The 144,179-nt window shown below is 41.4% G+C and overlaps 4 protein-coding genes across 4 annotated transcripts; 2 read left to right on the top strand and 2 right to left on the bottom strand.

Moving 5' to 3' along the window:
• Nucleotides 1-24,338: 24,338 nt before the first annotated feature.
• Nucleotides 24,339-60,605, top strand: LOC144929097 (pro-interleukin-16-like). Its single transcript, XM_078854704.1, has 16 exons — nucleotides 24,339-24,704; nucleotides 33,569-33,705; nucleotides 35,200-35,332; nucleotides 36,596-36,745; nucleotides 37,753-37,861; nucleotides 40,700-40,842; nucleotides 44,053-44,163; nucleotides 47,043-47,157; nucleotides 49,886-49,959; nucleotides 50,046-50,262; nucleotides 51,385-51,502; nucleotides 53,750-53,882; nucleotides 54,839-54,926; nucleotides 56,488-56,966; nucleotides 60,112-60,250; nucleotides 60,583-60,605. Exons 1-16 carry the CDS (start codon nucleotides 24,339-24,341, stop codon nucleotides 60,603-60,605), a joined length of 2,535 nt encoding a protein of 844 aa, XP_078710830.1.
• Nucleotides 60,121-70,845, top strand: LOC140895008 (pro-interleukin-16). Its single transcript, XM_073304088.2, has 7 exons — nucleotides 60,121-60,250; nucleotides 61,383-62,550; nucleotides 64,134-64,317; nucleotides 66,868-66,969; nucleotides 68,146-68,398; nucleotides 69,704-69,829; nucleotides 70,380-70,845. Exons 2-7 carry the CDS (start codon nucleotides 61,514-61,516, stop codon nucleotides 70,583-70,585), a joined length of 1,908 nt encoding a protein of 635 aa, XP_073160189.2. The 5' UTR covers nucleotides 60,121-60,250; nucleotides 61,383-61,513; the 3' UTR covers nucleotides 70,586-70,845.
• A 6,192-nt stretch (nucleotides 70,846-77,037) lies between these two features.
• On the bottom strand, nucleotides 77,038-82,328 carry STARD5 (StAR related lipid transfer domain containing 5). The gene is made up of 6 exons (XM_073304087.1): nucleotides 82,150-82,328; nucleotides 81,120-81,169; nucleotides 80,850-80,982; nucleotides 79,800-79,917; nucleotides 78,653-78,746; nucleotides 77,038-78,019 (listed from the first exon to the last, which is right to left on the bottom strand). Exons 1-6 carry the CDS (start codon nucleotides 82,237-82,239, stop codon nucleotides 77,833-77,835), a joined length of 672 nt encoding a protein of 223 aa, XP_073160188.1. The 5' UTR covers nucleotides 82,240-82,328; the 3' UTR covers nucleotides 77,038-77,832.
• Nucleotides 82,329-83,009: 681 nt separating this feature from the next.
• TMC3 (transmembrane channel like 3) lies at nucleotides 83,010-114,816 on the bottom strand. The gene is made up of 22 exons (XM_073304086.2): nucleotides 114,707-114,816; nucleotides 113,188-113,331; nucleotides 111,463-111,538; nucleotides 107,259-107,340; nucleotides 105,213-105,319; nucleotides 104,250-104,348; nucleotides 104,005-104,147; nucleotides 101,871-102,018; nucleotides 100,148-100,191; nucleotides 99,840-99,987; nucleotides 98,781-98,890; nucleotides 98,537-98,615; nucleotides 97,746-98,000; nucleotides 93,075-93,203; nucleotides 92,032-92,099; nucleotides 91,659-91,787; nucleotides 89,772-89,882; nucleotides 88,988-89,113; nucleotides 87,198-87,276; nucleotides 86,955-86,997; nucleotides 85,426-85,702; nucleotides 83,010-84,717 (listed from the first exon to the last, which is right to left on the bottom strand). The coding sequence occupies exons 1-22, from the start codon at nucleotides 114,814-114,816 to the stop codon at nucleotides 83,853-83,855; spliced, it is 3,372 nt and encodes a 1,123-aa protein (XP_073160187.2). The 3' UTR covers nucleotides 83,010-83,852.
• Between the last annotated feature and the right edge of the window lie 29,363 nt (nucleotides 114,817-144,179).

Here is a 144,179-nt window from a genome sequence, read left to right as displayed (position 1 = left end):
TGGTAGGCTAAAAACCCCATGGGTGTCCCTGTGGGTGTGACAATGCCACCAAAGGGAATAAGAGTCACATATGGTTATATATGTGTATAGTCATAGGTACAATTTTCAGAAATTTCTAAGAAACTTAGGAACATAAGTCCCATTTTCAAAATGTCTTAGGAACCTAAGCGTGTGAGGTATGTCTACACTATGCAGCTTTTAGTGACACAGCTGTGTTGCTACAGCCGTGCCGCTAAAAGGCACATGGTGTAGCCACTGTTTGTCGGCAGGTGAGAGCCCACACTTCCATCCCCAACAAGAAGCATTTGCTTTGTCAACAGGAGAGCGCTCCTGCCGACAAAGCACTGTTCGAATTGGCGTTTGTCGTTGGCAAAACGTTGGGGGTTTTTTTGGGGGGGTGGGTGTTGTTTTTTTAACACCTCTGAAAGACAAAAGTTTTGTCGTTCAGTTGCCAGTGTAGACAAAGCCTGACTTTCAATGAAGGTTAGGCTCCTGAGTGCTTTTGAAAATGACACTTCAGTGTTTTTGAAAATTTCACCCATAGTTCTTATAGAGCCCTCCAACACAATAGAGGCAACATCAAAGTAGCTAAGAAATGAGGTGCATCAAGGCTTTAGTGGCTTTTGTTTTCTTGGCAACAGTTGCCAAGCCTTTAAACTTTTAGAACAATATTCAGCATGTAAGTTATTATTATAGGATCTCTAAAAGACTTAAACATGACAATTCGTGAAATCCACAGCAGACAGCATTCTCTATCCTTTCTTCCTGGTTTCTTGCTACCTCTCCTGGTTGGGTTGTCTAGGTCTTCCTCGTCTTGCAGCCACAGCTTTCAGTAGTGGGTGAAAGATTAAAAACTCTTGTATTCCAGTTCAAGTTTTTCTGTCTCTTCCTGTCTTTTTGCTGACAATTTTGGCAGTGTCAGCCTTGGCCAGAACACCCAAGATGTACTGAGGCCTTGCAAGTAGTGAGTGAAATTGACCACAAGAAAGCAAGCATATTTTGGGACTTGTGGATAGTTTGGGAGAGTAGGTACTTTAACACTGACACAACAAAAACCTGGGCTTTAGACATGTGTGTGGGTGCATGTGTGCAAGACTCTCTCTCCCTCCCTTGAGTGTAATACCCTTCTCTCGTTTGAAAACACTAATAAATCTCCTTTTGGAAACCTTAGGAGTCAGTGTGTCAGAGAGAGAGAGAGAGAGAGATCCTGATTCTAGACTGTGCTTAAGTCTGGTGTGCCTGTAGGAGGATGGCCGGGGGTGGGGGGGTGCAGAAATGTGGCTTTAGGCCATCATTACACTTTCTAGATTTGACACTGCCATGGGCTAATTTAGGCTCCCAATGTCAGCTTGAGCAGCCCTGGGGCTACTCTAATTTATGCCCAGGCTGTAACTGTCCCCAAAGGAATATATGGCAGTGAAGAATAGTCCAAGCACAGGGCACTCTAGCTTCAGCCTCTCCTTCCCCAGTACCGATATGCTCCAGGGTCTGCTTCTTCCCCTAGCACGCTCCTGCTCCATGGTCTGCAAGCGGGGAGCATAGGGTCGTTCTGTCAGTCCTACACTATTGAGGGAATCCTCCTTATGTCAGATGTATTCGCCAGTGGAGAGAGATCCAGCTGCTCAACACAGCATCATGAAGGAGCTGAGGAGTAGCCCAGAACTGGGACCAGCATATGAATTGCCTTCTTTTTTTCCTTCTAAACTATTCAATATGATAAGTCTCCTCAGGACATGCTTAGGAGGGGGGCATCACTATTGTTAATAATCCACACCTAAGAGAGAAGTGACTGTTAAAAATGGCATTTGCGTTTAGGTGGGCTACTGCTGGGATAGCATTCCTGCTTTCCCTCCCTAAAGATTTGTGTTGCTCATGAGACTCTTCTGCCAATGAGACAGAGCTGTTCAAAACCTTCCTAATGACACACTGGTGTGTATCAAACCTGAAATGTGGGCCAAGGCTGCCAAATTTCTGGCCAATTTGTGGCCAGTTAAGTGGTTTTGACCTGAAATCAGGTAAACCTTGATGATTTAGGCTGATTTTTTATAGTGACAAAAATGTCACCCTTCTCTGGATCTTTTCTATTTTTGTCCGTGTGTTCCTCCTTTTTCAGATCCATGCTAACATCTTTAAATGGGCTCCATGCTGTCGCTGAATAACTATTATAAATTAGACCTTTGTCAGAACATGGTTTTTTGTTCTCACTGCTACAGGGAAACTTGTGCAGCATTCTGAAAGTGTTTGCAGTTAAGCATTTTCCTCTTCCCTGTGCTAAGTGAACAGATGGTACCAGATTAGGCAGCTATGGAATTTGTCCTGAAGTGCTACTGATTTTAAACAGTGAGACACTTTGGAACTAGTGAATGGCTTCTACAGAGGACTGGACTTTACATAACATACTGAAACACCAACACAAATTCCTGCTCTCTATGAAATTAGCTTACAAGGATTTGGGGACCAGCTGTTTGCACTGCAGAGGGTATGTATGGAACCTTTCCCTGTAGGCAATTATTTTTTCAGAACAGAGCATTCATTCATCACAAAAAGAATTCAGGAAAAGTTGATTTATACTGAACATTAGGTCCCTTACACAACACTACTGTAAGCTGTTTAGCTTCAGAAGTTAAGCATTATATAAGGCCAACTAGCAGTGAAGGGTTTTTTTTGTTCAGTCCATGTAACCTGCAATGACACTTGGATTTTCTGCAATAACACAAGGCTCATACTGTAAATAAAGATGTTAATTCAGAATTGGTATAATGAACAATAACAAGTTATCTGCAACCATAGGAGACTAGAGACATTTTTTAAAGCTGCTGTATGAAACACAGAGCACGCTTACATGCTGGGTGAGAGCAATTTTTAAAAATTAACTGAGTAACTCACTAATGGTGATACTCCTGTGTCACTTCCATTAAGTGAGTATTCATCAGCCGGGGTTATTTTGCCTGACATTCAAGAGGATGTTTGGCTGGGTGAGATGAAGGAGTCCAAAACTTGACAGAGTCATGAAAAGGGGGGAGGAGCCATTCTGAAGGAGGAGTGAACACAAAATGTTTGAACGTAGGTGCACAAATTAAACCTGCTCAGAAAACTTAAACTTGCAGTCCCATCAGCTACATGGACATAAAGATGACACTGATGATCAGAGCTTAATGAAGGTAAGGTAACTTTCCCTGTGGGAATGAATGATGATCATTTCACCAACGTATGAGATACAAATCCATTCTCCTTCAAAACCAGACCAGGATGCCTTCTTGTTTTAATTCCTTTATCTCCTTGAACAAAATAAAAATGTTCACCTTAATAATTGTGTTTCAGGCATAAAAAGGGAGCAGCAAGACAGTTAATAATAGCCTGAAGTCATCTAGCTTCTACCATCCCAAAGAATCCCAGTATGATAAACCATAGGTAACTGAATAAAAATTAAATCTTGTTTACCTCCATATTTAATGCCCAACACTATGTAATGCCTGCAGACTAAAGGATAATCAGACCCACACCTAACAAAGGACAATCAATGGCTTCAGCTGGGCAGAGAAAACAAGTCCTTAGCCAGGTAAATCTGTTCCTCCCAAAAGATTAAGAGCGTTGCCCAATTTGACCAGCTTCTCGGTTCCATTGTCCGAATAACTCAGAGTATCAACGGAAAACAGCATCTCCCCCCACACTTCCAATCCCAAAGCTGCCGGGTTTTGAAGGAAGTGAATCCTCTTAGTAGAGAATCAAACTGAAATATGTTCCAACTCAAATGGCTGTAAGAGCTTTAACCATTTAACAATACAGTGGAATCATCTGCCATAAAAACACACGCATACAGGTACTGTGGCAAATTGCACAGAGTCTAGGCAATAAATGTCCAGACAAGCTCTTTAGGGCTGAGATCATAATTTATAATATGTTTGTACAGTGACCGGGGTTCAGTCTAGTTGCGGCCTTTCAGCGCTACCTCAGCAGAAATGTTAAATAACTAATAATCGTAGTAGTATCAGCCTGAGATAACTATTGTACAGCTGGGCCAGAGAATCTCTTGTACTGCTTGGGGCCCAGGGTCAGTTTTAAAAGAGGTATGAGCAGGGCTGCTCAGGAGGCAATTTTGTCATAGTTTGACCCAAAGGCTGTTACCAAATCTGAGGAGTTTTAACCCTGTAGAATAGAGTGGTTTCTTGGGGACGACAGGAGTCACTCTGCCAGGGAGGAAACTGAAACTGTCATAACCTGAGCATTAAAATCAGCTGCTGCATCAGAGGCACTGAGAAACACTGGCACCTATCGTTACAAGAGGTGCTAGAAGCGAACCTGGGAATTACAGATCAGTGAACCTCACCTCAGTACTAAGCAAATGAGTTGAAACAGGAATTAAAGATGTAGGTATAAAATGCCTACATGAATACAATACGATAGGGAGAAACCAGCACAGCTCATAGCACTTTATGGTCTAAATGGACCATTTATGATCATCTAGTCTGACTTCTTGCATAACATAGGCCATAGAATTTCACGCAGGAATTCCTGCAACAAGCCCTGTTCAGGCTCAAGCATATTTTTTCTAAAGTCATTTTGTCTTGATTTCATGAGTTCAAGCGATGGAGAATCCACCACATCCTTAGGTAAGTTGTTCCAATGGTTAATTACCCTAATTGTTACAAATTTGGACCATATTTCTAATCTGAATTTGTCACGATTCAGCCTCCAGCCATTGAAACTTTTATATTTTTCTGCTAACTAAAGCGACCTTTACAATCAGAAATCTTCTCCCCATATAGGTATTTACAGACTGGGATCAAGTTACCTCTTAACCAGCTCTTGTATAAACTAAATAGACTGAGTTTCTTTAATCCTTTATGGCAAGCCATGTTTTCCAGACCTCAGATAATTTTGATAGCTCTTTTCTGAACCCTTTCCAATTTCTTAACTTTTTTGAAGGGTGAATGTCAGAAATGGATACAGTATGGTCTAACTAATGCCTTGTAGAGTGATAATGACACTTCCCTATTTCTACGCGATATTCTCCTGCTTATAATAAACACCTATCCCTCTACTTATACATGTAAAGGAAAGTTGTGCCTCTCCAGTTTATTGGAGTTCCTTGAATGAGTCAACAGATTAGTGGCAAAATAATTCTCCCTACTGGTTCTTTGATCTGTACTTTCTAAAAGCCTTTGATAAAGTCCTTCACAAGAGGCAGTTTAGGAAATGAAGTTACCATAGGGTGAGATAACTTACTACTATAGATTAGAAAATGGTTAAGAATTAGAAAACAATGAGTATGGCTATACAGTCATTTAAAAAATGGAAGTGTATTAATAAGGGGATGCCCCAAAGATCTGTACTATGATTGGGGTTATTTAATGTGTTCACCAGTTATCTGGAATGTGCGCCTGTAAGTGTGGGAGGTGGGGGAGGGTGGGTAGTGAAGGGGAAGCTGTCAGACAGCAACATTTGTAGATGATCGAAAATTGTTTTGGAAAGGCAAACCTAGAAAAGTTTTAAAGGGACGATTGGGCTACAAGATGGCAGTTGAAATTCAGTGTAGGTAAGCATGAGGTAATGCATATTGAGAGGAATGATTTGAACTACTTATATACACTGATGGTTTCTAAATTAACCACTCAAGAAAAAGACTTAGGCGTTACTGTGGACAGTTTAATGGAAACTTCTGCTCAGTGCACAGCAGTGGTCAAAAAAAGCAAATCAGATGTTAGGCTGTTTTAAAAACTGGATAGAGAAGAATACTGAAAATAGTAGAACACCATAAAGTAAATCAATAGTTCGTTCTTTTTTTAAAAAAAAATGAGTTCAATTCTGGTCACATTATCTATGAAAAGAAATGGGAATGGCCTGGAAGAGGGCAATGAAAATTATTAAAGGCATGGACAAACTTCTATAAAGGGCCAGGTTTTAAAAGGATGCCAAAATCTGAGGCACTCAACATTAAGGTACTTTTGTAAATATGGCTTGTAATCTCTTTATCCCTCTAGTTACCAATTTTTTAAACAGGAATAATGGTATTTACTCACCTGTGTGAGGCACTTTGAGATCTATGGATGAAAAGTGAAGCGTATTGTCATTATTATTAATAAATATTATTAATGGTAAGTTAGAAAAACTGAAAGAAAAGACCATTTTACCTGGGGGAAAATGAAAAGCTTGGGGCTTCAGTTTGTGTCTATGTACAGGGCCTTATGTTAATATTAGGTGTTAATTCACGTAGTCAGCTTCTAGGCCAATGACCACACATGCCTGGTTGAAAAATTGTCCTTTGGCTTATAGCCAGCGATATCCACCCACCTCCTTGGTTGCTGCAGTAGATATGTTTGCTATAAATAGCTGTCAGATTTGTAAATTTAACGTTGTTTAGACTGAGCATAAGTGAGGAAACTGGGAAATCCATCTGTCCGGCACTGGGTGGGTGTAGTTTGAGACAGCATTGTTTTCTGCCAAGGATTTTTATTTTTATTACCAAGCCCTGGAGTGCCCGGAGGATGTCACAAGGTCCTTTCGCCACCCCGGGCTATGAAACTGTGAGGGGAAAATATGAATCAACGTAGTTTTATATAACTTACATATGTGTTTAGCATTTTCTGTGACAGAGGGAAGCCAGTCAGAATGTTTAACTGTTTCTTTTGTGAACTTTATTTTGTTGATCTGGAGGTTTACTGTATTCCAGGCTTGTTTCAGATCACGGACAGGCTGTGTCCTTGACACAGAACTAACACATCCTAAACCCAATAAAATGGAAAAGAAAAATTAAAGTTATGCAGTGAAATGGCATTATTTCCCTTCTCTAGAGAAGCATATGGAATAGTGGTTTGAGCATAGGACTGAGAGCCAGGAATGACTTAATTCTAGTCCAGACACACTGAATTTGTCTGTGGCCTTAAGTCATTTAAGGCTAGATTTTGACTTGTTTAACGTGACTACATAGGGGAGTAGGGTAGAGAAAAGGCCCTCTCCGTGCAGCTGTTTTAGAATTAACTGGATTGAGTCTGGGACACAGGGAGGAAAGGAGGGCTCAATGCCTGATTCTCCTCCAAGCAAGTGGGTGGGAAGAGGGCATGTTGTGGGTGGAGCCATAGCTGGCAAAAGAGGGTAGTAAGCTGCACCCTCAAGGAGGGTGAAATATCTTGCTGGCCCATCTCCCCAGAGCCAGAAGAGAGCAGGGCAGGAATTGTGACTCTGTCCTATATACCACTCCTTACTCAGGGCTGAGCATAAAGGCCCTTTGTTTTTTTGTCTTGCTTTCCCCTTGGGAGTTATGATGGGGATTGATTAGTTAATAACTGTGAAATGCTCTGAAGATGAAAAGCCGGAAGTATTATCTATCTGGGGGGGAATAATTATTTTTTTCACACAAAAGCGCATCTGAATAAAAATTGACCAACTGTGTAACCATTAAAATGACAGGAGAATTTGCAATTGTCTCAGACAAACAAACAACCCCCTCAGTAGGGACATGATAAAAATGACATTTGCACCTCTTTTATCATGATCAGTTTTTCTCTCTTCTCACACAAAGGGAAGTCTCAGCTCCCTTTGTTTGCTTTAGGCTGATGTCGGCTTCCCCTTGAGCCAATCTCTGCTATCCACTATACAGACTTTATTTCCCAAAGAACAGCCTCCTGAAGCCCTTTCAGACCTTATGAAAGGAGTTTTCACTCAGGTTAAAAGAGAACTATGTGTTCTCTCTCTGTCTCTCTTTCTCTATATGTGTGTTTTGTAAAAAGAGTAATAAATTAATCATTTCAACTTTGGGCAATGAGTCTAGGTGTTGTATTTGTACCCTGCACTTACATAAACACAGCAAGGGTCAGTTAACTAATGAGTGGCTGGAGTGAGTAGCTGAAGCTCTAAGATGATCTAAAACCTTTTAACACATTTTCCATATAGGAGACCTTGGAATAGTTGCATTTGCTTTCTTACAACAGAGACAAGTCAGTTAAAGTCCAAAGGAAAGATTGAGGTTTTACATTTCTGTTTGTGGTACAGGAAAAGGGTTACGATCTCAGTGGTTGATTCAGTGAAATAACATCTCCTTTATACACATCTGCCTAGCAAGTAGGGCGGTAGTTGGAAATACCCAGTCTAAAGCATTAAAGATTTGCTGGCAAATAGCAAAGGCATTTTCTGCCGAGGAAAAATTGTTATATTGAGTAGTCATTTTGCATGCTTAGGACTTACAAATATCCAAACACCCTGGACTTACAGTGTATTTTTTATTTTTTAAAGTATTTAACATACTGTGAAGTGACTCAGCTGCATATTTTATATCCAAGGTGTTACAATAATGATCCTAAATAAGAAGATATTTTTGATATTTGACAATGGTAAGTGATATATTTATCCCAAACTGTTTGGGTCTCAGTAGTGTTTATTCTGCTGTTTGAAGATGCAAATATGTTTCATTTTCAATGTGTTTTTCTTTGACAATTTAAATGAGAAGAGTAAATAGATAAAACATAAAGCCAGGGGCAATTCTTCCTGTATGAGTTTTGTGCTTTTGCTTTTCTGTTCACTATAATGAATATCTTATTTTAAAGCGATAGGGGGAATTTGGAGTGATATAGCTTCTCATCTTTGCTTGTTGTTTGATTAGTAGTCTCATGATAAAAAAGGAACATGTGTATTTAGCCAGTCAGTACCTGCAAAATAGGATATTCTTACCTTGCTGGACAATATTTTCCCAGGTAAGCGTATTTAAAAGTAGGGACTTTCCCGCAACGGAAGCTTTCCTTAGCTGTCAAGTCCTCTTCAAGCTTATAATACTATGAGAAATAGAATAGAAACAAAACAAAAAATTATATCATCCACTATGTAAATGGGTTTGTAAATCTATAAATCATCTTTCTCACTGGTACTTAACCCTAGTGAGCAGGATTTAGAGGAAAGGTTAGGGGGTTTTCTGTTAAGCTTCTGTTAAGACCCAGTGCCTTTTTCTGAATCATTTCTGAATCTTATTTCATTTCAACTATGTCTAGTCTACATTTTTAAAGATTTTTATTTTCCTTTAAAGAAACTGCTGAAGAATACAAGCATATTTTAGCCTCAGTGAGAACCGGACAAAGCTAGTATCTGATCCTGTCTAAAACAGCCACATATTTGCAACCCCTTTTAAAATTAAACTTTAATGTGCTTATCCATCACATTCTCAGAGAATACTTCCAAGCAAGAAGTCCAAATGTACGATTTACTTGAATCAGAGTGCAATGTTATCTGATGCAGGAAATCGGTAAATTGGTCTAGAATCTCAGCCTCAAATCAGAGACATATTTGTTTAGCCATATGCTATAAATAAAATCCTTAGACTTGGAATCTTGCCAATGTTATTAATACAATGTTCACTTGATAGTTCCTTTTATTATGAGTCTTATTAGTAAGTGCTTCATACACTATGAGAAAAAGCGTACGGGATAGTATATTAACTATATACTGGTGGAACTGCCAATGGAGTCTGGTTGCAGAGCTGGGATAGCCAGTGCTAGGAGGATCACCCCAGTGTAAAAGAAACCCTCTGGTGGTACAAAGTCAATGTAGAGGATCCTCTGGTATCTCTCCTGGCTGCCAGTGAAGAGGTTATGACTGTTGGAAAAGACAGCTGGGGGGCAGAATGCCCTTATGCTGTACCAATCCCTGGCTGCTGCTTTGGCCTTGTGGGGCTGTTAGCACTCCACACAGCTTTGAGCAGCTGCTCTATTTACACTGGGGCGCTGTCACTGCACACCATGGTCTCTTTACACCAGTTTCTCCCTTCCCCCCCACCTCTAGCAAAGGATCTGAACCAATGTTTTTCCTCCTGCTGCATTTTGCATCGTTCTATCCCATGCATATATTACAGTATATATGCTTTCTACTTTTTGGAGTGATACTATATGTCCATTTACACCTTACAAGAAGATATTTTTAGAATACGGTTGGTAATCTTGGGCTGTCACTTAGTACCAATTTGTCAAAATTGGCCTCTGTTTTGACTGTCCAGCTTAAGATAACATTACTAACTCCTGATTTTTCAGAGATGTCAAGCATCTATAGCTCCATTTGACTTCCCCTGAACTTATGGGTGCTCCCTAACTCAGACCATAGGTGTCTCAAAGTGGATATCCAAAAATTAGGTATGCAAAATTAGAGGACACTTTAGTAAAGTTTGGCCTTAAATTCTCTATGCCTTCTCTGTTAAAAGGGATTTATCACACCTACTTTGTTTTTGATCCTCAGATGAAAGATGATGTAGAAGTACACAGCATTATTGTTTAGTTTTCAATGTTTAAACTGCTGTCATCATAGCAACACACAATTAGTAAAATATTTACCATGTAGGCTCATGCAGTAAAGGAAGTATAATGATATCACTTCCCACTCTCCAAGTCTGTGTAAGCTGATGAGGGGCTTTCTACTGTGCCCCAAAATTTATGCTCAGGATCTGTTGGACCAAGGGGGAAAACAATTCCCAAAGTCAAGAACCCCCAACTCAGAACTCCTTGCCAATAGCTTTGATATATTTAAATCTCAGTACTGCTAGCACGAATGCATCAGCTGATCTCAAATGTCATGGTGGCACATGGGAGAGAGCCAATCACTCAAAGGCTAGGACAAAGTATGCAGGGCTTTAAAGATCAGCATAGTCAATTGCACCCAGGAGCAGATCAGAAGCCAATGGAATCTCAGGAGCACTGTTGTAATCCAGTCCCTGTAGCCAGTACTACCACTAAGCAATCGTGTCACAATATTCTGCACCTTATTATGCAGTTGTTTATCTGATAGCCAATATTGTTAACTATAATGTAAGTGTGTTATGTGTGTGTTATGTATTCTGATACCAGTTGGCGTTAGAGCCTCTGGACTGAATAAGTTAGCTGGTAAGAAAAGCCGCCTCTGAAATCTTTGACACCACAAATAAAAATCATACAAGTTGAGTCTCTTTATGGCTATCATGGTGTCGGAGAGAAAGGAAAGCAATGTAAACATGAAGGGGTTTCAAAACTCATTTAATGCAGAGAAGAAGAAGCTGAATTAAATAGCTTTACCTTTGCCAAGCACACAGGATGACAGAGACTCAAAAGGTGGCTGCTGCTAAGCCCTTGCAGCTGAAATAACAACTGCTCCCACAGATACAGTAAATTCATCTTACCTAGCCACGGACACTTAAGGGGCAGGGGATTACATAATTCTTCACCAAAGGGTGAAATAATTGATAATGCTAATTTTTTTTTTAAAAAATCCTCCAGTCAAAATACAGTAGTACGTACTACTTGTGTTTGGGTCTGATCCAAGCCCATTGAAGCCAATGGAAATCTTTCCATTGATATCAGTGCACTCTGGCGCAGGACAGATTCCAGAACCTTCACTCATGTGGAATAGTTCTTCACTTCTTGAGTACTCCCAGACATTCCAGTGGGGTTGCTTGAGGAGTAGGGACTAACTCCATATCAGTAAAGGTGCCAGAAGCCAGCCCAGAACCTACAATAAAATGTAATAATAGCTGGCCCTAAATGCAACTTTTATACTGAAGCCTTAAAAATACTGAGACCATTTTCATATGATTTTGCAGATAGAGAAAGTTCATTTTTCTTTCACACTATAATTTTTCCTGATAAATCACATTTGTTGGCAATTGATAATCCCCCTTTCATTCCACCTCAAGGGCCCTTTATTTTGGTATGCCGTTCAGGAGTGCATAAATCAAAAGGAAAGCAACGTCAGATGAAAAAGCAACATTATATGACTGGAAATGTGGAATAAAGAGGCAAAGTCATAAAAAAAAAATCAAAAAATCCCCGAACAGGAGAACTCACATAAATTATTACTGTTCTGGAGTTGCAGTAATTTATATACTCTATGACACTAGCCAATTACTTGCAAAATAGTTGGACGCTACATTCAGCACCAACTATTTACTAGTGACTAGAACTGTGCCATATAGGAGGCCAGACCAGATGATCACAATGGTCCCTTCTGGACTTGGAATCAATTAATCGAAATGAAACGAATGACTTTGCGTGATTTCAAGCATTAAGCCATACTTACATGCAAGCATTCTTTACTCCACCTCCAAGCTCTTACACATGATCTATAAATAAATACAAATATTCCTTTAAAAAACACCCGTCACTGTGTTAAAAGGATAACATTCCTGCCATACCCCACATGCCATGGTTCTCAACATCCCACACAGTCAGTGTTCTCCAAACACTCACTGCAGTATTTCTCAGTCACATGCACAGCCAGTGCATCATTCATGTAGTTCATGTGCATCAAATGTGTGCTATTTTTTTTAAACCAGCGCATTTTGCCTACACAATGATTTACCCATTCGCCCAGGGCTGCATAATCAGGCCTGGAGGTGAGGCAGCTGTGTGGGATGAGCTCTTTTGGTAGCAACTGTCTTCTCCAGTGACAATGTTATGCTCCATAAAAACAGCATTGTAGATAGCATATCTAAAACACAAGCGACATTGTTCACCAGCGAAAGACCTAACAATCAGATACAGCACCGTAAGTATACATGGTGCATTGCACAAACACACAGAAAGACAAGATCCATACTCTAAGGATCTTACAACCTAACTCAGGCAAAGACAACACGTGGTCAACACCGAGCAACAGTTCAATAACAAGAGGGCCTGGATGCAATTGGTAAGGCTAAAGGTAGTAAGGTTTCACAAAAGAGGTGGTTTTAAGGATCTGAGGAAGAAGGAGGGTGCTCCAACCATACAAGATGATCTGAAGGGTGAAGCTCAGAGTAAGAGAAGGAGGCAAAAGGAGAAAGTTAAAGGAGCAAGTGGGGATACATGGTGAAGTGATTACAAAGATAAGTGGAAGCAAAATTCCACAAAGACTTGGAGGTGAGGACGATACTTTTGACAATACAAGAACTGAACGAGCTGGAAAGGCAGAGATTTTAAAACTATTACAGGGAAATACATTTCTACCCAATGTATTATTACCTTGTAGAACTCATTGCCACTGGATCTCATTGACGTCAAGACCTTAGCAGGATTCAAAAAAAGGGCAAATTATAGTTCCAGTACACAGGATTCATTGTGTGTTTGGAAGAGATAGCTCTCCTCATCCTTCACTGCATAATCAAACCACCAAGTGACAGGTATTAGGAAGGAATTTGCCTGATGGGCAGGCTAAACAATAATTGTTCACCCATGGGGGTTTTGCACTTTCCTCTGATAAAAAGCGTATCCCGTCACAATAATAAATGTTAAAAACAAAGAAGCGCTTTGGAAGGGATATATGCCCTCATATTTCAGCCAGCCCCTAACTAAGGGGGGACTAGGAAACTTCTTGGAGGCATGTGATCCCAGAATTGCTTAGTGCAGCTTACGTGTTCTGATGCTAGTGACGGTCAGCAACAGGCTATTGAACTGGTCTGATTCAGGCTGGCAATTTTTATATCGCTACGTTTTAGATGGACCGAGGGGGCAGCAGTGGGATATGGGGAAGCTAGTGCAGAAAAGACTGCAATAATCAAGGCAGAAGTGACTAATTCAGGCCTGTAGCAATAGCAATGAAGAGGAAATTGCTTTTTGTCATTTAAAAGTTGTTTGGGAGAAAGGAACACATGCCAGATTCTTCACAGAAAGGTGGCTAATCTCCATAATGAGACAAATATGAAATAACATGCCCAGGGGGGAATGTCTTCCCATCCCAGCAGACAAGGCTTGCTTTTGTTCCAAGGCAAGGGGGTTGTTATACCTTATATATTCTATATCAGTGTAACTGGCTAGTTCTGATCATATGAACAGCTAATTAAAAAAGTCCACTACACTTATAGGGTGTTATCCTGGCCCCATTGAAATCAGTGGCAAACTCCCCACTGACTTCAAAGTGGCTAAAATTTCACCCTTGGCATTGACGTCATCTTGTAGCAATGAGTTCCACATATTAATTATGCTTTGTATAAAAAAAATCTGTTTCCTTTTATTGGTTTTAAATTTGTCTCCTTTTCATTCCATTTCTCTTGTATTTCAGGAAAGGGTAAATAGGATCTACTGAGCAGCCTTTTTATACACTTAATTATTTTTATACTGCTTATCATGTCACTTCTTATTCATACCTTCTCCGTACTGAACGATTTCCCGTCCGACAGAATTCATGTCTCTGATCATTTTCAGGGCCGTTCTCCCACTATAATCTTTTTAAAGATGGTGTAACGAGACCCACGCACAGGATTCAATATCAGGGAATACCGTGAAGATATACAATGGCATTATAACTCTGGCATTATTTTCTATCCTTGTACCTTCTAACAGCTCACTTTTCCGATCACCACTGTGCACTGAACAAACGTGATATTAAAAAGGGATGGAAAGAAGTAGCATGATCAGCAGCCTCGCTCAAGATATTTATGTTTCTGCTGCCTGGCCGTAGGCCAGATTCTGCCATTCTTAACTAAGCAAAATTCCGATTGACTTAGGGACCCCAGAATTTGGCCTATGGTCAGGAAGCGCACTGGTGTGTGAAAATGAAAAGGGAAGGAAAAAAACGATTGCTAATGTTTTGGAGAAGAAAAGATTCCAGTTTGGTCTGTGTTTGGAGAAAAACTTTGAGACTGTTCAGATTTTGTATGAATGAGTTCTGCATCCCTTACCAATAGCACATGTGCGCCACTGTAAAAATGCATGAGAAACTGTGTGTAACTTGTTAGTTTCTTCACTGATTTTTCACATCTATAATACTGCTGCTGCTATCCCTCTATTCAAACACACTTTGCCCATGCCGCAGCAAGGATTTAGGTATTATAGGGCATAATGTTTTTTTAGTTAAATAATAGGAAAGATAAGTTCCCTAATTCTACTTTTTTACAGGAGAGAAATTTGATATCCGGTGTCCACTAGACAGTTTAAAACATGGGTCTTCTCCAAAATGAGACTTTAAAGCAGCATTGTGGCATTCCATATTTGCTGACCTTCAGTGACTCTAGATCATATTTGCTCTGTTTACAAGTGAATAGATGTTTTAGCTAATTGGTGCCCTGCCAACTTACTCTGGTACATGAAAGCAAAGCTGGGTGCTTTTCTTCTCATGATGAACACCTCAACAATGAATTAGCACCACCTATAAAGTTGGGCCAGGGTTACTGGGGCTGTTGCACAGACAGGAAAGAACTCAGCTTGACTTTCATGTTCCACCGTGTGAACCCAGCAAGGGTGGAAGTTAAAGAAACCCTTTTTCCTACCTACATGGAGCAGCTTTGATCTAGAAGTCATTGACAGACAATAAACATGATACCATTTCACAGTAACTTTTTAAACGCAAATCACACCTCTCTTTGGTGAAGGCATTTAAGTGTTAAGCTTAAGTGGAGTCCTCTCCAGTAGGTATCCACAGAATAAGTCATGGGCAGTGACAGTGTGAGCTTGAGGGACCACACTGAAGGGTGAGAGGGTAATTCAGGCTTCTGGTTAAGTTTTTCTGGATCTGATATTATGTACATTTTATAGGGTCAAGAAGAAAAATGAGGCCTCTAAATAAGCTTTTCTATTTAAAATCTGTATCAAATAAACAATAACTGTTTAAAAATCAGTTCTCGCAACCATTGGGTATTTTTATTGGGACAGCATGTACAGGGAAAGCTGGCTTAGGTGGGCAAGGACTTGGCTTCTCCCCCAGCGCTGGCCAATGCATCTGAGCCAGCATGAAGGCAAAAGGAACATACTAGTCATATGGACCATTCAGTTTACATCCCCTTTGGAGTAAGAGAGGGAATTGGGACTTAGACTCACCGTGGCTTCTGTTAATCAATATTTGGAGGGTCCCATGTTATTTTTGCTTCTGGAAAGGAAGTGGCCTATAAAATTCCTATTGACTTAACATGTAACATAACTGTTGAAAATTACGAGAAGTGTGTTGGCTGAGCTGTCCAGCAACAGGAAATCCTGCATTCAATTAGCTTGGTTCCACTCCTCCTCAAGAGGTGTAACATGCTCAAAGCCCCAATATATCCAGGGGCTATTCAAAATAAAGGGTAGAGGGAATGACAAAATCCTGGAAAGCCTGCCTTCATTGAACAGCTGCAAGAGAGTCAGGAACAGTCTTCCTGGATGTGTATCTCATTGGTTTTGTTTTTCTATCTCTGCTGACATTTTGGTCAATTAGGAAACAATAGTCTCATTCCAATATACTGAACCAAATTACTAAAACTAAGTCATGTGACAGTGAGGGTGTGTTTTCAATTATTCACTCTGTTTTTTTGCCAGGCCTATGAAGAAAAACAGCCTTCTGCAGGAGTCAGGTTTTTCTGCCTCTCTGTTGTAAGTTCTCTTTATTATTTTTTTATTTTATAATTACTACAGGCTTTGCACAGTAAATCCAGTACTCCAAAATGCCTTTGCTCTTTACCAAAACAAAAAGGTAGTTCTCCTTCTTGGCTGGAAGCCCTAGACTTCTGTGCTTATTCAATGTTTATGGTAAAGCTGAGTAACAAGACTGATAAAGCTCACAGGATCGAGATTTAAAATGTGATGCAAGAGTTTATGCTGTTAGTACTAAGTAATGTAAAGCCTTCGTGTTCTTGCTAATAAAGAATAGATCTAACTTTTCCACTGTTTCATTAACAGCAGAGGATTCCCATTCAGTCCGGGAACGACTCCAAATTATTTATGTTTGTAAATGCTTGGTTTAATATCCAACCAAAAATGTGAACCAAATGGATGCTACTCAAAAATTATGCATATTGTTTACAGAAGACAAACAGAGAGCTTTTTAACACAAAGCTGAGGGGTGTGGGGGGAACCCTTGAAAAAAGAAGTAACATTTGGTTTGAGTTACAAACCACAGACAGCTTCCATCAGGAGGGCCGGAGGTACCGGAATGGCCAGAGAATATGACAAGCAGCAAGCGCACCAGGGGAAAGATAAGTGGTTTTTGGGAGCTGGCTTTGAAATAATTGGCCTTTCCCACAAAAAACTGAATTAAATTTGGTGGAAGATGGCGATGATTCATAAGGATCTTCTGGCACTTGCATTGCTGCTTTCTGGACATTTGTATTAGAGAGCTTATAGAGTGTGTGTTTTGGTGCTTCCTACCGTTGTTGTATTACTTATGCAGCAGCTCTACAGAGAACATTGCATTGGTAAAAGCTGGGAGTAGGGGCATGATCTAGTGCTTAGAGCAAGGGACTGGAAGTCATCAGGACTCCAGGGTTTTATCCTCAGCTCAGCCGCTAACTTGCTGTGTGATATTGGGTAAGTCTTGTAGGGTTCAATTTGGTCTCGAGACGCAAAGGAGCACTGGGGATGGAGGGGCTTGCAGTTGTACTGTCCGTGCAGTGAAGAAGGGAAATGTTATCTCTGCATAAGGCATAACTCCTTAAGAAGTGATGGGGGAGTGGGGCTTATGCAACATGTCCTGCCCCTTTCAGTAGGTGTACTATACACTTCTCCCCAGTTTCAGCTTCGTAGAGAGAGGCCTCTTTCAGGGCATTTAGTATGGCATGTGCTCAGGGGCATGGCTGCTTGCTGTATGGGTGTGCTGGAGCAGAGAAGGGGCTTCTGCTGTCCACTCCATCTTCACTCATGGTGGACCCTACTCTGGTGCACCACAGTTTGGCCATTAATCTTGCTCAGTTTACGCAGTTGTAGAAAGGCTCGGTTTAATTAACTACTTCCTGGGGGGAGGGGAAGTTTAGTAAATATTTGTAAAACACTGAAACCCTTTAACAAGAGATGTTGTCTGCCTCTGAACTGTCCCCTAGTGCAGAGCTGTTCAGATCTCAGTTTTTAGTTCAGACCTATCCCTAATGTTATTATTGTTGATATACCGTAGGAGTTCCTGGAAGCACTGATTCCACATTATAAGGGCAACCAATCTCATCTGAAAGGCCTTGAACATCTGGAGGTAAGTTGTGATGCATATTCTGTGGTCTCATTCTAAAAATGCAGCAGGTTCAGTGGTGCAAGTAGAAATAATTTTTTGGTGGTACTGCACTCATGGGAGGGACACAAGGGGGGGTCACGTGACCTCCCTCCATGACCCTCCATGTGACTCCTCTCTGCCCCGCCCCCAGCCCAGGTCACCCACGCACTCCCCGTCCCCTCTGACACTCCCCTTACTTGTCTAAAATTTTACAACTGCATCTGTTAAACAGATGCAGTTGTAAAATGATGCTTTGGACCCCTGGTGCCACCTGTACTCTCAGGTGTCATTGAGGATCCAGCAGCACCCTCAAATTGAAAACTTCTTAAATAGAAGAAGGATAGGAAGGACCATCACCCCACTTTCCCTTAACACACTATCAGTGCCTCCTTTATGTCCAAACTAAGGGCTTGGCTACACTTGCAAGTTAGAGCACATTAAAGCAGCCCTGGGTGCCCTAACTCCAGACCCATCCACACTGGCAAGACACTTAGAGCCCCTGGACTCTGCAGCTGGAGCACTCCTGGTAATCCATCTCCACCAGAAGCATAACGCTTGGTCCGTCTCGGCTGAAACTCCCCAGCGTCAGTGTGAACAAGGTGTTGCATTACTGCGCTCTGATTGGCCTCCAGAAACATCCCATTATCCCCTTAAGTCAAGTGGCCACTCTTGTCATTGCTTGGAATTGGCTGTAGGAATGCGGAGATGCCGTTTCAAAGCTCCATTTCTGACAGCTGGCTGCTTATCTGCTCTGGGACAAAGCAACCATTACTGTGGAATGTTGCTTGAGAGGCGGGGAAAGGGGATCTGCTGCTGTCTGAACTTACAAGACAGCATGCTGATATGCTCTCAGGCTCCCCAAAACCCACTCTTTCTCCCCCCACATATACACAACACACTCCCTGTCACACTCTGCCCACCCCCCATTTGAAAAGCATATTGCAGCCACTTGAATGCTGGGATAGCTACCACAATGCCCTGCTCTCTGTGGCCATTGCAAGAGTTACTAATGTGGCCACGCCAGTGCGCTTGTAGCTGTCAGTGTGCACAGATTGCAGTGCTTTCCGTACTGCACTCTACAAAGGTGGGTTTAACTCAAAGTGCCCTACATCTACAAGTGTAGCCATGCCCGTAGAGCGCTCTGAGTTAAACCAGCCCTCGGAAAGCCCAGTATGGAAAGCGCTGTAGTGCGTCCACACTGTCACTCGGGGTGGGGGGGGGGTTCACACCCCTCAGCGAGAAAGTTTCAGCGCTCTAAATTGGCAGTGTAGACAAGGCCTAAGTATTGCTCTCCACCAGACACTAGGAAAGCAAAGATGCTGCGCCATCTGGGTTTGATGGAAAAGAGGAATAGAACGGTGTGTGTGCCATGTGCATCTTCATAGAACTGCAGCCCAAATTGTTTGATTATTTTCCTCAGCATGACCTACAGGAAGGGCAATCAAAACCAGCCTGGCAGAACATGCATGAGAACTGTCTCTGGACAGATAAGCAATTGATCAAAATCACATTCTCTGATATCTTGGGGCCAAATCCTGATCCCATTGAAATCAAAAGAAGTTTTTCTTTTGAGTTCAATGGGAACAGGCTTTGACATTTGGAGAGGAAAGAACAAAACCAATCAAGCAAGGGCTATGTTGCTTATACCACAGGTATCAAAGGCTGCTGACTCATGTGAGAAAGCCAGCAGACATCTGAACTTTGTCCATTGCAAGGAAGAAATCAGCAATCAATGAGGCTAGAACAGTCTTTGTACCATATCCAACTCTTAAGTCCATCTGCACAGGATCAAGGAAATATGAAGGCTCCAGATTATTTTAAAGTCCTCAATCCCTTGGTTAGAATGCTCCTATCAGTATATGTTCATAATCCAGAGGCTGGATCAGGAATCAAAAACACTGTTTGAACACCTTCTGTCCTCCCCTCCCCTCCCCTCCCCTCTTGAGGACTCCTGACCAACTTAACAGCACAGTATATATGCTAACAAACTTAAACAAAGCCTTTGTTTAAGTTAGTTGACATATGTATTGTGCTGTTAGATCCAAATAAAGAATAAATGCCTTTCCTAGCTGTGTTCTGCTCCTTTAATGAGCAGAGTGCAATTCCACCCCCCCTCCAGAGTGGGGTTCTAGCCTCCCCAATTCTTTCCGGTACCCCGTACCCACTAAAAATCTCATGCCGGTACTGCGTACTAGAGCGTACCATCCTACTTGCACTCCTGAGCAGGTTAGACACACTGCTTCCTATGCCGATGTTATGGGGATGCACTTGGACTAACTGCATCTTTACTTGAGCAGTATTTGAGATACCTGTAGCCCTATCAATCATACTGTTCATCCAAGCCCACTTTCTGTCTTTCATCTGTTATAAAAGGTCTGTCCCTCCTTCCATCTAAACACCCTCAAGCATACAGGAAATGTAACCTCTATCATGAGCTTTTCAAGATTAATTTCTTAACATACTGAGGTCCTAATGGGGATTTGTTATGTCAAAAAGTAGCAACTGGACTGATTTCTACACCGGGGCAGCAATGAAAGAGTCTTATTTAACCAAAAACCAACAAAACTAAAACAACCCCCAAAAGACGTTACACAATAATATGGGTGGGTGTCATTTACCGTTAACTAATGCAAATTATTCCATGTAAAAAGTGTAATACAAACTGCAGATGTGATACTTAATTAGATCAATGTGCATATTTTCTTGTTATTTGGATATGATTAGGCTGTTAAAGTTATGACTAACAATAGTACATTGCACTTTAAATCCGTGTATCTCAAAGTGCTTTACAAATAGAGGATTCTGGTGAGTATCATTGGCCTCATTTTACTGATTGGGAAACAGAGGCACAGAGAGGTGAAGTGACTTGCCCAATGTCATCCAGCAAGTCAGCATCAGAGCTGAGAACAGAACACAGGTTACTGATCCATTCAACCATCATGCCTCCCCATGTCTATCTAGCTATGCCTAAATACCCTCTTTTATTCTGACGTAGGTGGATTAACTGAGTTCCACGTTTTACTGTTTGTCCAGATTTTTAGGCAGGAAAGCATCCCGTTAAAAAACAAAACAAAACAATTACATATGTACTTAACTTTAAGCATGTGTTTGGGACTTGTGCACATGCTTACATGCTTTCCTAAATCAAGGCCTTTTTTCCTTTGTCATGTGTTATAAGAGTCAGAGCTTGTCCTGGGCCTTTTTTGCTTTAAAAAAACAACAACCAGATCTATGAATTTTTTCACAGCAAAAAAATCCATATTGGAAGAACAGAAATGGATTTTTTTCAAAGATTTCCAGGCCCAGCTCCCCATGCTCCTTGGTATCTCAGAGCTTGGGGAAGCCTTCTCTATGAATAACCCCAGTACCTCCCTCTGCCTGGCTTCTAGTTTTCCCAAGAAGCTGCTAACTGAAATGATCATGATTCTTGCCAGTTTCATTAGTGTCCACCTCAGAATAGATCCTTATTAACTTCACTCAGCTGATCCTTTTGGACAAAACTATGAGCAATAAGAGGAGACAGGTACTTGGATTATTCATAGAGAAGGATTCCATTCAACAATAAATGGAAACTAGGGGAGGTAAAGCATTGCGTGATTACAGAGCTGGGAGGTACAGCTCTACATTAGGATTAGATGTTGAAAGATTCCTTCAAAACTGAAACCGGAGAGTTTGGAAGCCCAGGGAGCCCAGTCTCTGTGCCAGCACACCAGGAGATCTGCCAAAGAGCTGGGAGGTGGGCAGAAGAGCTGGCAGATTTCCATAAAAATTTTCATTGAAATTGACACGTTCCAACACAACATTTTGATTTCAATGAATCGGCATTTTCTGACGGAAGAACCTTCCTTTGGAAAATCTCACATAGTGCTAGTATGTAATTTGTGAAGTATTCTGGGATCCTGTTGGATGAAAGACACTGTGAAGCAGAAGGATATTATTATTACTATGATAGAAAATAAATTATCCTAAACTCTTATAAAAGAGTATCACCTATCAAAATGCCTGAATCTCTTCAAGGCACCATATGTATTAGCATACTTCTCAATGATGGATAAAGGGACCTCTTTGCTTCTCATGAAAAGGCTATGTGCAGTGTTTGTTTTTCTTTTACAAAATTAAACAAACTTTGATGCAGACTGGATCTTGTACTCCTCTAGAAGCTACATATTTCCCAGCATATAGCTCTTTTGCTCAGGTTCTCTATTACACATTATTCATTTTTCCTTCTTTTCCTCAGTGTTTGGTTTGGTTTCTATGGGTATTTGTCTGAGCGGTAGAGGAGAGGAATGTGATCTGAGGCTGTCTTGTAGGGTTCTATTATACAGTGGAGCTGGCTTGGTGTAAAATCTACAAGCCTACATTTTCAGGTGGCTGGTCTCCCTTTTGCAGCTGCAATTTGCCTGTGCAAAATTTGCACCCACATTTTTGCATCACCAGCAGAGCCGTGGGTAGAAATCTCAGTTGTAACATGCAACTTATGACTTACACCCATAATTCATTTGCTGACACAAAAAACATAGGTGCAAATTTTGCACCTTTTTTCAAGTGCAATTTGTGCTTGTAAACAGTGAAGCTGAGCCCACTGAGAAGCATTCCTACAGTATCATCTCCCTGTGCATACATTTTCTGTGCTTTATTGCACTGTCCGTGATCTTTGTGCTATTAAACATTCATAATAAGAACATTTCATTATTTTTAAAAATGTCCAACAAAATCCTCAACTCATTACATCGTAATTAGCATTACCTGGCACCTTTGCTAGCACTCGCAGAGATACTAAGGACTGAATGGAACATGGAGATTGAACCACCCTCTCAGAGCTTTCCTTCCTGGCCAGGGTGGACCTGTTCGGGGCCAAATAGATGTTCCAGCCAGTTTTACAACTTTAACCAGCACTAGAGTCACTAAAAGAGAGAGAAATAAATAAATCCCAGTCTAAAACATATTGTGCAAATTCCATGGATCAAAGCTACAGACTTTAAAAGATTTATTTTAAATATGCTTTTCAATTTAATATAAACTACATTCCATAACCTTCCTGGACCTGTGCATTTGAATAAACAGATCAAAAGGAAGATAAAAACAGGAGAAATAAACCCTGTATAATTGCGTAAGTTTATTACTAGAGCTGGCCAGAAAACAGAATTTCTGTTCTGTAGGAAATTCCAACATTTCAAAATTTGTTTACATTCAGAATTGGAATGAAAAGTCAAAATTTTCTGTGAAATGGGAAATTCCAAAAGATTAACGATTAGCAACATTTTATTTCACTAATGTAAAATCATTTAGTTTCAGTAAGGTCCAAACATTTCATTTAGATAACATCAAACAAAATGATATATAACAATAAATATATAATTTTAAATATATGATTCAAATTAATACTTTGATATACTATAAAAGTATAAATGAAATTACTTGAGATGATAAAGTTAAAACAAAATGTTTCAATATTATCAAAATGAAATGAGAAAGTCAGAATGATTCATTTAAACTTTCACCCATCAAAAATCAATATGCTCCTGAAAACCATAATAATTTCAACTAACTTGCATTTTATGATGGAAAAAGGTTATGCTGAAAATTTATTGACCAGTTTTTCTTAATTTTTCTAATATGCTTATTCCTTTACTTAATATTCATTTTATAAAGTACCAATTTTTATGTCACATTGCTACTCCGTGGCATTTCTGCTCTATTTTATTTTGATTTGGTATGCAGAAACATACAGTGGAAAAATAATTCCTTTAATGGGTTACTTTTGCATTAATATGCTGGAGTTGTATTCTTTTCTGAGGTTCAATCCTTAATCAAGTATTCACATCTAAATGGCTTCAATGGATCTCTTTTTTGCAATTACACACAGATTCTTTTAAGTGGGCTTAGCTGTCCAAAGGTATGTGTTTCACTCCAGCCTGGCATTCCTTCCTTATTCATGGCCAAGATCTACTTTAGCTAAACCACTTACAAATCAGATGTGCCAGGCAGAGAATTTAACCTCAACAATTTGATTAATCCTATCTGAATTACAACGCTGTCATAAATCAGGCTCCAAGCAGAGCCTCTCCTTCTATGTGAGTTTGAAGGATAGAATAGTGCTTTTCTGTATCTTCTTTTCAATTTGGGATTTCATCCTGCAAATTCAGCAGAAACCAGGAAGAAGCAACACAACAGAAGCCTCAAAAACATTTGTTTAAAGCACTCCTCTGTGCTTGGAGAGCATAGGAAGAGAATGAAACGGTGAAGGAGAATTTAATACAGCACTGCACAGAAATAAATGTTGCAAGTCATAAGACATCACATGGTTGTTACTGGAATGAAAGGCTCTGTTGACTCAATTTGTTCATCACAACTTTTCAGTAGTGTAGGTTACTGGGAGGGGAAATAGGACGAGGCCAATTATAACTCACTTTTTATATTTCTCTTCTGGGAGGATATTTAGCTGCTGAGGACTAGAGAAAGTTTTTGGCACTGTCATGCCACACAAATGGGAACATGAGAGGAAAAAGGGCAGCATCACCAGCTCACTGAAGGTGGATCGACAGAGCAGAGTTGGGAGCAGGAAATCAAAAAAGTTTCGCTCCATTTCAAGATCACTTATACTCTGTAATACCAAGGATACTGATGATGGGTCAAGTCCAGATGAGAAATGCCCTGATCCCATTGAGATTTCTACCAGTTGGGATCAAGAGAAAATTGACAGTTGCCCTAGACTACAAGTGCTATGCACTTCAGAACCGGATGACAGCACTCCTTATCCTCTTGTGATCACCAGCGTGATCCAGTCCAAAGATGATGGAAGTGAAAGCTGCAAGAATATGAGAAGGAAGTTCTTCATCCAGGTAGGCAATTCACTGACTATTGTTTATTTCATGTTTCAATGGTTTCATGAATCTCAGGGCACAGAAGACACCCCATGATTCTCAGAGATCATGAGCCAGCAGCGGTCCAACTCGGCATAAATAGCACAGAAAGTGTATTACACTCCATCTTGGGCTGCAGGGTCTCTCCACTGCACTCTGCTGACTGACATGCCATTGAAGTCAGTGGAATGTTAAGCCATGCTCAGTGCATTCAGGAGCTGCACTCTACCTGGAATGCAGCAGACCAGCGGCCATAATAGAAAGCGGGGTCATTACAGCACAGACCCTTTTTAAACAGTGCTCTTGTCAGAGCTTATAAGCTAAGTGAGGTGCAGCTGGGTTAGTACTAGGGGAAACTCAGGTGATCCAGTAGGCAAATGATCTGTCTGAATTTGAAGGATGTAGACTCTATGTTGCCAGAGATGTCACCTTCTTAACAGATATAAAAGTGAGACCCTAAGTGCCTCTGGTTGTTAAAAAACTGACGTTGCTTTTATCAAGAGGAAATGTAGTAATCCCACCATTCTGGCCATTTTTCAAATTGACTGATTACATTCTGGATACCTATAATAAATTCCCCCTACAATTTCAGTTGGATGCTGCATATTTTGTCACTTTCTGTCCTAAGGTGTTGTATATTGTTGCTGTGTGCTGTTAAGCAGCTACATTGTTTCATCCCAGAGGTGGCTGCATTACAGGCATAAGTGAAGTGTCTGCTAATACACAGTACATAGTCTGTCCACTCAGCTAGTAAAGACTAAAGCACTTTGAGAACCTTCTTGGTGACAGGAACTAAATATACATTATATACCTAGGTAGTTTATAGCTGGTCACCTCCATGGTATCCTAATGCCTATTACATCATATGCATTTTAGCGATACAAATATTGACCTGTATGAGGGAACTGATTCCTTTGTATTAAATATTCCTTCCATTCATTTTTGCATATCTTCTTTAGCAATGGGCTCAAATCAGAACTTCATATCCAAACACCAAGTAATGCTTATGGTGTTCAAACTCTGAATCCAAATCTCCATTGTGCCACTTGAGCTTCTCCCTAATGATCACAGCACATAGCCCAAACTTGACAAAAAGGGAATCAGGAGAATATAGTGCACATTTCAGTCTCAAAACAGAGCCCCCCTGCCCCCCCCATCCCCCCCCGGGGAATATTCTACTGCATTCCAACGGAAAGAAAAAAAATGACTTAAATTGAGCCAGCCCCAAAAGACGCCCAATCACAATGGAGCTCTGCAAAACCACACCCTTCCTCCAGCATGGAAACATTCCACATTTTGGCTGGTGAGCTCACTCTGCAAATGAAAGGAGGCTGCTGGCCTCTGCCAGCCAAAGGATTCCACTCTACCTTCCTTGCACAGTGCATTCTCATGTGCTTGTCAGCTGTTGCACCTTGTCCATCCACAAACCCAAAGCACCCTGAGTTCCAATAACTGCCACCAGGTTTCCCAGCATCTGACTTCTCACCATTTTACCAAAGATAGTCAAGTCAGAGAATCCAGGTGCCTTGAATTTATGGTAGTCAAGTTAGCTGCTGCCGCTGGAGAACAGTTATACATTAATTCATCTTTAGCAATGTAAGTGTTCCCTGGTGGCACTTGTTAACCTTCTGTATACTGTGTGGACTCATGGTGATGCCATCAAGTCTTCATTTTTCCTCCTACGGGAGCAGAGATGCTGGCATCATCTACCTTGTTCTTCCGTCTGTGTCATCTTGCTGAGGCTCTGCAATATGCAGTGAGGTGATTGATACATCCCCTCTATGTTGCACTGGTCTGTCATAACCGGCTCCTTAGTGCAGTATGCATTAGAGAGCACTTGGCCCTCTCTTAAAACCCCTATCCTCAAATATCCAGAAGAAGAGAGTCAGAGATTTTCTTCAGGTCCCAAGGCGTCAGGCTCTCTGTTGCTCTCTATAATCAGCTGCAGAAATTCACTGGTCAATGCATGGCCCATTCTCATTTCAAGGAATCAGAATCCATTTTTCTGTTACATTACTGGGGCACACAGCTGTGCCAGACTATTGTGTTAGTCCATCAGTTTTCTGCCTTACACTACCTGCAGCCGTGTGCCTGGTGCCCATGACCCTGAAGGTATGAACACCCTCCACAAAAATCCAGAGCACTGAACTCTCAAACAGCAGTTCCTTCCAGGCCCAGAAGTGGAAGAATTCATGTTCCTGTCTGAGCCTTACACTGTTGTTCGTGTATGATTCACTAGTGTTCTCACTTTGATTAAATTACACAGTGTTTCCAGCATCACTTTGTTTCAGGCAACCAGTTTCAGGTACATACTCTTGTCGCAAATACTTGGCAAGTTCTATGTATCGACACAGTACAGTAAGTATAATAGGAAGTGCCATGATCTGATTACAGCTATCATTTATATTACATAAAAATAATTTTGATAACCAGTGACCATAACAAGAATAATAAAAGTACTACAAGGGTCTTTGTCATTTGTCAAAACAGAGCAGTTGTGAGTAGGCGGAAGTGTGGAAACTAAGGCAACACTTGTTATCCCTGGAAGACATGTTTTATTTTGTTTGTTGTGGTCTCAAGGGCCACACTGACAGCTTACTAAGACCCTGACAATTGTATGTAACTTGCATCATAATCATAGAATCATAGGACTGAAAGGGACCTTGAGAGGTTATCTAGTCCAGTCCCCTGTGCTCATGGCAGGACTAAGGGCTTGTCTTCATGACTGGGGTAAGTTGATCTAAGTTACACTACTCCAGCTGCATGAATAAAGTAACTGGAGTCGACGTAGCTTAGGTCAACTTACCCCGGTGTCTTCACTGCACTGCATCGACGGGAGACGCTCTCCGGTCAACTTCCCTTAGTCTTCTCGAAGAGCTGGAGTATCAGGGTTGACCGGAGAGTGGTCTGCAGTCGATTTAGAGGGTGTTCACTTGACCCAATCAATCCCTGCTGTATCGATTGCAGCAGCACCCATCTCTCTGTAGTGAAGACCAGTCCTAAGTATTATCTAAACCATCCTTACAGGTGTTTGTCTAACTTGGTCTTAAAAATCTCTAGTGATGGAGATTCTACAACCTCCCTAGGCAATTTATTCCAGTGCTTAACCACCCAGACAGTTAGGAAGTTTTGCCTAATGTCCAACCTAAAGTGCACTTATTGCGATTTAAGCCCATTGCGTCTTGTCCTATCCTCAGAGCTTACAGAGAATACTACTACTACTTTGCTCTTCTAAAATGGTTTTCATTTGAGAATCTTACTTAACAAACAGAAATTGAGCACAATGCAAATCAGGACCTTCTGGTGCAGACAATGGCGCTAGTGTAACAAGTGACTTGTGCCATTGCAGATTATCCCAGCTCCATCTTAGTGATTTGTACCATTAAAGCAACAATAGTGCAGAAAACACTGCATTTAGGTGTGTGGTTACATACAGTTTTCACCACGCTGATATGTGTATTATTATAAAGTAGCAGACAGTGTTGTGTATTAGATTTGCTTCATAACTGATTTCTAGGCAAAGTCACAACATTTTCAGTCTACTGTGCCAATTCTGATAACTGATACTGGGTGGCTGAGTTTCAAATGAATCCCGGGAACTGTAATTTGTGTAACGGTCTCACTATGGGGCACTTATTCCGCTTATGAAAATAAACAAACACTTTGATGTAAATTCAAATGGAAAACATTATGGAAAGGTTCTTCTGACGTTCTGATTACATTATGGTTCTAAACCATTTGCCTTTGCTTTCAAGGAGGAATATTCAAAGCACGGTTAGTCCCCAGTATGCATTTTGGGGATTATTTTAACCCAGCAACTAAAGCGTTAATAATTTCAGAATGCATACTCAGCGATTAAACTGGGGTGTATGCAATTCTATGTTCCCAATGGGTAGATGGGCCTGGGGTGAAACAAAGGTCCCTCATTGATTACTCTGTAGTTGGCATGAAGCTATGTTCTAAGTGAGTTTGATATTATCTGAGACAAACTTCCCTATATCTCTATAAAAATATACATCCATACAAAAGGTTGTCTGGAAAATGAAAATTGGTCCATTTGGAAATGCCATGGAATGAAAATGTTTTCCAAATCTTCTAGATGCCTACATAATCTTTTTATTTTTGATCAACTCTCATGGCAAGAATAGTATTCAGAGTTTTCTTAATAGTATTCACCAAGCGAGGAAGGCACCTCGATCTTCATCCAGATGGGTCCTATGAGAAATCCTATGGCCTGTGTTATGCAGGAAGTCAGACTAGACAATCGCAAGGGGCCCTTCTGGCCTTAAAGTCTAGCATTGGTAAATCTCTGATGTCAGACAAGGGAATCCTAAGATCATTAAATATTGTGCTGGTCGGTAGCTGTCTGAAAATGCAGCTTTGGGAGGCTAGTGATATGGGCTATTTTGACCTCTCTCACTCATTGGAATTCTCTTTCTATGTGTTACAAATGTTAAGGATTTTGTTAAGTAAGTTCTACTGGGTGTGCTGTGATCTTTCAACACATCCACTACTTAAAAGTGCAGACAACTCAAACTACTATGACCTTGGCTAAAAAAGCAACAAAGAAAATGGAATGGCAAGCCAAAGGCTGGTAGTCTATAACATCGCTGAGTGGGATGGTCACTGGGAAAGAATGCTCCTTTCTGAATGTGTTCGCCTGTCATGTGCTGCTCAAAGTAACTTCCTGGCTTTCCGTGTGTGCACCAAATGGTAAGGATACTGGTGTGTAAATACGAAGATCTGCTTTACAGCCTCTCTGCTCTTGATGACACTTGGTGCCCTGACACTCAGGCAAAAGCTGTGGAAGGAGGGTATATCTGATAGGGCTACTGAGAAATCAGAGACAAAGTCAGTCATGGTGAGGAATGGGTGGGACGAGGGACATTCACCCGAGCTGGAATGGTCCTTTGAGCACCCAAGCAATTTCAAGCAGTAATCTCTTTCTAGTTTATTACTGCTTCTGGCAGCACTACATTATGATATGTGGCTTCTTCTGCACATGCCACCGTCACCCATGTTGGGCAGTGGCATGTAACACCCAATCACTGTAATAGTAGCCATGGCAATAGGGCTACTGAGGGAGAGGGGGTATCCAGGACAGCGGGCAATGTTGAGGGGAAGGTTTTCTGCGTGAATGCCCAACAGCCAAAAGACTGGAGTCAGAATTTCAGTGGATCGTAGGGCTCCGTGTGGTTCCAGAACCAGACCCCGGCCTTTTCCATGTGGCCCTCAATCTCTCATGCCTGAGAGAAAAAAACAACTCACTATTTTTGCATCATCATCCAGGCATATTTTTTGTTAATTTCCCATTTTCCAGGAGAGGATGATTTGACCCATTCTTTGTGATGGGATGATTTCCATGGCAGAAGACTGTGATGTCTCAGAAACAGGGTTATGGCATGACAGCTGGACAAGCTTGGTTGGGAGGGAGGCTGTATTTATTCCTTCACTTTCTTCATTTGTGCTCTCTCTCTCTTTCTGTGCTCTCCCTTCTGCCCTTCCCAGAAATGGGACTGTGAGATCAGACACAGGTTATCTCTTAAACTTGTTGAGTGAGGTGACATGTAGCAAGTGGGTGACGCAACAGGTAGGGCAGGTTCCCAGAAAAAAAATGGCTAAGGATAGCTGATGAATAGACAGATCTATTTATACTGCGTGATCTGTTTACCCGTCTCTCTATCCATCAACTAGCCATAGCTAGGGTTTTGTGGGAACCTGAATCCCAAGCCCCATCTGTTGCATCAGGCGATTAATTCATGTACCACTGATCTCATAATCTCACTACTGAGAAGGAGGGCAACTGGTGAAAAGGAGGTAAAACAGAGAGGGCAGGAGGGGGTGGCTACCTCCAATGGCACAGTTCCACTATCCCATGGATTTTTCACAGGTACCAGCTGGTACCTTTATTAATTTCAAAGGGAATTCCCAGACAGATGCTAGGAAAATAAATGGAATTTTGTCTAAAAGTTTTTAAAGGACCAGTTCCTCAGCTGAACATATCAAACTCAATGGAGCTCTGCTGATTTACACCAGTGAGGCCTCTGGCCCTATTTTTCAAAATTGACATAATACAATTTCTCTGGAAGAAAATTCAAAAAGGCTCTATTCTCTTAATTGGTCATTGACTCAGAAATCACAGCTCTTTAGTATTCAGCGGGCTATAGAAGCCTAAGCACTCACTGCTATATTGTTATTACTGTTTTTTAAACAGAGTCAATCAGGTTATCATCATATGCCTGGTTAAGTGATTACCAGATCTTCCTTGAACCACCCATGTGCAGTCATGTATTTCATTTCAGACAATCTAACTATTGTGAGTTACATTCAGAGTGCACGAAAGTGTTTCAGTTTTCCAGCGAAGGCCTGGTTACGCTTATTTCAAAACAGCATCTGGAAGGAGATGTTTCAAGACAGGACTCTCAGCTAGAAACGTCTAATGAGAAAGTGATGGAAAAGGAAATCTCTGAAATGGCAGAGATAAAAATATCCTGAGATTTGGCCTTTGGTATGATAAGAATGAAGAAAATTGGTTGCAAAATGAAAAGCATGAAAGATCAGCTGAATCTATACACAAAAGTTTCCAAAAAAATCCTGCGATATTCCTTTGATTTAGATTTTTCTTTCAGCCTGAGATTTTTTGCTTAAATGTAATCTTACTAACAGTGCACTATTGAAAGGCCTTCATTTTATTTGCATGCTTGGGGTCAATAACATTTGAACAGATGTGAAATACATGTTTCACCAGCTTCATTAAGCTCTGTATGGCAAAGCTGCCTATAAGTGAAAGATTTTTTTATTCATTGGCAACCGACATGCATTAAACATACATTCCAGTAATGACTAGGTCTGGTGCCCTAGGAGGAACCCACCTGCCCACCCACCAAACCTGCCAACTTTATTTTAACATGTTCTCTACGTTTGCCAGGCCTGGAGCTATGAGTCACCGGACAAAACCAACAGGACACATTAAAAAAAGGGGCAAAACTAATAACTGCTCTGCTCCTGGAAGCACCAGCAGAGCATTTTTACATATAAAATAATAAATGAGACAGGAAATAAAAGACATTAAAGAGCAAAGCCCAAACAAATTGGCTGCTGTAACATCGGCCAGTCTAATATTTATTTTTTAAAGCTTTTATGTCATGTTGCTAGAACTTGGATTTTAATATAATGATCTATATCCAGGACTCCAAACTGCAAATGCGGACAACACATACGAATTGCTACACCTCCCTCCAACAAAAATTAATTTCTAATGTATTTGACAGATAGAGCTAAACTGAAAATTAACCAAACCTGATGGTAAAAAAGGGATTTAAAACAAAAATTATAGCTGTTCTCTAGTTTTTGTGAGACACACAACAGAACTTGCTTCCAGTTTTGCATTCTCACTAATTTAATGCATACAAATGATTGGGCCCAGAAAAATATCCAAATCACCTCTTATTATTATTATTTGACATTTAAATAACCGTAGCACCTGCCTCGAAATCCAAGTCAGGATAGTGTCCCCATTGCATATATGGACAACATATATTGAGATAGTCCCTGCCCCCAAAGAATTTACAATCTAAGCCTCTGATCTTGCAAAGAAAACCATGCGGCCACCTGCATGGAGCTCCACTAACTCAACTCGAAATCAAGCAGTTCTCTTTGCAGGATGGGAATCTAAGTCCTGTACACAAGCTGGGGAACAGAGCATGACCGCATGTGGGTTTCAATGGGGGGAGGTGTCTCTGAATAGAGTGGAGCTTGAGACTGGCTGAAAATTTGCCCTGAGGAGTCAAAAAATAAAATCCTCCAAATGTAAGCGCTCAATGCTGCAAGCCCTGACACGTATGAAGAATCACTCACTGCTCATGTGAGCACTTCCATTCATTTCAAAGGGGCTAGTCATGGGACTAAGTATTTTTGTGATAAAAGGTTTGCAAGATCCAAGCCTGAATTCGGCATATAAAATGAAACACACATTGTTCGGGCACCTCCTCGGACCATACGGCCACTACTGCTTTTATCCTTAGCTGTCCCAGCCCATGGCACTGCCAGCTGCACAGGCTTTACCAGGTTGTAGGTATTTGGCCATGAACCTAGTGCAAGAATCTCACCAGACCCTATGATCCCACATTAGTTTTTGGAAGCATGAGTGACTCCTAGTGAATTTCATGTATGCTTCTATAAGCAAAATTTGCCCTTGTATTCACATGAGTTTCTCAGCAGTGCATAAAGCCAAATTAACAAAATAAAAATGGCAGTTTAATGCCACTAGGGGCTGATTATTCTTAACGTATTACTGGAATTCAATCTCTCACTCTTTCTCTTTTTGTTCCCCCGGGGTGGGCTGATACTTCTTTCAGGACCATTAATCACTTGTAGTGTAGTAAGGAGAAAACACTTAACTGTATCAATAAAACAGAGGGAAAAATACTCCATGGACTTCAAGTATAAATGTGTCCCAGCATACTTAACTTAGTATTTTTGTCTCTCCCTTTCCTTCCAGTTGGCATGGTCAAAAAATCTCACACATCCCTATTGTCAAAATCTGTCAGCTGCTCTCTTGCCTCTTCATGGCAAAACACATCATACTATAATCTTTTCCTATGGTAATCAGAAGTCATTGCAGTCCCATGGAGAAGAATTGTTTGAGATGTTTGTCTCACACAACAGCAACTACCCAGAAGTGAGCTGCATTCAGCTTCTACTTTTCTTGTGTTTAGAAATAATCTGGATCTAGGAACAAGAAAATTGATGCTTTAAAAAATCAAACTGTAAATAACTTAAATACTCTCTGCATATTTACTTTGATGCAATAAAGAGTTTTTGTCTTCATCTTCCTGAACCAGGATGGCTGCATCTGGAGGCTCTGTATAGCCACGGGAAATGATGGCCTGGGGATCCAAATCTCGAGAACCCCCAACTGCACTTCTCTTGGGAAAGGGTTCACAGTCAGCCAAGTGATCAATGGGGGTGCTGCCCACAGGTACTTCATTTATAATTTTTATTATGGACTAACTTGATGGTTTTTGAAGGACCCATCGTCTGACTCCAGCTGCACTTTAAGATCTTAAATCCAAAGGAACACAGTGATGCACAGGAAACATCTTACATTGCACTGAGCTGAAGAAATGGATAAACATATTAGAAATAAAACATGCAGCCATGCTCAGCTCTAACTCTTCTCAATGTTAATTGCAAATAAGGATTATAGAATCATAGAGGTGCAGGACCTCGAGAGATCATCTAGTCCAATACCCTGCACTCAAGGCAGGACTACATAATAGCTCGACCATCCCTGACAGGTGTTTGTCTACCATTTCTTAAAATTTCTGATGACAGAGATTCCACAACCTCCCTAGGTAATTTGTTCCAGTGCTTAACCACCCTGACTGTTAGAAAGTTCTTCCTAATGTCCAACCTAAACTGACCTTTCTGCAATTTAAGTCCATTGCTTCTTGTCCTATCCTCAGAGGTTAACAAGAACAATGTCTCCTAGTAACAACCTTTTATGTCCTTAAAAACTGTTCTCGTCCGCCCAACCCCCACCTCCTCTTCTCCAGACTAAACAAACCCAATTTTTTCAATCTTTCCTTGTAGGTCATGTTTTCTATACCTTTAATCATCCTTGTTACGATCCTTTGGATTTTTTCCAGTTTGCCACATTTTTCCTGAAATGTTGCACCTAGAAACCGGACACAGTACTCCAGCTGAGGCCTTATCAGTGCTGAGTAGAGTGGAGAAATTACTTCTTGTGTCTTGCTTAAAACATTACAGAATAGTATTCACTTGTTTTGTAACAGCGTTACACTCTTCACTCATATTTAGCTTGCAATCCACTATGACCCCCAGATCCCTTTCTGCAGTACTCCTTGCTAGGCAGTCATTTTCCATTTTGTATGTATGCAACTGATTATTCTTTCCTAAATGGAGTACTTTGCATTTGTCCTTATTGAATTTCATCTTATTTACTTCAGACCATTTCTCCAGTTTGTCCAGATCATTTTGAATTTTAATCCTACCCTCCAAAGCCCTTGCAATCCCTCCCAGCTTGGTATCGTCCACAAACTTTATAAGTGTACTCTCTATGCATTATCTAATCATTGATTAGAAAGAGGCTAACTTGTGCATTGTAAAAGATTTATGGTGTCCCCTCTTTAATAGCCCTTGGTAAAGGCCACCATGCTACCAGATGTACTGGAAGGCATTATGGCCCTGGGTTCTCTTTAGAGAGCACAGTATACAGTCCTCTCCACAGCTTAGAATGGTGGGGGAAGAGGGAGCTCTTTGGGATGTTTTGTGCACTAAGGAGTGCTTGCAGGGAGCCATCTGTGATTGTAGCCAGCCCCTGCATGAGAGTGTTCAAGGTGGCAGGGGAAAGGAGAGATTTCATGTGCCTTTGTGGGCGAGACATCAAGAACAATCTCAATTATGCTGTATTGTTCTTGGGTCTGTAATACTGTGTGTGTGTGTTTTAAAGGGATGGTCGTCTAAGCCCAGGGGATGAACTGTTAACACTAAATGGACAATCACTTAATGAGCTCACCAACAAAGAGGCTGAATCTCTCATTCAATCAGCAACTGGACTGGTGAATTTGGTGATTGCTAACAAGGTAAGTAGGAGGGCTGTGGTCCACTCCACATCTCCTTGGCATTTCAAAAGTGTTTACCTGAAAGGCAAGAGGAATCAGTGCACTGAATATCTGGAACATTTGTTTTTTCTCCCCCAAACCTCACGTGGTCTAAGTCTGCTAACCTTCAGTGTAGCTCTTCCAGGACAAACAGAGACTATGGGGAGCCATCAGCCCTTAGAAATTTTAGCTGGGACTATACAGTCACTCCTTTCATAAGCACATACCCCACCACTGTGTGTTTTCTATGTACAGACTGACCAAAGCTGGGGTGGATGAATGGAAGATCCATGAATCCAGGACCTGGGCTGGGAAAGGGCCAAGGACCCACCAAGTTTGGATCCAAGGCTCTATAGCTGTGGGACCCACTGCTACAGAGTGCTAGGGTTTGCCATCGGGATCAGAGAGCACGAGGTAGCATTAACAGGACAGTGAGGCAGGAGTATTACAAACAAGCCCTTTTCCAGTGGAAGCCCTTTGATCTTTTGTGGGTAGACCATTTGGATCCAGATCTCACAGTTTAAACCTACCCTCAAGCACACATCTGAGTGGTGCTGGTTGTATTTCCCTAATTTAGTTATTGCTGCTCTCCCAATAATCTGTCATATAGCAAAGGCATTAAAAAAGGCATTATACCCCGCTAGTACAGACTGAAGCACTGTGTAGACAAGCCCTAAGGCACCACTCCTGCAGTGAGTTCCAGGGGGGTGCTTCCCTGCCTTACATCTGCATGGAGCCCCTTTGACGTCAATGGTGTTCGTGCAGGTGTTCATTGCAGGATTGGGACCTAAACGTTAACGAAAAAAACATTCAGTTATCTAGAGCCCAGGAAACTCACGTAGCTAGTACAGGCTTAGTTAGAGAAATGAGAACTGAAGTCTCCCGTCCTGCCTAGAGTGTGCCTCTTTTTAGCATCTTCATACTGTACATTGTCTATCACCGTGAGGTCTGTTAGACTCTAACCAGGGGTTTATTTCTTTTTCCTTTCAAAATCAAAGAGGACTTATGTTTTATAAGGCAGACTATATTTAACATTTATATTATGGTAGCAGCCAACAGCTTCAGCGTGGTTAGGTCCCACTGTGCACTTTAAAACATACATTATGTTGGCTGAAAAATAAAACTAAAAGTGAACAGAAAACATTTTGGAAATGAGATTCTGGAACCGGCTACTTAGCCAAAACCTATAAAAATCAGTTTCACAACGCACCCTTCAGACTCTTCTTTGTGCTTCTTATTCTAAAGAATTCACTAGAGGAAACAGGCCGGAAAGAGGATGTATTTTTTTATGATTTGGCAATGGTGCCACTTGCTGCTGAAGAGGAGCGTTACCATTCAGTGGCTCACTGTGACAGGATACTTCCAAACAGCTCTACTAAAACTAGACTTCAAGAAGTAAGTTAAATCTTGTTGTTGGCCCTCAACATCTTATGACATATAGACCCTGCTCCTATACCATTTTGTGGCCTCCTCAGCCCCTGCAAGATTCCCTTGAGTAAAACTGGCTTGGCTTTTTATGCAAAGTGATAGTTTGTCACATACATGGGATTTTGTCATAGCTATTTCCCCAATGATTTAACTGAGAGAGGTTTTTCCATGCAATTAGTGCCCTTTTATCATTCTTTTAGAACTGATAAGGCTCAATAATCCTATTAATTGCAATAAATTGCATTCCCTAGATCCATAGATGGACGAAACTTCTTATTTTTAAAGTATGCTTAGAGTCGAGGTTCCTAGTTGGGTGTAATCATTTACTTTTCCCATTGAACTCCCAAGCTATTTTGGACAAATTTGTTTAATTGAAAGCTTATAAATGCTGAACACAGTGGCCACTGTTTTCAAAGTAATCTTGGGTGCCTATCTTGGAACTCCTTGAAAGGGACCGATTCTCAGAAAGTGCTAATCATCTACCCTCCAAAAATCAGGCCCCTTTAAAATCAAACCACTAGTCACATCTGATATTTAGAGCAGCATATCTGGAGTTACCAAGAAATGAAAATATTCTTGTAGGTTTGTTGCGGGTGGGGGAAGAAGAGGGAGATAGACTCATTTTTACCTAGCATCTTGAATGTAACTTCTAAACTGCATGTATTTCCATACTAGTCCTCAGGTAAGTTACAGTTACCTCTGATATTTTGAAAGAAATGCGATCAAACAAATAATTTAGAATCACCATCCCTTATCATTCCATTTATGTCAGATAAACTGCTTTCCTGCCCAAGTTCTGGGGTATAAGTTAAAATCCAGGCTGAAGTCTGTGCAAACTGAATTGTGAGAATTTTTTTTAAAAATTGAGATTAACTTCCATGTTTTTGTTGTTGCACTTGGTGAAGTGATTAGCACTCTCAGTAAAAACATAGCTGGTCAGATTTGTATTTAAAATATTCTGGGTCTCTTTTCAGGAATCCTCAACAGGTGTCTGTAATGAAAGGCCTGTTAAAATGGAAATACAAACTAATTGTTTTCTGCACTCTAAAGCCAGCTGCCAAAGGACTCGCAGTAATTCAACCAGTAAGTTTCTAAGAGGAAATATATTCTCTTGGGAAATTTAAATGCATGAAACTTTCTCAGGTTACGATATCATGATGTTGAAAGAAACAGCTTTTTTTTGCCAAGCTTTACTCTGGAGGGTTTTAGCTAGTTTCTTCTGTAAGACTCATGCTGCATGACAAGCTAGTATTAAAGAATGGATTCAGATATCCATGCATACTTATCAGTCATGATCCCTGTACATTAAAATTATGTATCAACTTACATATGCACACCATTTTGCATATTTTAAAGGTACCCTGAACTGGTTCAGACTATTTTTTGTGGGGGAAAGCTTTGGTTGATTTTTACTAAAATTAACATTAACAAAAACATTTTTGTAATTTTAAAAAAACATTTTTAATTTAAACATTCCTCTTAAGTGTTATCATTCCCAAAGGCAACATATACCAATACTTGAGAAGCAGGTATTGCAATTGACTATAAACAAGTTTTTAATACGGGTAACATTTACAAGTGTGCCTCCCGGATTTGTAGTCACAAATATGGGCACACCTATTTCATTGTGTAGCTATTTGCACACACACATACGCACAGTGTATCTGACGTTTTGATGTATGCTGGTACACAAGTGAAATCCTGGCTCCACTGAAGATAATGCCAAAACTCCCATTAACTTCCGTAGGACTGGGATTTCACCCACTGTGTTTGTGTGCAAAGATGTACATGAGCTTGATTTGTAGGTTCAATTTTGAAGGTCCCTTTGAGAGAATGAGTGAAAATGCAAAAAGGAAACAAGCAGCATAAATGCTGAGAAATATATTAGATCTTTAAAATTATTTATATTTCCATACTCTCGAGTGTTGTTAGTAATAGGGGCAGTGACATTTTAAAATGTATCAGTTTTATGTTGGGAATGTCACTTTAACTCAGTGTTAACTTCTGTGCTGTAGTTTTAGTGTTAGGCTGTGTTAAATGTTTGCATTAAATGAGACATCTGGACATAAAGTTTATGAACTACATTATGATGTTCTCTCCCTTTCTGGTTGTAATTCCTGGAAACAAAAATAATAGTGTTCCGGGATACTCAGATGGGCTGAGGACAGTATCTATTCTCTAATCAAATGTACAGACTAGTGATACATGTTCCCTAAATAATGAACCCTTTCAGTTTACTTTGTGCTTTGTTGGTAAAATATGTCAGATGGAGATGATTATTCACAATGCTATTATCTGTTTTCCATTGAATGTAATCAACATGGCCTTTCGAGTGAAATAGTTAAAACTAACAACTTAGTTGAGTCTCTAGGAGGCGTTTCACTTTTGCCCAGATGCCATGGCACACTGGAAATGCAAAGATAGATATAAACAGACAGAAAAGAAACTTTATGGGGATGTGCAGTAGCTGAAATAGCTTGTAATAAAATAAAATCCAGATGTGCCTGTACACAGCATAGGTGAAAGCATAGAAACAATATAGCAAGGGTAGCAGTAGTGAAACAGGGCACAGCCAGAAAACCCAATCCTATACTCTGTATGTCAGCATGTTAAAATTTTAAACAGGTGAATTACCTGCCCAGTCCCCCTGCACTGCATATTCCTTCTACTAGACATAGCATAAGCCAGAGGGTGGTCATTGATGCAGCAGTTTATTATAGCCAGAAAGGCTGGATCAGGTTCTGGCCTCCTATGATTGTTTGGCATAGGTGACATGAACAGAAGTACACTCCAGTGATTCAAACTGTGAAAGCCTGTAACAGATAGAAATGCCACCGTTATCCAGGTACAAGCTGCCTGATCTCCTCCTCATGGCTTATGCCAGCAGAACCCCTTTGTGGACACATAGTCTAGCATTAGGTGGTTGGGCCTGATTACCCCCTTCTAAGACAGCTGGGGTTGCTGTGTCCTAGAGGGTCTCACCCCTGGGGAAGTGTAGGTAGTGTCTGCACCGCTGTCCTTCTCAGCTGCTTCTCCCAAGGATGGAGCTTGAATTTGCAGTCAGGGCTTCATAGGATCCCACACTGGCAGAGGCTGCCCTGGGGATATGCGGAGTCAGCACATCCCCTCCTTTCTCTCCCTCCCCGCACAACTTGGCCAGCACCACTGTGGTAGCACAGGCTGGGTGCAAGTCCCTCAGTGGAGCACAGCCGTGTAGACACAGTGCACCAGTGGGCAGATTTTCCACAATCTTGCGCCCAGGGTTTTGCTGTGGAAAAAAATACACATCCAGCCTACTGTCTTTTGAAAACCTGTATCTACTAAAAAAAGTCTACCGAACAGTGAAGTCTGTTAGGTTGTGGAATAGTCTTTCAAGGAAAGTGGGGAAATGCATATAATAGTCTCACCCTGCATTGGCAGAAGGAGGAATTGGCTCAGCTAACAGGTCTTTTCATCTGTATCATCTTTGATTCTGTGATAACTGTATCTGTCTTCTTTACTTCGGGGTAATGTGATTTTGCTCTCAGTGCATCATGTGATGCAATTAAGATGCTCCCTTGTAACGAGCCCCTGATATGGAGAGAGAGGGTTATGGATGCAGAAGCTTGTGCATAAAAGTGAATGGAATGTATGTGCAGCAGGCAGTCTTTGAACAAGGCCCTGTGTGTCTGCCATGCAGAACTCTCTCTATTAGCTGAGTGTGCCCAGCAGTTGATCGTGTGAAGTCACTGGGTGCAACTGAAGCTTGTGAGGTTTGGTTCTTAATGGTGGCTCAGGGAATCCCATCACTGCCTGGTACAGTTATATTTACAACTTGAAAAATCTTTCTAAACGGAATTTATTGAGTCAAGTGTTTGATGCAGAAGTGTTTGAAGCTAATGCTCATGAAAAATACGGTGTCGTGCCTTCTGTCTCCTGTAGGTGTAAATCCTTACTGGATGGGGGAAATTGACTATCCAGTGACAAAGAAATCAACAGCATATAGAGACAGACAGCCCCATTCTCTTTACAGTAACCGGAAGTCACTCTCTCAGCAGCTAGACTGTTTGGTAGGAAGAGGTCCGGTAAGTGCAACAGGAAATCACACACCACTAGAAAGTTACATTCATCAGGCTCAACAAGAACACTCCAGCTAAGTTGCACTTAGTTTCCTTGCCAAAACTTTCCCGCCTTAGGGGCCCTGCCATTGGAGACTGCACTAGGGATACAGTGAATCAGTGCATCCCTCAGTCGCTCCAGCCATGCTCCCTGCCAGCGGGCCATCCCAAGTGAAAGGGATGCCCTCCCCATGGTGAAATTTCTGCCTACTCCCCCCTCCCCCCCACACACACTGAATTGACTGTGTGAGGTGCAGGTCCAGAGATGGAGGAAAGGCTCTATGACAGCACAGCCCCTCCGTTGTCCTTTCTCCAGCAGCTGCTGCTCCTGATCATCCCCTATGCAAGTTTTCCAGCTACAATGGATCCACAGGAGAGTGGATGCTGTTGTCCCTTCCCTTGGTCACCCCCATAGCCCTCTCACCTATTTGGAGCTAGGAGAGAGCACTGCCACTGTGACAGCAGAAGAGGCCCCCTGAATGGCTGATCCACCCTGCTGGCCACATATAGAAATTGCAATGCTTCTGCACCTTGAAGAGCTTTACACAGGCCCTTCCTCAGGGGCATGAATTTCAACAAACTGTGTATAAACTTGCACATATCTCAGGTCCCTAGTGGAAGATGGGCTACCGCCCAGGGTTTTGACGGAGATGTAGCTTTCACTGAGTATATTTTTGGCATTACACAGCCATCTCCCAGATATTCACATTCGTAACTCTCTCTATGGTACTGTACGAATAAGCTTATTCTCATGTACTCGTCAAGCCTCATTTCCTGACATATGCAGAAGCTGAATGCTTGATGGGTGTTCCATACATTAGATCCTCATGCAGCTGTTAGTTTCACATCGCTGCATAAACAAATTTGTAGAAAATCAGAACTCTGAGCTTCTCTGCACATGCTTCTGGCCCTGCTGAACTTCATGCATACTTAGCATTAGATAATAACTTGATTCAGTGCTTAAATAAGCTTCGTGCTAACGTTCATATAGGACATCTTCATTATGTATGTAACCTTTCTGCCAGCTGGAGTTGGCAGCAACAAGGTTCAATATCTAGGGGTTCCTCTGAACAATACAAAACAGAAGTGGCTTAAGTCCGCACTCAGTAACCTGAGAAAACTAAACACCATCCCTGGGCACCGCTAAGAGGCAATACCTCCCCAGTTGCAAGCACTGAGTCTGTGTATAACAAAAGAAAAACTTGTATTAAAAAGGAAAGGGAACCAAGCATTCATATGAGAAAACACCACAACCACCGCTCAAAAGCATGTAGCCATAAACAAACACCCACCCCCAGTACTTTGGGTGGTGTCCTTTGCCTCAGTTTCCCATCGCGTGGTGTGAAACTCCCAACGAATGATCGTCCCTTCAACACGCCCTTCCTCTCTCCCTCCACTGCTCCCCACTCACAGTTGGTTGACCTTAGTCAGCAAAGACCCGGAGTTCAGAGGTGCGTTCACATGGGTCTATCCACCACCCGTGGTGGGGATGGGGGGGGCAGGGCATCAAGCCATGCCCTAGCTGCTGCTGCTGCCTCTCCAGCTGGCTCACTACCGCTGCTATCTCTGCCACGGCTTGCCGCTTGCCGCCGCTGTTATCTCTGCCATCGCTGGCCGCTTGCTGCCACCTCTACCACCCTCATCTCTGCCACTGTTATCACTGCCACTGCGGCTTGCCGTGGTCTGGGGACCCCCAACGTAGTCCTGCGCTCAGTGATTTCACTGGGTACCTGGGAACCTCGGTGCTGCTCCCTCTTCATTGTCTTTCACTGCAACACTGTCCCCACCCCACGTCCAAAGCTTAGCTCCTAGACCTGCTCATCAGTAGTTTCAGCTCTAGTAATCACTGAACAGAAACAAGGCCTCTCAGTCAAGTCCAATCTGCTCTGTCTTTAAACACTGGAGAGGGGAGGGTCAAATGGGGCCTAGGACTCTTTAGGCAGAGCGCACACCGCCGGGTAGGAACACCAGTCCCCATCCGCTCTCATCGTTACTGGGATTTGGCATCCCTACTCCCTGCTTAGCAAGGGAGGTTCAGTCAAGGCATACAGTACTAAGTTCTGCTGCCCTTTACTCATGCAATAAGGATACCCCTGCATTCAGAGTGGGTTGTAACCCCAAACCTGCCAAAATTGATCACTTTGGCAAAGCAGCTCTGTCTAGGGCAAGTATGGTCTGCCCCTGATGTCTTGCTCCCCAGTTCATCGCTGGGTGTCAGGGTAGAGCTCATTCAGACCCTGCTTACATGTATATCACTACAGATACAGACTCATATTAAAACTGGTCATGCCTGATGGGCTGGAAACAAATTAAGAAATCCACCATCTATTAAACTGAGGGAAGCAGACTACTTGCAGATTGGTTATCAGCTTCTCACTGAATAGATCCAAGCAAAACGGAACTACTTCTTTCACTGGAAGAATTCTGTACTGGTACTTAATCTCCGGATGTGGCTGTTTACATCTTTGAAGCACTTATAAAGGCATTAATTAATAGTGTACAACAACAAGATGCTATGGGTAAAAGTTTATATTATTTTCACCCTTCGATGGCAAAGGAAATGGGCAGAAAAATGGTGACAAGGATACAGAGCTAGTCAATGGCAAAGTCAGGATTGCACAGCTTTGACTAGACTAGAGCTTTGAGTAATAGCAGTAAATAATAAGAATAGAAATCTGGAGATGATCTGGATTCACAGTGCTGTACTCAGGCCCTTACATAACAGTGCTTGTTGTGACCCAAATGTGCAACCACATAATTTTGGCATGGGAATATCAAATGCCAACACAAATAATATGACTCAAGTATGAGAGAGTACTTCTAGGGTCTAGATTCTAAATCTGGTTGTATCACAGTAGCTAGACAAGCATAGAAATGATTTAAGCAATTTCAAAATGAAGCCCATAGTCTATAAGGACCTCAGGGTTTTAGCTGAATATCCTATGCATCTGAAAAAAGACTAAAGTACCAGGACATGTTCCAGATAATTCTGTAGCCCATTGGGTCCTGGAGAAATGAGCTGTCTGAATCATGCAAACAAACATTTTAAAACCCAGCATGTTCTGCCTGTGGGATCTTTGTTGTTCCATGAAGACTATACTCTCACAGAGCAATTGCACACATTCATCTGGTATGTAAATGCTTGGCACTGCATTAAAACTATTTTTCTCTTTGCAGGCTGTTTCAAGACCCTCTAGATCACTGAGCACTGCTCAGTTAACGCATACGTCTTGTGGCTCACAGGCTTCCGTAATATCAAACATTGTTTTGATGAAAGGCCAAGGGAAGGTGAGATGCTTGTGTATATTACCATAAACAGAATGCTAGTCACCTTCCCCGGTATAAAGGTACATATCAAATGGGGAGCGAATGGTGCAGGGAGGCTGGTAACGGGACAGGGAGCCTTTCGCCTCTGGGTTGCCAGTTCCAATCTGGGCCTGGGCAGCCAGTGACTAAAAATCACCATCCTCTGCTGACTGTTTGGTGGTCTGTGCCATGTGTTGGTGGTCACAGGCCAGTTCCTAATGGACACAATCACCACCAACAGCTGACATTCACTGGCATCCTTCTTAACAACCAGGGGCACTGACTGAATGGGATCTGGAGACTGAATTAGCCTCTCCCTTCTCGAGATGCTCCCTCCAAGTCAGAGCTGACAGACAGTGGTGGACTGGCAGTGTGGGGAAGAATGCACTGCTTGTGCCTTATCTGACCTCCAGGTAAATAAAGGACTGCAGCCTCCAGAACCTTTTGATTTGTCACCTTTCACAAACACCAAACATTCACACAGCAAGATTACAGCTGAACTCTATCCTGTTAGGTGCTGACTTAACAGGAATTGAGGGAATTCAGCACCTTGCAGGACTGGCTCTTCAGTGCAATTTGTCTTCAGCTCGATTCGGATTTTGCAGTATTTCATAGCACATCTACTGTACTCTACGTGAGGGCTCACTCTCCATGCACGTGCATATCTGCCATTGAGGCTAATGGGAATCGCATGTGTGCACAGTAGCTAGAGCATGTTCTCCATGGCAACGTATTACCAGCTTTGTTTATATCATCTAGTGCTTTGCAGCTTGCATCATCCTGATTTGTTAAGCCAGGAAACTCCACAAGATGCAGTCGGTGATAAAGCATAGTTACATAAGCAAGACCCTCGGTAAAATCATGCACACATGCACAAAAACAAAACTTAGATTTACACAGACCATATCTAGCAAGACAGAGAGAAGGCAATTTCTATCACTCTTACAAATAAAAATGCCAAAGGGGTGTTCTTGCTCTCTGTCTGCCACACATTTGCATTATTTGTGATTATTTTTTGACTGACTTTCATTTGTAACTGGGATGCATAAAATATGGAAGCTAGAACTTAAACAGAGGCCTTTTAGGCCTGTAAATTCTCTAATTAAGATCTCTTTCTAAATAACAATGTCCATTACAGATGTAGTGACTACAATCAGAAAGTCCTTCTCTGGAATTCAATAAAATAAATTATTATGATCATCATCTGTATTGTGTACGGTAGCACCTAGGGGCCCTAGTCATGTATCAGGGCCTCATTGTGTGTAATACTTTGCACTTCTATAGCACTTTTCATCCATGGATTTCCAGTTGGTTTACAAATAGTAATTAAGTACAATCTCTACTCCTGGGGGAATTCTGTGCCAAAAAATTAAAAATTCCGGGCACAACATTTTAAAATTCTGCTTATTGTTTTGGTCAAAATAACACAATATTATCACACCAATTTCAATTTATTTCAAAATGCCTGTCAAGTATGTCTATAACAACAAAGATAACAAAAAAGATTCAGAAATTCAATTTTTTTGACAAATAGTTTTCTTACTAGGCATATTAATACAAAACTTTGAGTAATAATTCGTTTAAACTACAATAAGGAAACATATTTCCCTCCCTCCTCAGAAGCAGTACAAAGGGTTTGGGAAACTCAGGGGTAATGGAGGAGCTGAGGGAGAGGGAAGTTGCTGGGAAGTAGCCTGGAGTGAACCTGTAGGGTTGTTGGATGTGAGTGGGAGAAGTATGGAACAGGGTTTTTTTGGGGAGGGAGGAGATTGTTAGGGAGTTGGGGCGCTTCCCCCATGCAGATTCTGTCTGACCCCTAGCCTCTCCCATTCAGTCAAGTACATCTTCCCCCATCACCTTGTCTCCGTGCACCCCCCACTCAACCACCCCTTCTCCACATCTCCATGTGGCCCTGCATCCTCCTCCCCCTGTCACCATGTGTCCCTGCACCCCCACTTAGCCACCCTCTGCCCCCACACAACCCCTGCCCCCCACTCCCCGATCCCCATGCTTCCCTCCCCCATCTTCATGTGTCCCTACACCACCACTCAACCACCTACCGCCTCCATTGTCCCTGCACCCACACTTAGCCACCCCCATGCGCTCATGGCCCTGCACTCCTATTCACATTCAGCCCCTGCCCCAGTATGTCCCCCCACAGCTAGCCCTTCAGAATGCCAGAATCCCAGCAGCCCCATCTGCCCTGCTCTGTCTGTTCTCACCATATCCTGCGCCTCCTCACCTGGTCCCACAGGCAGAGCACTGCGAGAAAGGCAGCTTCTTGTCCTCCCTATTGGCAGCCTCCCTGTGGCTGGTGAACTGGCTTCCCTCTGTTCTGGTGCCACGGCAACCCCTGGCAGAATGTATTTTCTGTGGAGAAAAAAAACCTGTGGGGGACATGAATTCTGCGTGTGAGCAGCGTTGCAGAATTCCCCCAGAAGTAAGTCTCAGAATATCCCTCTGAGGTGAATATCAGTTCCATTTTATGGGTCGGGAAATTGAGGCAAAAGAGGTTAAGTGACTCACCTAAGGCCACACATTATGTTAGTGGCAGAGTCAGGAGTATGGAACTTAAACCTATGCTCTAATCATCAGAAGTTACTATTGCAGTGCAGATATAGTATCAAATTAATGGTTTGTGACTTTTATAAAGAAGAACTTAGAAGATATTTAACTGAAATTTTAAGTTGGGGATCACTATATCCACCTTTGTTTTAAATCTTGTAATGAACATATTAATGTCCATCATACAATTTTGCTAATTGTTATTGCCCATGTAGCATCTTAGTACAGAAGGGAAAATAATGTAACCATTATGAGAAATAAACATGATCTCTCTCTCTCTCTCTTTCATAATTTAGGGGTTGGGCTTCAGTATTGTTGGAGGGAAGGACAGCATTTATGGGCCCATTGGTATCTATGTAAAGACCATCTTTCCAGGTGGAGCTGCTGCTGCTGATGGAAGGTTACAAGAAGGTAGGGCATTTAAAATGTAGGACAAAAGAGGATCAGATTGCTTGTGGGATTGGTGACATAAGGGTCAAAGCCAGCTCAGGTTGGTTGTGAATGAAAGTTGTTTTCCCCTGAAGATTGTTTGGTGACTGCTGTGAAATGAGGTGGTAGTTTAATTTCATTGCTTGCATGGCAAATATCCACATTCTAATTGGCATGGCTCCTCTATTTACAATCTCAGAAGAGAGGCTAGTGACTCAGTTACCTTTTTGGCCACTGTAATAGAACTAGGCAGAAAACTGGAGTGGGGAAATCAAATAGTTTCATTTTTCAATGAAATTTCAAAGTTTTTAGCCATTCAGCTGCAGTATTGCCAACCTCAAGAGATCAAAAATCATCAGCCAGACCCCACAAAATCAGGAGGGTGGGTTTTTTAAAAAAAATCTGATCATGTTGTTTAGCGTGTCTTTTGACTTCCCTCTACTCCTCTTCCAGTGTGGATATGTGATCATTTCAAGCTGAAAAAGGCAACCTTTAATGACCACAGAAATGCATGCCTCTCCCAAGCTGCTCAGATGGAGACACCACTTACCCAAGCCTCACCCCTAAGATAGGGGAACTGCCATCCATTTCCTCTTAGTGCCCTGACCCCAGAGCAACACGTCTGTGCCTGGGACCCAGCAGCACCACTTCCCCAACTCCCCCTCCCCTAGGACACTCTCTCTGCTCTAGGGCTAAACATGAAGGCAGGGCTCAGTGACAGGGCAGGTCTGTGTCCTCAGCTCCAAGGCTCTTGCATAGAACTCTGCCCATGTGCCCTCTCTGAAAATTATGGGATTGGAAGAGCTCCTGGCATCATCGCAACAGCTCCTCCTACAGGCGCCAAAATCCTGCTACTCATGATCAGTTCATGAGAGTTGGCAACACTGTGACACTGCCTTCCCCTGGCTGCTTGGAGAGGACTCCCCTTAACCATCATTACCCCAAGCTAGGGAAGCTGCCATTCCATCTCTCCATCTCCCACCCCATTACTGTCCTTCGCACCCCCACATCCCCCCGAACACCTAAATCTGCCGCCTGCTGTCACCAATGCCCTGCTTCCCCTCCCCCATCCACTTTTTACAGAGTCTCTGCTGCCCCTTGCAATCCATATGTCCTGACTAGTACCCTGAGCCATAAAGTGGTAGCCATTTTGCCTGTAGGAATGGCCTTAGTCTCATTCAAAACAGGAGGTGGCAGCCAACTTTATAAATGGCAGCCTGATTGCCACAAGCTGATAGACTCTATCTATCTTGCTGGCTTCAGGCCTATGAGTGGCACAAGGAGATGGTGGCCATTTTGACAAAGGGAAAAATTGCGAGTGGGCAGTCCAGTGGCGCAGCGGGGCTAAGGCAGGGCCCCTACCTGCCCTGGCTCCGCACTGCTCCCTGAAGTGGCCGGCACATTCCTGCGGCCCCTGGGGAGGGGGGCAGGGGTCTCCGCACACTGCCCATGCCCCAAGCACCGACTCCACAGCTCCCATTGGCCGCAGTTCCCGGCCACTTTGAGCTGCAGGGGTGGTGCCTGCAGGTGGGGCAGCTTGCAGAGCCTCCTCTCTTCCCCTCCAGGGGCTGCAGGGACATGCTTACCACTTCCTGGAGTGGCCAGTGCATGGAGCCCCCTGGCCCCACTTATCTCGGGCGGCTCCTGTCCCGGTCAGCAGCGCAGCGGGATTAAGGTAGGCTCTGCTCCCACAGGGCCCATTGGCCGCATTTCCCAGCCAATGGGAGCTGCAGAGTCGGCACTCAGGGAGCATGTGGAGACCTCTGCCCCCTGCCTCAGGGGCTGCAGGGATGTGCTGGCTGCTTCCAGGAGTGGCATGGGGCCAGGGCAGGCAGGGAGCCTGCCTTAGCCCTGCTGCACCACTGACTGGGAGCTGCCCAAGGTAAGTGCCACCCAGCCAGAGCCTGCACCCCTCACCCTCTCCCCCACCCCAATCCCCTGCCCCAGCCCGGAGCCCCCTCCTGCACCCAAACTCCCTCCAAGAGCCTGCACCCCTCATCCCCTCCCACACCCCAATCCCCTGCCCTAGCCTTGAGCCCCCTCCAGCACTCAAACTCCCTCCCAGAGCTTGCACCCTGCACCCTCTCCTGCATCCCAATTCCCTGCCCCAGGCTCAGGCCAGAGCCCCCTCCCACACTCCGAATCCCTTGGCCCCAGCCCAGAGCCTGCACCTCCTCCTGCACCCCAACCCCCTGCCTGAGCCCAGTGAAAATGAGCGAGGGTGGGGGAGAGCGAGCCACCCGGGGAGGGGGGGAATAAAGTGAGCAGGGCAGGGCCTCAGAGAAGGGTTGGAGTAGGAGCGATGCCTCTGGGAAGGGGCAGGGACAAAGGTGTTTGGATTTGTGTGATTAGACAGTTGGCAACTGTATCTTTTCATGAATCAGGGAAAAAAGTCCCAATCCAAAATGTCTAGTCAGGATAAAATTGCGAGAGTTGGCAATACTGAAAATGTAAAAATCCAATCATTTCCTGTATCGGGGAGGAGTCTAACATTAACTTAATTTTCACACATTTGATTTAGAGCACAAAATATTTATAGCAGCATTTTAATCTCACCGAAGGGCTCTATCTGGTCCCACTGAAATCAGTGCTATAAGTGGTATATTTTCGTCTCCATGCATTACTGCATGATCATTCTTGGCTATTTGTCTCTCACACAATTCGGGAATAGCAATTAGTAACACAGTTTAATTATTCCTTTTTAAAACAGGTGATGAAATTCTGGAACTGAATGGAGAATCAATGTACGGATTAACACATTATGATGCTTTACAAAAATTCAAGGTTACACATTCTCCTCACAGCACAATTTCTATCTTTACCCAAAAGGTGCATGTGAGCTCAGCCCACTCATTGTTTTTATTTTCTAGCAGGCCAAAAAGGGTCTCCTCACCCTTACAGTCAGGACAAGCCTTAGCACCCCGTATTCTGCCTCTAGCTACCTATCGTCACACTTATGTCGGTCTCTGAGCTCCAGCACTCGGATAACCAAGGAAAACAGCTCTTTCAGTTCAGATGGTGTTGCCGTCTCATTAAGCACCACAAAGCCCAATGACAGGGTCATAATGGAAGTTTCCTTAAACAAAGGTAAGTGCTAAAATAAACTGAACAAGGAATACATGGAACAAGACATTGATTCACAAACTGATGGCTCATTTACTTTCTGCATGTTTGTCCTCAATCTATCCTAATTCCTCCCCTGCTTGCACAGATTATTTTTTTCAACTCACCTAATACAGACTCAGTGCCTACCGTGATATCCTGCCAAGCTATCTATCAATTGTTGTCTTTCGCCTACCATATTTCCACCCACTGTTCCACTCAGGCACTAGATTGACACTTTCAGTTCTCCTCACCCCCTTACAAGGCAAAAGCCCTCTGAGACACCACTCACTGAGTGTTCAAACTCAGTTAATTAAGTACATTACACAACTCTAATTCTTAATTATACAAACTCTCTATTTCAGTGTGAAAATTCATGGCTTTGTAAAACAGCCATTTCTTTTGTCTCTTCCCCCCAACTGCTGTGTTTTTCCATACACAGAAAGAAAGCACAGACATTGAAAGAATGACTTAGTTTAGAAGACAGGATGCACCAAAACAAAGAACAAAAGTAAATAAGTGTGACTCGTCTCTTGCATAGGTTGCATCAACTCTGTATCAACTCAATGCATCCGATGAAGTGAGCTGTAGCTCACGAAAGCTCATGCTCAAATAAATTGGTTTGTCTCTAAGGTGCCACAAGTACTCCTTTTCTTTCAATGGCTGCTGTCTCTGTAAAGAGGAAGAGCTCTTACAAATCTAAAGGTGTTTTGCACAGAAAACAAAAAAGAGTACAATTTCAGGCTACACACAACCACATTTCCTTCTTATTTTTTCTCCCTCTCTCTGTTATTATTTCTCATTGTAAAATGATCTGGGATCCAGTTTGCATGACAGAGCCTTTGCAAAGTAAAGCTGCATTGCACTGTATCTGTAAGATGCTAACAATGAATGTGTGAATTAAATTTTCAAATGTGGCTAGAAACATTTGTGTGCATCCTCCTTACACATACAAAAAAACCTGCATTTGCCTGTGGAAAATGCATAACTGCAAGGATATGGCTCTGTTTTCAACAAGCATGTTTTGCGACCACCGTTTAGAAATAGTACTCCCCAATTATTTTGGTGTTCACATTTCTTATGCATCTTTTTGATGAACCCTTTCAGAAGCTGGCGTTGGCCTAGGAATTGGCTTGTGCAGTGTCCCTTACACCCAGTGCATTTCCGGGATATTTATCCATACCCTCTCACCAGGCTCCGTGGCTCATATGGATGGGAGGCTCAGGTATGTTGAATGTTTTTTTTTATCAAAGAACCTTTCAGAATGAAAGTTTCACATTCCCCTGCCAGATAAGCTCTGTCATCTCAGATGGAGCTCTCATCTCTCCAAGCAGGAGTCTAAGTATTGCAATATACAGGAACGGGGATGAGCTGGCAAGAAATGGGATTATAATCCAGGAAAATAGGAACTGAGAATGAAAAGAGATACATGAGAAAACTGAGGATCAAACTCAGACTGACTTAAATATTGACAGTGTCTGTCATGGGGCCAAATGCTGCCCTTTCTCCCACACAAAGTTCAAGTAAATGGGCTTTGCAGTACATGGGCCTTTACATGGGATGCATGGAAGGAATCATTTCTGGGACCAGTTTATTCCCCTGCTCCAGGCAGGGGTGAAAATAACTTAAAGGACTTACCGGTACACCAGAGTCCTCAGCAGGGGGGCGTGGCCTCAACCAGAAAGCGAGTGGCCTCAACCGGAAGAGATTTAAAGGGCCCCGGGCTCTGGCTGTGGTAATGGTAGCAGTGGTGGCCGGGGGCTCCGGCGCTGATTTAAAGGGCCAGGGCCTCCCAGCCGCTGCTACCACAGTGGAGCCCTGGGCCCTTTAAATTGCCGATGGAGTCTCGGGGGTCCCGGCTGCTGCCACTACTCCAGGGCTCCAGCAGCGGGGCTCAGGCAGTGATTTAAAGGGCCCAGGGCTCCGGCCGCTGCTACCTCCCCAGGCCCTTTAAACTGCTGCCAGAACCCCGCTGCCAGAGCTGGCGGAGATTTAAAGGGCCCAGGGCGGTAGCGGCAGCTGGAACCCCAGGCCCTTTAAATCGCCGCCTGAGCCCTGCTGCCTAAGCCCTGGGGTAGCAGTGGCGGGGCTATGGTGGGGATTTAAAGGGCCAGGGGCTCCCAGCCACCGCTACCTCAGTGGAGCCCCAGGCCCTTTAAATCGCCGCTGGAGTCCTGGGGGTCCCGGCTTCCGCCACTACCCCGGGACTCCAGAAGTGGGGCTCTGGTGGCACTTTAAAGGGTCCGGGGCTCCAGCCGCTTCTGGGAGCCCTGGGCCCTTTAAATTGCCGCCTGGGGAAGCTCTTGCCGGTACGCCGTACCAGGGTGTACCAGCTTACTTTCACCTCTGGCTCCAGGAGAAATGACTAGAGAATCTGTATAGTCACTGAGCCACTGGCCTTGCCCCTTCCTTCCCAATACTTGTGTGCACCCAGAGTGTTCCCGGGTGCAGATGGCATTACAGAGGTCTTGCACACGTTCCCCAAATTCTATCCCCGACTGTATGATAGAAATACAGCTTTATTGCGTCTGGGACCTTCCACACCAACAGAAATTTATCCCATCAGATTTGAGAGCTTCATCGCCAGAGGATAATGTTAGGAGGACCTGGTACACTGTGTGTTTTTAGAGTTGTGTTAAAACAAAAATCCTTTGAGTTCTGCACCTGTTCTGCACCCTGAATGTACCTGGAAACTCAGCTGAAAATGCGGCAAGTTCTGCAACATTTGGATTGAAACTTTGAAACCCTCAGCACCCATGTGCGTGTTTGGGAAAGAGGGGAGAGAGGGCATGATAGTACCCAGCTGTGCCATGCTGGAATTTCATTAGGAAAGACAGAGTTCAACAGTGGACAGAGCTTCCAATAATTAATATCTAAAAGCTGATTATTAATAAATTACTCTTCTGCATTTAACATAAAGGACAGACACTGTATTACGTGGCAGTGTTGTCAGTCCCAGGATATTAGAGAGACAAAGTGGGTGAGGTCGTATTGTTCATTGGAAGTAGGTCCAATAAAAGATATTACTTCACCCAGCTTGTCTCAAGCACTGTTACTGTCCTTTCTGCCCTTTCAGTAGAAGTTGTAGACTTGTCACAAACAAGAAGTGAAATGCTACATTATAGGTGGGAAGGAAGTTGTGGGTGCAGACAGTACACAACAGGCTAGCCTTCTGTGTCATTTTTTGTCTGTCCTGCCATTATAATACAAAATGTGCACAGTGGAAAATGCAGAGAATTCAGATTCGTGGAGAATGCACAAATGAGGAAACGTCATGTCTCAGTGCTGATTCCCTTTCCATTTTCAGGGAAGGAACCCAGTGAAACACACTAATTTAATCTGGGACCATAACAAAGCTCAACCACATGAATGTATGTTTCTTGCACAGTCACGGTCATGAGGGAACAATATGCTAGAAATAACAATGTAAAGTCTGCTCCTCTTGCTGGATTTTTTTTTTATCCCTTTGTAGGTGTGGAGATGAAATCATAGAAATTAATGAAGCACCAGTCCAAAATATGACACTTAATGAAGTTTATGCTGTTTTAAGCCACTGCAGTCCTGGTGCTGTGCAGATTATTATTAGCAGACACCCTGATCCACAGGTAGCATTCCACATTTTTCTGATTTTGAATAAAGCAAATATTGACAAACTAACACTAATACTGGAAGCAGAATTGGTATAAATCAGTCTGGCAAATAATGTGCCGATGTCCATGCAGTACCTCTGGTTTTACCTAAGATACAGGATAAGGTGCAAACCCAAGATATTTAAATTCAAAATAGTGTGTTGTCTTATGTATAGAGATATATGAGGTGCAAGGATCAGTGGAGAGGGTGTCTTACATGAAAGTTCATGTGCTTTGAATAAACAAGGTAAAGAAACAAGTTTTCAGGAACAATGCTATACAACATGTGCTTCTGAGAAAACAAGAGTTTCTGAAACTCATTCAAATGAAACTTCTCACTGAGGAGTAAGAACCGGGAAAGATGAAATAGAGACCAAGAATCGAATGTGAAACTCAATATTATTGATTTTAAGCCACTCTCCCAGAAGGTAATTAAAAGTCAGCGTTTTGGTTTGATTGAATTTTACTCAGCCAATTCTTGCTATTATATTGAGTGATATGAAAGAAATGTTTTGTTCTTATGGGAATTTTTTTTCAGAAATGTTTTCTAATAGTCTGTTAGACCTATTTACTGGGTTAATTGGTGCACCAAAAAAATACACCAGCCAGATACCTTATAATGGCAAACCCGGAACTGTGCATCTTGTACAATGGATAAGCTACCCTTTATTCTTGAAAAATGTCCCGTTTATCTAGCTTGTCAATACAGAGGTTTCAACTGTACTGAATATATATTACTAATTAAAGGCCTGCAAACCCTTCCTCATGCACGTAATCCTTGCTCACATGCTTAGGCCTATTCAATTCATTGAGACCACTTGCCTGAGTAAGGACTATTTTTGTGAGAAAGGGTTTGCAGGAATGGAGAGTTGTGTGGTGAGCCAATCTTTTGGTGAGCTTTGCAAGACCCAGAATGACACGACATTTTATAGGTATCTGAACAGCAGCTAAAGGAAGCTGTTTCACAAGCTGTGGAAAACAACAGATTTGGAAGGGAGAGGCAACAATGGAATACTGAAGGTAAGGGAATTCATTCAGCTGGCTGAGACATTATGACTTAGCATGGAGAGAGATACCAGACTAGTTAAGTAACCTGGAGCTTAAGGAAAAGAAGGAGGAAAGATCATAGAGCTGTACTACTGAAGTCCATCCTGAGACATACTGCCAGAGACTGGTGTAAAAAGCTCAAGCCACCTGGTTGACCTCCAACGGTATGTCTACACTGCAGCTCATGTAGACAGGCTTGCTTTATGGGGGCTTGAAGCTAGCACACTAAAACCAGCACTGTGGATGGTGCAGCTTGAGCAGAGACTGGGCTCAGTGTGGTAGTGTTGAGCACGGGTTGTTAGTCGGAGTCTCTGTCTGAGACACAATGTCCGCACTGCTATTTTTAGCATGCTAGCTTGAGCCGGGCTAAGAGTGGGAGGCTTGTTCCCAGCTGTAGTGTAGACATACTCCAAACATTCTGAGACTCAACCCCAGTGAAGCTGATGCTTTGTGGCACCCCTCGGATTCCCTCCCTCTTCTTGCCCTCTTCTTCCCTCAGTAGTTCACACCCTGCCCTTTGTTCTCTCACGACTGAAAACAGCCTTTAACGTGCTTCACAAGAATTTTCTGTTTATCTGATAAGAACAGCCAGAGCAATACTCTGCCATTTGGGAGGACTGAATTTGGGTTTGATCCCCACACTGGGACTACTGCAGAGGCAACAGGTTTGGCTCTGGGGGTGAACAGTGTCCAGCCCTATCAACCTCATGGCTGAGTAACACTCTCTGTTCAATTGATGGAGCAACACTGAGGGGCTCCTGGAAGAGCTGCATCCTTGACTTAAAGGGATAGACTCAGATGCTGGGCCCAAGGTATGGCATAGGTGACAAGGGGTAAAAGTTTCAAAAAGGTGGCATGGTTGCAAACTTTAGTGGGATTGCACTACTGAAAATTTTTCACTGTGATTTCACTTTCTGTTTCTGACTTACTTCCTGTCGGAAACAGACTAGATAATGTTCATTTCACACTTTTCTTAACCATTATATTTTCTTGTGCTTACTTCCTCTGGGGCTTGTTCAGACTTTCTAACCCCCTGTCACTGGCTGAAGCTATCTGACCCAATGTCAGCAGATAAATAATGTGGTGTTTGTATAACATGCAGCCTATCTATGGATGGGACGAGCATCCCATTTCCCTTGTTGGCAAAGGAACACTAGGTTCCCCTTAGGGCTACTTGCCACATTCCAATGTGGAGTACTATTATCACAATGCTTTATAATATGAGATACGTTTTGCCTTCGTTTTCTTTCTTTCTTTCTTTGAACCAACAGCAAACTATACGGGAGAACAGTATATCTGAGGGGGTAGTACTGTTTGTGTTCAACAATTAAATGATTCCTTGATCTAAAATGCCTCCACAAATGCTTTCCCCCCTTTTTGCTATGGTACACTGATCAGATAGCTATACTCAACTGGTTTAGTTTTACCGTGGATTTGATTTACAACCCTAGAAGTAAATGCTTTGAATGTATCTGAGTGTTTTCATCAGGCTATATGCTGCATTTTATATATTTTAATCATGTTGCTGATACAGGTGTTAAAAGACTGGAAACTAGCTGGCATGGCAGATACCAGCATGAAAAACATATTGAGAAGAACACTGCTTATTGCAACCGCAGATCTCAGAAGCTAATGACCCGTTCCAGCAGTGACAGTAGTTACAACCCCAGGTCATCTTGCAGTAATGGCACCCCATACCAGCTTGCTGACATGAAGGCAAAAGTACACAGCATTGATGTACCAATTACCAGACAGCCTGGCTTGCTGGATTCATTGTCCAGAACCAGTTTGGAGAACCATTCCCCTCCCACTGGCAACGAAGCAGGCCATCCCTCTCAGAACATAAAAAAATCGATGGAGATTCTTGTTAGAAAACCTAAATCGTCAAAGCCCAAACCTCCACCAAGAAAGTATTTTAAACAAGACTGTACAGACACTGACGAGTGTAACACAGACATGAAAGAGAAGCCTATGCTACAAGACGATGGAAGCCCATCTTCTGCCAATGTTCAGGTGAGGCAAATCCTGCATAGTTCTCAGGGTTTTTAGGGAAAACAGCAGGGGTATTTTTCTTTTAGAATTTTCTTATATTTGGAAGGTAAAGTGATATGTTATCTGTTTAGTGAGGTTTGAACCTCAGTTCTAAATAGGACCCCCCAAAATGAGGGGTGTTAGGCAGAGGAGTGCTGTAATGCATTTGTCCTTCAGGTCTGGAAAACTGTGTTCAAATCCAAATGCAGATAGGAATGAGAATGAATGTGAAGTTCTCACTGGAGTCCCCTAGTGAACGTGCCGCATCAGTACAAAACAATTTAGAGCATTTGGCAGTCTTTGGTCAAACGGGACGGGAACAGCAGTGGACTGCAAGCCAGGACTGGGAGAGCTTGCACTACTTCTACTGTCAAGTTGCTATAGTTACTCCCTAACACCAAATTCAGAGCCAAGCCATTCCATAAATAGTGAGATCAGTAAACTACAAGAACAATAATATGAAACAGTCACCGCACTAGCATGCTCACTGGAGGAAATGCACTGGTATTAGTAACACTGGGAAGAGTTTGCCCAAAATTCCTAATGTAGACAAAGCCTAAATGCTTTAGATATAAGGTTAAACTAACCATGAACTCTCCTATTTGTTGATTAATTTAGCTCTTTTGAAGTCTTTTAAAATGAAGTGAATTACTCTACACAATCAGATATACATCCCTCCTACCCCCAAAAGAATTAACAGAAACAGAGAAGCAAATTTGCATAAGTGTGAACAGTTCTGTGATGTGTGTGTGGAAACTGAGTTGTGGTTTGTTTAAAAAAAGGAACCCATTTACCCAGGGTTTAGTAATAGGCTAGTAGAAATTAACAGAATTTAGTGCCAGGTGAAACAAGCAAAACTGAGCAACCATTAGCTCAAGGCTTATCAATTAAAATAAACCTACACAACAGTAAAGGCCTTGGTTAAAGTATAGCATAAAGCTAACTAATAGGACATTTCTGCTTAGCATCTAAAATAAGACTTCTTTCCTATCATCTAAGGTGGAGTGCAGTAGAAATACATGCATGCACATCCACAGCTACTATAAAATCAGCTTTGTTGGAGAACACAGCTAAGACAAGGAAAAACAGTTTCTCTGAGGTCCCATTAATTATTTGAGCCGAGAAACAATGCAATTCTTGGTTATTAAGCTGCAAGTGTGATTCTGCAGTGCTAAGGGGAACAAAAGAAATCCTGAGATCAATATGCACTAAGCAAAATTTAATGCACTCAAAGAAAGATTCCTTGGAAAGACTTTTGATGTCTCTTAGGCAGGTGGCTGCATGGAAAACAAGGTTACTACTTTTCAGAATGTATTTCAGATAATTAAGTGAAAGATTTATTAGTGCCCTTCTCTATTTTCCTTTATTCCTCAAACACGTCGTATTACTCAATTTGAGAAGTACTGGTCACAGTTGTGTGTGTGGTGTCTGCAGATTGTGAGCTTACTTTTTTCAAGCCAAAATTATTTGATTTAAAATGTTGACTTTAAACTGTGATATTTTACAGACCACAACAATTATTTGTAAAGCCCTGGCAGTGTACTTAGCACTGTGTCAATACGCAAGTAGATACAGTCCCTACCAGCCAGGAGCACACAGTCACTTGGAGCCAATCGTGTGTTTCAGAATTCCCACTTCATTTCAACTGAAGATCTGGGTGTGCAGTGTTACACAAGATCAGGCTCCTAACTGGAAGAAAGATGCAAAGCTACTAAAATTCAAAGCTAGTTGCATTGGAATGCTTAAAATGAATTTGAATCAGGATAATTTACTTTCTGTCCCTATGAAAATCATTCATTATTACTCTAACCATTTGCACTATTATGATGTGGTCTCAAGTGAGGGATAAGCTCACACTGAGATGCGAGTTTAGGTAACGCCATATTAAAAAGATAGAAGTCATTCTTGGTGACTGAACACAAGGTGCTGCCATTCAGAAGGTGATTAGAAAGTGAGCCCAGATTGAGACTACCAAGGCCAGCAATGATCAGGAATTTGACAGAGGTAAACTGTTTACTGGAATAAAGAAAAGGAGTACTTGTGGCACCTTAGAGACTAACCAATTTATTTGAGCATGAGCTTTCGTGAGCTCATGCTCAAATAAATTGGTTAGTCTCTAAGGTGCCACAAGTACTCCTTTTCTTTTTGCGAATACAGACTAACACGGCTGTTACTCTGAAACCTGTCTTCACTGGAATAGTGTGGGGTAAGTGCAAACCATATCACTGTCAGAATGCTCAAGAGTTGCCAGGTAGTTGGATGTTTACAGGATAATCTCACTTTTGTTTCAAAATTTCTCTCTCTTGCTTGTTTACGATTCCTGTGAGTAACCCTGTAGCTCTGGCAGATGGTAACTTTGTGACATTAGTTACATAAACAACGAGGAGTCCTTGTGTCACCTTAGAGATGAACAAATTTATTTGGGCATAAGCTTTTGTGTGCTAGAACCCACTTCATCAGATGCATGGAGTGGAAAATACAGAAGCAGGTATATTTATACATAGTGCATGAAAAGATGGGAGTTGCCTTACCAGGTGGGGGTCAGTCTAATGAGTTACATAGTAATCTGGTAATTCTAGAGCATCTGCTAATGGCTGCCTCGAGTAGCATGTACTGTGACCTCGAACAGAACCTCTCATTCTGCATTTCCAACCAAGAACAAAAGGGGAAAAGGTCTTGAAGTTCCAGCCACGAATTGGGCTCATTGCCCCCAAACACAAAATTGTAAAGGACCCACAAAGAAAAGCACTGTGTAAAATAAAGACAGAAGCTAGACAGTTCATTTTCTGTCTTTGCTTAACTGATTTGCAAGAGATTACTGTGTGGCTGGTTTTAGAAGTCTAAAATTGTAGCAGCCAATATCTTGCTTTGTTGTGGTACACAACACACACACACAATCGATCAAAATTTGAGATGTTAACAAAAAAATTTTCCAGTGTGTTTACAGGCATACATAAAATATTTTGCTCCCTTTCCTGGAGCACAGAACAAATCAGTCTTTCTGCAGTTTAATATTTATTCTCAGATTAAAAACAAGAAAATGAAGAGCATTTTTCTACATGCTCATCTATAATGTGGTTTGTGCAATTACGTTTTGACATGGTTCTATTTCCTGTTTATTCCACAGGAAGCAGGAGACCTGCTGCTACAGGGAAATAAAACAGTTATAACCCACAGTCTCTCTGCAACTTCTATAACACCAAGAGGTACTGAACACTCAGCTGCAGTGTCAGCAGACAGAGACCAAGAGAGGAAAGCAAACCCAGGTAGGTGTTTCATTCCATTTGCTTCAAAAGCAACCTCTATGAGTGCATAAAATATTTAGCAGGGTTAATGAGTTTTGCATTCATTTTAATTCCATCTTTAAAAAACAGACTGCAGCAAAACGGTAAATTACTGGGTGAACAGACAAATTTCTACACAATTGTGTATTAACTACCTCTGACTCGAAGTGTGAATGACACCAAAAGAAGATGAATGGATTGTCTCTTATTAAAGAGAATAAATGGTAATAGGCGTACAAGAATCACTAGTTTTTTTCAGATGATACTTTATTTGTTTATATTAAAAACTGAGTGTTACTGAATTTTATTTTTAGCATGGACCACAGGACATTTTTGATTTTTTGTTTCAAAACTGAACAGCATGTAATATAGATAATTGATGTGAAGTAGATGCACTGTTGATTCTGTTAGTGAAAAGGTAGCTAGTAGTATTTAAAATGGCAACCGTTCCTGAACATTTATTCTTTTCATTGTACTGAAATAAATCATCATAAAAAACCCCCAAACCTTCACCACTGTCCTCTCTGCACCAATAGTCAGTAAGAGGTTTAATAAGCCTGTGATATATAAAACATCCTACATCAAAGAGAAAATGGTATACACTAGAAAAGTGCAAAGAACCATTTGGAGAGACATGCAGACAATCAATCAAAGAGAGGTCTCTGAGAGATAATATTTAAAGACCATGCTTTAAAATGCAGGAAGAGAAGAATAACTTTTTTTTATCTGCTGCGATACCAGCTAGTGCAATCTGCTGTAATTGGGATGACATAAATTTAGTCTTATATTTTAACATGACAGTGCTGAGCATGCAAAACGATTTCAGTGTCCCATTATGTCAGGAGAGAGCATTACCTGTAGAGGCTACATGTCCCTTTAGGGAAGTGGCCAGCCCCAAAGAGCCTGGGTTTGCAGCTAAATCCAGTATCAGCACAAGATGGCTTTTGCCACAATAAAACAGAACTTTAGATTAAGAGTTGTAACCTTAAATAACCTGTTGGAGGCTTGAGTGTAGAGAAGCCCACAGGCAGTGAAGCATCAGCGATGCATGGAAAGGGATATATGGAGGGAATGAAAAGAAAGCTTATGTATAATAATTGTTTCTACAACACAGGAAATCCTATCTCATCAATACAAAGGCCTGTACTTAGAAGACAACCACGGGTAGATTACAGTCTTGATACTACAGCGGAAGACCCTTGGGTTAGAATTTCTGATTGCATCAAAAACTTGTTTAATCCTACTATGAGTGAAGAAAGCAGTCACTTAGACTTAAATCCCAAGAACAACACAAATGAAGAAAATCAAAGTCCGAGCTGTCCAGACGTAGTGCTGCAGAAATCAGAAGCAGAAGCAGATGGTTCAAAAGCACACAATTCAGATGAAAGTGACACTGGGAAAAGGGGCCCTCCAGTAGCACCTAAACCAGCCTGGTTTCGTCAAAGTCTAAAAGGTCTGAAGAAAGGAAATTCAGATGTCAACACACAGGCAGATCAAAGTTCCATTGACCTCCAGCGTGTTTCTGGCAAAGAACGGGGCTCCAATATATCCCGGGCCTCACCCAGAGGATCATCAATAAAACAGAGAATAAACTCCTTTGAAACTTTCAGTGCTCCTCAGTCACCTGAAAAAGGAAACAGAAAACCCGGCCCAAAGCCATCAGTCTGGAAAGAAAATTCTCCTAGCCCAAAGCCATCAGTCTGGAGAGAAAATTCTCCCAGCCCAAAGCCATCAGTCCAAAAAGAAAACTCTCCCAGTCCAAAAGAGCCAGAATCACCTGCAGTTCATTTAAACCAAGCCACTTATAATGAAGGTTCTGATAACAGCCAACTACAATCAACGCCATCTGTGGTTACAGTCGAGACTCTGAGCCTACATAGGTCCTGCTCTCCCAAAGAGGCACTCGCTCCTAGTCCAAAGAGAAGCAACAGCACAAGTACTGAAATTTCCTTGGATTTACTAACTTCACAAGCCACTGAACTTCACTGTCCAGTAGCAAAAGCACAGAGCCAAAGAACACGAAGCTTCCCCCTTACTGCTAACCAGTCTTGTGAGATGATGAAGACAAATGATGAAAAATACAGCAAAATCTATTCCATCAGCAATCAAGTGTCATCTGCTTTAATGAAATCTTTGCTTTGCCTTCCTCAGTCGCCGCTCTTTTCTGGGAACAATCCATGGAGCACACTGGAAGCATCATCTCAGCCCTCCATGGAAGAGAATGGGACCCCTCCCTCATCTACAAGCGAGAGTCATCATTCAGACACTGGATTTTCCCTTAAGTAAGATACATATTAAAGTTAATTTTTGCAAAGCAGTGCTGGTAAATAGACTAGCTCCTTCCCCTCACCACACACTGCAGAAAACAATTTGTCTGTACCTCAGGCAATTTAGATAGGAATATAGGTTGCTTAGAGTGTAGACAGAGTTAACAACTCCTCAGAGGAATGTAAAGGATCAGTCGAATGCATGCTGCCGTTAATAAAAACAGATTTTTAAGCTTTTATGCTGCCAGCTTCTTTGAGCCACAGAACAATATCCCTAGGTTCTCCATGGTTTGGAGCCAGAAGAATGGACCCAATACTGCTAATCCCAATATTGAGGCAGTTTCAAGAATAAGTCCATACAGCTGCTCCTGCCCCTTTATTTCAATGCTACCAATTTGCCAACATTTCAGGCCAAGTTCTGCTATTATATTAGTGCATTGGTGCATTGATGGTCTTTTTGGATCAGTAAAGGAGAAGGTCTGACTGCTACTACACCAGATGAAGTAGCCAGCATGGGTTCCATGCGTTCCCCCAAAACAATGCATTGCACCAGAGACGTATTGCCTCTTATAAGGATTTGCCCTGCTCAGGTTATCAACATTAGATTTTTTTAATAACTGTTTTTTCATAATATTTTATAAATATCTAACCAGGTGAGGAATCTAGAAAAGACTAGCTAAATAAACTAGAATTAAAAAGTTGGGGAAGTTATTTTAAAAGCAGGACATGAACCTCCCAAACTTTGCCTCATGTTCTCCAAGGGTGATCCAGTATGTAATTCAAAATATATTGTACAGAAAATTTTTTAGTCTAGTCTCTGTTTTGCAGACATGCCTTCTGTGCTGCTAGTTTGATATGACAGTGTCATTAAATAAAGAGTGGGAGGCTATGTGCTTAATGGCTTTTGCAAAGATTATAGTTTGTGATGAATTAATGTCATGGGCCTTGGGGTTATGGTTTGGATAAGCATTTCCACTCTCAGGTACTTATCTGAACCTTTTGTAACTGCAAAAGTGGAAAGGGTATTTCCTAGCTCAAATTTGAAACACAGTGAAAACAACCTCTCTCACAAGAGTGTGGTGCTTTTGATACCCGTTTCCAATCCCAGGTATAACTGGGAAGTTCAGAGTCACGTTAAAAAAGAAAAAAAAAGTTATCTGAACTTTTTTCCAATGCTCAGGGAAGGTTCAATTTGGTTGGGGGCAAAGATTCAAGAGGGTTCTTATTCCTTCACGTGAATGCTCACACAGGCGTGTCATCACTGAGGCATGGAGTGACCAGAGAGCAAGTGTGAAAAATCGGGACAGGGAGTGGGGGATATTAGGTGCCTATATAAGACAAAGCCCCAAATATTGGGACTGTTCCTATAAAATCAGGACATCTGGTCACCCTACTGAGACAGCCCTGCCACCTCTTGGTATGTTACAGTAGGTATTACTGGGAACAAATAAATAGAGATCTGAACCACTTGGCCAATTACCAGGTAAACTCTAGTATGATCAAAAGATGAAGATTCCATAATTGCCTGTTCTGTGCCATGGTGTGGAAGCTGCTATCACAAATTAATATTTCTTTTTTCCCTTTTCAAAATGGGAAAGCCTTTCTGAACTGAGAGACTATACTGTGAGTTTAACAGACAGCGGGAAAGAGGAAGAGAAACAGGAACACTGTTCATCTCAAGCATCTGGTGTGTCCGGGCAATCAGTCATCTCTCTGCTTTCCCCTGAAGAATTAAAGAAGCTTATAGAAGAAGTAAAATCACTAGATGAGGCTACCTTAAAGGTAAGTCCACTTTTCTGTATACACTATGCTCAAAGACAGCCTAACTGAGGAGCGGATGCTACTGTTTAATCTTTGCTATGTGAAATTTTTACAAACACATCAGTATCAATATGTAATAGTAATGCTCAGTTCTTTCAGCCATAAATCTCAAATCACTTTACAAAGATGGCTTAGAATTATCAGCCCGATTTTACAGATGGGATAACTGAGGTACAGAGAGGGCAAAGCCAACATTTTCAAAAGTGTGCACCAATTTTAGGTACCCAATTAGAGATACCTTAAAGAGGCCTGATTTTCAGAGGCAGCGAACACCCATTTGACTCAGGGAAGGCTAATGTAGTGCCAATCTTCAAAAAAGGGAAGGAGGAGGATCCTGGGAACTACAGGCCAGTCAGCCTCACTTCAGTCCCTGGATAAATCATGGAGCAGGTCCTCAAAGAATCAATCCTGAAGCACTTGCATGAGAGGAAAGTGATCAGGAACAGCCAGCATGGATTCACCAAGGGAAGGTCATGCCTGACTAATCTAATCGCCTTCTATGATGAGATTACTGGTTCTGTGGATGAAGGGAAAGCAGTGGATGTATTGTTTCTTGACTTTAGCAAAGCTTTTGACACGGTCTCCCACAGTATTCTTGTCAGCAAGTTAAGGAAGTATGGGCTGGATGAATGCACTACAAGGTGGGTAGAAAGCTGGCTAGATTGTCGGGCTCAACGGGTAGTGATCAATGGCTCCATATCTAGTTGGCAGCCGGTATCAAGTGGAGTGCCCCAAGGGTCGGTCCTGGGGCCAGTTTTGTTCAATATCTTCATAAATGATCTGGAGGATGGTGTGGATTGCACTCTCAGCAAATTTGCGGATGATACTAAACTGGGAGGAGTGGTAGATACACTGGAGGGGAGGGATAGGATACAGAAAGACCTAGACAAATTGGAGGATTGGGCCAAAAGAAATCTGATGAGGTTCAATAAGGATAAGTGCAGGGTCCTGCACTTAGGACGGAAGAACCCAATGCACAGCTACAGACTAGGGACCGAATGGCTAGGCAGCAGTTCTGCGGAAAAGGACCCAGGGGTGACAGTGGACGAGAAGCTGGATATGAGTCAGCAGTGTGCCCTTGTTGCCAAGGAGGCCAATGGCATTTTGGGATGTATAAGTAGGGGCATAGCGAGCAGATCGAGGGACGTGATCGTTCCCCTCTATTCGACATTGGTGAGGCCTCATCTGGAGTACTGTGTCCAGTTTTGGGCCCCACACTTCAAGAAGGATGTGGATAAATTGGAGAGAGTCCAGCGAAGGGCAACAAAAATGATTAGGGGACTGGAACACATGAGTTATGAGGAGAGGCTGAGGGAGCTGGGATTGTTTAGCCTGCAGAAGAGAAGAATGAGGGGGGATTTGATAGCTGCTTTCAACTACCTGAAAGGGGGTTCCAAAGAGGATGGCTCTAGACTGTTCTCAATGGTAGCAGATGACAGAACGAGGAGTAATGGTCTCAAGTTGCAGTGGGGGAGGTTTAGATTGGATATTAGGAAAAACTTTTTCACTAAGAGGGTGGTGAAACACTGGAATGCGTTACCTAGGGAGGTGGTAGAATCTCCTTCCTTAGAGGTTTTTAAGGTCAGGCTTGACAAAGCCCTGGCTGGGATGATTTAACTGGGAATTGGTCCTGCTTTGAGCAGGGGGTTGGACTAGATGACCTTCTGGGGTCCCTTCCAACCCTAATATTCTATGATTCTATGACTCAAAAGGAGTTGTGGGAGCTCAGAAGAGCAGAAAATCAGGCCTTAATTGTCTCCAGTTTGGGCAATCAATAGCAGTGGACATTTTTGAAGACTTTGGTCTAAATGGCTTGGTCAAGATCATCATAAACAGAGGAAGAGTGGCGAATAAAATCCAGGCATTCTCACTCTTAGTTCAGTGGCCTGTCAACCAAACTATGCATCCAGCTACTGAAAAGCACATTGTTATGAGACAAGAAAAGATCAGTGAATCAGTTTCTCTTAAGAAAAGGTGTTATACTTGAATCCTTAAGAACACTGTAGTATATGCTACTAAAAAGAGATATTTTCCCTCATATTAACTGTAATCTAAAAGGGTAACAGACTGAAACAGCTCATTTCAGGCTACTGTTACAATTAAAACGTTAGCAAATGTACATTAAAAATAGCAACCAGGCTTAGAAGTAATTTTTTGAGCCACAGACCATTATTCATTGAGTAGGACGAGTTGTAGATAACAAAAGTTTTTCCTCTCAGAGTTAGAAGACCATGTACTCAGTTCTCACCACTGAGCCAATAATATTTTCTATTTCTATTTCAGTAGTGATCAGTGATCTTTAATATATTGTAATTTACAGCACATTCACTGAAGCAGCAAAACTTTTAGACACAAACTCATTCATAAGTTATGATACCAAGGTGAAGTTAGCCCATTAAATAAAAACAAAGACAGAGTTTGCAGTGGATACAGGAGAAAATATACAGTTCTTCCAGTAATCTTGAATTATAGTAGGATGTATCTGAAATTATTTTATTTTTCTGTGTTTAGCAATTTGATGATATTCACGTTACAATTTTGCATAAAGAAGAAGATGCTGGTCTTGGATTCAGCCTGGCAGGAGGAATCGATCTAGAAAACAAAGTTGTTACTGTAAGTAGCGTCACTCTCATAAAATACTCCCACAATAAGCATTCAGTCCAAAAAAAGGTGGCAGAAAAAATGGAATGGGTTGAAAAGAGAATGTCAAAAATGGAAAAGGTTTGGAAGCTAAGACCTATGAGGACAGATTAAAGAAACTAGGCAAGTTCAAGGCTAGAGAAAATAAGAATATGGTGGGAATGGTAACAGTCTATACACAAGGAAACATTAGAAAATTAGAGCCAGCCATTGTAGTTTCAACTGCAAAATCTTCTCTCTCTCTCTCTCTCTCAAAAAAAAAAGGGGGGTTAATCAAAAATGAACACTTTCTGCAGAAAAATATTTCAAATGGAAAATTTTGAAACAAAATTTGAATTTTGAATTGGGGTTATGTCATTTCATTTTGGTTTTCAAATTTTTTTTTCAGAGTTTTGGGTTGTCCCCTTTTTGTCACCTTATGCAAACAAACAAATAAACAATATCTAAGTTTCCCCTCATGTTTTACTTTCTGGAACTTTTTGAACTTTGAAAAAGTTACAGTGACAAAAAGAAAAATGGAATTAATTTTGCCACTCCAATTTTTCAGAACTTCTTTTTAAAAAAATGTAGCTCCTTAACAGTACCCAGCAACCCTACATAAGCAGCATAGGACAGGAAATGGAAAAGAATATGAATATCTAAATGGGAATTTATGGTTGCAGAAGATAATTAGCAAATTGGAATGGAATGTTGCCAGAAAACTGGGATTAACATGCCTATTTTAAGTGCAATGGGATATTTAATCATCAGTAGTGATCAAGGCCTTCAGGAGCACAATACCTACTGCAGCATAGATTCAGCATGGACTCAGAGGAAGATGGTCACCTACTAAATAACCAGTCCCTCTTTTCAGATTCCTGACTCTCTCTCTCTCTCTTTAAGTCAATGGTGCAGGTTCAGGACAAGATGACTGACCTGGTTAGACTCTGTGAAATCTGATGGTTGATAGCATAAGCTGGTACCAGCTACAAGCCATCCAGTATCTCCTGCATCTTAATAGGCTTCTACCACAACAATTACAATACATGATCCCTAAAAATCAGCTTTCTTTCTTGCTAAGAAATGAAAATGTGTCACATTTAAACTTTACTAACTGTGAGATTTAGTCACATCTTCTCTTTTTTTTGTGGTGGTTGGGGTCTCTAATAGGTTCACAGAGTATTTCCTAATGGACTAGCATCTCAGGAAGGAACTATCCAGAAAGGAGATGAAGTCTTATCCATTAATGGAAAGTCTCTTAAAGGTGCCACTCACAACGATGCCTTGGCGATCATGCGCCAGGCTCGACCGCCAAGGCAAGCTGTCGTAGTGACTAAAAAAGCTAAAGAGGAAGAAAAAAGTTTTAATGTTTCCGTTGACTCTACTACGTATTCTACAGAAAGTGAAACCACAACAGAAGCTAGTGAGTACTTTACTCCTGCATTAAATCACATCCGCTACCTATCTAGATATTTATATACCACCCTGTTCTCACCACTACAGAATCCTTGCCCTTTACAAAGGGTTGCATGGGATTTAGCTAGACAAATATTGGAGTTGTGATTAAAAGTTGTACAACTGTTTAAAAATCCAGGAAGTCGGCTTTAAACAACCTGTTACTCAGTTGATACTGCTCTCTGCTGTCCTAAGTCCCAGTCCTGCAAAATCTATCAGCCGGATCAGGATTCTAGGTGTATATATAAATAATCATTATGAAATTACAGATTGAAATCTATGCAGTCTTCAATATAAATCAGAGTTGCAATTTTGTAACATAAAATATTGACAATTTCATGCAAAACAACATATGCTATTTTATTCTGTATAATTATATGGTAGGTGCTGATTTGGGGCTCAGCTGTGTACGAACAAAAAATCAGTTAATATTGGTGGGGGAAAGGTATGCTGGAAAAATGCAATAAATAAAGCTATTATAAATCTGTTAGTTTTACTAAGAAGTTATATATACACCTTACATAATTCACTAAACTGCACCAAAAAGCAAGATTCCTCAAAATGGAGTTCTGAAAAAATTCAGATAATGTCAAGCAAGTGAACAGGACTAACTGTATGTATAATGGCTACTCATGTGAGCAGTAATGAACTTTCATTTCAAGCCCCTAAAAGTTCCTGTGTTTTGAAAAATATTTTATTTGAAAGGATACTTTCTCCAGATTACCTAAATCATGCTCTGGCCTCTAACACACCAGCTGGCTATATTCAAAACATATGGAAGACATACAGTTTTGTAGAATGATCTTTGTTCTTAGGATTTCTTTTTCAGAAGTCAGAGTTTTGTAATCCTATTTACATACCCCAAATAAACATTACTGGCTGTTTAGGTAATATTTGTTTTAATATTACCATCAGGTCACTTGTACTGAACACTTAATTTTGGAATATATACAGTATATCGAAATGTTAATGTGTCTCTAGCATGTTTATGTAATTCAAGCAAATGCCGTTTATATTAAATCCAACCTTTTCATTTGGCTCAGATTTCAACACATAAAAAATACATCCCCCTCCCCTGCCATAACCTTCTGTAGGAGCAATTAACTTTATGGTGACCAAAAAGATGAAGCAAATGGTCATTTTCTGCCTTGTTTTGCTCTATCATTTACATGCCTACACAAAATTGAACAAACAAAAACTCATTCTTTGTTCAGATGTTCTCACTTTTCAGAATATTTTGTACCCCTCCTGATACCATTCTATTTCTTTCCAGCAACCGAAGAGACAATCTGCACTGTAACTCTGGAAAAGACACCTGCTGGCTTAGGATTCAGTCTGGAAGGAGGGAAAGGCTCCATCCATGGAGATAAACCCATCATCATCAACAGGATTTTTAAAGGTAGAGGTGTTTAAACACTCTCTCTCTTTTATATGTATATTATACACACACACACCCCCACGGTCAGATCCTCAGCTGCGGTAAACTGGAGTAGTTCCATTGACTGATCTCTACCAGATGAGGATCCGGCCCATGATAATTTTTATTGAAACTGCAGCATGACATTTTGTTGTGCGGGATGAACTCCTTGCTCTGGAATTAGACCAGACGCATTTTATACCATTTATACAGAAACACACTTCTTCTTTTGCATGGAAATGGCAACATTTACAAGTTAGCAGAAAGGTTTGAAATCCATTTGAGGCCTTCCAAAGATGCAGAGTGTGCTTTTGCGATAGCTCCTGGAAATGGAAAGAGGGGGCACTTGTCCACAATGTGTTCAGTGATTTGGAGGTCTCTGCATTTGCACTGTGGCAAATACTTGATTCTCCCATTTGTGCATCAGATGTGCACATCTTCCATGTAACATCCTAGTACAGCTATCCATAATTACAACAACAAAGATTTCCCCACACAGAGAAACTTAAGTAAATTCATTGTCTCCTCACAGGAATTGCATCAGAACAGAGCAATACTGTTCAGCCTGGTGATGAGCTACTGCAAGTGCACACAACTGTTATGCAAGGACTCACCCGTTTTGAAGCTTGGAATATCATCAAGGCATTACCTGATGGGCCCATAACTGCTACCATCAAGAGGAAAAATCCAAGTTCTGTTACCACCACATCATCTGAAACTTTGCAAGGAGAAGTATGAAACTGCTGCCAGGATTAAAACAAACACACCCATAACATTTCATTACTTAAAGCCATTTACCAACACAGCACCAATATTGTGAAAGTGCAGATGATCATATAGCAAGTTTTACAGGTCTCGTTGCAACCTCAAAGCAAGTTGTCCAGAATAAGAGAAGGTTATACAATTTCTTTTACAATATTCATAAGCAGCTGTTGCAAATTCTAGAATGCTAAAAAAAGGTCTTAATATGATGAGTGTAATAAAATGTGTGAAAATTGCAGTACTCTCTATCTTATATAAATCCATTTGATGGTGTCACAGACTAGTGTGCAAAGTTAATTTAACCACCAAATTTAAGGAAAATTAGAAACAGGCCAAAACCGTAGGGCAGATTCTCAGTCCTGCTCCAGAGACTAACCACAAACCCTAGCTGGGGACTGCGTAACAGTGGGTGCAGAATAGAAATGGTTGGCTCCTAAATCTCCCTCCCCACAGCTTCCAGCACATGGGGAAGGGAGGAAGGCAGGGAAAGCAGCCAAAGAAGGATAGGCTCCATCCAGCACAAAGGAGCCAGGGCCGCCCAGTAGAGAATATCTCTTATAAAGAGGAATTCTTTGCTAGCATAAAGCTGGCTCTGCTGCCTCCTACGCCAGTTGCCCCACACCCCCATTGTAAGGGGGGAAAAAGAGGCTGTTTGGGGATATTCTGGGGTCAGAAGAGGGAGAAGAGAGGACGGGACAGGACATAGTAGAGCTCCAGTTTATCCTCCACTGGCATAACAGCCCTGACACGTAAGTTAGAGTTGCACTGAACAGCAATCATTTGCTCAGTGGCCAAGCAGCTCTGAATCCAGGAGTTGTGACTGGTTTCCTGCAGCGCTCCCACCCCTAAATCGGACAGAGTAGAGAATCAAGCTAATATAGATGCAAATCTCATTTGTCTGAGTGGGAAATTAAGCACATGCATCTGAAGAACATTGTACCGCAGCACAGTATTTACTGTGAAACAAAAATCTGAAAAGCCCTCACAATGCCCAGGCGTTGCGTTGTGAATTAAAAATATCTTAAGTACAGGGTTGAGAATTTTGAAAGGCATTCAGGGATTTCTCTGCTCAGCGCTGCAATGCCTAAATGATGCAGGAGCCTAAGTCATCAAAAGTCACTTAGCAGCCTAGATTTCATTACAAGTCAATGGGTCCCTAAGTGTCGAAGTCACCTCTGAAAATGAGACTTGGGCTCCTAAGTCACTTAGGCCTTGCAACACTGAGCAAAGCAATACCTAAATGCTTTTAAAAATCTGGGCCAGAGTAACAAGGACATTTAGAACTGAACCTGGTTATCTGAATATATAGTTTGTGTAATTTTTAACATCACTGCATTAGTATTTAAAACAAAAATACCAATGATTGCTTATGGGATTTAAGGCTCGTTGAGCCAGTTGGTGACTGGAAATACTAAATACCTTGGGGACAGATCTGGCATTGATGGTTACACAAGGCATGCCATTGCTTCAAAGGGAGAGTGCTGTGTAAACATTGATAGCATACTACAGCATCTTTGTCAGGGTACACCCAAGAATTGACCAGTCTTCAATACCTACTAGTACAGTGCCCTGGAAGATATTACCTCCTTGACCTCCTCTATATATTTCTAGCACTTACAATAGAATTTAAAGTAACAAAAAGTTAATGCAACCGTAACTTATTTACTTAATTTATTATTGTGCTAAAACTAAAAGACAAGAGGGGAACAAATTCTGTGATTCATGCTAGTTCATATACAGTAAATGAATGTATGACCAATACGAATGACAAAAAAAAAAAAAGCCCTAAGAGCATCAGAATCTATGGTTCAACAGTCCAATTATTTCCCCCCGTTTGTTTAAAGAGATGTTGCTGAAAGCAGCACCAACCACGGATTGTTCCACTGTTACCACTGCTAGTAGAATTTTAAGAGGTTTTGTTATTTTCAAAATATGCAGTGGACTTAAACACGGAGACAAGTTTTTACATATTTTTATTGGCCCCCCAAGTTTTCAAAATAAGTCTCTTGTGTACATGCACCTAACACTGCATTATCACAAGGATTTGTATTAGAGCACCCAGGAGCCCCAGTCATAGACCAGGGGCTTATCGGAAAGATGCTGTATAACAGAACAAAAGGCCAGTCCTTGCTCCAAAGAGTTGTCTTATGAGAGATTAAAGTTGCTGCTTAGTTTGGTCAAGACAGTGCCTCTTTGCCCTGTGGTCCTTTTGGTCTCCTCAGACCTGCCTTGTTAATATAGGGACATAACATTAAGATAGCTGATTATTACATACCACAGTGTTAATCCAAAAGGGCAAAAGCAATTGTTATTCTTTAATCAACAGCCAAAAAAAATATTGTAGTAATAGGCCATGCGAAGATAAGCAATACAAGAGTCTAGTCAAGCCATGATTTCCTTTTTTTGCACAGTACATAATTTTACAATTTCCTGTTTAGCTCCCTCTTTTTCTCTCCCCACATGTGAAATCTCATGTGGTTAGCCACTTCTAAGTAAATATCATTTCCGCAGTGTGTATACAGGAGGATCAACATTTTTAAAGCAGCTGTCTATACAGATCAGTGGTTCTCAACCAGGAATATGCGTATTCCTAGGGGAATGCAGAGGTCTTCTAGGGCAGGGGTGGGCAAACTTTTTGGCCTAATGGCCACATCGGGGTTGCGAAACCGTATGGATGGCCGGGAAGGGAAGTCTGTGCCTTCCCAAACAGACTGGCCCCCGTCCCCTGACTGCTCCCCTCAGAACCCCTGACCCATCCAACGCCCCCTGCTCCTTGTCCCCTGACCACCCCCCCAGGACCCCGCCCCAACCACACACCCCCTGCTCCCTGTCTCCTGACCCCCCCAACCTCCACCCCATCCAACCGCCCTCTGTCCCCTGACTGCCCCCCAGGACCTCCCGCCCCTTTCCAACCCCCCCGCCCTTACCATGCCGCTCAGAGCAGCAGGACAGGCTTCTTAGAAAGACTGGGAGGTGGGTGGGCGCAAGCCGCACTGCCTGTGTGGCGGTGTAGCTGCGGGGGAGTGGGGACAGCAGGGGAAGGGCCTCCCCGGCCAGGAGCTCAGGGGCCGGGTAGGACAGTCCCGCGGGCCGGATGTGGCCTGCGGGCCGTAGTTTGCCCACCTCTGTTCTAGGGGCTACATCAACTTATCTAGATATTTGCCTAATTTTACAACAGGCTACATAAAAAGCACTAGCAAAGTCAGTACAAACTAAAATTTCATACAGACAATGACTTGTTTATACTGCTCTAGATACTATACACTGAAATGTAAGTACAATATTTATATTCCAATTGATTTATTTTACAATTATATGGTAAAAATGAAAAAGCCGTTTTTCAGTAATCGTGAGCTGTGACACTTTTGTATTTTTATGTTTGTTTTGTAAACAAGTAGTTCTTAAGTGAGGTAAAACTCAGGGGTACGTAAGACAAATCAGACTCCTGTACAGGAGTCTGGAAAGGTTGAGAGCCACTGGCACAGGTAACATGAAAAATCTGAATCAGTGGTCACTTTAGCGGCTGTACAGTGAAGCAGGCCCTGAGCTCTTTAGTTCTGTTCTGGCTCAAGTCTGCAAAAGCCAGGTCAAACTCTTTTTGTGGGTTTTCACAGCCTTGCTCAGAAAGCCTGAGAGATTGTATTAGATAACAGACCTCGTACAGGGCAGAAAGAAAGATTGTATTAGATAATAGTCCTTGTATAGGGCGGCCTGCGCTAGCATCAGCTTTAGTCATTAACAAAAAAATCATCCAAAACTTGAACCAAGCTTTACAAAGGTTGTAATAATTTCAGATCACCCGTGTGCTCCTCCCTCTCCTGGCTACCAGTCTTTTAGGTTTCTGAACCTCTGCATTTCCCGGTTCTGGCAGAGACCAAAAGCAGGAATGCCAATGTCCCATGTAAAATAGAAGTGTCTCCCAATATTCCAGTCTCCCCCAAAAGCAGGAAGTCCCAGCAATCTTACAAGACAGCCAGTACTTACAAATTTCCAGCCTACTTTGGCAGAGGGCTCACAGAGCAGTCCTGTGATGGGCTGAACACCCTCAGATTCTATTGAACCGAGTGTGCTCAGCACCTCACAGGACCGATCCTTTAAATTATTCAGATTCTGGTTCTGCCCTTCTGAGTAATATTTACTCATGGGTAATGCCATTGACCTCAAAAGGACTACAGGCATGAGTGAAGGTGGTTGGATCAGGCCTAAGGTTTAGATAAACCCTTGATCTTTTGAGTACTTAAAAAACACAAGGCCCTCATCCTGCAAAGACTACACACATGCTTAACTTCATGCACAGTGAGTGGTCAGTAGGACAACTCACGGTGTGTAAAGTTAAGCATGAACATAAGCCTTTGCAGGACAGGGGCCCAAACCTCTCCCTCACAGAAGCACTTGTCATTCTTCATAGTTGCACTATGCAGCAGTCTAAGTTAAAAACAAAACAAAAAAAAAAACAGGACTAGACAACAGCTGAAGGGCTCAATCCTGCAAGATGCTGAGTACCCACCCCCATCACTAAAATATCTACCTCATCCTGCAGCCATCTCCATAGTGTCTGAGCAGCTAAGGGCATTTCCAACCTCACAGGATTGGCCTAAAGCCCCAAGATAGCACAGAGCGATTTTGAAAGGTGCAGAGCTCCTTTAAGTCTCATTGGCAATGGGAGTTGAGGGGACACTATGACAGAGTTAAAGGATAATTCAGAAGAACAAAAATGTGAAACAGAAAATAGTTTATTTAATTTGCTACACCCACTGGCAAGTTTTAAAAGCCTCAGTCACAAAAGAAACTAAATTTAACCCCCCTTCCCTAAAATTCTATTACATACATTAAAAACTACAGTGGAAATATTTGTACATAAATGTCCCACAAACCACAACACATGAACAGAAATTTAAATGTATTAACATAATTAAATACATAATAAAGTAAAAGCACTACAATTGCAACCTGATTAACATGTTTCCAACTCAATCACAAATGATCATTTTTTCTTTTGTAAAAGGATAAATGAATAGTATGCTGTTTATAATAACTTCTGACATTACCTAAGTAACCAGATATATAAATACCTTTGAAGACTGCACACATCACTGTATTTTACATAAATAGCTGATTTCCTAAGATATACCCTGAGGTGTGTCCGTCTTGGAGACGGAAACAAGAATGTCTTACTTTTATGAACAAGTCAGTCAAGATTAGTCCACAATACTTTACAGAAAGGACGATTCACAAGTTCACAACACTGTCAACAACATATTGGAAAATTGTTCAAATGCATGATCATTTCTAATGCAGTTAGAAAAATGACAAGTAAAGTACTTAAATACATCTCTTTATTTATTGCCATTATGTCAGTGCAGTTTGATTTATGACATTTTGTAAATCAGAATTTTTTGGTAGAAAGGGGATGATGGGAGAGGACAAGGCCCAGGGATCTGTGAATTGGTTGAGGATATTAGGCCCTGATTCAGCAAAACACTTAAGTATATGCTTAACATTAGCACTGAACTCAGTCGAACTTCAGTGCATGCTGAATCAGGCCCTTATAGTCTAGAATGAGTGGGTCCATAGGTTCTCACCTACCCAATTCATTGTGGTCTATCCCATTTTTGGGGTTGGTCCCAATGTAATATCTCAAACTATATTGATGTCAGCAGCAAAGGAGCTAGCTCTCCCCCTTCAGAAAGGAACATTGTTTCATATGGGTCATTAGGTAGAATCTGAGATATAACAGGGCTCCCTCGGATCTCACTTATACTGATGGAACTATATTGACTTCAGCAGAGCTGCTCCTGGTTTTACTCCTGGGAGAATTCTGCACCACTGTGCACAATTCATGTCCCCCGCAGATTTCTTTGCTTCCCCGCAGAAAAATGATTTTCTGACAGGGAAGCAAAGGGAAGCTGCAAGAGTGGTCACGCACCCTTCCCTAGCAGCGCAGGCACATCATTTCAGGCACCTGGAGCAGTTCGTGGAGAGGTAAATCACTATAGTGGCTCTTACCCTGACCTGGGATCAGCTGCTAGACCCACCCCCAGAAACCTTCCCTGGCTGTAGGAAGCTCAGCATCCTCTCCTGCTTCCTGCCAGCATCGCTCCTCAGCCACAGGGGAGGGGTCGCTGTACGGGGAGCTGCTCCCCTGTCCGCCCAACCCCCTGTATTGAACCCCCCATACTCAGACCCCCCCAAGCCTCACCCCGTACACCCAGATGCCCCAGAGCCCTCCATACCTGAACCTCACCCCGCTAAATCTAAACCCCTGCACCCAGACCCCCACCTCTGCACCCAGACCACCCCCTGCAACTGCATCCCCTGACGAGCCCCCCCACACTGACCTCCACCCCACTGAACCCCAGCTAGCTGTACCTGGATCCCCAAGCCCCACTCCTCCAGCACCCAGACTCCCCCCCCCACTGAGTCCCCCACACCCAGACCCGCTGCTGAGCCCCAACCACCTGCACCTGGAACCGCCCCTCCAAAGAGCCTCTGTGCATCCAGATTGTTCAATACAGAACCCTCTCACCCCACACCGAGCCCCTCCACACTTGGATCCTGCCTGGTTGAGCCTGCTTGCCCCACACCTGGTACATCTGGCACAGAGGATCAGGGCCCTGGGGTGTTTCTGAGGCCGGCCCTGCCCTGGTGCTGTGTCAGGATTGGGTGCAACCTCACCACGAGTCAGTGTCCTGGGAGTGGGGAGGGAGGCTGGGCAGCAAGTGACCTGTGCTCCCCACTGCCATGCTGGAGCCTCCACATTTGTCTGACAAATAAAACTTGCAGAATTTTAAAATATTGTGTGCAGAAATTTTTTAGCGCAGAATTTTAAATTTTTGGGGCAGAATTCCCTCAGGAGTAACCTGGTTTACACAGATGAAGTATGATCATAAACAGGCCTGAAGTGTGGCTTCTCCTCCAGGAGGGGGCAGCAGAATTTCCTCTGGAATACTGCTGGAATAATGTCACTTATTTTAATAGTTACAAAAATACAGTATCACAAGGTAGTGCATTTTTAAACAGAAAAGCAGGTACAAAAATTATAAATCCTATATTAAAAATGGACTTTGACACAAGGAACTGTTCCCACTTCAACTTTCCTACCTATCTATATTGTTAGAAAGGCATTGTAGGTCGGTTTCTGATCCCATCGTTTCTTCCATTTTTATCTTAATCTAATCTGTAATGCCACCAATCCTAGCTTTTCTAACCCTCCCTTCTAAGTTTCAGCAACGAGACTCGTATTTCCTTTGAGAAAATGCCGGTCGAGTTTTCACTGTCTTTACCGCTTTGGACAGATTGCTGTAAAATCCAGCCATGCTGCTCGGAAAGAATGAGTCCACTACAGTCTGGGGAAGATAGCCACCAAGATCAGTCTGAAAGAAAGTGAGAACTTGGGTCTTGTCTGGTACCCTGGAAAAAGAACACATCAGTGCAAGTCATCTTACAAACAGAAGTGTAAAACTTTATAAGATTTCTTATATTTCAGTTACATGTTATCTGTGGACAAATATTTCTATGCCTGTTCCATAGAATGGGCACAAAGCAAACGTCCCAATTACTCTCCCATCAATTTGCCTTTACCTACCCCTACAAGGAAAGGATAGTAAATTTCCCAGTTAATTTAGGCTGATTCAGCAGAGCACTTAAGTATGTGCTGAACTTTAAGTCAGTGAAATTGCCTCATTGAAGTCAGTGGGACTACCCATATACCTAAAGTTAAGCACATGTTTATTTGTTCTACTGGGCCAGATTCTTAATCCTTGGCTTCTCAGCTGAGAATGCCAATGAGGATACCCACTGTGATGATAGTTTCTGTAATGTTAACAGATGTCCGCTAGGAAATGGAAAAAAGAGACTAACTCATTTCATGTAGGGCACTGAACATCACTAAGTTTAAATGACAATGTCTACCCAGCCACAACCAGATATAAACCAGTAACTGGCAGAGGGTTCTCTGTTGAATGGTGCACATTAACACACACACGATAGCTATGGATAGGACTTTCAAGTACAGCATATGTAATATTCAAATAGACTTCTTACCCTGGAACAGGTATACAGAAACAGCCACAGGGATAATTAAACCCTCTAACGTATGTGGGTTGGGGAGGACTGAGTGGATGTTCCACATTGGTTGCTATAAGAAAAAAAATCACTAACAGTAAAAGTTTTCTACCACAGTAAACACCGCCAGCTGACAAGCATTTACGATGAAAGCTAATCAAAGATTCTTGAGGTTGAGGTTCTTTGGCCTGTGTTATGCATGGTGATCATAATATTCCTTTCTGGTCATCAAATCTATAAATCAAAGTACTGCATGCATTATAGGAATGATTTCTGCTGGTATGGACTGTACATCAAGGCACTTCAAGACATTTACTGGGCTTGTACAGTATTATGGCACCACAGTGTTTTAATAGTAACTTGAGTTGCTTGCACTCTAATCTAAAAGTAAAGATAAACGCATTTCACAAAGATGATCCTCTCTTGGTCTTTTGAGAAGGCCTAGGCTCACTGCCCTATCTATCTATAGAGAGCGCGCGCGAGAGGGATTCCTGCCTGGTGATCCAAAGAGGCATTGTGGAGCACTGAGACTCTTGACTTACGACTTAATGAAAGATGTAAATGAATGTGAGAAAAGAAAGAGGAATATATGCACATAGTACCAGCAGCTTGAAATAGTTGCTCTCTGCAGGAAAACTAATCACTAGTGGGGTACCCTATGGGCACATCTCTTCACTGGTTTTAGTTAAGCAAAACTTAACAGCTTTCAGTACATCTTATGAAGTGATCAGAGGCAATGCCTCCAAAGGAACTTTCTTAGGCACTTCTACAAGCTCTAAAAAATTTACACAGCTGAATACTAACTGAAATATCTATTCCTTCCCAGAAGAACGCTATGAAAAAGAACAATAAGCAAACGGTATAATCACTGACTGAAGAGTGTAAATATTGCTGATATTCTATATGGCGATAATGATGTAATTAAGCACTAATATAAGCTAATAACTACTGACTAAGCATCTTCTGACCAAGATTTTTATTGTATATCTAACAAACATATATATTTTGAAAAACAAAAAGAATATATCCTGGAAGATTTTCAGTTATATTCACTAACTTACTGTTAATATAAAATATAATACAATACAATAATAATATAAATGGATTGGAAATTTAACTATTTTACCAGCAGATGCTATAGTCCCGTCTTCATACTGCTTAATTAGCACCACATCTACAAAATCTCTTGGAGAAATAATCTTCATGAAGGCTGATGGGGTAATAGTTCTGCATATAGAGATAGTCTACAAAATACAAACAGCATTAAATCACACTGTATATGTACATATAAATGCAGTGATGTGCTTCTAACATAATAAGTGAGAGATTGCGATATCTGTTATCATGCTTACTTGACAAGCAGTGCCATTTATTTCAATTACACAAATTTGTAGAATAACTTACTATTCAGCGTGAATAAATGTATCCACTAAGTCTTGACTCAAGGGCATTTTTATGGGACAATGCAGTGATGCGAGGTGGATCCAATGCCATAAGAACAAGCAACACAATGCTCTTTAAGCAGAGAGTCACCCACAGATATACTCATAGATGTAGTAATTTACAAACTCCAATTTCAGGGAGATAATAACTTTGTTGCATCAAACTTGGTGTATAGACCTATTATCCCACAGGAAATTTAACACAGTTCCCTTGTATCTAAACATCTGCTCCACCACAATGGTGAATGTTATATAAGCTGGACAAGTCTGTACATACAGAATGGAAGACTCTCTCATAAGTAGTTTACAAATGTATCTTTTTGTATTTAATTCTAAATAACGTGAAGATTCTCACAAGCTGATAAAAATGAAAGGCTCTGAAATTCAATTGAATGTTCCCTGCACTCATGTTGGTGTGCTTAGGTACTGAAGAAAGGCAGGATGAGTTCAATGCAGTATGTGTTGTGGTGGCAAAATGCCTTAAACTCCAAGCTCAGAGTTAAATATATAAATGACTTTGCATTTGTTGGGTGGTGAGAAACCTCTTCATTAGTTAAACACAGATGTGTATATTTTATTTTTTTAAGTTTACCTTCTTTTACCAATAACTATTGTTTAAAATATTATGAATGAACACTTATGAGAGTAAGCATGATAAAACAATATAACTCTGGAGTTATGTGATGTGATGGGAATTTAACCACAATGCTCCGTAACATTTTCATGGAACTTACATCACTAATAGTTTCAATCAGCTCAAAGTCCTTCACATTTTGGTCCCATTTTGTTCTAAGTCCACCAGCTTCTGGTTTTAAGCACTCCCAGACAGCCTCAGGACTTGCAGAGACTATTCCATCTCCTTTGTATCTGTAAGAAAACAAGCATGAAACTAAAATTAACTTTGCATTTTTCTCCTGCTCCTTTACCCCAACAGGCAAGAGTTATTCACTCACACACAGACAGACACCGCCCTCACCCCTGTAATTTTTGAATACCTTACTTACATGTTGCCAGAAAACTCAGTTGATGGTCTCCAATAAATTGAAACTTCATTCTATCAAAAGTGAAATAAGTGAAGACAGCCTTCAGACTTCATGTAGCAATTAACAGGCTAATCTCTTTGCCACAGCTAGCTAGTCGACATGCCAAACCCATGGAAAAAAAAAACAGAAATTGGGCTTATTTTTGGTTTAATTGTCTTGTGAGTTGTTTGTTGGCTAGTTTTTGGTTTATAGATTGTTTTGCTTGTAGCTTGTTGCAACTTGTTCCTTTTTTTTTTGATTGGCTCCTGGCAGCAGGGGCAGGGTGAGGGGGTGGGGAAGCAGGGGTGCACAGCGGGCCCACCACACTCCCAGACTGCATGCTGGGGGGAATCTAGTCACGTAGAGTGTTGGGGTTCTTAGGGATTTGCTTGTTTTGAAATGGGATTAGCTTGATTTTTGGCATATTGTGAAAGTCGGGGTGCTTATTTATCGCGTGAAAGTTGGCAACTGTGCTAGCTAGTTTTCTTTGTCAGTGATTACTGACCCATCTAAAGGGCTGGCAAATAAAATAACTTCCTAGGATTTTAATTACAAATCCTACCTCAGAGCTAACTGTTAGCAGAATTGTATAAAGGTCTGAACTGTCACAACAAAGTCCTGATCATTGTTAGCTGCCAATACTTTGCCAGGAGAGTCACAAATCTGGGAAATAACTTCCGGCCTTAGTCTGCAGGGCGCTGAGCGCCTCCTACTAAGTCCCCCGGCCACCGACTCTTGTTTGTCATTGGCGCCCAGACACGAGGGTGATGGGCATCCAGGAAGACCAGAGAGAGAGCAGCAGCGGGACCCAGAACCCCGCAGGGCCGGCCACGGTTTGAACGCTCCCCCAGGGGATCCAACACCCTCCTGCGGCAGCGCCCAGATGAACCAGTGACCGGTTTTGCCCTGCCCCGAGGGAGGAACGGGAACCGGAGGCAGAAATGGAAGCGGGGCGGCCGAGCTGCCACGTCCCCAGTGGACTCGCTCCGGAGCCCGGGCCCTGCCTGCTCACCGTGCGCTTACAGCTCTGCCAGCCACTCGGGTCCCTCCGGTAGAGCTGCACGGTGTCCGCCAGCGAGCGGACCCGCTCCTGGTAAGCCATGGCGAGCGCCGGGCCGGCCGGAGGAGCCCCCGCCCACGGGGGGCCGGGCTCTCGCCGATAGGCGCTGCCAGCCTGGGCCGAGCCCAGCGCCTCCCACTCACCTGATGGCGCTGCCCGTGCCTTTGGGGGAGGGGCGCCGGGGCTCCTGGGCGGGCCTCCCCAGGCCGCCAGCGCCAGCCTCTGCTCCCGGCGGCGGGGGGTGAGCAGCGCCCCAGCGTGGCGACGCGGCTCGGTCCCTGGGGGCTGCTCCACCCGCTCGGCCCGCCCCCAGCAGCGCGCCCTACCCCCTCTTCCCGAGCTGGCCGGGGCTGAGAGGGAGGGGCGGGGCGGGCGGGTGTGAGAGGAAGGGGCGGGGTGTGGGAGGGAGGGAGAGAGAGAGGAAAAGAGGGTGGGTGTGAGGGAGGGAGAGGAAGAGAGGGGGTGTGTGAGAGAGGGGTGGGTGTGAGGGAGGGAGAGGAAGAGAGGGGGTGTGTGAGAGAGGGGTGGGTGTGAGGGAGGGAGAGGAAGAGAGGGGGTGTGTGAGAGAGGGGGTGTGTGAGAGAGGGGTGGGTGTGAGGGAGGGAGGGAGAGGAAGAGAGGGGGTGTGTGAGAGAGGGGTGTGTGTGAGGGAGGGAGAGGAAGAGAGGGGGTGTGTGAGAGAGGGGTGGGTGTGAGGGAGGGAGAGGAAGAGAGGGGGTGTGTGAGAGAGGGGTGTGTGTGAGGGAGGGAGAGGAAGAGAGGGGGTGTGTGAGAGAGGGGTGGGTGTGAGGGAGGGAAGAGAGGGGGTGTGAGAGAGAGAGGGGTGGGTGTGAGGGAGGGAGGGAGGGAGGGAAGAGAGGGGGTGTGAGAGAGAGAGTGTGTGTGTGAGAGAGAGAGAGAGAGGGAGGGAGAGGAAAAGAGGGTGTGTATGTGGGGGGGAAGGAGGGAAGGTGTGAGAGGAATGGAGGGTGTGTGAGGGAGAGGGAGAGAGGTTGTGTGTGTGACAGAGAGAGAGGAAGAGAGGGTGTGTGAGAGGGAGGGATGGGGGTGGGTGGGTGTGTGAGAGAGAGAGAGCACGGGCGCGCATAAAGCAAGCCATGGAACCTCACCCAGTAACCTCTGAATCAAGCCCATACCTTCTGTTCCAGCTACAACATAGCTTTCTGCTAGACTGACACACAACTATAAAATGTACTGTAAGCAAGAAGCCTTTATTTTCAGAGAGATGGGCTGGATATCCTTTTCCTAGGATAACACAGACCTCTTCAAACTATGGCATTTTCAGTTGGGACTGGGAAAATTATGCACATATTTGAGAGCTTGAAGAAGGTAAAATAAACCTCCCTGACATACTTTTGCATGGGTTTAATTATTCCTGGAGCCCCATGTACATATTTTATTTTTACTGTATAGTAATGAGCAATAATGCAGAAATACTTCTCTCTCCAGATTTTTGTAATGCATCTGTGATGCGTACTGTACTTGGGTACAATTAAAATTAAACAGAAAGCTAAATACTGCTTTCTCCACATCAAGCAGTTGCATATACTGTTGTTCAGAAGACTATATTTCAACGGTTCTCTGTGGTTCAAATGGCAGCCAAAAGGTCTCCACAAATACATATGTTCATAACACAAAACAAAGGGAGCATTTTCCTAGACATTTGAACATATCAGTTCATTAGATTCAGACATGTTTAGGTCAATGCTGGTCTTTGATTTCTTTCTGGTAAGCTTTGCCCCAGATTTCAGGTATTTCTCCTTATTATGAATGACTTGGATGTATTGGTCATTGCTGCTGGTTTGCTGATCACTGCTGGATCCAATGGAAATGGAATCCGACTCTGTTAGAGATTGTTCAAGTTTATGCTTGGATTTAGGTTTCACTTGATGCTCTGGATAGTGCTGATCGACATCCACATGTTTCATGTGTGACTTTTTGTGGGAATGTGGGTGCCTCTCTCGTTCTAGCTCAAAGCCATCGTCCCAGGATTTGTAGTGCAGTTTAGCTAGATTCTTGCCAGTAAGGATTTGACTGTCCACACGTTCACCAATGTAAAATCGGGGAGCTGGGCGAAGATCTGAGAGTGAGCGTGGACGGTAGGATCTGCTTATCAAGTCTCTCCTTAATTCCTCCTCCTCCTCCTCTTCCTCTTCACTGAAGTGAGGGAAGTATGTCCTGTGTGGTGTTCGAACCACATATCTTCTGACGTTCCTTGGATATAATTCAACTATGTCGCCTGACTCCTCCATTCTGAAATGCCTTGGGAGCCGGGAAGTGGAACGGAGAAGCTTTTTGCGGGATTCATGTTCGTTAACAATAAAATACCGTGTGGTGGGCACTTTGCGTCCCTCAAAAGCTGGAGCTCCTGCCCCAAGAGTATCTGGATTTACTTGTTGGATACCTTTCCTAAAAAGAGGCTCAGAATGAACATCTTCAACACGCTTTTTGAAAGTCACAGGAGTGTAGGGCTTTGTTTTACAGAGCTCACTTGCACTTCCATGTACAACACTTGAGTACCTTTAAAAAAAGGAAGTAACATATTTATCCCCAAAATAGTCTTGCAGTGAAGGTAAATAATCAATTTTTTAAATAGCTGCAGAAACTAAGGCACAGAGGTTTGGGGACAGATTGTGAATCCCTTACTTACACAAGTCCTACTGGAGTCAAATAGGCTACTCATGTGAGCAAGTGATCTACACTGTGAGTTTCATTCATAATCTGGCCTTAAGTGACTTGCCCAAGGTCACAGAAGAAAATTGTGGCAGAGCAAGAAATCCAGCTCAGACATCCTAAGCAACAAGCAAATGCCTTAATCACAAAGCCATCCAAAATATGTAACAATTAATTTTCATTAAGGCTTAGAGAATCCTCTGACATATTGCTTCACCTTTACTATATTTGTCAATTTCATGAAAAGAATATGCTATTTGAATTGCTTTTTAATGTAGTGTAATTTGGAGGGTTTTATCTTTACTTTAAACAAGTTTAGGAACTTTATAAACTATATCCGCACAAAAGTACTATAATCCACTCTAACAATCAAAGGTGATTGCTACCATTCCATAGTAGCCAAGTGCCTGTGAGCAAAACTGTTTTTAAAAACTATTCTGCCAATGTTTTGTTCGTGACAGAGTTAATTTGGTTACACAGATTTTGTAAATAAAAACAAGTATTTCATGGACATATTGAAATACATTTCATTTCAGAACTAGGAGACAGCCTCACCTGTTTGCAACCTGCTCAATTCTACGCCTCTGTATGCTAGGAACAGTGGGAGTTGGTATTAAGGGGGTTGGAGTTATATTCACTGGCCTAGAAATATCAGCTTGTGGTACAGATTGTGAGATTGTTTGTATTCTGCTGCCTTTGGTCATTGGAGATTCAAAATTCAAGACGCTGCCATTCTTTCGGGGTGTTGATGACCGAGCTGAGGACTCCTGACTGGTGAGGTCATTCTCCTGCTCTGGTCTTTTGTCATTTCCCTCTAAATTCTGGATTCTGGCTAGAAAAAGCAGAGAGTGATTGTAACTTGAGCTGTCAGACCTTTAAGAAGGAAAACAAATTGGTTCAACTTCAGCCTGCAGTAAATGGATGGCGTTCCCATAGAATCCTCTGGGCAAATTCAGTGGAGACAAGCACTGAGCACCGCGATGGTGTGGTGATCGGAGTCAGTATAAGAACCCAGCTGGATAGATGGTGCCCAATGCATGTCAGGTGCTTGTTGATCAGAAAATTGTTGCAAGTGGCAAAAGTATTGTAAATTGCACTGATTTGGCATTTAGTACGTATGCAAAATTAGTGTAATTTACACACCAAATCCATGAAATGAGGATTATAGGAAAAGAAACCAACTGGAGGATATAAAGATAAGGCCTTCTCTTCCCAAGAGCATCAGTTGAGCTTATGTTCCACCATTACTAACAGCAGCTGGGCCAAATTAAACTCTAATGTAAGTGGGCGAAGCTTCCATCGACTTCAGTGGCATTTGCACCCACCAATGCCAAGAGCTGAATTTGAGCCCCCCCAAACCATACTGGTCTAATTTACTGTATACTACCAATTGTAAAATATTACTGTATACTATATTCTCTATTACAAATAGTATACTATTGCTGCATACTACATTCCTACTTCTTGACCCAACAAATAACATATACCACCATTTAATGTGTCTGTTGGATTTGGCCCAGTAAGAAACGTTTATTTTTGAATGAGGGGTTTCATGAATGTATAAGTTTGAACGCTACCAGCATTGTTACACAGTAATTAGTAGATAAAGGTGAAACTGAACATTCCATCTAGATTTAAATTCTTTTGCTAGTCTATTGCTAATAATTCAAACTAGTTTACACTATATAGGCCAGATTCTGCTCTCATTACATCAATGTCAATCCACAGAAATTCCGTTGAAGCCAATGAGTTACTACAGATTGACACTAGTATGAATGAGAGCAGAATCTGGCCCCATGCTTTTAATTTGATTAGGCAACCTAAAGCCTTTAGAAGGTCTTTAGAGAGATCCACATTTCACTTATTATCAGTTGTAAAATGTATAATAATTTCCTCATCGCATAATCACCTCATAGGATAAAAACAATTACAGTGAATGCTAGGCTTATGCTAAAACTGACACTAGAAGTAGCAGGTTTATACTGCACCCAATATATTTTTTATTTGTACTTACTGTGCATACAAGAGATAAAAATGGCCAAATGCTTTATTTACAGATGTATTTATAAAAGCTCCCAACTTACCTACTGCTATGTGAACCACCTTTTTCTTGTCTTCGGTTCTTTCCTAAAAAAATATAAATATATGGATGATTAACTAATAGTTTGGATGTTAGAAGGCAAACAAGTTAGCAAATAAGAGGTATGAATACAGGATTAGTTTTATGATACAAAACACTTAAATCAACTTTAGAATTTTAGTTAAGATTAGTGCTTTGTGAAAAGCCACCAAGAAGCGTGTAATAAATGTTTTCAATCAGTACTTACACTTTGGATCTGCATCCTCAGTTGCCTGTTGGTGAATTTTAATGACCTTGCAATACTCTGCAGGTAATAAATTAGCATGCTAGAAGAGAGGAACACAGGGCTATCTGTGAATCACATCTGAAACATTCCTAGCAATGTTCTTTCAGAAAGGCTCACATGGCACAGAAATGGAATATGATTTCTGTTCCTCTCCAGCTTTGTCCATTGCATTGGGACAGGGATGCAAAAGACAAACAAGCTTTTTGAAGGCCTGGCAGTTAATTCTTTGGAGTTTCACAGCTTAACAGATAGGTGACATTAAAAACTAAATTTTCAACAGACATTCCCAATTGTGCATGCATTATTTTCACGTGCAAAAATCCCACCTTCTTGTTTAACATATTTAGGACCAGATGGATCTGCTCTGATTCACACTAGCTGAAAATCTAGACCTTCATTCTGAGTACTGCACACAGAAACAAAATAATACATATTGTGGCATTCACTCCCTCCCCCTGCTCTTTTAGCTTTCAAAACTAAGTTCTTTTTGTGGAGATGGGCAGAATATAGGAGCAGCTTTGAGGACACTATACAAAATATAGTAGGTTTGCATATTCAATACACAATGCAACTTAGTATAATATAATGCTTCTGCACATTGTGAAGTGTTTGCTATGCAATGGCTATTTCTCTTAACATCTTTCTCACCCTCTGTGGAGAATGTGTGCATGAGGGTTTTTTTTATGAATATCATATACACCTCAGTTTACCTGCTTGTTGTTATCCTGCCTGACTGCATAGAGTTAAATCAAACGAGGATGTTAGGTGGAAACTAATAGGAAACAAAACAATAACAGAGATAAGGTACAAAAGATCTTTAAGGGAACAGTGGAGGAGTTATTAATTAGGAAATGCCCATCTGCCTGGCTCAAATGAAGTGACCAGGTTAATTTTTTCCAGGCCTGATCATAGGAAATTAACATATCCAATGAACATGAAGGAGAAAATATGGGCTGAATGATATTTTGTGAAAGTGATGTATCTTTCAAACAGCTCAAAATAAATATCAACTCCCAGATGTGATTATTTAAGGAGTGGGGTGGAAAGGACTGGAGAGACTGCAGAAAGCTATATTAAATTAACATTTGAGAGCAGGCCTTGATAATTAATTTATCCTGTCAGTAATCAGGATGACTGAGTAGCTTCTATAGATGACAGATTAAGCCCTGTGTGCAGTCATATACTGAACTACTGACCAATAATAAACAGAAGATTGGTTTCTGAGACACTCCTGAAAGAGAAACAGAGGTCTGGAAAGCTCATAGAACTACTATTAGGCCAAGCCTTGACAGCAAGTAACCTTACTGAACACTGGGAGAGCAAACCCAGTATTCCACGTTGTTGGCAATGGTTGTTAACTGTGTCTCAACACTTTACCACTACTGGCCTTTGCTGGACCCATAAAGGGCTGTTGTGTTAGGTTTTGTTGTTTAAATTAAAGACTAACATAGATTGGCTCATATGAATCTGAAAATCAAATGGCCATATCATGCCATCAAATATTTAAGAGCACTCACTCCAGTGAAACTAATTGAAGGAGGAAGTGTTTATCTTAAACATTTGATGTTATGCTTTAAGCATGTTCCCACTCCCGACTGATCCCTAATCCATAAATTCAACAAGACTTTTCCAATTGGTTTTATAAAATTACTGTCACACAATATTTTCCCCCAACTATTAAGATTTAACTATTTACAGATAGATACAGTACTGATACAGAGTAATATCACTATGAAATGTAAAATACTTACAATAGAAGTAATAATGCAGGGAGGACAACTACAGGGCTGCTGATATAATTAATCACTGTGTTGAACCATACAGGAAAATCTGCTTTAATTGTTTCAGACACAATATCATATATTTTCTCTTGTCCACTAAGGGGGAAAAAGTTGAATTGAACTCTAAGAAAATTGTCAGCATTTATCATTTGAAAGTAATATTGCATTGAATAAAACATATTTTTATGCAAGACCATTATGACTAATCCAGCTCCCATTGAAATCAATGGAAAAATTGAATGGAATCAATCTATTTTTAAAATATGGCCAGAATTTCCATGTGTTCACCAATTTTGGGTGCCTCAGTTTGAGGGTGTCTGACATGAGATACTTTGTTCTAGCCCACGAAAGCTTATGCCCAAATAAATTTGTTAGTCTCTAAGGTGCCCCAAGAGCTCCTCGTTGTTTTTGTTCTTGATGTTCAGAGACGATATGACTTGTAGTAAATTCCATTACATCATGCAAACATATTACAACTGAACTATGCAGATAATGACAAAATGTCTGCAGCTGATAAAATAGATTAAAAGACTTGGGTCAGATACCATTGAATATATTCAGGTAGTTTAACACCATTTTATGTCTGAACTAGACATTTTTGGCATAAGTAGGACACCATATATTAATTATAAGTAGGACATCAAATTAACTTTTATTTATCAGTAATCCAGCAATATTTCCATTGAAAACTGTTTAATTTATTGAGATAAGGGAACTAACAACTCACTACAGTTATTATTTCAGTACAACTTACCTAAATGGACCGCAGCTTAAAGATGGTTTATATCGGGCAATAGCAAAAATAGTTGGTAACATGCACAAGAATAACATAAAGAGCAACATAGCCAAGTAGAAGTTATTAGATCTGCAAGAAAACATAACATTTTTCATGTTGTATTAACGATACAGACAACCAGAGCCAATGTGCAGGATACAAATCTACATCAACCTGACAAGTGCAAGAGCTGCACTTCTGAAACATCAATATTGTTTTCCGTTGTGGTCAGGAAATAAATCTGGGCAGTCCGTACACACTGGCCTTGCGCAGATTCTTAATGATCAAAATTCTATTTGCTGTGTTCTCTAGATATCACTTATACATCCAGATAACTATTTATAGTATCCACACTGCAAAAACTCAGGTTGCTTCAAAGTTCTGTTTAAAAATGATTTATGAAGGTTTGGGTATTCATTTATTTTTAGATCTTAAGAACATGTTATTTTTGACATGTTTTAAAGTCTTGAAAAAAAGTCCTTAATTATTTACCTTTTGGCAAGAAATTGAGGTATTGAGGAAAAAAATGTAACAAAGGTAACACTGTTGTGTAACGTAAGGTACAGTAGTTGATACTTCATAGTACATATATAGGGCCCTAACAAATTCATGGCCATGAAAAATGTACTGTGAAATCTGGCCTTTTGTGCGCTTTTACCCTATACGATACAGATTTCACAGGGGAAACCAGCATTTCTCAAATGGTGGGTCCTGACCCAAAAGGCAATTGGAGTGGGGGTCGCAAAGTCATTTTAGGGGTGTCACAGGATTGCCACCCTTACTTCTGCACTGCCTTCAGAGCTGGGTGACTGGAGAGTGGTGGCTGTTGGCCTGACGCCCAGCTCTAAGGGCAGAGCCCTGTCAGCCGCAGCGCAGAAGGAAGGGTGGCAGTACCAGACCAGGCCATCCTTACTTCTGCGCTGCTGCTGGTGGCAGCTCTGCCTTCAGAGCTGGGCTCCCGGCCAGCAGCCGCTGCCGCTCTGCAGCTGCCCAACTCTGAAGGCAGCACCGCTGCCAGCAGCAACACAGAAGTAAGGGTAGCAGTACCACAACACCCCCTACAATAACGCCGTGGCCCCCCACCCCACAACTCCTTTTTGGATCAGGTCCCTACAATTACAACCCGGTGACATTTCAGATTTAAATAGCTGAAATCATGAAATTTACGATTTTTTAAAAACCTATAACCATGAAATTGATCAAAATGGACCGTGAATTTGGTAGGGCCCTATACATAAAGAAACACTAGGCACCGATCTTGCAAACACTTACTTAAATGGTTGAATTCAATGACAGTTTGGAGTATGATTTTTTTTTGCAATGTTTCTATGCCCACAAAAGCTCTAGTGTGTAGATACAGTTATATTGATGTAAACAATGCTTTTGCTTGTGTAGCTTATTTTACTGTGGAAACCAGTATAAGCTATACAACAAAAACATTTTTTTGATAGTATAAGCTGCATCTACTGTACTCTATAAATTGGATACTCCATATGATTTACTCTTAAAGGGCCAGATTCAAACCCCAACAGGCATCCAGTAATAACTTACAGTCACTACTGACTTTGACCCTGTGACGTAGATGTGAAAGGTTCTGTGTATAATCACAAATCCCAAGCTACACAGGTCCCTTTATGCCCTTGTGATGCACTTTCATTTGATAATTCTCTCCAATACAATGCTGCTTTCTACCTCCCTCTCTTCACTTACTATATTTTCCTTTACAGATTTTTGCTGAAGGCCTCAAAGTTAATATATTAAATCTAATTTTACTTTTTATTTCCAGCATTCAAGGCTACTCATTTCATTTAGTCAGATAATACATTTCTTCTCCTTACATTGAATATTGTCTTTATTTTAACTAACCTTGAAGCTCTGAAAACCTGCTGATGTGGTACGTTACATGTTAACACAGCCCAGCTCCTCAGGTACATAAGCCCAATCAACTTCAGAACATTGAATGCTGGGAGGCAGGGTGAAAAGAAGGCTCCCATCCTAGAAAGAAATATATAATTTCAAAGTAATCAACATGCCTCCAGTCAATTTTAGTTATGTTACAATAAGGTATATGAGTAGTTCTAAATAACCTCTCATGTTGTATCAGTGTGAAAATGTTAATAATCATGCAATGCTCCCTTACTAAACTCCTATTTGGATATATCGTGAGTTTGAGGTTTAGGTAATAAATTATCTTGGTAACCAACCAAGGACAGGAAAAATGCTTATATATATTACATACCAAATCATTCCTTGGTTGTAGACCAAATGTAGCACATTCTCTGCAATTTTGAATTCTCCATATTCCGGCTACAAGAAATACAATGAATGGTGAATAACTTGTTTCAATATTTTTAATATCTACTATCTAAAATATGAGCCTATATAAATTCATGGAATAGATTGCAGTCTGAAATCTCCAGTGTAAGTATCGCTCTTTGACATGCAGCAGGCATGTAGTCAAACCTGCACTTGGGGGGTTGGGACACTCAAGCTAATTGCACTCCACTCCACTTTTTAAATTAGCTACTAAAGACAAGACTGTATATCAGGATTTCATGGCAACAGCTGCTCCCTAGCCAAGCATTACTTCCTGCGATCTTTATTTTTCAGGACTGTGTGCTTATAATTATTGTGTCTTGCATCACTTGATATCTCATGGGGCATTGTCATAGCTGGAGAGGAAGTTAGAAGCCACCCACTCTCTCCATTTTCAAAAGGTCCATCTATTAGTCATCTTTGACTGTGGGACTGATCCATGATCTCATTATGAGAATGATGTGGGAGTCAGTGCGTTGGCCACAGCTGGCAGCGAGCTTGAAGTAATCTCACTGTTTGCTCTGTGCCCTCCAGTTTAAATTCAGCCAATCTATGCCCTTAGGACAAGTCTACACTTCGAGCTCAGGGTGTGATTCCCAGCTCAAGAAGACATGCTTGAGCTAGCTTCTTCTGTAGCCATGACAGTGTGAGTGGCTAGCCCCCCTGAGTACCTAACCTAGCATGCTCTGACAGGCACACGCTCGGAGTGGCTAGCCCCTGCCGCTGCTCGTGCTGCCATGGCAATGTTCTATTTTTAGTGCACTAGCTTGAGCAGTGACTAGTGCAAGTATCACACCCCCATCTTGAAGTGTACATATATCCTTAGGCTTGCTGTGCCCATATGGATAACCTAATTGTTGCCAGAGAAACTACTGATGAACTCAAGGGCCTTAAGGGACAGACCTAGCCTGTCCAATTTTCATCATATTTCAGAATGATTTTACTAAAATAAAAGTCTGTACTTACAAACTTGCTTTCCAGATCCCAGCACCAGCAATCACTTAAGTATCGGACAAATAGTCCACGGAAAAAGTCTATTAGCAGGATGCTTGCCACTGTGAAAATCATGTCAATAATTGACAGCTTCAGCATTTCCTGAAACACAGTTTGTACCAAGCTACTGAGTCATGTTCAAAGCAAAGGATTTGCATAAAGCTCTAGAGATATTTGCACTTGACTCATGCTTACAATCCTGATGTAACATACCCTGAATCTATAATGTACCCTTCAATTAGTTTTTCCTGCTTTAATGTTTCTTTACATGTTTCTGTTCCAGGAAGGGCAAACGTCTGGTGCCAGCGTTCATCATGCTGCTTATTGCTTGCATCAGATAAAGTACTGGTTATAGTGGATTAGAATGTTCTTTTTAATGACTCAATCTGTCTGTTTTGAAAAGTTATCTTTGTTAACTAACAAAGTTTTTCACTTCTGCTATAGCAGTCATGCTTCTGGATTTATTGTACATGGTTGTTTTAAACGCATTTTTGATTAGTGCTAAGAAGTACTGCCTCTTAACACCAAGAGCATAACCAGTTAAAGATGAGATCACAGTGCTCTGAAAGAGACACACTGGATCTGTTTATTATTACAACTTGTATCTGTGCGTGGCTATCCAAGGTTAAAAAAATACACAATTCAAACACATAATTAAACAAGAAAACTCCAGCCCCAAACAATTTTGGCCCATACTTTTTTTAAAAAGTCAACCAATTATAAATAACTACCTCATTCCTCTAAGAACTCCAATCATCCAAATCTTTCAACTGCTCCAAACACAAGACAATAAATAGAACCTGCAGGATGTAGTTACACTAAACTAGCTGAGTGACCACTATGATATCAATTTTCTCTTCACCCTAAAAGTGTGCAGGTCCTAATGATTTCATTGGGAGCTGCATACATATAGGGCAAGGAGAATATCAGAATAGAGATCTGCAAGACAAATCCGGAAGGAGAATTTTGCCCCAGATGATCAATATTTTTGTTATTTTTTAAATAAAGAGTTCTTGCTTGATGAACATGATTTGTTGGGGAAAAGTCAACATGGCTTTTGTAAAGGGAAATCATGCCTCACCGATATATTAGAATCCTTTGAGGGGGTCAACAAGCACATGGACAAGAGTAATCCAGTGGATATAGTGTACTTGGACTTTCAGAAAGCTTTTGACAAGGTCCCTCACCAAAGGCCCTTATGCAAACAAAGCAGTCATGGGATAAGAGGGAAGGTCCTCTCATGGACCAGTAACTGGTTAAAGGCTAGGAAACAAAAGGGAGGAATAAATGGTCAGTTTTCAGAATGGAGAGAGGTAAATAGCTGCGTCCCCCAGGGAAATTGTACTGGGACTACTGCTATTCAACATATTCATAAATGATCTGGAAAAAGGGTTGAACAGTGAGGTGGCAAAGATTGCAAATTTACTCAAGATATTTAAGTCCAAAGTAAAGAGTGAAGAGTTACAAAGGGACCTCACAAAACTGGGTGTCTGGACAAGAAAATGGCAGATGAAATTCAATGTTGTTAAATGCAAAGTAATGCACATTGGAAAACATAATCCCAACTATACATACAAAATGATGGGGTCTAATTAGCTGTTACCACTCAAAAAAGAAATCTTGGAATCATTGTGGATAATTCTCTGAAAACGTCTGCTCAATGTGCAGCAGCAGTCAAAAAAACGAACAGAATGTTAGGAACCATTAGGAAAGCAAGAGATAAGGAGACAGAAAATATCATAATGTTGCTATATAAATCCATGGTATGCCCGCACTTGGAATACTGTATGCAGTTCTGGTCCCCATCTCAAAAAAAGTTATAATAGAATAGGAAAAAGTACAGAGAAGGGCAACAAAAATGATTAGGGTATGGAAGAGCGTTCATCTGAGGAGAAATTTAAAAGACCTGGCCTGTTCAGCTTAGAAAAAAGATGACTAAGAGGGAAATGATAGAGGTCTATAAAATCATGACTGGTGTGGAGAAAGTGAATAGGGAAATGTTATTTACCCCCTCAGATAACACAAGAACCAGGTGTCACCCAATGAAATTAATAGCAGCAGGTTTAAAACAAACATAAGGAAATACTTCTTCACACAACGCACAGTCAACCCATGGAACTCGTTGCCAGGGGTTGTTGTGAAGGACAAAACTGTAACTGGGTTCAAAAAATAATTCTATAAATTAATGGAGGATAAATTATTAGCTAAGATGTTCAGGGATGCAACCTGGTGCTCTGGGTGTCCCTAAGCCTCTAACTGCCAGAAGTTGGGACTGGATGACAGGGCATGGATCACTTGATAATTGCCCTGTTCCGTTCATTCCCTTTGGAGCATCTGGCACCAGCCTCTGTCAGAAGACAGAATACTGGGCTACATGGACCATTGCTCTGACCCAGTATGGCCATTCTTATGTTGTTTTTGAACAAGGGACTAAACAATTCAGAGGCCCATTAATCCAATGAGGTTCAGGCCACCAGACTGGAAGTGTGGCACTGATAAATGAAGCCCTTTGAGACCAAAACACATTGAGACATAATGGAGTTAAATTACCTTTTGGGGGGTGGGTGGAGTAGAGTTAGTTCAAATGTCCCCTTAGTATTTTTGTTCTATCATCAGCAATCCAAAATAAGGGCTACAAACAAATCCCAACCTCTCATGGGGCAATCTACCAACAACCATTATCCCAGGACAGATAGTTTTCTGCAATAACAAGCACATCTGCACACTGTACATCTCTTTCTCCCCCACATGCATCCATACTGATGAACTGGCAGGGTTTTGAAAACAAGTTTCCTATTGTGTAAAGTACTGGGAGAACATCTAATTCCCTTCTGGCTTAAAGAACAGAATGAATAGGTCATGCAGAGACATGGGACAATGTGCATGTGCACAATCACCTAATTGGTTTAGGTTTCAATCCTGCATTCAGATCTGTTCCGGTGGATCTCTGAGTCTGTGCACAGTTGCAGAGGTCTTCCAGTGCAGATGTGAATGCAAGATCAGGGCTTTAGAGTATAAGCTCTGAAAGAAAAGGACATTTCACAACACAGAAACACTGTCAAAGCATAATGAATAATAACGTCCACATCCATCCCTGCAAAGTGGACAGAGAAAGTGATGGAGAGCTCAGATCCTCCCCTTGGTCCATCCCCTAACCAACCTGGGCCCCGGGACAAACTTTCACAGCACTGTCACTGGTATGTGGAACTCCCCCCCGCCACACCCTTCCAAATTTGAAAATATGCAACTTTTGCCCATTGGGCAATTCATTGCAAAATTTTCACACAGTTCTAGTTGCAATGTGCTCTCAGTATCCTGAGTATGTGCTGGTTGGTTGCTCAGTCTAAGGCCTTGTCTACACTACAGGGGAAATTCGATCCAAGCTATGCAATTTGAGTTACGTTAATAGCATAACTCAAATTGATGTAGCTTAGATCTACTTACCGCGGGGTCCACACTACACAATGTCGATGGCAGATGCTCTCCCGTCGACTCCCCCTACTCTTCTCGATTCAGTGGAGTACAGGAGTCGATGGGAGAGCAATCTGCGGTCGATTTAGCGGGTCGGACTTCACTAGACCCGCCAAATTGACCGCCGATGCATTGATCATCGATCCCTTGGTAAGTGTAGACAAGCCCTAAGAGACAAGATATGAACAGTAGTACACCCCTATGGGCTTGATGCACCAGGTCTAGCTGAGCTGTGTTCAATGCAGGATCTATAACTGGAGCAGGAAGAAGGACTCCAAGCCATCTTTCCACTGATTTGACCCTCAGTCTGACTAGAGGCCACCCCCTGTCAAATGTAGAATCTCCTAATGTCTGAAACAAATATCTAAGTTACATCATCTACAGAGGTTCCCTAGGGACTGTTCTTCCGGCTGGCCATCACCAGATCAGTGTGCTGTGCTGTGCTCTGCCTCTTTCCAGTCCTGGACTGTCCAAAAGTGCCCTCTATGCCACCCAGGAATTCCTTTTACCCCCAGGGGAATGCCAGTTGCCCGAGTAGGGTAGGGATACGAGGCCTGAACAAGGACTGGTGGGGTCTGGCACTCATCTTACTTTTTAAATTTAAAATCTTGAAAGTAAGTGGCAATAGTTACCTGGGGTTTTCTATGAGATTTCCTTATTCATTCCAGCTCCCACTTATGTATCTCTGTCAGGCACCCAGCAGGACTGCAAATACCAGAGGGGAATTCCCTGCAGGGACTCCACCCAGCCACCCTGGGACTGCTGTGGTGATGACTCTGAGTGCAGGGGGATTCATGCTCCTCTGCGTTCTTAGAGATGCCCTGCTTGGATGAGAGAGCCGCCATTCTGTGCCCCCACAATTGCTGGCTAAATCAAGTCTGATTCAACAGCTGGATTTTCTGTCTTTGAATCTGGCATATAAATAGTAAATCAGGTGGGTTGTCATTGTATAAGGGCAGAAGTTCTACCAGGTGAATTGAATGGGAGGGTTGGTCAGAGAGAGACAACAGGTACTACTTATTTTAGATCCATGTCACTCTGTATATTCTTAGGTCTGGCCTTGATAAGGTCTCTGGAAAGAAATATAACACCTCCATGTGATTTTTTAATTTGTTAGTAAAGCAAAGCAATGTATTTAGTCTATTTTTCTTAATAGGGAAAAAAGGGACTTACCTGACCAACGTATGTTTCCCAGCACTGATCCTTCTGACTTTGCATGTTGTAGGGATGGGAAGTTGTCTGGTTAACCAGCACGAGAGGTATTGTGTAGTTCTGAGTATGACTCTTTTCCAGAGTCAATGTACTGTTTCTCCTAATTCTTATATCAGGGATAGTTGTAGATAAGTTGTCTTCTTCGGGAAGGGTTCTGGTTGCTAAGAAGGTGGTAGAATCTATCCAGTTACTTGCACTGCTGTTAGCTTCAGCTTCCTGAAAGAATGGAACAGAAGTTTAATCTAAGTGTCTAAGTGCTACATTTTCAGCTGTGGTCTCCATTTGTCTGAAAAACTGTGCAGATGTCCATGTGTCCAAAATTGCAAAGGCACCCATTTATGTGCTCAGCCATGTAATTTCATGGACTAGTTAGGTGGCTAGGCACCTAATTTCCTGATTTGTATGTGCAAATGATCTACTAGTTTTGTAGGCACAAAACAGGAAGTTGATTTTAGACCAGGTTGAAATATTTGGTCTAAAATGGTGACCTAGTTTACCAAAGTAGTTAAACGATGCACAGAATGGCTATCTGTGTTATTTATCAGCATCCCTATGGATCTGAATTTCTAGATGACTGAAAAGATTTATAAATGAATACCACAACTGATCTTCTAATCAGAGTTCCACTATATTTCAATAGGTATATTTGGGTTTCAAACAAATTTATTTTGGACTTTAAATATGCTACAATAATAGTTCTATGTGTAAAGTTAGCTAGTTTTAAGACTTACAATAATAGCAGCTATACTTACAGCGATACTCATGCTGTCCACTTTATCCAACAGAGCAATAATTAAACTGTAGAGGTTTCCCAGATATAAAACGAGAACCCTGAAAACAACAAGCATAGTATATGGGGGAGAGTCATCCAGCAGGGTTATTCTGAAGACTTCTATTCATGTTCTACGCTGGCTGAAGTAAAATGTGTCATCAGTACATTTCTTCCCTCCCACCAAACAAACCAAAAATTGCTTTGATACTGAATATGCCTATTACCTGGCAAGCTGAAAGCGAAGAGTGGTTCTAGGGTGGTACATCTCTAGCGCTGCTACAAGTTCAAATGCAGAGGGTGCAATCATAGTAATTAGTGAAACAACAACACTCACCTACAGAATAGAAAGACAGTCTTTATGATGCTTTTTCATAGCCTTCTTTGGTACTTTAAGAATTCTTTGCTTGCTGATTGAAATCTTGACGATGCAGCAGAAATACTTAGTGGTGATTGCGATAACTCAGCAAATTCTACTTTTAAATGTGTCATTGACAAGAGTAAGGACATTTGTGACCCAGAATTTTTGATCTGGAATATTGCTAAGAAGCCTCTCACCTTAGTAACTAATTAATTATAGTTTATGTTATTATAGTTTATGTTATTATAGAAGTATTACCTTTATATTAACAATAAGAAATCTGAAGAGTGTTCTTCTCTGATCTGACTCATCAGTTGCTATCCTCAAGCTAATACGTTTGAAATAGTTGTTATTGCCCATGGATCAGCATCTGCTTGGCTCTTAACGTGGATGCACAGAGAGCTTCCTCCTTCTGCGGCCCATGTAAGGGCCAAGTAGAATTGCAGGCCCTGTGTCCTGAGGAACTGCTGCATCCCCATTCCCACTGTGGCCACTAAGAACCCCTCGCTGTGCAGTGGAGGTGGTAATTGTGCAGGGGATCCATATAGCAGAAGCTCCACCCCCATGTCTCCCTTGACCTATTCTCGCAGCCCTAAAACGCCAGTGCAATCGACCCTTGGAGAATTGTGCTCCATGACGCATAGGAAGTGTACACTTCCTTCATAGGTTTAAGGCCCTGACTCTGAAAACAATTACGCATGTATTTAACTTTACTACCTGGAGTAATCCCATGGCTCATCTATACCCATTGAGGGGCTGCTGGGCAGAGTTTTTCCCCATACTATGGACAGATATCAGCAAAATCAACAGTAATTTGTAACCAGCCAAGAGGCTTGTGAAGACTTTGCAGAACACAGAACTCTAACCAGAATGCACAGTTACAGCCTAACAAAGAGGTCAAATACAGCTGACATACTGTATGTACCTCATTTTTCTCCCAAAGCGTCAGTTCCTTTTTGGTGCGCTCTAATTTTTGGGATCGATCCACAACAAAGTAAATGATGTAAATACTTCCAGCAAGTGAGAGAAGCACAAGGATGTTTGCAATAATCCTTAAGCATATTGTCACAGCCCTGGAAAAGAGTCACACAACAAATGCTACAGACAGGCCACCTTGCACAAGTAGGTGTTTCCTGCATTTTTTTTTTAGGTCATAAAACAAATAGGTCAACATTATGTTATATCTGCATTTAAACAGTGGTTTTGAAAATAGCCTCAGCCATGTATACATACAGGTTTTTGCTTTTCTTCTTTTCCTGCTCTTCCAATATAGCTTCCTTGAAAGAAACACAGAATTACCATTTTAGCAGCATTCAGTAAAATCAATAAACATTTCCTCTACCCATTACAAACCATAGAAGTTAAAATGGCCAGATCCTGCACTGCATTAGGGAACAGCTGACATACGGCTCTGTGCTTCTTTACTTAATAAGAGTACTGCATGCTGTGGGTTTAAGCAGTAAAGGAGATTTTGGGGGAACAAAGACATTAAGAACTTTATCACCCTCTCTTTCCTGGTGTCTGCTATATTCACTCCTTTCTAATATGTTCACTGTTTAGATCCCAGTCCTGTTCTAGGATTCACTAATGTGGATCTGTGGGTTGTGTTGTTTCATTTGCTTCAATAGGACTGCACCTGAGGTCCCCACTAGCAGTTATTAATGTAGGATGGGACCCTTAGATTATGAGTTGTTCAGAGAAAGGACACATCACCCGTGTGAGACAAGGTGGCTGAGGTAATATCTTTTATTGGACCAACTTTTGTTGGTGAGAGTGACAAACTTTTGAGCTTGCATTTCAGAACAGCTCGGTGTAGTTCAAAAGCTTGTCTCTCACAGCAACAGAAATTGGCCCATTAAAAGATATTACCTTACCCACCCTGGTCTCTCTAATATCCCGGGACCAACACAGCTACAACAACACTGCATACATCACTTGCATGTTTCCCATGAGGCACGTTACACCCACATGTAGATGTTACAAAATAATATCAGCATAAATCATCCCAGTGTTTGAGATACAAATCAAAGTGTTTATTGGTTTGTCCTAGACAATTTGGAGTCATTTGGACAAAGGGCTTTTAGTGATGATGTGCCAAGGTTATGGAATCAATTACTTCTGGATATTAGGAAAGCTGCGTCTGTTTTTAAAAATCTAAATGGAAAAGGTTCATGTTTAATGCAGCTTTTAATGTTGATCTAGTTATAAAATGCCCCTGAACTGTTTTGGCGAAAGTACAATATAAATGCATATTATCAGGATATTAAAAGGATCCTGATTCAAAGATTCATTAGAGTTGTAGCAAGGAAGAATTTGTCTCAAGGTTTTAACTCTAAAGAACACATGTAATAATTTGTGTGTGGGGGGGGTGGAGGGTGAGAAAACCTGGATTTGTGCTGGAAATGGCCCAACTTGATGATCACTTTAGATAAGCTATTACCAGCAGGACAGTGGGGTGGGAGGAGGTATTGTTTCATGATCTCTGTGTGTATATAATGTCTGCTACAGTTTCCACGGTATGCATCCGATGAAGTGAGCTGTAGCTCACAAAAGCTCATGCTCAAATAAATTCGTTAGTCTCTAAGGTGCCACAAGTACTCCTTTTCTTTTTGTGAATACAGACTAACACGGCTGTTACTCTGAAACCACACAATAAATGAAACTGAATGACACTGTTGACAAAAATGTCACATGACAAAGTGACCCGAAGCTCTAATTTACATATCATGCCTGTTGACCATAACTCATGTCATCAGTGAAAGTTGGGCGCACAGATCAAGTGCATGAAGCAGCAATAAGATATTTGATACTAGCCCTCTGCTAGGTAATCAGAGTCAGAAATAAACAATGCACAACAGGAAAGAAATAGTATGGAATGGAATGGATGAAAAACCACTCTGCTATTTACAAAGCAATTGACCTAAACTATGCTTTTGTTCAGAGTCTAATTGCTTACCCTGATACTATTAACTATTGCAGCAGCTTTGCTTTCTGCAGCCTCTGGATTTCCTATTAAATAGTCCCAAGCACAGAACACTCTCCAGCAGAAAGTATAATTTTCATCAGAGGCACTTGCTAGACTCATTCTTGAGTTCTTTGCCATTCTGGAAAAGAATAATAATAATAATAATAAATGTTAATTGTTGTAAATGTGTGACAGTTTATGTTATGTGAATTGGTTCACAGGTGTCTATACCACAAAAATGACCAAAATTGGAATTAACTGGTATCTTTGTTGGCAATCTCAATAGAGAACCTAAGAACAGAGAAAGATACAGAGACTGAACTATTCCTTGTCCCCAAGAATGCATACTCCAATTCAGAGTTGAAGCACATTGGTTGGATGGAATGGGAAAATGTGCACTGCTGCCTGTGTCTGACAGAAGACTTCAGTCTCAAGGGCTGTCCATCTTACACCTTTCACCAGACTAAATTCACTTTTAAAACCCCTGTGTAGGATCTGACTGGAGGAAAGATGTCATAGCAATGTCAGAGCATTATCACTATGATCAAGAGATAGCCTGGCAAAAATGTGATAATCTTACACAGGATCGATGGCTATCCTGTATTATGAATGCAGATAACAATAGTGATGGCACAGTAAAAAGACAACAGATAGATGAAAAAACTAGTGATACTTTACTCAGCTATTGTTTTAAAAAATAGCCCACCCTTCTTGAGTAGACCTTCTTAAGGATGTAATAAATCAATGTAAGGTCTTTAAAGAAGTTAGGTGATCATTACAAAAAAACTACCCCAACAATATGAAAATAAATTATATTGTTTTAATCAAAGATATTTGTGCTCTGTTTTCTTCAGAATATTAAATATGAGTTTGTGCTGTAGAATACATTAAATGAGACCATGTTTCTCTCTAAGTATCATAGAAAATAATTAAATAGGTAGAATTTTACTGTACAGCAAATAGTTGGTTCAACTGTCTTCATTGGATCAGCGTAGCAGTCAGAAATTCAGTCACCTCCTCCTTTTCTCTGGACATTTGGCCCATCTGGGTATATAATAGCCATATGGGCCTACCAGCATATGCCATTGCCATATGACTATGTATTATTCTGCAGATGTTTCACATAACAGAATAAAATGTGCATCTGGTGTGGCTTACCAGAGGCTAATAAGAACTGTTTCACCTCAGATAGGAAATGGTAGAAGGGTCACAACAGATGGGCAAACAAAGAGTCAATGACCTAAGGCAGCACCCTTTGCAGGTAGAGAAAAGCAAACTTCATCCAGAACCTGAATGTGTAATTACTGTGTGAACCAGTGTCCAAAACACTGACCATCCTGACCTAAAATAACACATCTAATGAAAAAAAGAGTGATAATTTTTGTGTCTGACACAGCTATTACAGCTCATATTAAAAATCCTCCTGGGCTGCAACTTATCAGACAATTAGTTACCCTGAGAGGAAGGGAAAGTGAATGGAGAGAGGATAAAGTGACCTTGCCCCACTAAGTACTGCACATTTCTAGATTTATGGTCAGCACTGGCAGGCTCTCTTGCCTGTGTTACTTCCAGTCCTTCTACCTAAATAACAAAGGAAATAAATAGGCCCACATTTGAGTACTGTGCAGTGTTCCCAGTGCAAGCAATACCAAGAGTTTTATGACAGCATTCTTATATTTGTATTTAACTGGATGGGAATCATAGTACAGAAAATGTACAGGTAACAGTTTAAGTTTCTTGTCATAATACTTGCCACATAAAGCCCTCAGTGAAAATCAGGCCCCACATCTTCAGTGCACTGTACAGACATTAACTACATAACGCCCACAACACCCTGAGCGTCTGCTAAACATTGCCCTCATTTTGTAGACAGGGAAGCTGAAGGAGAGAGGGTAAGTGACAGCAAAAGAACATGCTACAGTTAGAGCTCAGGAGTTCCTGGATCCCGGTCCTGTCCTTAATCTACCAGTAAAGATGCCTCTCTGATATTAGCAGGCTTGAATATGATACAGGAATTACAGAATTAAATACAGGAGGAACTCTTTGAGGGAAGGGGAAAGAATATATCATTCATACAGCCTGAATATATATCTCTGGGCAAACATCAATAAAAGGGAAACATTACTTTTTTAAGAGGATGATGAAGCTATAAGCAAACACTGCCATTCCAACAAGGAAGTAAGCCAGGGGCAGCCGATACCCAGCTTTCCCAATCTTCCGATCTCGGCCATAGTAGCCGTAAAATAAAACAGAGTACTGGAGATAACCCTGTAAAGACAACATACAGTCAACATCAGCACCCACACCTGACTAAATTAACACATGAAGAATTCATGCAACAAAGCAATGAAGTGTGCTTTTAAGCCTTGCCCCCAGTGACCAGATGGTGTCCAGGTCCTGTGCTGATGCAAACTGCTCCTTTGGGATGGTCTTGCTGATAGTGCTTCCAAATGGCGCTCCTGCCAGGAGCTGATAAGAGAGGAAAGGTCTTAAAAACTGTGTAAAGCAGACAGTTCTATCACATGGTCTGTCAAGCACAGCCTGAAACAAGCTGCAACAAACTGCCTACCTGAGGGGAAGTATCAGAAATACTATTACTGTCATTCACTCTCCTAAACTAGAAGCATAGTGACAAATTCTGCATTCAACTCCTGCTGAGGTCAATGGGTGTTGGCCATGTATATCTGATGGCAGAATTTAGCCCCTGAAGTCTAATTTTTAGGTAAGTTATTACTGTATAGACATTAAGAGCTATTAAAGCACAGTCTAATGTATGGGGAAGATCAATTTTTAAATAATTTATACTGATGTACATTAACACCTGCTTCCTATTATATTAGATTGGTGTGCTAGACTTTTTCTCTTTATAAATAAGAAAATATAGACTCTAAAGGCCTGGTTTGCACAGACAATCACACAGAGCTCCAGCTGAAGTGTCAGAGTTGTGGATGCTCAGAACATCTGAAAATCAGGCTCTAAGGGCCAAAAACGGAGAGATGCTGAGCACTGATTTCTCCAGATGAAGTGAAGAGAAGCTTCGGGTGTTTAACACATGCTCTGCACCTTGCAGGATTGGATCCTTTATATCAGCAATCAGAAACATCTACATTACATTGGTCGGTTGGTATAATGTCATGTCATCTGAGACATTAATGGCAAGTTTCTCTTCTCCTCTGGCAGAAATAACGCTCAACAGAGGAAGGTATTTTAAATAATTTAAATTGTACACTCGAAAAAAATCATTTATGCCTTTGAGCAGAACATTTATTTAATTTAGGAAGGGAAATGCTACACTCAGTGTTTTTCCTATAGATATTGGAGTTATGTCCTAACCTCTGGTAAGACCACAAATGCTCCTGTCATTATGGTAAGCACAATATTGATTCCAAATAGCCATCTCAAAAAGATGAAATAAGAGGCAACTCCGGATCCAAAATGACCTGAAACCACAGGAAATACTTATATCAGCTGGGAAGTCTGTCAGAAGCTGTATCACTTATTAATGAAGTATTAGCTGATCATTAAAAAAAAACAACTTTTCCTTCTCTGCAATGCACAGATCAAGACGGAGAAAATGCTATAACATCAATATACAGCACTGTAATATAAACTGCTATTCATAGGTTTAAAAATCACAACAAATATTTACAGTGAAGTAGTTATGATCACAGGAATCTTCTTGGTTCAGGCTATACATATCTTCTTATTTGCTGTTTATACAGAAACTTGTGTCAAAATGCATGTGTAGCTATTAGTAGTAGTTAATCTCACCTGTTTAGTTCAGCATCTAAGAATTCTCATCTTAAGTTTATGCAAACCATTTTGGTCTGTAAACCAGGCTGGAAATTTAATAAGATCAGTCTTTTTTTAAAATGTGATATTTCCAGTATCTCCTGATTTTGTCTGGACTGAAAATAGTGGTTCCAATTCTGATTTTCACAGTGCATCTTCACTGGCTACAGCAGAACTATTCATAAGTCATAACACCATTAAGGAGTAGAGAATCAGGCTCTCTTTGTTTACAATTTTATTACACAAAAATTCTGATTTCCACCACTGTGCACATGATCACAATTGGTCCTAAGTATTGCACGCTTTGTGCAAAGCAAGTCACATGGGGCCTCAGACTGACATCCACAATCTCCATTATATAGGTGGGAGTAGGGACCCCAGCACACGACTGGTTGGGTCAACAATGTTGGTCATTAAGGTGATGCAGAAGCGGATAAATGGGCAGTCCGGGTGCTTGTAATTTCAAGAAGGTCAGAAGGGTTTTAACAACTAGGTGTGTGGGGTGGGGGCAGATTGTATTAGGCCCTCACTGCATTTTGGGAGGGAATACTCCACCATGTAGACAGGGAGAATGTTTGCCTGTCACCTGGAAGGAGCAGGAAGAGCCCACTGGTACGTACACTGCTGGCTCCCTTAGTTGCTACAAACAGGGAGCAGTGTAAAGAGTCTGAATGGTCTGATCTGAACATTCATTTTACAACTAAATAAATACAGTAGTTGCCAATAAATTGTCATAATTGTGGAGCAGTTTTTATCCACGTGAAAATATCTGCAATACAGAAAAATCCCTTCCACTTAGAACAAGATTAGAGCTAGATGTGAACATTGTCAGGAAAATACATTTTCCATTTTTTACCACCTTTAATATAGTTATTACAGGTGGTCAATCACAATACTTAGCTCTTATATGATGCTTTTCATCCATAGATCTCAAAGCACTTTACACTGCAGGGAAAGTTTAATTTTTAAATATAGACTATATGTGAGGTCTTGACTCCCAGCTCCATTCCCTTTGCTTCTGACAGGGCAAGTGGAGATTCTCTGATTTAGGGAATTTCCCTTACAAAGCTGGCTCTGTGACATCTGCTCCCAGCTTGCTGATGTAAGAGGCAGGTCAGGGATGGACAAGAGTCAAAAGCAAATGTGGCCTGAACTGCCACTGTCTAAATTATACCAGAGGCCAAATGGCTGGATAGATGGCTTTGATCCAGTTTTTCCACTCCATGTCCTGTGCTGAGCACATCTTGGGCCAGACCCAGTACAGACATCTGGCCCTATGTCTGTATTGCAAAAATACTTCAGCAGTTTATAGCACTACAGGGCCTTTTAAACTGTAGTCGCCACACTGTAGTAACATCATACTAGTATTGCTAAAGACTATGACTGACAAACGAATGTGGTATCTAACACACCAAGAGTAATAAATGTGTTGACTTTTAATGACAACCACATGACTTTGATGAAACTTTGAATGTTTTTATAATATGGTTGTATTTTTCACTAATTCAGTGAGTTCAAACATAACCCTTAAGCCTAGTATTTCAGCTTGGTTTGCATTGCACAATCCCACTAAATCTCCATACTTACTTTCTATTTTCTTTATTCTCATTTCCCAAGGAATGAAGATTACCACAAAATTATATGCAAGCCGAACAAACTTCTTCCAGAGCTAAGAAAAGGGCACAGAAATAAGAGATTTGTAACTTTTGCACATAAAGCAAGAATTGTCAAAAAGGTGTCAGAGTATTTTATCCAGTTGTAGCATCTTTCATCTAGCATCAGAAAGCATGTTATAAAAACCAACTAAAAAGTTTCACAGCTCTCCTGTGAGGTACGTAAGATGCATAAACTGAGTCATGGTGGGGGGACGGACAGTTCAGAAACTTTCCAGAAGTCAGAGAGCCAGGTACAGAACCCAGGAGTTCAACTTCCAAGTGCATGCTCTAACCACTAAACCACACATGCATATATAAGAGAGACATTTTAAAGATCTTAAGAGAATACATACAAAGAGTATTTTCCTCCACTCTTTTTATATCTGGAACCACCAATGAGGGTACCCACACAAAAATACAATATATTTTAAATTTAGACCCATTTGAAATATACCTGAGATATATTTTCATATATCAGCACATTATTTGTCTGAAGCGGTATATATTAACAGCGGCAAAGGAACCTTCAATGCTTTGCATAAGAGTTACATTCTAAGTTGAAAGGAATTCCTCAAGTAACATACCTCTAAAGTCTATGTCCACACTGAGGATAACACCCTACCTCTGCTTTCAGCTAATGCAGTTACTCCTTTAACTCAAATGATAGAGGCCTGGGCTTCAGTGCTCAAGATTCCAAGTTCACTGCGGGTGAGAATTGTTACACTTACATATCCTACATGGTAAGAGCTTTGCTGTGGAACATGTAGGTCAACAGAACAAGAAGATTTATTTTGCTTTGATGTAGGGGATCATGCCTTATTTGCCCCCTCTGCCTACTCTGTAGAGACTCTTCTTCTGGAGAGATGCAAACATTGCTCTTTCTCAAGCTCAAATTCCATCTACAGAACATCATCAGGGATAAACTCAAGGAGAGTTGCACAAAAGTGACTGAGGGCACCCTGTGGCCCTTAGACAAGAAATAAGAAAGATAAGAATAAACTAAACCTGTGACAAGGAAAATGAACATTTAAGTGAAGTAAAGTATGCATCAGAAAGAGAATGCAAGAATAGATTAATTTATGAGCACAAAGAATTTTAAACAGATTCAGAAATTACCACCAGACTAAGGCAGCATCACAGTGTTTATGTAATCTATTAAGGAATCCTACTGAATAAGAAACCAGATTTCTTATTGGATGAATGAATACAACACCTAATTTTAAATGTATAAGAGCAAGTAACTCTGAGCTAAGTCCTAATTCTTCTTAGAGACAGCGATCATTAATATTGAACTGCGGCATAATCACACGGTCTCAACTCTATGTATGAGGATTTACTTTGAACCCATTGGACACATTTTCAAAGGGATCTCAATTCAGCCTATAATTTGTGTGTGGCTAATTATTTTCATAGACAATAGGTAGATTTTTCACACACAATGGCATTTGCATGTGCAAATGAGACTGCACAAGTCACTGTGTGTGCAACTGAGGACAAATTTTGAAAGTCCTTGAAATAAAAATATAACCTTAAATATGCACTCAGATTATTTCATGCCAGTAACCTCTACTCACAAAACATTATAAGAACTTTTCTTATTTAATTCAGAAATGAATGATAACTTTACTATCTATTGTAAATTGACTATATGCAAGTGCAGTATTTTATCAGGTAATTCAAGATAATTTCATAGACATTTTCTTATGCTATCTGCTTCTGTTTAGTCAAAAGTAGAGAAATATTGTATATTCTGTTCATTACTGAATTTCAGGATGGCAACAACATTTATGTACATTAGTCATTTTTAACCACAAATTTACAGTAGATCTTGTTATTTTGAATGAATATATATATATATATATAAGCAAATGGCAATGTCAACATATTACAAATAGTCTAATCTGCTAAAGCCAAAGCAGAACAAACTTTTAATTAACAAATGCATCACATGGTCAAAGTTAATTAATTTTTATGATGCTATTAAGGTGTTATTGCAAGAATTAATAGATGCTATGAACTGCACCAAAGTTGCTACTTTAATTGGAAGGCAGTGTTCATAAGGCTGAGAAAGGGATCAAGCAACTTGTACAGGTTGCACTGCAGGTATTTAAATTATATATATCTGGATGTCAATGTGAAAAAACCTCAAGCAGCAGTGATTAAAAAAAATGACTTCTAGTCCTGCATACTGATCACCTGAATAAAAAAATAATAATTTTCACCTTCATAGTCATGTTTCTGTATAATTTTTAGATGAACAAACATTGATCTATTAGTTTTAATCATAAGGAACAATACTTTAGAAGTGATTTTATCTAATTGCTAGAAAATACTACTACATACATTTGCCAGCTCTTTTTTTAAAAATACGGCTACAGTGATGGGTGCAAAACCTATGGAAGGGTTGGTAAACTCTTACAAGTTGCTAATTAAGTATCCTTCTTTCAGGATATTCAACCAGTGAATGCTTAGTTTGGTGGTGTAACGCTCCTATTGTGTATTTCATGGTTTGCCAAATGGGCCATCGGTCAATATTCTTCTGGAAAAAAAAACTGTCTAAACCTGTCTCCCTAGTTTAAGGAACAATTCAGCTCTCTCGCTTCTGCTGTTGAATTTAACCCTTTAAAAAAAAAAGTCTTTCTAGTTTCCCTAATTCATAGCCGGCAAAGCCAAACACAATAATTACTGGTAACTAACTTCTGAAATATATAGATGTATTCAGGACAGAAACAAGTAAAAACACACAACATGGATAATTAGATGAGATACCCACAGACTTTGAGGGCATTGTGAAGTATAAAGTGAAAGCCAAAAATTTGTTACAATATAGCAAGTATTAACTAATGATGAGTCCACCCTGTGCATTTTAGCAGTTGTCTGCATGCTCAGAGTCCTTAGGCACTCAAATCTTTCAAACCGAATGAAATTTTGGCCCCAATGAAGTCAATGGCAAAACTTCACTCATAATGCCTAATGTGTGTGTGCGTGCACACATGTGCCCGACCCCACAGACAGATAAATAAAACACAATCTCCACTATCCAGGAAGGTTGTATTTTTTATCAACTGTTTCTGATGACATAAGAGCAAAGCTAAAGTACTGTTGTGTCGATAGAAAAAAAGATAAATATTTAGCTTTAGAAATTTTAGTTGGCTGCACTGCATTTTATATTCTATTTCACGCACACTCCGCCCCAAAGTACAAGCACATTATTAACTTTGTAAATGCAAGCCCTCAGAAGTTAGGAAGTACCAGAACAGAGGTTGCTTAATCAGTCTCCTTGTGCGTATGCATTATGATACAGTCTTTAATTACACAATCACATTAGGGTTGCCTACCACCTGTCTGGTTTTCACCCGGACAGTCCAGGTTTCTGCTTGTGTCCCTGGATGCCATTTGACAAGGCCTGATGTCTGGTTTTTTTTGATCTGTGGAAAAGGTGGCAATCCTAAGTGGAAGGAAGGAGGCAATGCAGCATCAGTTGCTCATGCAGCTGGTGGTGGTGCGTGGCCCTGTGCAGCCCACAGGTGGCAGACAAAGCAGCCTCGGCCATGTTGGTGAAGACCCTGTGAGTGACAGGTGCAGGACCTAGGGGGAAGAGGCGGAGCAGGGGTGGGGCCTGGGGGAAGAGACAGGGCAAAGGCTGGGCCTCGAGGGTTGGGTTACCAGTCGTTAGAAAGGTGGCAACCCTAGATCACATACTATCTTTCCACAGGATCTCTACCATAAGCGTTCATAACATTACCTTGAAAACAAAAAGGCAGAAACACTCTTCATACTAAACTACTGTACTCGGTCTCCTACTTCAGCACAACAACTCTTTATAGAATACAAATTGTTTGGCTCCTGTTCCCATCACCAACCTTCTGGCAGACCCTCATTATTTGCTGGAGTATTTGAAAAGAAAAAATACTCATGTTACTGGAATGAGGCCCATCCCTCATACATTAAATTAATTTGCAAAAATGTAATTACTAAATTCTTAATAGAAAAAAGAAGCGTATAACTGGATTTTTCTTCCACACAATTCTTGAACTGGGGAGCAGTGTTTCACAGAAAATAGGTACTTCTGTAAATGAGAATTCCAGATAATTGTTATAGGAAAGAGCTGTAGTTTTAATGAAAAGCAGACATACCTCTGCACCAGCTGCCTGGTAACCTCTTGTTCTAGTGAGCCTGCCTTCATATTTCAACACAATCTCCTTAGCTTGTCTGCAGAGGAAGACAGAATCTTCATTTCATGTAACCAAAGATCTTATTACACTCTGAACATGGGCCATACCACACATAAATGAAAGTTGCCAAGTAATGGGAAATATTGTCACAACAGACTACCTGCCCAATCCTGAAGTCCTTACTCAGGCAAAACTTCATTTCCTTAAAATAAGAGTATTGCTAGCCATTTAAAATCAATGGGAGTTTTGTCTGAGAAAGAACCACAGGATCAGATCCCAATAGTTTGCAAAACAAATGTAAGATTTTCACTTTAGGGAGAGCTTCAGTAAAATTTTTTCCTGTGCCCTGCTCCCTGGTTTCTAGAATTTTTCTGTAATAATGTAACCAAAATCATCTCAAAGTAAAAGCATTATAATACCTCATTCAGTTCAGTTTATGTGGATACCAACACTTCTTCTGAAAGTATAGTCTAAAGCCTGGGGTTTATCAATATAGCAATTGATTAATATTAAACTACTGGTTACATTTTAATCAGAGGTATTGGACAAGATATGCATACAGGCCTAATCCTACTTCCACTGAAGTTAATGGGAATTTTTTACTTTTGTGGGAGCTGAATAGGGACCATAGATAATCAGACAGGACAGGAACAGAGCATTTGCTCATCCATGAAGGCAGCTCGGGTTTAGCTGCAAATTACGGACTCTCACTCCAGGGATATGAGAAAATTCTCCCTTTGCTTCCTAAGACAAGGCAAAGGTGGGCAGAAAAATGAACCTACCTTGTTAGTAAAGTGCCATTCCAGCACACAGTGAGGTGACAAGGGAGAGATTTCATAGAAGGGGAAACAAAAGTCAAATGGAATGCACAGTGAAAGGACTGATGCAGTTTAGATAAGATATTGGAGAAAGTTATGAACTTTTATACTGTGTTTCAAATTTGGAACCATTAACACTTATGGCTTTAAACTCTGTTGTCATGATGATACTACATTGCATGCTGTCAACAGTCTACATGTACCTCATTAATCTGCAAACATGGGTACTACTCTCTGGTATTTGAAACATAATTTAAAATCGGAAGTGCCAAATTCTGTCCCCTCATCCACCAACGCCTCATTACTTTCAAACACAGCCTTCCTGAATAGTGGGAAGTTGTGCTGTTTTTGACAGTGTTTCACAGAGCACGAGGACAAAATTTGGCTGATAACATTGATCAGTGATCCTTCCTGAGCATTCTAATGCAGAATCATTGAACAGTTTTAATATTCCAAATGGCTCAGGAAAATCTCTCATCACCACTAACCAGCAATACAAAGATTCTGAATTTGGAGCCAGAAACAAGGCTGAAATGGTAAAGAATGAAGAGCTGTGTGATACCTACGGCACCCTGTAGATGCTGGGCAAAGATAAAGACAAAGCTCTTCTGGCCTTATCCAAAGTTCAATGAACACATACAAAAATGAGCTGTAATCAACTTTTAGAAGCTTTTTAATTTTCAAAATCCTATGATTCCCAACCTTGTACTACTCTATGATGGAGTAGTAGAAAGATAGCTGCTGCATGATTTTCTGGCAATTCTAAACCATTCCCATGCTCACACCTAATTTAGGTTAACAAATTTGTGAGAGCTGGAAAAGCAGCAATAAATGGTGGGATTGAAAGTGTCCATGAAAACTCCATTACCTGAGTGCCCTCAGCTTGTGTCTCATAGGCCATGGTCTGCAACGGATGTTTGCCATGATCTCTTTTTGAAATTGTATATTCTGGAAGATCTGCTCTGGGTCATTGCTGTCAGTATTTAAATCACCATTATCATCACCTGAGTTACTGAAGAGACCCAGACCCATGGGGGACAAACACAAAACAAGTTATTGCCATTCAGAACTATTGCAAAGAATAGACACATATACAATCCAGTCTATAACAACAGCATAACAACAGGAGCCCACCAGACTGGAGGGAGGATTGGGCTGACTTCTCTGCTGTAGATGGAGTCACCGCTTTCCTTGGCTACTCTTAGACTATCAACGCCAGAGATGACATTTATCCCTGTAGCTCAGAAAAATACTTCTGAAGAGCAATTTTTTTGCCTTTGGAATGCACCAGCTTGCACTCAGTATCAAGCATTTTGGGGTATCCCTGTATCCCTCAACAGGAATTCAAACCTTCTAGCTCCCCACATTTCAAACCATACAGCTGAAACACCATGCTGTCCTGTCCTCAGTATATTTTTCAGGAACTAAGTGCTATGTAAACATTTCCAGCAAGTGCACTTAATACAAATGTATTTGCCAGAAGCAGCACTACCTTCTACTTTGATTGTGATTAGGATACAGTGTCTCTTTGTTAAAATGAGGACAACAAATGCCTAGAGTGCTTTAGCTCTTCAATCCTCCACACTGCGAGTACTGGGGATTAACTGTGGGACCCCCTGTTACAGGGGTACTGTAAGAGTAGCACATCCCTGAAAATGAAACATGTACCCAGACACTGGCTTCTGCAGATAATTATCTTTTTCTGATGTTGTTAGTGTATATGTTGAGCTAAACAGTGCTTAATTTGTTCTAGGGCTTGCCAAGACTGAGCCCCGGCACCTCTAGGCTTGGCTGTTCATAGCCCTGGCACCTCTGGGCTTGCTGCATCTGTTATGAATGTTAAAAAAAAATTACTTGAACCCTGACACCTCTTTCATTACAAATTAAACAGTGGAGCTAAGGCTCTCAGTCCCTGTCTGTAACACATACTGTGTACTGTAAGTGAAGAACAAACACTGTTCATGCTTACAGGGGAGCTCCGGCAATTAAGATTTTCCTTTATATAAACAAAATTGCAATGCTACATGAAACAAAACCAAAAATTTCGTATCAGCTTCCTACATTTGTTGGGAATGACACCCACTAAAACTTCCCTGCAGCTTTGCTGAAAAATATGATACCTTTGGAATCACTCAAATAAATCCTCACTGGAAATCATCTCACTGGAGATGATTTTGGTCCTATAAGGAACACGATTTAAAAAAAAAAAAAAAAGGATTTAAGGAAAAATAAAATGAAAGGTTTCCTCTCTCTCTTCATGTTCTTATTCATCATTTGGATAGATTATAGCAGAAAAAAACATTAGAGGGGTGATGCCTCTTTTCACTCAGATCAATAATAATTTTATCCAACTTTCATTACAGGTGGAACAGAAGAAAATCTCTCACCTGTGGGGTGGCTCCTTGTATGCGTACATGCTGGCATGCTGCCTCACACTTTTTTGCCTTTTGCAGGACTTTGTAGTTTTCACTGCAGCAGACCCACGTACTGTTGTCATTCTGGCAATACCTGAAGCTATGTTAGCCCCAGTTGCAGCAGATGGAATTCTGGAAGGCTAGAAGGAAGACTTAGGCTCACAGGTGAGTACCTTAAACAGCAAACCTTATTATCTGGAACTAGAGAGCAAAAAATGACTCCCGAGCCCTGCAGAAGCAGAACGCTACTCGCCTGCATCTGGTGCTCCTAAGAGTGGGAAAGACCTGAAACCTGGCAACGCATAGATAGTCTTAAAGTGGCAGTACACAAGATGCTCAGTCTGGTATCTTTGAGGCATTCTGCCTAGTTTCCCAGAGTGTGTCTGGGCATCCTGCAGTCCAAAATCCAGAGCACAGATGCCATTGCCACGTATGATAGTGACTAATCTCTAGGATATGTCTGCACTGCAGTGTAAGCCCAGGGTTCAAACTCAGGTTGAAGTCTAACCACTTCCACCCCATTTGTTTACACACAAATTGTGGTAACCCTAGGCTCAGACCCCAGGGTTCCAGGAGCCCCCAGCGGTAGAGGGTCCGAGCTTGAGTCAAGCTGGGACCCAGTGTTCAAGCCCTGTTGCTTTGCAGTGTAGATGCAGCCCCACTGGATTCATGCTCTGGGGGTCCACTAAAAGTATTCTACAATCCCACAGGCCGACTTTCTATGTCCTCTGGACAGTCCAGTTTGGTGGACAGTCAAGTTTTTCCACTCTGGATCATGAACAAAGGGCTCCTTTTGGGAAGGTGCAAGGAAGTCTGGGATACGGGTAGTTGGATGCAGGCCTGCATAATGCAGTGAAGATGCTGAACCCTCAGGTTGGGACCCAGGGTTCAACAATTCCTAACCTGGGGTTACAACTGAGTGTAGACTCACAAGTCCTAGGTTAACAAATCCAGGGTCTGCTAAGGGTGAGGGTGCTCCAGTGGCTCAATTGGCTACCCCCTAGTACTTATAGAGCAGTGCTGAGTAGAGACATGCTGAAGTTGTGACTTCAAACCTCACTTGGAGCCCTGGTTTTCATTAACCAAATGGCTTCTACTAACCCTGGGCTTACATTGCAGTGCAGACATACCCTTAAAGGGCCAGAACCCACACCACTGCACTGAGGTGAAAGCACAAGTTCATATTAACATCTGAGTAAGACAATCAAATGCACTGGCCAGGCTGCCAGAGTCTCTGCCTCACCACCTTGCAAGAGGGCCTCGGGCAAAGTAGAGCTGTCAACATTTTTTCTTTGTCTTTACTAACAGCTGAAAATATGATCTCCTTTTCCCACATAACTTATGGATCTTGAACTTTCCCCATTGGGGAAGACTCAGGCAAAATGGAAATAGACTCTGATTTACTGAAGAATCCTCCCTCTCTTCTGGACTTCAGGCTGCAAAAACCTATCATGTTCACACAGCCATTGGGTGTAGGAGTTAGAACTGCCAAAGCACGAAAGTCGGTAGGGCATTTGATAGAAACAGCTGAGAGAGGAGTACCTAGTTCACCAGCCTGACAAGCCTTAGGTAATGACTAAACTGACTCCTAAAGCAGGTAATTCCAGCAGATCAAGGCACCTATAAACAGCAGGCACTCTTCCTGCCCCCTTACGATTTCAGAAAAGGTTTGGGAGAAAACTACCAAACATGGCCCAGGGCTAATGTCATCACAGTAGCAGTGGTTGTGGGATGGACCTAGACAGTTATGTGGCTCCATTGGCCAAAATCCCTGCACCTGGGATGTGCATTGGGCGTGGCTGTTACAGCAGGCTGTGTGCTGTAGCAGTGGCTGCAGAAGAATGCCCTGAAGTTCCCAACTAGGGAAGGAGGGAGGATTCTGTCCCACCCTACCCTTACGGAATCATGACTAGGGCTTTACTCAAAAATCTAGGATCACACCTTTTATTTAGCCTATTTGTTAAAAAGTAAACTCTGATATTTATCATTCGGAATCACATCAATCATGGACCCCATGGATTCAATTCCATATCAGCGCAGACCTAGGATACAGTAGCAAGCCTAACAAAATACATACATTAATACAAGCACCTTGTGCAAAACATATATGTAAATATATCATTCAAACATGACATGGCATTTGTGATGCTTCCTAAGGGTAGCCACAGTTATGAGGCACCTCGCTACTATCTGACCTTACCATGTGAAAGCCCTGTCTGTGCGTGCTGCATGTCAGTCCTCCAACACCATCAGGCTGTGGCAACATCAAGCCCTGCCTCCCAGGTCTCGCTTTTGCTTTACAAGTTAATGATAGGAACACATCAACCCCAAGTCCTCCAACCATCCCTCTATAGTGCCCAGCCCCAATCCACTGGACACACACGGACTTCCTAGATCCTCTGTTTCCAAAAAGGACCAGCACACCACAAAACACAGCTCTGCTTAACACATAGCATTTAGATTTGTTTGTAGAGGAAGCAAGTATAAATTTATTTAACAAAAAATAGAAATTCAAATGGTAGTAAGCAGAAATACTGGCAAAAAAGGGTGACAAATAAAACAAAATCATAGGATGCATTCTAGACTCTAAACTTAACTAATAAGACATTGTCATGTCACAGGGAGCAAAAGCTCACCCTAAATTCTGCCAGTGTATTACAACCAGGTTTGGCTGTGGTCTTCTGTTCATGAAACAAGCACGCTGCCCTCTTGCCTCCTCAGTTCTGCTCTGCCCCTCCTGTTATAGTCCAAAAATCCATTGTCTGCATTTGCAACCAGGATCCCCATCCTCATTTGTGTTTTTCTGTCAAGAATCAACCCTGGAGACTGTGCAATTACTTGTTAGCATTTTGCTCAGACTGTAAATGGGTACCCATTGTGAACCATAAAATATTCAATTTATATGTTGACAGATACATAAACATCTCTTGTCTGAAAGAAACCCGTTTCTCACCTTTTGGTCACAGACCTTAAGAACATAATTTTCAGTACACACACATAACTTATTCCTACATATATTTTACCCTGAGTATGAAGACCAGTGTGACTCAGGCTTTCATTAGACACCTTTCATGATACTCTTTGGTGAACTTCTCTGTGGATACCAGACCCAGGAGAATCCCTGATGCATTCTGGTGCCCTTTACCATGTGGCACCAAGAGATCCCTGGGTTACAGCATTAACAGCCACAGGACACAATTCTCTAGAAAAGTGCCTGAGTTTATAGGGGTATAGTCCTCCAATACCATCCGTGAAAGCCATCTACACATATCTGGAGAGAATTCAGTGCTTGAAGATTGTACTGAAGATAAATCTCAGCTCCTCTTTACCTTAATTCCTTTGGGTCAAGGCACCATGAAGAACGTAAATATAGAGGGGCTGTCTACAGTGTCTTTGCTTTGCCAACTTAGAAATCATTTTTCTCTCAGCACAAATCAAGAGTGTGAAGAGGAGCACTTAAAGAGATGGAAGGCATCGCAAGTGATGCATTGCAACAAATGTAGCACAGTCAAACTGATTTCTTATAACTGTGATAAACTGAAAATATGGGGCTAGATTTTCAGCCTCTGATCCAGCTGCTTTGCAGTGCCACAGCGTAGCACTGTTCCAGAACTTCAGCTGACCTAGACATCTCTATGACCTCTAAGTCTTTTTCAGAGTAACTGTTGAACAGGATACAGCTCCCCATCCTGTAAAGGTGACCTACATTCTTTGTTCCTAGATGTATGACTTTGCAGCTGGATGTATTAAAGCACATGTTATTTGAATGAGCACAGTTTACCAAGTAATTCAGTTTGTTCTGTGTAACTGAGCTGTCGTCATTTACAGCTCCACCAATCTCATCATAGAATTACAGGACTGGAAGTTATCTCGAGAGGTCATCGAGTCCAGTCCCCTGCACTTGTGGCAGGACTAAGTATTATCTAGACCATCCTTGACAGGTGTTTGTCCAACCTGCTCTTAAAAATCTCCAATGATGGAGATTCCACAATTTCCCTAGGCAATTCATTCCAGTGCTTAACCACCCTGACAGACAGGAAGTTTTTCCTAATGTCCAACCTAAACCTCCCTTGCTGCAATTTAAGCCCACTGCTTCTTGTCCTATCTCACAGGTTAACAACAACATTTTTTTCTCCCTCCTCCTTGTAACTACCTTTCATGTACTTGAAAACTGTTATGTCCCCTGTCAGCCTTCTCTTTTCCAGACTAAATAAACCCAGTTTTTTCAATCTTTCCTCATAGGTCATGTTTTCTAGACCTTTAATTATTTTTGTTGCTCTTCTTTGGACTTTCCCCAATTTGTCCACATCTTTCCTGAAATGTGGCACCCAGAACGGGACACAATACTCCAGTTGAGGCCTAATCAGCACAGAGTAGAGAGGAAGAATTTCTTCTTGTGTCTTACTTACAACACTCCTGCAATACAGCCCAGAATTATGTTCATTTTTTTTGCAAAAGTGTCACACTGTTGACCCATATTTAGCATATGGTCCACTATGACCCACAGATCCCTTTCTTCAATATTCCTTCCTAGGCAGTCATTTCCCATTTTCTATGTGTGCAACTGATTGTTCCTTCCTAAACGGAGTACTTTGCATTTGTCCTTATTGAATTTCATCCTATTTACTTCAGACCGTTTCTCCAGTTTGTCCAGATCTTTTTGAAATTTAATACTATCCTCCAAAGCACTTGCCACCCCTCGCAGCTTGGTATCATCTGCAAACTTTATAAATGCACTCTCTATGCATTATCTAAATCATTGATGAAGATATTGAATAGAACCAGATCCAGAACTGATCCCTGTGGGACCCCACTTGTTATGCCCTTCCAGCATGACTGTGAACCACTGATAACTACTCTCTGGGAATGATTTTCCAACCAGTTTTGCACCCACCTTATAGTAGCTCTATCGAGGTTGCATTTCCCTAGTTTGTTTATGGGAAGGTCATGTGAGACAGTATCAAAAGTTGTACTAAAGTCAAGATATATCAATCTTTGTGTCATCTTCAGACTTTACAAGCAACATCTTCCAAATCATTACTAAAGATATTGATTATCACAGGGCTGAGAAGGTCCCACAACAGAAAAAACTGCCATTTGATGAAGATTCTCCATTCACAATTACTTGTTGAGATCTATCAGTGAGCCAGTTTTTAAATACATTTAATCGGCATGATACTGATTTTGTCTATATGATATGTAGACAATGTATGTCTGCTTTAAAAGAAATGATCCTATGGTACAGGCACTAGCCTAGGACTTGTGAAACCTGGGTTCAAGTCCCTGATCCTCCACAGACTTCATGTATGACTTTGCAAGTCTCTGTGCTTTGGTTCCCCATCTGTAAAATGGGGGAAACAGTACTGCCCGGCCCCACAAGGGTGTTGCAAGGATAAATCCATTAAAAAGAGTGCGAAGTGCTTAAATACTACCATAATGGGGGCTATATAAGAACCACATGGAATTTACATTTAGACAGAAATCAGTATAATTTTTTCAAGAAATAAATGATTTCCCCTTCTCCCCATGGTGTCATGTTTTTCCAAGGGTGGAATGTTAAATGTTTCTTCCAAGGGTGGCAGGCTACCACAGATAGGCCTGAGGCACAAAGCTTAACTCTGGGGCCACACTTTCCCCAGCGTTCAGGGCCGTTCACATGTATGATTTTGTTTTGGACTTCCCTATGTGCTACAATGTTTTATGTAATATATTCCTGTATGATAAACTGAATCTAAAATGGCCTCTGAAAACCCACCCATTCAATTGAATGAACCATCATGTTTTAAGTCATATTCCCAGAGCATAAATAATTGCGGGGGGTGGGGGGTAGATGGGGATGTTGCTGTTGCTTTAAGAACTTCAAGACCTTATAAACCCCAGGCTTTAGGAAAGGCAGATATCAAAACCAAACATCCATAGCCACAGCCTTTATCCATTTTACATTTTATTTAAAAAGCAGTTCATCTATATATGGCACTCAGCTCTTATAGTGCACTTTTCATGTACAAATACATTGTGCTTTACCCGATTTACATTTTTTTTTGTGTTGGCATAGTTTTCATAACAGTGATGATCAGTTCATTTATTGTCACAGACAATCATGCACTTGGAAGAGGAGTGATATTCATTATACTGATAGATTTACAACTTTTACAAAATTATTTAAAATGATTTTAAAGTGACTTTAACACGAACAGGTGGGGGCCTATTATTTATACCCGGATACAATTTAGCCTTATATTGGGGGAAGTAGGGACCAAATGCTGGCACTTTGTGCCAATCCCGTTGTGCTGGTCCAGCAGTGCAATAGGAGCAGGAGTTAGTTGCATTTCCCCTGATGGGAACTCCTCTGACACAGAAGAGCCACCAGCTTGAGCAGAACTTTCATAGCTGATGCCTTTGTCGCCTCTCCTTTAGCATTTTAGGAATTTCTACCAGTGGTGGAATGTAGAACAGGCCTCAGGCCAAACTCTGCTGGGACTAAGGCTGAGGAAAAAACTAGTCACAGGATCCGAGAGCTGTGAATAGCTCCTTGATAGTCTTTCCCTTGAATTGCACTCAGATGAGGCTTGGCGGAGGATCTGGATCAAATTATAAAAAGAGAACAAAACTACAACCCACAGGCCCTGAAATCAATAGATTTTACTGACACAATTTGGCCCTTCCACTTAAAAAAAAAAAAAAAAAACCCAGCAGGAAAAGCTACTGCTGGTTCATAACTCGGTATTTTCTCTCCATAAAAGCTCTGTACGAGATGGGGTGTAAGGCTTCAAGTTGCATAAATCAATGTTCCATGGTGCTTACGTTTTATTTGCATCCTCTGACAAGACAGAACATTAAGTTCTCTCCGCTAGATTTGCTGCAGAGTACAGCATGGAGTCTGCTTTCATTCATACCCTCGACTAATCTACAGTGTTGAGGCTTGCAGAGAAATGTAACTTTTTGATGGTCATTGTTACAAACGTAACACAGCACACAGCTAAGTAAGCCAAATGCTAAGTTGTCACAGGCTTCATAATTTATTGTCTGTTACTGGGTTACTCAGCAGGTTTTATGGTTTAATTTAAATGAATTTGGTTTAATTCACTGTACACTCTTTACCAGAGAGGGAAGGACCAGGTTTGATAAAGAATTGCCTGTGCTCTAAAAACTTCCACAACGAGGCCCAATTCCACAGTTGCTTCTTGTGTGGAGCTCCCATGAAAATCAGCGACACACACATACACACACACAAACTGGATCCCCACCATGGGGTAAATAAATGTCCACATTCAGGATCCAGTCTTGTAAAATCACTCCACTACATGCCACTCTGTCCCCTTTAATCCTCCTTTTATGATGCATGTTAGGTGTCCACAACATCTGAGGGCACCAATGTGCAGTAAAAACCAGTAGTGCAGAAACCACTTTGAGTAAGCTATAAAGGAAAGTAGCTGTTTTCTACTTTTGCATAAGGTGAATTTATTGGGGCCAGTACTGCCCTGAGCGTCTTTGATACATACCTCCTCTAAGCCCTCTGGAGGACTAGGATTTTGCTTGCTAGTTTCCCATAATCTTCCCTACCACTGCACCCCCAACAAGAGGTCTATATTGACTTTCTTTATGTTACACTTTAATATTCTCAATAATGAAATCTATAAAACAGAGACTGCTAGAACTCTGACACATCAAGCCATGTGTACTTCATGTAAATCCACCAGCCTGGGGACAGCTTGCTTGTTTGGCTACTAATTCACGACACACCAAAATCTCCTGACTACATAGCTATGTATCAGAACATAAATCAGGTTAAAGCAAGCAGCCAAGAGTCACAGGTATATCAGGACAGAAACACACACTTCCTTTTTCTGCCATTAGAAGGATTATCACCTCCTTCCAGCTGGAATGAACAAACAAGAGGACTGTTTTGAATGCCAGAAAAGCCCATGAAATCCTTTATGCTCATAAACATTATTGTAAATGAGCCTGAGCCACATCTTGTTTGTAGTGCTGCTCGATAAACCTCTAATTTTATGATTTAAGGGCAATAAGAAGTCAGTTCAAGTATATTTCCTATGTTATGTTTAGTCATTTGCCTGCCCATCTTGGTCAGTGACTAGTTATTAGGAGCCAGATTCTGCCATTTTCATTCATGCTGAATAGCCCCCCTTCCTCCACAAGCTGAGCCTTTGAAAACCATTAGTATTATTTATTCCAGCTATATTCTGATATTTTTCTGTTGCTCTCATTTTGAAAATTAAAATATTTGCACATATATGTCTCTGAAAGCACATTACCAACATAATTCAATTAAGCCTCCACAAAACTCCATGCCGCATATTATAGATTTCAAGCTGTTCACCTTAGATAACTACATGAAAAAGAAATTAATATGCTTGATTTCATGTCACATGTGATTCAGTTCTCTGTGAAGTATGCTGGTATAGCCAACTGCTGTCGCACGACCTCTGATGAATAGGATTTTGAAATTCATGACCTAATTGTTTTGTTTGTTTCACATTAACTTAAAGTAGAGGTGCTTTCAAAAAGGTATGCAAAAGACAGAGCACAATTTGAACAACACAATAAAACCTACCTTCTGAAATGAGAGAAATTTCAAATGTGTGTCCACATATAGTCACATTAATGATTAAAATGTCCAAAAACGCTAATCAGGTTTAACTTCAAACCACATAAGCAAAGATTTCAAACAAACTCTGTTAAACATTTGTGGGAACTTTACTGCATAAAACTATCAAGAAATACTGACATTAGGTTTATTTTGTATTTACATATGTTGCCATTTGTACACTGCTTTAGCCAGTAAGCTCCTTTCAGGCACAATCTAAAGGCCATCCACTTAATGGGAGTCCTTCCATTTACTTGGCACTTGATCCAGAGCCCACAGAAGAACATACCCTCAGATGATTTTACTGATTTATATAGCTAAGATGGGTTCTTAACTTTGACAGTCAGTGTGATAGAACAGGCCTCACAAGGCGAGTGGAGGCCCAGACTGCTGGTTTGTGTAAAGATAAATGGGTGTTTTTTACAATTTAAATCTTCAGTGTGGCCCAAACAGGAATAGGAAAATAGAAACCAACTGCAGGATTTGTGCTACAGGGTGGGTATCTCCTTTCCTCTTTCTGATTCCCCTTATTCAGAAATAATAGCCTTTTAGACACCTTTACAGTGGAGTAGTGTACCAGTGGCATTTTCCTGGAGTTGGGTAACACTGATTTTTGCTGCTAGCTGCTTGGGAGACTCCTTTTTGGGTTAGGTGGAAGGAGCTGATTGGCCAAAACCCATTAATGGGTAGGATTAAGATTAGAAAAGCTTGTTTTAGCCTAGAGAAACTCCCGGCAGTTGGAAACAATGGTTTACCGGTATTGCCAACCTCAAGACATCAAAAAGACATAAGTCCCCTCACCAAATCATGTGATTGGCCCCCCTAAAATCACTCTCTCTCTCTCTCTATATATATATATTTTAAAATTGTATTGTGTTTTCAATCTGTCTTTTGATTTTTGAACTTCGTGTGTGTGTGTGTGAGAAAATTAGTGTAACCCGCTCTCTAACATCTACTGGGTAAAGGTGATTTTGGTTCTTGCTGCAGGAACTCTTACCCCCACATCTGCTTGTCCCCTGCCCAACAATTAATCAGGTCCCCAGTCCTCCCGTCAGTTTTGTCCCCACACAGCGCCTGTCCCAGCTTCACTTCTGGTCCTTCTGGGATTCTTCAACTCCTCCCCCCACTTCCCAGACCTGGGGGACTGCAGCACACTCCCCTCTCCTCCTTCCCAGAATGGGGGGACAGCTCCGGGGCTCTTCAACTGCCCTCCCACCCCGCGCCTTCCCAGACCGGGTGCTGCAAGAGGGAGGAGCAGAGGTGCTATCCCATCACAATTGCTCACAGGAGGAGAGGAACTTCCCTAAGACAGCCAGCCCCCACTCGTGAGAATGGCAAGTGGTGAAGAGATATTCTGTTGGCTTCTGACAGGGCTGAACTTCACAATAGGGCTGGTGATTCTCACATCATCATGAGACAGGTGCCAGCCCAGTTTGAAATCCCATCACTTGTGAAAAATTGTGAGAGTTGGCAACATTGGTTTAACCAGGAACCTGCTCTCACCCTGAGAGTGTCAAGACTGTTTGGAAGCTCAGAATAGCCAGGGTCTTGCTCTAGCTTTGAGGCGCTAACTCAAGTCTGGGAGTTTAGTACAGCTGAGGAGTTTACTTCAGCAGGAGCGTGGTATAGCCTGGAGCTGCCCTAATTGTTTTCCCAGTCAGTGCAGAAAGTGACAGTCCCCCAAGTGGCTCAGCAAAAAACAAAACAGCCAGTGAATCAGTGGAGCAAAGGGGTGGGGAAGGTGGGGGGTGGGAAAGCTCAGAAGCACAGTAATATGGCAGCGCCCAATGGAAGCTGGTGCCCAGGATAACCACCATGCTCAACCGCTCCTAAAACTAGCCCTGGGTGTGGCTCAGACTCATAAAGCTAACTCTACTTTTAAAGGTTTCAGAGTAGCAGCCGTGTTAGTCTGTATTCGCAAAAAGAAAAGGAGGACTTGTGGCACCTTAGAGACTAACACATTTATTTGAGCATAAGCTTTCGTGAGCTACAGCTCTAGACGCTAAGGTGCCACAAGTACTCCTTTTCTTTCTACTTTTAAAGCATCTCTCAAATATTGACACTGGTAGGATGGAGCAAAGAAGCTAGTGGCAGAGTAATGGTGAATAGATGCCAAGCTCTCTATTCACATCCCTGTGCTCAGCCCATTAGCCCATTGCAGCAAACAGCATCTGGTAGAGAACTGTTGGTTAACAGCGTGCTGTAGGGTAAATCTTCCAAGAAACAGAGATAATAGAATCTCAGGGTTGGAAGGGACCTCAGGAGATCATCTAGTCCAATCCCCTGCTCAAAGCAGGACCAATCCCCAATTTTTGCCCCAGATCCCTAAATGGCCCCCTCAAGGATTGAACTCACAACCCTGGGTTTAAGCAGGCTAATGCTCAAACCACTGAGCTATCCCTCCTACACTTCCTGCTGGGGAGCAAAAACAAAGGTGCCCAGGACAGGGCAGTCACAGGCTACAGCCAGAGAACAGAAGGAAGTTTTGTTACCGTATTGCTGTACTTAGTTTCTGTTCCCAATAAAGGATTTATCTTGAAATTGGCTTGCTCCTCAGTAAGATACTACATGGCACCAGCGGTGGAAGGCACAGTATAATGCTGACAGACCCCGGTAGGCGGGATCGAAAGTGGGACCTCTGAAGCCTAGTGTCTGAGTCGCTACTGCATGAACTAAAAGCCACATGGCCTTAGCTAAGCCTGTAGCAGACTCGTCAATCTCTAGCTGGGCTAGGTGCCATTAGAGGGGTCAGAGCACCACATCAAGCAGGCAGGCGTTACACCAGCCCCAGTGGGAGGGGCAATATTGAAGTGGCTCCTACAGAGCCCGTGCAACTGCAAGTAACTCCCCGACCAGGCCTCAGAATCAATGGAAATGTGGAATGTGTCTGGAAATGCTTCAAACAGCAATTTGAGCGGTTTATGAAAGCCACGGGTGCAAATGGGAGGATGAGCAAAATATTGCTCTGCTGCTAGTGGCAAGGACAAAAGTGCGAGGTGTATGCAATGCATCCCATAAAGGCAGTGGTGAGGAAAGAAGGGAAAGCTTTGCAAAAACAATGAAAAGGTTTGCGGATCATTGTGTCCTCTGTACAGGTGTTTGTCACAGGGTTATAAGTAAAATATCGATCCTGTGAATATAGAATATTAAATCAGACTCGCTTGTTAAAGACCAGACTGATCTGGGGTGTAACAATAAGAATGTCCATGAACGACTAAGGGAGATGAATCAGACTTTAGAAAGGTCAATATGTGTATGCTAAGCAGTGAACAAACAGAAAGCCTAGAGAAAGGCACAGAGCATGAGACTTTTTGTACAACAGTTAAAGCAGCCAGGGAGAAGTTCACAGAAATTAAAATGGACAAGGACAGAAACATGGAAAGCAGGAAACAATGCCAGTGATGTGGCAACTTGCATGAGGACAGGAAATGCCCAGCACGGGGGCTAATATGCATGAACTGCAATAAACCCAACCATTAAACTAAAATGTGCTGAGAAAGCAGGACATTTAGAAAGGGATCTAAAACAGGAAAGTGTGCTATAGAGTAGCAGGTGCCACACTTCTTGTACAACGTCATGTGGTCTTTGAGTTTCCTGAGACACACTTGCTGCTGGGGAGCCAACGCAAAGAACCCTGGACAGAGAAGTTGCAGGCTACAGCCAGAGGGTAGTAGAAAGTTTTGTGACCTTATTGCTGAATGGAACCTTCATTCTCAAGAAAGAGTTTATAACTTGAAACCAATCTGCTCATTGGTAAGATACCACAATAGAACCTAACATAGGCACCTCAGAGAAGGACATGTTCTCTGCCTCAATGAGCTATTAGTCTAACTAGTCCAAGTGACACAATAAATCAGGCTGACAGAGAGTAGGGAGGGGACAGGGAAGGAAAGATGCGGATTACTGTGATACATCGACTTTGTTTCTCAGTAGTAGACATAGAGCAGTGATACTGAGTGATGTAGTTTTGAGCAATCTCAGGAAGCTACATGCCATGACCGTACTAGCAGCTGAAAAGCAAGCCCAATGGCTGCAAACTTAAGGCTAAGATAAAACATTAACACTCCCACCAGGGCATGTTCAGTCAATAGAGGTGAAATTTTGCTGGATCTCTCCTCTGTCCAGAAGCTACCCTTCTCCACAAAAGGATTCTGCTATCCCACTTAATTTACCGCAGTTTTAGTTGAAGACCTGGTGCCTTTTATATCTCCACACCTTCAGATGTCGCTGGAGAAGTTTGATTGAAAGGGCTGCTGTTTTATTTGGTACCTAGCTGCCTCACATCCTTCTAGTCCAGACAAGTGATGACTAACAGGTAGCAGAGAAACGGCCCGAACCCTCATTCTGTGCTGCTGTTCCTGGCAAGACTTCCAACGTTCACCTTAAACTGGGCTCCCAGAAGCCCAAGATTATACTTTAGGGAATTACACAAGAAAGATTAAGGTTTAATATTAGTTCATTAGGGTTTTTTCATTCCATGAATAAAACTGTGTCCTTTTATATGCCAGCAACAGTATGCTGCTGAGCTAATGAAAAACAGAGCTTGAGAGAATGCTAGCACTAATGATGCAGGGGAGTTTTATAAATAGATTGAATTGGCTAATGTTTCCTAACTTGTCAAAAGGGAGGATATTAGTTTCCCTTCCATTAAAAAAAAATTTAAAAAAAATCCTTGAAGTCTAATCTTAAAACAAGGAGACAATTTAGCATAGAATAGCTCTAATGCTGCCAGTGCTGGAGTTAGATTACTGACATTCATTTGAAGTTACTACTCAATGCTAAAAGCACAAACAAAAATGAACAATAAGAGTCATGAATTGTGGAATTGTCTTATACCCTGGGATGCAAAGTGCACTCTCTGAGAGACTGGAAAGCAGGTGCAGAGCACTCACTGGACAAATTGGTGGCACTCTACCATTATCCATCATTCCTGTCATTCTTGTGATTCTATTTTTAAGAACAGAACTATTAATTCAGAGCTCGGTACAGAATCCTTTGCTAACTTTTTTACCCAGCAGGTTAACAGCCAGAAAATCCAACTGCCGATTCCCACAAACTGTATGTCAGCCAAAAATGCATTTTGACTCATTCTCTTTCTTGTGATTATTACAGTGATTATATACTTCATTCTAATTGGTGTTTTCATATTTTATAATCCTCAGGGTTCAAAGAGAACTTTAAACCTTTAACATAGGCACATAATTGCTGCTATCTGTGCATGACAGGGAGATTTATTTGTCATGCAGCAACTTGCATATATTTAAAAATACATACAGCACAACCTTGATTTTCTGAACTCTGATTAGCTGAAATTCCAGGTTAACAAAAGATTATGTTCCTTGAGTTTGCATATTCCTGTGGAGCTTCAGTGTTAGAGAGATCCATGGAACTGAAATTAAGCCCTTAACTCCCTGTGAAGTTTCTTTGCTTAGGAGAACCTGAAATTTTACAAAGGTTACAGATGTCCTCTAAGAGCACCATAAAATCAGGATTTGCATCCCTCTAGCCTTCTAAGTTCTTATATGGCTCTGTCCCTGTGGTATCTCCACACTTTTCTATATATTTCAAAAGCTTGGAAAATGAGCACCTTGGGCATTTTTATTGAACAGCATTCTGAGACATGCTAAGCACTTTATGCTCTGCAGAACCCAGGTTACGCTCAAAGCAAATTTTATTTATTTACTGTGGCCAATATCCAAACTCACTGAAAAACTCAGAGACACAGTTTGGGGGCCCTTCACTTTCACGGCAGGTTGAGGCTAAGATTAGAAGACAATACAGTTGATTGTGAGAGAAAGAAAGAAAGAAAGAAAGAAAGAAAGAAAGAAAGAAAGAAAGAAAGAAAGAAAGAAAGAAAGAAAGAAAGAAAGAAAGAAAGAAAGAAAGTAAGTTTGCTCTTAGGTACAAACATTATAGGGTGATCTTATGTGTTATAAATATGACACAGGAATTCTGGTATGAAATTGGGAGCAGATTCTCAGCTGGTGTAAATTGTCATTGGTTCATCTTCTTTATATCTTGGTCCACTTATCTGAGATGGGTCTGGGTTGATATGATGGGGCCAGTTTGCAGCTGGTAGAAATTTCGAAGAATGGGAAATGTCAACAAAATTTTGTATTGAAATTTTTAAATTCAACAAAAAGATGAGAAAATGGTTTTGAAAAAATTCTTACGAATTTTACCTGCTAGTTTTTGATTGCTCTAGTCAGTATCCATCAACTTTAGTAGGCCAATGTTTTCTTATTTTAGGCAAGGTTAATTTCTCCAAGGAAGACCGCAAAATATGTTACAGGATTTATAGAAATAAAATTAACCTTTTGAACTGACAATATGACAACTTTTAGAGGAATGTCTTTTCATTCTTTCTGTTGTTTTTGATGTATTTAATCAAATTAGTTCTGGAACGAATTAACCTAGGAATATTCGGATGCTCTGATTCTTAAGAAAAATGAATATTGCAGCATCCTATATTCAATAAGCTCAATGGGACAAATTCTTTTCTCATTTACACCTGGGCAACCCCAAAAAAGTCAGTAGAGTTTCATGGATGGAAATGAGAACAGCAATGAGGTTTCTAAATCTACTAACTTTGCACTGAGATGGTAAACTGAGCTTTTGGACCAAAATCTGACTGAATTATCCTCATACAAATTATCTGAATAGAGCTTTAATAATAATAGTTTCATTTTCCCATTGCCATATGCGCATACTTCCTGCTGATATTAATGAGAGATATGGGCTTGGATCACGGGGAAATAATCCCATCAATTTACCATATTGCATTCAGATCATGCATAAAATCTGAACTTCAGTTTAAAAGGCTCCTGGTTAGTTAAATGAATTTCCAAGATCACCAACACATAATCAGAAGGGGATTATTTTTATAAATTGCATGACTATCATTGTACATAATTCTGTGGCGTCTCACGCCATAACGAGAATTTAGAAGTGTATCAGATTTAGAAAATCTCCACAAGCTAAGTCATGACCCCACTTATGTGAGCATTTTTGAGCCTATAATCAAAGGCTAAGCTCTGTGTACACCAGTAGGAAGGGAGCCAATGCACATGTGCCTCACGCCGGAGAAACTGGGCAGCAGTACATCTAGCCCTGCTGATGGCATGCACTGTCACTCAGACAGAACTGCAAACGGAGATACAGGCCTGCAGCAAACGGGACTGCTACTGCAAATACTCCCTCTCTATCGATTGTGTGACACCAGCAAGCAGTAGCCAGTGCCGCCATCCCTAACAAACTGTGCTGACTGGGACAGCTGGACCAAATTACCCGGATGTAACGCAGGGCCTCGAGTGAGGTGTGTTGGCTGACCACAGACAGCCCTTTGCAATCAGCACAGCTATGCACCATAAATAACCAGTGCGGTGAGGTTACTACTTCTGCTGAAGTAGGGGTGCCCCACCCACTCCTCACACATGCGGGTGTACTGCTGATCTGTCACGAGGGCACAGCCTGCCTGACTACTGGAGCCAGGCTTTGATGTTAGGCCAGGGTCTAGCCCTATATGAATTTATGCCATAAATACATCAAGTCCCTCATTTAAGAAGGTTGCAGTTTTCAAGCACTCCCTCTCAATCACAAAGCCACTTACTTAAAAAGAAGTAATGCAGGTGATTTATTTCTCTGGGGCATGCAGCTGTGCCCATTCCACAATGTAGCTGTGAGGAGAAGGCATGCAGAAAGAGTGGAGTCTTGCATCTTGTGCTAAAAATGAAGAGACTTTGACGTGGCCTGGGTTTCAGTGGAAGTGAGTACCTTTCTCTGAATATGCCCTAGTTTTGGCCCCATGGGTTAGAATCTGGGCTCTGTGACTTACAGCACCATCTGCTATGGTGGGAAGAGGAGCAACTATGACCTATAAGAAAGCTTGATTCATTATTGCCAGAAGCAGTCTACTGTTGCCATTAGAGAAGCGGTACTTAGTATAAGATTCCACTCTGCCTGATTCCAGTCTGACTGTCCTTTAGAGCACATCAATGTGTTAAGTATATTACAAACATATTAATTTCACCAGGGACTTCATTGAAAGCATGTTAACTAAATTATTTCCTAGCTAACATGAATCAATTACAAGGCAGACATAGGATGCAGTGAAAAAAAAATAATTAGCGTATTCGTGAGGGGAAAAACCTTAAGAAATTCAGCGGTTGGGAAAAACAGCCAAACATTTAGATGTTTTCTTACCCTTTGAATATCTTGACTTGCAGACTTTCCCTAGAAAGCTTGTGAGAACAGACTCTCGTGAAATTAGCAATGTTGTCTTTTCCCATTTCTGGCCAGCTCCAGGAAGTGTAGAGACCTGCAGAAATGAAAAGGATAACGTGGGAGGGGGGTGAAGTTAACCCAGACCTGTTTGAGCATCAGAAAGTTTGGTTGTGGTTCAGTTCAAGGTTCAGTTTTTATCCTATCTGTGCTGTAGTTGTGCCAACCTAACCTCGGATGTAGACACGACTAGCTCAGCGGAAGAACGTTTCCGTCGACCTGGCCACTGCAGCTCAGGGAGGTAGGTTACCTACAGGGTTGAAAAAAACCCTTCTGTTGGTGTTAGATGCATCTACAGTCATAGCTGTGCTACTATACTGCTAATAATGTAAACATTGGCTGACTATCTGCTTCCTCAAAAATACAGTGGGGTGGACCCCTGCACGGTGTGAAGCCCCATTGACTTCAATTGGCCTCTGCACAGACTTAGGGGGTTTATTCATATGGTACATCATGCTAGATTAGGGGCTTGGTTTCTAACCCATGTTGTACCACCGCTTTATTGTTGAACTATGGGCAAATCATTTCACTTCATCGGTAAAATGGGCATAATACTTTATCCCACACAGGGCTGTTATGAGATTTAGGGTTTAATTCATTGAATATTTGTAAGCCACTTTGAGATCCTTGTCTGAGAGGCCCCATAGAGAAATTCAGTTTATTGGAGTCAGAGCTATCCCCCTTTTACTCTGCAGTGCTTTGGATTTCAAAATGTTTTCCAATATTATATTTTTGTGAAGCCCTAAGCCACCACGTGCATAATGGGGATGATGGAAATCATCCAATACTGAGAGCAAGTACAGTCAGCTGCCTCGGCTGCAATGTAATAAATGACATAATGACAGCACAATCAAATGCAACAAAATGAAAGTGGTAAATTGCAACAGAAAGTCTGGCAGGCCCATAAATGATGATGATCATCTAGGTTAATTCAATAGAGGATGCTCTCTGCTCTGCAATAAATCTGAAATACTGTGTTGGGGGAGTGTGTCTTTATACGGTTCAAAAATAACATGTGCAGAATCAACTTCAGCTCCGAAATGAAATGATATAATTTGCATTCCAATTATTTCAATTGCAAAATGACTTGTTAGAATCCTAGTGTCCTGGAATATCGATAAGAAACATTAAATATGAAGCACAAAAGCTTAATTTTAAAGGGTCTGTAGTGAATATTTTGGGAAAAGGTTTTTGAGAAGAACATTCCATATGCCTGGCTAATCAAGTGAAAACCTGTTTCCTTGGTAAGTATTACTGAAGGAGACATTGGGTGTCTTAAAAAGGAAACTAAGAAAAATAGATGCACTGAAAAAACTAATAAAATAATTCTTGCAGATTTTACCAGCTTTCTCCTTTAGTAACATTTTAAATAGAGATGGGCCCAACCCACAACATTTAGATTCAAGCTTCATTCATCTCAAAGTTCTGAGGTGTTCAGACCTATGCCTTTGGATTAAATTACTATAAACATAGTGGGCTTTTTCAAATTCTAGTTCCAGATTTCAAACACTACAAATCTGGGGGTATTCAGACCTGGGGGAGGAGGGTTGATTCAATCATGTCTCTAATTTCTAACATGATGGGCAGTATTCTATCATATCGTGTTGGAAATTATTCACACCTGATGTAGCACAACGTCTTAACAAGGAATTGCGTCAAACTCATACAACATTTTGGCTTGACTGAGAAAGGGACATTACGCAATACGCACAGCCAGTGTTCCTTGATTTTAGCAGCAAGTCAGTTCATTTTCACAGCATTAAAATTCAGTATATGCAGAGTGCACCACAATTTAAAAAGGCCTTCAACAATGAATTAAGTGATTTAGTGATTAAATGATTTCTCTACAAATGAGGTGTTATCCAGCCCTATCAATTCAGAAAGGGAAATCTAGCCCAGCATTATTTATCGTATACAGTGCTATTATTATTATTCATTATGTACATTGTGGGTAAAGCCTAGGAGTCCAGTTGTGGATCAGAGCTAGATGCTCTCCAAACACACAGCATGAATACATATTGCAGATTGCCTTCCTTTACTATTCATACGCCATTATGGAAATCAACAGCAATGTCATTAGTAGACAGAACTTATATTTTCTGACAAAAAACACTGAACAATTTTTAAAGCACCCGCTGAAGAGAGGTTTGTTTTTTTCCTGGAGAAATGAACCCAGCTTATTATCTCAAGACTGTAACAGCTTATACCTGAGTGGTGCTGAGAGAAGCTTGAAGGATGAAGATTTAGGAAGAAAAAATTCCTAAAAAGAAACCCAGCCGATAATCATTTGGTACAAAAATACTTGTTAATTTCTTAAAAATAGCTAGCCCTATCAAGAAACAGCCAAAAAAAAATTATGAGAGGTTAATAAAACAATGTAACAAAATGTTAAACTCTGGAACGAAAAACATTTTAATCACTCTACACGTTGAGTATCCTAAACTCTAAATGTCCTGGTAACTAGACATAACAAAATTAATAATCTCTAATTACTCTCCCCATAAGACACACCTTCATTTCTGAGAAGAATGACAGAAGATCAATGTTTATAGAAGTAGCAAAACATTTTTAGCTTTCACAGTCACAACACTGCTGCATTGCTTGAGCTCTGTCTATGCCGGATGACCTTGAAATTGCTTGAGTCATGGCCAACTTCTATCTTCGGTTCCAACAACCACCTTAAATCTTACACAGTGTCATGTTCTCAATGTCTGGGCTTTGTACTTCCCTGCCATTGAAGGATTTTTCACATAAATTATACAGGAAATGAAGCAAAATGTAATTACAATCTCCAGCAGCACCAAGGCAGATGGATAGCAACCGACATGGAAAGCAGTCCAACAGTCAGTTTTCAATAAATGTCACTTGGTAGAATGGGTATAAATGAAGCATATATCACTATACCACCCAGCTCCAGAATTATATTATTATCACATCATACAGCCAAAAAGTTATAAGGTTATGGCTATTTCCAACGATCACTGTTAGCAGACTGCTCCAAAGGGACTTTCATTCTTTGCTTTTAAACCTCATTATATGGACTTCAAAATGTTTCATCAAATAATATTATGCTGCATTAAATTGAGTTATCCCAATGAAAACATTTCCACTAAGGTTGAATGAGGCATTTGATAATCCATTAGCACACCTTTAACTTTTCAGCATAACAAATTTTCTCATAATTTTTTTTTATAATTCTCAAAAGGAAAAGACACAATTATATCTCACTTTGGAGTAGTCCAAATGGATGTGATTTGATTGATCTGAACAGAAGGCACATTACAGTGATGTATAACAACATTTTTGTCCTTGGAAGAGCTCCAAATTAATTCATTCCCATTTTACCTTTCAAGGTACAGCAAAATATTTAACCCTAACTTAACATAGTATTTATTTAAAAGAAGTTATTAGGGGAGATCTGTGCTACAAACAACAGCATTAACAAGGGTTAGCAATAAATTTCATATCTCCAAAATAGATTTTGCATGGTGAAAATTTGCGGTGATATAACTTCAATATAAGAGTCTGCATTTATGATTAAATAACCATGGAATTCATTAAGCAAGACCTTTAAAATGAAGAGGACACATTTTAAAAGGGTTACATATGTAATGCAAATGTATTTTCTAGTCTTGTGTTAAAGATAGGTGCTTTCTTTTCCTGGTTTCCAGGTATTTAAGAGCTCACTAAGTTCTCCCCATTCCCCTTGCAAAAGTCTCCCAATGAAGGATACAGCAGATAATAAACTGATAATATACATGATCTTAGCCAGAAAGCCAAGATGGCTGAAATGGGGATGAATTCCATTTGCTACAAAACCCTGCAATAGGATAAATGAGAGTGCAGGTCAGATTTGGGCAGGAGAAAATAAACATGTAATTTTGCATGGACTATTGTCTTCTTATGTCAGGTATAAATTTTCAAAGCAGTGTATTAAAATCAATGCGAGTCTCATAAATTAAATCTTGTGCCTCTCTGTTATTTTAACCTCAGAATGTCTTTCATCAGTAAAAGCCTCCTAAAGTACAATGGGCACACTTACTAACTTCTCTTTTACTGTTTATTATGTTTACTGTATTTGTGATATTTCCCTATTTTAGAATGATATATCAGTAAGTGAAACATCTGTAATGGTCCTCGATCTAGGTGCTTTAGTTACCATTTTGCTCTTCACGTATGTTGAGATGAGCTGTGCAGAGGACAAAAGTTCTATTTCGCAAAGGATTTTGAAATGTCGAAATCTGGCTTCATTCCAAATCAGAGCAAAAATTAAAAAAAAAAAGAAAAAAGAAAAAACCCTCAAAACTTTAAAATTCTCCACAAAGGAAAATTTAAAATAATAATAATTTTGGGTTATTCAAAATGTTTTACTTTGATTAAATCGATTTAGACTTTATTTTATGTTGTATTATGGCATAATGCAAAATAAAAATTCAAAACAAGAAATCAAAATATTTCATTCCCAAAATATTGAAACTGAACGTGTGGATGTTGTCAGAACATTAAAAAAAATTAAACCAAAATTCCAGCAAAATTGATCTGATTTTCTGAAGCTTTTTGATTTGGACAGAACTGTATATTCTTATGCAATATGACTCCTTCGAAGTTTCTCTGACCAGCTCTAATACTGAGTTATAAAACTAGACTGGTCAGTTTCATTTTTTGTTTATGGTTATCATTTCCTGCTTCTGCTACCCTCATGCAATTCTGTTGTTCTTGGCTTCCAACATCATGGTAACTTCCATATACATTGTTTAAAACAGCTTCACTATTCTTGTTAAGATTTAGAAGACATCTCCCCCTCTGGAGCCTACTTTTTAAATAAAACCTAGATCTAATCTACACACAAACTGTACTGATTTAATTAAATTAAATTCTAACTTCATTTAGTTAAATCGGTGCAATGCTCTTGTGTTGATACCCTTCAATTGATTTAAGAGTAGCTAATATTGATGTAGGTTAATTTGGTAAGCAGTTTAAGGTGCCCACATAATTTAACTGTGAATCAGTTTAGAAACTGATTTAATTCAATCAGTGCAATTTGTGTGTGTGGACAAGCCATGAAATTTGCATTCTAAACTAGAATACATTGTTCCCTTAAACAAAGAAGCTAAAAGGTGGACTACAACTGTAACACGTGCAATGTTGTGTGTGTAATTAGTTCCCTTGTGACTAGCACTCATTGCCCAGCAGGAATGCCACCCATAGCACTAAGGCAGTAGTTCTCAAACCTTTGTATTGGTGACCCCTTTCACACAGCAAGCCTCTGAGTGTGACCCCCCCCATATAAATTAAAAATACTATTATAAATGCTGGAGGAGAAGTGGGGTTTAGGGATGGAAGCTGACAGCTTGTGACCCCCATGTAATAACCTCACAACCCCCTAAGTGGTCATGACCCTCAGTTTGAGAACCCCTGCACTAAAGTGATGAGATTATGTCAATGAGCAAATCTACCAAAAAAAAAAAATAGTGAAAGTTGGCCCTCTGGTCTTATTTTTGCCAGTTAAACGATTTTCCTTAGCTCCATGATCATGCAATGAATCTTCTGTCATTACAAACACAGATATTTCCTAAATCTGTGCAAATGCCACATACTCTGTTTGCCTCTGCATCCACTTTGGAAGGACTTCTTTGTTAATGAAGACGAATTAGCAATTTATTTTTCAATGTGTCTGCATCTGTGGCAGTGACCTTAGCCTTTCCCTCAATGTGATATGAGTCAGGTGCTGTGCAAATTGAGTCGGGAAGAAGAGGAGGCTGTTCTTAAGGTGTGATTTTGTGTGCTATATTTCAAGGAGCTACCGCGGTGAAAGATATATGTAACTTTTATTTTTAAAAATTAATGTATATGTATGAATGGGTTGGATGGCTGAGAGAACAGGTAATATTTTATAGAGCCTTCCCTCTCTATGCCAGAGTATCAGATTTGATCCAACTGCTTGAAAGGCATCGGAATACGCTAATTTATATGAAATAATTGGCAGTCAGATTCTTTGTCACAGGATGCAAATGTCCATAGCATAAACGTGGCCTGGTTATCAGTATCAACAGAAAAGCTAAGGAATTATTGGAGGTGGTCTCTCCTGATCAGAGTTAAGACACCCTACTCAGAGAAAGTGAGCTAGTTATTTAAGACATGGTACATGCCACAATTGGGTCACATTTTTTTAAAAAAGCAATCTTTTTTTTGCAGAATCTTCTGTTAAATCTACCATAGTAAAGACATCAATGATCTGCAGTGGTAGAAATCAACCACCTCTGCTTGGGGCATGGTTTTTGGTTTTTTAGATTTTTAATAATTTTTCTACATAGCTGTCAGTGCTTGGGTCTGATGTCAGGGCTATGTACAGGAGGTAGAACAGTGTGAATACTGCAGTTCTGAAAACTCAAAAAATCGTTTTGGCTTGACTCAAAAGAAAACATTGAAATTTTAAAAAAAGTTAAATTTTTAAACTTAAATTTTAAAAAAAATCAGTTCACAAAATATTTCATTATGTTTTGACCTTTTAAATTTAACGTTTTTTTTTAATTTTTCAAGGACATTTCAAAATGAAAAGTCATTTTGACTCAAATATTCAAAACAAACAGTTAAGATATTTTCAGAATTCTTTGTGACTTTTTTGTTTACAATTAAACTGTTTAGTGACTTTGAATTTTTTGCAATAAAAAAAGGGTTGGCTAAAAATGTTGCCCCAGCCAAGTGTGGGCTGATTAGTCATTTCACAATGAGAAACAGCTCTGGCTATGCTTCTACTCCATTGATTGTGAAGGATTGGCACTTAGATATTACTGTGATGGGCAGCTGTAATTCATAAATAAATACACGGATACATTTTCTAAAGAACATTTTATCCATGTAAATATTTGCTGGTGTAAAAGCCACCAAGACTTCTCATTAAGGCACAGATGCATATGTCTCCATAGTAAATTCTACATTTTTATCAGGTCCTGACTTTTCTCTTTTTACTGGAGGATTTGGGGAAGGTCCTTAGAGTACAAATCTGTCAGCTACATAAACAATTCTGAGAAATAATCAACTTGCAGCCGATGAAGTGAGCTGTAGCTCACGAAAGCTTATGCTCAAATAAGTTGGTTAGTCTCTAAGGTGCCACAAGTCCTCCTTTTCTTTTTGCGAATACAGACTAACACGGCTGCTGCTCTGCAACTTGTTTTGCTATCTGACAGTCTCTGATCCTGTAGAGTAAGCAGAAAGCTCCACCATGTGGTAAAATTATTTCTTTGTACATAAAATACCTGCTATGATGTATGATTAATTCAAACACCAATAAACCTGAGTTTAGTTTTTTAAAATATAGCTATTTCCCCTCGTTACTCATTTTCTGTAAGTTACTGGCAGCAAGCAGCCTGACTCCAACTATGATTTTACAGATCCAATATAATTCTACAGTACAAAATGCACTGCTAGGCTGACAAGAGGATAAAAATATTAACTGTACAAAAAAATTCATGTGACCGTCCAGTAACTTTTAAATGTCAGACAAGCATTTAAAACTTGCCATCTAAAGAGAATGGGCAGTTAGTTCAAAGGAAAACTACCAGAACTAGAGCTTATGTTCAATATGAAGCGAACAAACAAAACAAAAGCAAACACACAGCCCATAACATTTTATTGGCCTTTTCTGTTATTTTATGAGGTATACAGGCGCCTCATTTTCTCTTCAAAAAGTTTTTCTTAGTGAAATATTAAGAATATCAGATCCTGACTTCCCTCTCTTTTGATGGAGGACATTGGTAAGCTCTTTGGAGTACAGATCTATAAAATATATAAATTATAATAATATATACTCAGTGTAGAAAAGGTGTGTGATGTAGAGGTGGCAGGGCCAAACCAGGCTACAACCTGGTACCTGCTTCCTCCCCCATTTCTATCATAACCACTGAACCGTCAGAAGGCCTGTTTTACCACCCCCCGCAGATTTTCTGGGGGAACATTTCTTCTTGGTTGAAAACCTCTGTTCTAGGGGTGAGTGAGAGTGGTGAAGGGCATAATGAAGTTTTGCCTATGATGGCAGATTGTCGTGAATGATGACGAGGAGTATAAAGCAGAGCTGGAGTGCAAACTGTTCGTTATACAAAATATTTATGGCAGTGTGCTCAGAAGGTGAATGAAACTTTTAGCTTCTTTAGATGTTGTTATAGTGGCAGAGCATTTTGAATCCCTCTCTCCCAGACTGTGACTTTAATCCACTATCCATTTGATACAGAAAATCTACTCTACTAAAATTTTGTACAGGGATACATGCAATGCTAGTTTTCTCTTGGGTAGAGAAAGCAGACAAGAGCTGTAACACAACAAATTCAGAAATACACACATTCAGCTCCTTTGTTTAAAAACCAGAAACTAATCTGATTTTCTGGCGTAATCTGATTTAGAATCTGTAACATGATCTAATATGAAGCAACTATATCAGTGAGATTAGCAACATCCATTTCCCACAGAAGGAAACACATTAGCTTAATCCAGACATACACAGTGAGAAAGCAGTTGGAATCTGGAAGGCATTTAGCCTCTCTTATTTGGTATGGCATCCCATAATTGCAATATTTTTCTAAAGTATTTAAAATGAACATGATTAATTACAGATCAGTTATGAATCAAATGACTTTGAAAGGTAAAGTTTCCTTTCCTACCCATAATGCTCTGAAGCGGGTACCTGATGCTTTCTGATCCATTTTAACTAGGTTCTCTTTTTCCAGCTTCTCAGTGAAATGCCAGCAAGGATGCTGTTCAGAATACTGATTACATCTCCAGCTCTCAGTCAATGACCATGGCCCAGAAGACAAAACGATATATTCTGATAAATAGTCATGGTTAATATTTTACAAATCTCCAGGCATTCTATTCTACCTTGATTAGCCAAAGAAAAGGTGGTGGTGGTGGAAAGAGATGAAGGATGTAGCAGCCTATCCCACAACAATCAAGAGGTAGTTTTTGGTGGTGGATTGTGGCATCAAATTGTTTTAGTGGTCTCCTGGTCTGCAGGACACAACTTTGAAGAACAAAGGAATGTGAGGATGCAACCATCACCAAACAAATTAACAACTAATCAACCAACCAACCAACCAGAACAGGAAGAAATAGGCCACATTGCTCCTAACATTGAACATTGGATGTTCAGGAAGCAAGAGCTCATACCAAGTCAAAACCTATAATCGAAGGAACTCTAGTATATCCCTGGTCCTGAAACAAAAAGGGTTTTTTGGTCCTTTCAAGGACCAAGATCTCAGAATCTCTTGAAATGCCCAGATTAGAGGATGGTTTCCTACGTGTGAGCAGACAGTCCATGAGCTCTGTCATAAATATGAAGGGAAGGGTAATCACCTTTCTGTATGCAGAACTATAAAATCTCTCCTGGCCAGAGGCAAAACCCTTTCACCTGTAAAGGGTTAAGAAGCTAAGATAAACTCGCTGACCTGACTTGGCACCTGACCAAAATGACCAATGAGAAGACAAGATACTTTCAAAGCTGGGGGGGGGGGGGAGGGGAACAAAGGCTCTGTCTGTCTGCGTGATGCTTTTGCCAGGAACAGATCAGGAATGCTCTTCAGAACTCCTGTAAAAAGTTAGTAAGCAATCTAGCTAGAAATGCATTAGATTTTCTTTTGTTTAATGGCTGGTAAAATAGCTGTGCTGAATGGAATGTATATTCTTGTTTTTTGTGTCTTTTTGTAACTTAAGGTTTTGCCTAGAGAGATTCTCTATGTTTTGAATCGGATTACCCTGTAAGGTATTTACCATCCTCATTTTACAGAGGTGATTCTTTTACTTTTTCTTTCATTAAAATTCTTCTTTTAAGAACCTGATTGCTTTTTCATTGTTCTTAAGATCCAAGGGTTTGGGTCTGTGTTCACCTATGCAAACTGGTGAGGATTTTTATCAAGCCTTCCCCAGGAAAGGGGGTGTAGGGCTTGGGGGGATATTTGGGGGGCGGGGGGAAGAAGACATCTCCAAGTGGGCTCTTTCCCTGTTCTTTGTTTAATACGCTTGGTGGTGGCAGCATAGGATTCAAGGACAAGGCAAAATTGTACCTTGAGGAAGTTTTTAACCTAAGCTGGTAAGAATAAGCTTGGGGGGTCTTTCATGCAGGCCTTCACATCTGTACCCTAGAGTTCAGAGTGGGGAAGGAACCTTGACAAGCTCTCTGTAGTAACCACACTTAAGGAGGGTACACCCCTCAGGTTCCATGCCGACAGCTTCAGGTGCTCAACGCGTGAGTGCTTGAAAGGGCCCTGGCGTAGAAGCTCCCACTGGAAAGAGTTGAACTGACATCTGTAGGAATCTGGAAAACCATGAGTGACAGGGTCTTTACATTTCTGATAACTACTCAATAACTCACTAATTTAGATCTCATTCTCCCGTATCCAACCATCAGCTGCTTAGTCAGTCAACCAGTCTTGCTCTTTTGCCTAAATGTAATTGGTTTGGTCATTAGATTCTTTTTGTTGTGAGATGCTTTTAACAGGGATCATACTTGTTGAGTGTTTAGAAAGTGATACACAATAAATAAAGGAAGGAAGTAACACAGTTTCTTGATCCAGGAGATCCTGGCTTCAATTAGGATTTTTGGGGCGCTTCTTTGTTCATCGCTGGCATTACCACTATGCCATAGAGGTTCTGTTGTCACTTTCAATGGTGACCAGAGCCAAAGGGAATCTTAGGAGGAGAGAGAAAAATCCTTTGTTTAACTGCTTGCCACTACAGGAAGTTGTTGTGATGAGATTCTTGAGACAGCTATTTGCCTTGAGCTCCCTGGATGGTGCAGACTATAATCTGTTTCTTGATTCAGAACATTCCTTTGATAAACCAAAAAAGTGTATAGAGTGCGGGGGCCCTACATCATCATGGAACTGTTTCCACAGAGGTCACCATCTGACCAGTGGCCTACAGGGAGGAGACACCTGAAGAGTTCCCTAATGAGCAAGATTTGTGAAATCTTTTCTTGAGCAACTAAATTATTTCCAGAGGTGTCCAACACAATGCTTGTAGGGGAGCCAGTTCCTCAGAGGGAAATAGAGAACTTCTTTGAAAATGGCTGAAAAAGCAGTGGGGCTTGCATTTTAGATGCCCCATCAGTGTTTTACAGATCCTATCTAGTATGACTGGGCTATAAGATGAATAAAAACTATCTATCTAAATAGTGGTAATTTGAGTGCCTTGCAGACTTGTAGTGGGAGTGAAAAACTGAAGATACACTGAAAGGAGTCATCTGGTCTTGGTAATGGGTCACATTTTTGCAAAATGCAGACAAGTAGAGTGCACGTGAGCTCATGCTGTGCAGAGGATGGCATTCTCCATGGGGGCCGGACAGAACTTTCCAGCTGGACAATGTACAGCCATGTAGGGCACGCAGTGCATTCCTTGCATACCTAGATTATGCACCACTGGGTTAGCCAATAAGCGTTTTTCTCCTACCATGGTCCAGTCTGGAAACCCAGAGTCACGGGATCTCCGGCGTGCAGTCTGGGACTGTGGAACCGCTGTGCCCCCTGAACTCTCTCCAGCCTGGGATGTCTCTAACAATACCTTGCTAGTGACCAGCAAACAAAGAGACTGCTGAGACTCATCAAGCCATCAGATCTACCCCTTCCTGCTTCTCCACATGGGCACCAATGATACTGCCAAGAATGACCTTGAGCGGATCACTGTGGACTACGTGGCTCTGGGAAGAAGGATAAAGGAGTTTGAGGCACAAGTGGTGTTCTCGTCCACCCTCCCCGTGGAAGGAAAAGGCCGGGGTAGGGACCGTCGAATCGTGGAAGTCAACGAATGGCTACGCAGGTGGTGTCGGAGAGAAGGCTTTGGATTCTTTGCCCATGGGATGGTGTTCCATGAAGGAGAAGTGCTGAGCAGAGACGGGCTCCACCTAACGAAGAGAGGGAAGAGCATCTTTGCGAGCAGGCTGGCTAACCTAGTGAGGAGGGTTTTAAACTAGGTTCATCGGGGGAAGGCGACCAAAGACCTGAGGTAAGTGGGCAAGCAGGATACCGGGAGGAAGCACAGGCAGGAACGTCTGTGAGGGGAGGGCTCCTACCTCATACTGAGAATGAGGGGCGATCAGCAGCTTATCTCAAGTGCCTATATACAAATGCACAAAGCCTTGGAAACAAGCAGGGAGAACTGGAGGTCTTGGTGAAGGCAAGGAATTATGACATGATTGGAATAACAGAGACTTGGTGGGATAACTCACATGACTGGAGTACTGTCATGGATGGTTATAAACTGTTCAGGAAGGACAGGCTGGGCAGAAAAGGTGGGGGAGTAGCACTGTATGTAAGGGAGCAGTATGACTGCTCAGAGCTCCGGTACGAAACTGTAGAAAAACCTGAGTGTCTCTGGATTAAGTTTAGAAGTGTGAGCAACATGAGTGATGTAGTGGTGGGAGTCTGCTATAGACCACCGGACCAGGGGGATGAGGTGGATGAGGCTTTCTTCCGGCAACTCACAGAAGCTACTAGATCGCTCGCCCTGGTTCTCATGGGCGACTTTAATCATCCTGATATCTGCTGGGAGAGCACTACAGCGGTGCATAGACAA

This window comes from Lepidochelys kempii, chromosome 10, assembly GCF_965140285.1.
Source record: "Lepidochelys kempii isolate rLepKem1 chromosome 10, rLepKem1.hap1, whole genome shotgun sequence".
NCBI classification, from domain to species: domain Eukaryota; kingdom Metazoa; phylum Chordata; order Testudines; family Cheloniidae; genus Lepidochelys; species Lepidochelys kempii.
This window is presented reverse-complemented; position numbering and strand designations above follow the sequence as displayed.

What these genes read in the sequence shown, in the direction of transcription:
- LOC144929097 (XM_078854704.1), top strand. Translation starts at nt 24,339, where the DNA reads ATGCCACACAAATGGGAACATGAGAGGAAAAAGGGCAGCATCACCAGC. An exon ending in GAAGGAAGTTCTTCATCCAG is followed by an intron (nt 24,705 to 33,568) that starts GTAGGCAATTCA and finishes TTCCTGAACCAG; the next exon opens with GATGGCTGCATCTGGAGGCT. An exon ending in AGAGAGGAAAGCAAACCCAG is followed by an intron (nt 60,251 to 60,582) that starts GTAGGTGTTTCA and finishes TTTTATTTTTAG; the next exon opens with CATGGACCACAGGACATTTT.
- LOC140895008 (XM_073304088.2), top strand. Translation starts at nt 61,514, where the DNA reads ATGAGTGAAGAAAGCAGTCACTTAGACTTAAATCCCAAGAACAACACA. An exon ending in TAGAAAACAAAGTTGTTACT is followed by an intron (nt 66,970 to 68,145) that starts GTAAGTAGCGTC and finishes GGTCTCTAATAG; the next exon opens with GTTCACAGAGTATTTCCTAA. An exon ending in TGAAACCACAACAGAAGCTA is followed by an intron (nt 68,399 to 69,703) that starts GTGAGTACTTTA and finishes ATTTCTTTCCAG; the next exon opens with CAACCGAAGAGACAATCTGC.
- STARD5 (XM_073304087.1), bottom strand. Translation starts at nt 82,239, where the DNA reads ATGGCTTACCAGGAGCGGGTCCGCTCGCTGGCGGACACCGTGCAGCTC. An exon ending in ACTGAGTTTTCTGGCAACAT is followed by an intron (nt 80,983 to 81,119) that starts GTAAGTAAGGTA and finishes GTTTTCTTACAG; the next exon opens with ATACAAAGGAGATGGAATAG. An exon ending in TGATTGAAACTATTAGTGAT is followed by an intron (nt 79,918 to 80,849) that starts GTAAGTTCCATG and finishes TGTATTTTGTAG; the next exon opens with ACTATCTCTATATGCAGAAC.
- TMC3 (XM_073304086.2), bottom strand. Translation starts at nt 114,816, where the DNA reads ATGACAACAGTACGTGGGTCTGCTGCAGTGAAAACTACAAAGTCCTGC. An exon ending in CACAAGCTGAGGGCACTCAG is followed by an intron (nt 111,539 to 113,187) that starts GTAATGGAGTTT and finishes CTTCCTCTGCAG; the next exon opens with ACAAGCTAAGGAGATTGTGT. An exon ending in TACAACCAAGGAATGATTTG is followed by an intron (nt 91,788 to 92,031) that starts GTATGTAATATA and finishes ATTTCTTTCTAG; the next exon opens with GATGGGAGCCTTCTTTTCAC.